Below are 144,179 nucleotides of genomic sequence, written 5' to 3' on the forward strand. Positions count from 1 at the left end.
CATGAGGATGAGGACTGGGATTCCTTCATCCCATTCAACACATAAATCGCCGCCTCTAATATGATCTGCTGTTATGAAATAAACAACTGAAGGGGGTATCAGGCACTCCTGGTCTCCTGGTCTCCTTTATGGTGGAAGAGCCTTGTGGGACATTTGGTACAACCACCAGCGCTACGCTGCCAGTGGCTGGATGTGTAGAGGTCATACACCACAAATGACAGCTGATCCAGAATGTGTCAATACCATCTAATCTAGCAGTTTGCCCTCCACTGTTTGAACCGGTGTGTGTGTGTGTGTGTGTGTGTGTGTGTGTGTGTGTGTGAGGGATGCAGGCAAAATCCAATACGGCATGCGAATCGAGAGAGACAAGGACAGAAAGACAGAGAGAGGAAGTGAGAGAGACCTTCTTGATCAGCCTGGCGTGCCATGAACTACATATGCACATAAAGAAAAACACACGCACACACACACACACACACACACACACACACACAAACACACTATGGGAACCAGGTCAAGCAAGGCCTAGGCATGACCAGTGAGATGAGATCATTGACAACTGGTGCGGCTACTGTAGTCAACACCATACAGTGTCACGTGTGTGCTTCTGTGTGTGTGTGTGTGTGTGTGTGTGTGTGTGTGTGTGTGTGTGTATCCCACATTCTGGGTCAAAACTGAGCTGTGCTCCGGTTGGTCGTTATTCAGTGTTACCGATGGATTTAACACAACGCGGCTGTCAGTCTGTCTGACATCCCCTTCACCTCTCAGCCATAAGCCGGGGACACAGGAAACCCAATCCACCCATATTCTGCAACACAATCTGTATGTGAGTGTGTGTCTGTGTGTGTTCAAAAGGACACAGGCGAGGCACATTGTTCGAATAGCTAGTGTTTGCTGGAGCATTAAAGTTTGGCCTGAAGCTCTGCAGGACTTAAAAGAGCTCCAGCTGTATGTTCCCCTCTTACACTTTTCCCCTTGACAATATCACACTGTTTACGTGTCCTGTGGACGAGTCTTCTATGTTTAGACACGGGCAAACCAAACATTGACGGCCCATATTCTAAAGAACACCCCTGGACGCTGTAGAACTGGGCACATCACCTCAGCTGCAAAATAAAAAGACACAAGGAACTGGTAAAAATGAAGGAAACGGGAATTGAGAGGAAGTGATTACGGCAGTAGGAAGGACAGGCAGACATCAGTCATGACACGACAGACCTTTTGAATGTCACGGCAGGAAAAGCACAGGTAACACTAATAACATTAACGACAGCAGCATCCCATTTCGGTCCACTTGGCAAAGGCTTGGTGGTATAGTACATTGGAATGGAGCTATCGTTATTGCTATTAGTAACAATTGTGCTCAAAGTCAAAATGTCTGCTGTGAAAAAGGTCTACAGTAGGTCACCGTAGTGTCTCAGGCGCGAGGGTCCGTGCGCCCCAAAATGATGTCATTGGGCCATGCCGAAGGTTCCGCAAGCTGTCGCGGCGCGACACTTCTGAATTTTTGGGACTAGGCGACGCGACATTTCAACATAGATGCCTGTGAAACTAGACTGGCCGAGCCGGTACGTCGTTTCAAGCGCCTCTACGACCCCCTTCCATGAGAGACCACAGGGACAGCCACGTGATTCTGAACTCATGGAGAGAGACCGCCGCCGCATCTAATAGATACAAAACAGACACGTTCTTCCTCAGCGACAACAAGCTCTAGTGCAGAGTGCAGCCATGTTGGTTTATAACGATCTTCCGCTGGCGTTTCGGAGAATACTGCAGCTAGTCAGCAATTCGTCCGCGTTAGCAAGCAAGTTACGTGAACTTTGTGTTGGGCTCTGTGTTTTGGTGGGTGCCGGTCGTTTTGTTGACGGTAGGGGACTGAGCTGAACATGGCGCTGAAGAGAGGCTGAGCACTCGGGATTGCGCATAACGTCACATCCTTTGGTAAACCGTCCCAAGTCCTTGACATAGAAATCAGTCCACAGGCTGTTATAGGCAACCAAGAAAGTCGGGGAGGGTCTACACTCTGTTCACACATTGGCAATAAAAAGCGATTCATACATATGGCACCTTTTAAAGAACATTTAAAAAGTTTCAAAATATTTGGCAGCCACATTTCTGGCTTCTTCTAGGTTGGATACTCACAACTCCAGGACCAGCACCATCTCAGAAGTCATCTCATAGACCTGGTGGAGGTTGACCACACGGGGGCTGGCTGTGGCCAACTCGAGCACTGCGATCTCGTGGATGATCTCCGTCCGGCAGTCTTGGCCTTTCCGCCTCTTCCTCATGAACTTTGCGGCGTACTCATGACCTGTGCATTTCTCCACACACTTTCTGACCACAGCAAACTTCCCCCTGGAAGGCAAGAAGACCATCAGTGCTGTATACACAACGGCTTTAATAGAAGACCATGCAATTCCTACCGTAGATTTGTCTTTTGTTCTCTGGTTGGTCAAGTGAGTTCATAAGATGCGAAAATGATGATTAGTAAGTGTTAATTAAAAGATAGGGAAGCACGGATTCATCCTGACAAAAACGTGTATGACACAATTTTACCACCACATCACATTTTCACTGGTTGATGAGATATTTCACTAAAGGTCAAAGTGGTGCTAGAGGAAACACCAGGGGCTCACCGAAGTCTGTAGAATTCATCCTTTGGGGACCATGAATGTCTGTACAATTTCAGCCTAGACCAAAGGAGTAGACTGGCCAATTGCGATCCCTAGAGCGACGGTGCTAGCATGGCTAAGAAGAAGAGGAATCAAAGGGTATGACCCAATACATAAAAGTTATAAAAATCAAGATGAAGCTAAAGAAAACAAAGGGGGTTTAGAATGACAACTGATTTGGATTCTCTGAGACTTTCTAGGAAGCTGCTCCAGAGTCAAGGAGCAACGGTGAGTAAACCGGAATTATCCTTTAATATTGGAAACAAGCTTTGACAGAGCTATCATCAAAGCAGCACTGAAACCTATGAAACCAAAAAAATGGCCTGGCCGAGTGATGTGCAAGTGGAAAGTAGGGAAGTAGACTTAATGAAATGGCACATTAGGCAGGACAGAAATAGACTTGAGATTTTCGTGGACCTGGCTGTGTATGTTGTTGGCACATCACAACCGTCTGGCCTGACCCAGTTTTATTTCAGGCTAGAAGGTGTTCCAGTGCGAGGACCGTAGCGCTGTGTGTGTGTGTGTGTGTGCACACGTGCATGCTGCCCAGGGGAAATCCTCTGAAATGCAGCTGGTGATGGAGATGACGAGCCCCACATCGTGCCTTCCCCTCTGGCTACTGTTGCCGGTCGATGCTTCCAATAAATCGGCAGCAGCACCCTGGCTGAACCCGACCGATCCACAGCCAAGACTCGCTCGCACCGACCACGCCGAAACCGCTCTCCCTGCTTCTTTAAAATGTGGCTGGGATTCAATCGCAGACACAGCAGGTGTAGGAAAGAGAAGACGCTGGAACTTGATCTATCAGTTATGGATGTTTTTTTTTTTTCTATGAGCCACACCTAAGAGAAATAGTGTGAGGTCTCAACAAATGTCAGGCTTGTTAACAATCAAGAGAGTTTAATGTCACAGCAGGCAGCTGTGCTGAGGGACACGAGCCATCATTCCACTTTGATTTGACTGGTTGACCACTGCGTACTGTCTCAACAGAGAACAGGGACAAAATACCCAAATGATACAACTCTGATTCTAGGCTTAACTGAGTTATCCTCCACATACATATATTAGCAGACATTTAGCTAGTGGTCATTTTCAGACCTTTTTACATTCAGTATCTTTTCTCTCCTAAACACTAGAGCCTCCTTAGGAGGGGGGGAGTTCTGGTGTAGGGGGCGGCAACAAGGTTCTGTCAGCAAGGTAAAGGACAAATCATACTACTACAACAGTAGAAAAATCCTTATTCACTCCTTCATAGGTGTATGGTAAAGGTATAGGTAAATGTGAAGAAAGTGTTTCAGTTTGACTAACACTTCAACTGCATTCATCCTTTACACTTAATAAGCTGCGTTTCAATCAAACACTTTGGGTATAGTGCCCTTGAAACCCGTACCTACATGTACCCTGAACCCTAGATCTGTTTTAGGTTTCCACCGCAGACAGTACCCTTAAATGTAGGTGGGGTTGTTACTGGAGGGGTCAACCACGCAAGGGTAGAGTGATATCATTTCTAACGCGACACAGTAAACAAAAGGAACGTCTGCACATTTGTTGATCGTCCAAGGCACGGAGTTGCGCAGTGACATTTTCAGAAATAAGTTATTTGGGTGGAGTGTTTAGAGTCCTTTGAAGAACTGACGATTCTGTTGACCAATCAACGGACGGCAGTGTTTCTAGCTCCACCGTTAAGTCCCGGGTCAGTGTGCTAGGTACGTCAAACAGGACGGAATGGAGTGGTTCTGTTGGTACCATCCACAACTTTTGCCAATGGACACGCGAAAATAACTGTTATGTGTTCCATAAACCGAACTGGACTGCTTGGTGCAAACATGGCTGTAGACAGTTCAGCTGCTTTTTTTTCTCCACCTAACCCACATGAAAAAGCAAGGCATGTGCAGTGAGTGAGCGCTACTGAAGTGCTAGGCCCATTCAGTCCACACCAGCCCCACCGGCTCGGCTGTCTCCGTTCTCAGAACCAGCTGTCTGTCTGTCTCAGGAGCTGAGGACAGCGGCAGGCGAAGCTGTCTTCACCAGGCTGGCGGTAGAGATTTACTGGACAAAAATAGCTTTCAAGTAGGCGGCAGGAGGATTATACAGGATTAAATCAGCATTGTTTTTATTAATCGATTCATTTTGTCTTATTTCCGTGCGCACCGTAGCAGGCAGGGGGGATCTGAAAACCTGAAAGCTCATAGTGAGTTTGATCAAATGGAAGTGTATCTGTTCCATGTAGCGTTGCTGTTTTCAAAGTCCCCGTCGTTACGTGAAACAACTCCCGAGATAGCAGCCTACACTCCGAAAATGGCAAGTCTTGGATCGTCTGTGGTTTTAACGGGTCCAGTGAGCTCCTCCAGAACTCAAGTAGAGGTAGGCTTCACCTCTAGGACACCGAGGATCAAACTACATTGTGACATACGTCCTTTACTATTTTATGTGGCATTTTCTTTTGCAGGGATTTACCCATTTTAATGCCAGGGCCCAAGACGATTGTGATTGGTTAAAAGAAATACAAACAAGCCAGAGCAGTTTTTTTTATCCCCTACCCCAGAACGATGATGGCTATGCAAGACTCGTTCCATGAGACGTAGAAGTAGCAATACCACAATTTAAGAATACTAAAATATATAGTATATAAAGTCTAAGTAAGTATATAAAAGTAAAAGTACTCACTATGCAGTGAAATAGGGTCTGTTACATTATACTACTGTATTATTATTATTATTGATGAATTAACATGTACGCAGCACTTTAATATTGTAGCCGGCTGTGGTAGGGCCAGTTGTACTCATTTTATATACTGTCAGGTGATTTCATATACTGAATAAAAAAGTAACCAGTAGCTACAGCTGCCAAATTAATGTAGTAGAGTAGAATTATAAAACTAGTATAAAGTTAAAGTAAATGTACTTAGTTACTTTGTTTTCTGTTATAGAGAGAACACAGTGCAGTTCAGAGTGAATGGATTTTAAAATGAACTGACAAAAACTTGAAGGCTCTCAGAACTCAGGACACAAAGGAGAGTATTATCATGGTTCTGTGCTACAGGGGCCGTTAAAACCGCTAATTATAGTTACAACGAGCTGGCCTGCCCAGCAAATGCAAAAGAGATAAAAACACAACGAATGAGACTGTGTGGCAGCCATAAAAGGACTTGTGTGTCGGGGTACAGTGCATGACGAGCAGGTCTGGGCCCGGAGCAGCAGACGGGGCTGCTTCACCCTCAGCCGGCCCCATGTGAGAGTCATGGGGCCGATGCAGCTGCGAGCTGCGGATTCCAGCATTCTTACGTTTTCTGATAATCGGACGTCACGGCGCAGACTTGCTGCACACCAGTTTATTGGAGCAACTGGTTTCTGTCCACAGAAATAACTAATTTTTGATGAATTCTACAACACTTACCATACATATTTACCGGCTTTCTGAATTGTTTCTGTTTTTAAGCTGAGTATCTTTGAGTTTTGGACTGTTATGATAATAATTGCAGATGCTGCCTCACTTGACTGTAAAGCAGCTGCATTTTACAAAGTCAACAAACTACCTTTATATATATATAAAGATGGACGACACGACGGCTCCCTGAAAGTGAAGCCAAAACATCTCGATCGCCGATTTTTTTTTACAAATCACTTTGTCTACGGATGCGCCTGGCCAGCTAATAGAACATGAAGTTCTGTGGTTTCTTGGAGCTAGGCTGATCCATCGTGCAGTGGTAGAGTAGAGCGGTAGTCTCGTTCTTCGATGGATTTCTGTGTTTTTAGGGCGGAGGTGGCACAGTTAAAGCTATACTTTTAGCATCCTTTTTTTTGTTGGTTGTGTGTCCAGAGTGTGCTTTGGGTCTGGGTGTGGTCAGGCAGATACATGCTGTTTGGTTTGGGAGTCTGGGCTCTGCTCTTTAGAAAACCATACTGGGCCACCACAGCCTTTTTCTAAAGCAGCATCAGCACATTTCCAAAGCCAGCAGCCTGGGTCACAGCCTACACACCCTGAAAGAGATGGCTTTTGTGTTGCGAGTGTGTGTGTTTGCACGGCACAGTTACAATTAGTGTAAAGAAACGGTCTAATGGGCGTAGCGTTCGGCTATGGGGTGGGGGGGGTGGGGGTTACAGCCTGAAGCCAAGCTGCAGCGGAGCCTTGCAGTGCTCTGTGAACACATCTAACGGAGAGCAGCTCACAGGGTCCACATGACCCAGTTACAGTAGCAAAGATTCAAAACGGGTTGCACCACACTAACTAGTTCTTATTATCGCAGAAATGCCCTGAAATATTGTGATATTATTTTATGGCCATATTGCTCACCACTAACTTACAGCTCTAGATGGAAAATCTGAAGTGTCCAATTCACTACAAATGTGTTTCCGGCCACAACTAAATATTAGCTGTGAGTAGTTTCGGTGCATCAGCTTTTCTGAAACCACATCAGTGGATCCTTGGTTCTGGCCATGTGGGATGTTGGAGGCTGCTCATGGCTGGGCTCTGTGACAGGCTGCCAGGCGCGGATGCATTTAATGAGAGAAGGATTTTCACTGGCTCGGGGCCAAACGCTGCTACCGGCGTCAACGGGTTACCCATGTGCACACCAGGGCTGGCTCAAAGCCACAAAACACACGGGGCAGGATGGCTGCAGCTGAGATGCACTTCTGAGACAAAGTAATAAGAGTGCCGCGGGGGTGACGTATTTTTGTGGGCAAAGCCCCTGGTTCACCTCGACTAAAAGCCAATGGGATTTCTCCATGGGATTTTGGATTATTGCAGAAAGTAAGCTCTGTGGCAAAACAAAAGTTTATGATACTCACGCGTTTTGTTCTGCAAGATAATCTTCACTAATGGACTCCACTTTTATGATTTTTGAAGCGTAAATGGAATCGCCAGAAGTAAAAAGCTAACGTTAGGCTATAAAGGAACTACAGCACGGTCCCATGACTTCGACGTCACCACCGCTGTGGTCATTGTGTCATTTAGCCCTCACAGTCAGCCTGGACTGCCCTAAAGTACACCACAGACTACACAGTTAAAGACTTGTGCAGCTGATGAAGGAGAACATGTTTTAGATGAAGCTCTGATGACTGACAGGACTGTGGGAATAAACATCCCGATGTATTTCACACTGAAGATGATGATGATGATGATGATGATGATGATGAAAACGACCTTGGTCATGAAAAGGAGATGATGGCATTAAGTTATTAAGTTATCACATCAAACGTACCTGACGTAACTTGCTTGGCCACAGCTAACTGTACATGTGCAATCACTAAAAGAGCTCGGCCCAGCGCCATATGGGCTAATAAGAGAGTGGCCCTTTCTGTCACTAAGACCAATCATGGAAAAAGCTTTGGGTCTTAACCATATGGATTTCAGTGACTGCTTCTACCACTGTCGTAGCCACTAAAGGAGCTTGGCCGCGGGCCATCTGGGACTCCCACTGCAGAGGCGTATTGGAGGGTATTACCTTAAACTCCCCATCTTCAGCTCTTCCTCAACCTCTAAATGTGAACAGTAGCCAGCTAGTGGGGGGTCAAACCAAACCAAACACACTCTTATAACCCCCCCCCCCCTTTTTTTTTTACACCAACACTCAACTGCGTAACACATGAAAACTGAACAAATACATGATTTGACATACCTAGAGCCGAAACAATTGCAGAAAAAGAATGTGCAAATATTTGTGTCGATGTAATAAGTGAAGTTTTACATCACAGGAAACTGAATATCGGGTTTTGGCGAGACAAAACAAAGACATCTGAAGACGTCACCCTGGACTCTGGGATGTTGAAGACGGGCGTCTTCCACTTTTCTTTATTTATTAAGTAATCTAAAGTCTCATGGTTTTACAAAAGCATCAGGGCTCTGCAGTACAAGCAGTTTTGCTTGCCAGAAAGCCTTTCTGGCAGAAAGACAGGACTTCTCCCAGGAGACTGCTGCTCGTGTCCCGTGTGCAACCAAAAGTCAACGTTGGACTTATTATTTTATTATTTTATGACCTTTTCCTAAACCTAACCAAGTAGTTTTGATGGCTAAACCTAACCAAACTGCGACAGTTTCACAACGTTAACCCCCGTGTTAGAAAGGCTTTCTGGCAGAAAGGCAAGAGGTTTGTATATTAACTGGCCCCCTCGTGTCATCGTGCAAAAGTGGCCCCTGGGCAAAGTAAGTTTAGCATGTTTCTTCTTTCTCTTGATATCAGCTGTTTTTTTACAGTCAGTCCTGTCTTCACTGATCAGAGGAAGTGAAGTCCTGGTCATGTGCGGACTGAGGTTTGTCTGGACGTTCAACATGTCCCTTTGTAGGCCCGCTGAGAAACTGAGAGGGCCACCTAATTAAGCAGGAACATCTGCGGCTCAGTCCACACAGAGCAGGAGGGGACGGAGAGGCATGAGCTGGGGGGCGACGTCTATCCACATCTCAGTCCAGAAGCTGCGCACCACACACCCACACACCACACTTCACACTTTATAAAGAAAAAACACACACACACACCGCTAGAACACCGTGCTACAGGCAGAATGTTCTGCACGCTTGTTTCACGTTCCTGCTTCAGTTTTAGAATTTTCACCAGCAGAGGCAAACCACTGGCTGGAATAATGTGACAGAACCTCCCAGAGAAAAAGAACAGACTCCAGTTCAGCTGATAAATAAATAAAAAATTGAATTTTCTCTGATTAAATACTAAAATCAGAAAATTAATAAGTAACGTCTACGCTCCTAAATCTCCTTGTGGTATGTTTGATGATGTTGTAGTAGTTCAGGTAAAAACTCACACTCGCAACCAACCAAGAAAAGAGCAGTGTGTGGGCAGACAAAGCCCCCGTTTAAAAAGGCCGAGGCTTTAATCTGAACGCGCCTCATGAATGGAATTCCGCTGCCGAGTACGGAGGGCTCAAGCAGGGAACTGGCCAAGAGTCAGCCAGGGAATAAACACAAACTTGTCCAAAGAACGGCACCACCCTTCATCTGTTATTACACTGATTAACCACCAGAACAATGTGGTTGCTGAGCAAAACGGCCTCCGCGACAAGGGGTGCCCACTGGCCAAGTGGCCAAGACACAGTCTGTAGTATAATTCACCAAAAAATAATACTAACGAGAAACAACACTGATGTGCAAAAAAAAAAAAAAAAGCAAAATCTTGAAATTTGCAAAAACCACACCGCCAAACACTCCAAAAACCTAGGAGCCGGATCCAGTTTAACACCTTGGTGCACCTGGAGCACATGAACTCGTGTCAGCTTATCTGCCGACTACAATCGGAGCAGTAGATGCAGATCACTGTAACCTTTCATGTTGTTCTGCGGCAGCTAATCTCAGTCACAATGTCAGGTCATGCGGCGCAAAGTCACACACACACACACACACACACACACAGCCTTTGTTTTGGCCCTCTAAAAGACTCAAACGTGTCGCTAACATAGCTGTATAACAGGAGAAAGTAAGCTGAGAGGAATAACTTTGATTCGGCCAGAAGTCCACACTCTTGTCGACACACACACACACACACACGATGGTGTTGTGGTCCGGTCGAATGCTGACAGAGGACCGAGTCAGGCCGGGAAAATGTGACTCGAGTCATTCTGTGGGTGATTAGTCATCGTACAAGCCTAATCAAAGAGGGATTGGCCTTGTGACTTTGTCAGGAGCTATATCACAGATCAGCTCAGCCAACAGGATGGAGGGCCTTTCCTCTAAGAAGAAGAAGAAGAAGAAGAACAAGAACAAGGACTTTTATTGAGAATTACTTTTATTAATCTCCCTTGGGGGGAGGGGGGTCAAAGGCGCCACCAACACCAGTTTTGGAGACCTGGCAGCCTTGCTCAAGGGGAGGTGAACTGGCACCCCTCCAGCTACCACAAACCAAGTTGCCAGATCCCTGGTATCAAACAGTGGACTGGGTTTCACTCTCCAAGTGCCAGAGATAAACCAGATGATATGACGTTTGACCTGATGACGATACTTTCAGTCACTCACACTGACACCTAAGGGGAAAAAAAGATCTATCGAAACAATCCCAGATCAGCTGATATCAGTGGTAAACAGTAAACCTATTAATACTGATATTGCTCACTTCCGCTGGTTATAAAAGGGTTTTTAAAGTGACCGGAACTTGGTTTTTGTTTACGTTCATTTGCGCGGTATGATTTTGTACGATTAGTAGTAAAAGTCACAAATCCCAAACGTCTCCGTGTGCTGCTCCGGTCCAGTCAAACTTAATCTCGGGCACGGATCCAGCAGCCGGGCAGACAGCCTCAACTGTTCCAGGACCAGCCCTGGCTGCTGCCAAGTAAACAAAACACAATTCAGCTGCTCAGGGGTCTCACGTGCCTACACCGCTGGAGATATTTACCTCGAAAGGGGCGAGGTGACGCATTTTATAACCGGCAGCGCGACAAAACAAATTAAAATGACAATTACTCTTAAGTAATTAATTATTTTTAATCAATCATGGCGTAACTTAATGTTTTTTCCTGGTAAGGCGCGCGAAGTTACCCACAGTTCGTCTTACCTTCCCAGTTCTTTGCCGGGGATGATGGCGTAGTGCTCGGTGAAAGGCTCGTGGCTGATGCTGGTCTTGATTTCGGACAACAAGCCGCCGGCGCTGCGGCCCCGGCTCGGTTCTGCCGCCGGGCCGCGCTGGAGGCGGGTCCGGCTCCTCGGGTCCCCGGCGCGCGGACACTCGGGGATCATGGCGTCGTTCGTTAATTGGAGCGGCTTGGTCAGCAAAGAGTCCACAGACGGTGCCAAACTTTTACAGAGAGAAGCGGCGCGCTGACATTAAAACCACGCAGCTGACTGAGCGCCAAGCGACCGGCTTCAAAAAAACATTCGTGCGACAGACAAAAAAAAAAACAAAAAAAAAAACAAAAAAAAGAAATCACAGTTTGTCAGCGGAAGAGCTCAAAGCGTCCGCATAGTTCAGTGTTGTGTCCAGTAACGCGGCTGACAGGCTCACGTTGGCGCTCCGTTATTCAGATGGACCGGTGCTCGTGCGCTCCTCACTGACAAACCCCGGACCGGCGCTGAGCTCTCAGTAACCATGGAGCTTGTGTTGATTGGCAGACCGGGCTGGCCAATTGGGAGGAGCCATGGTGGAGCGGTGGTGGAACTCAAAGCATCCGACTTCGAAAATGATGACGGCGCCCCGAAATGTTCAATATTAAATAAATACGTGAGTAATTAGTAATGAAATTGATCAATCATTATTAGGTCATTATGATGAAATGTTATTTTCTGTTTTATTGGAGTTCTTTTTTTTTTTTTTTAACTTGACAGGATATTGTATCTCAAAAATGTTTTAAAGTTCCGTTTTTGTTTCAGAACGTCACTTTTTCATGGCAGTAGTGTCAGCAATCACCAGCCCCTCAACTTTTAGCCAATCACAGGCTCCCGTGTGTCTCTTAAAGCTACAGTAGGCAATATTATTGAATTATCATTTTGGTTGAAATAACTATTTTTTGACCATTGCATGTCACTAACAATATTTAACAGATGGGCTACGGGGGCCTTTTGTCACATAGTCGGTCCTGTCTATGGCAGTAGGTATAAGGCAGAATTGACTTTGGACTTTGCTGTGGCAGAGTTGTAGCGGACTGTATTATAGTTGAAGGTTTTTCTAATATTTTACCTCACGACTAGTTATAAAAAAAACTAGTTGTAAAATCGCCACACAATCTGAACCAGTGTAAATAACAATTCTAATACCGCACAATATATCATCATTGCACTGTCTAACACTTTACAGGGGTGTCTATTTCATGTGTTGTTCCAATCATCGTCTATTTTACTTCAGACATGGACATGGAAGCACGGGCTGCACGGGTGGTGGTGACTCTCCAGGGGAGTCCTGGTGGGCCGGTCTAAGTCAAAAGTCCTGAACCGATTTTTTTTTTTTATTCCCAGTCCGCCCTGTGTGTAGTCAAGTAAAACATGCAAGTACTCAGTCAAAGGCAGCCGGACTTCACATTTTATTCTTAAGGAATAAGACCATAAAGATTATGGTTTGTTACAACTTGGGTATTATTTTCTCCCTGACGACTGGACAAACGCCATCAGCTCACGAAGGCCGCAAAATGTGGCTGAAAGCCCCAAGAAAAATCCAGTTAGTGGCTCTCATCTTCAGACAGCCCAGTTACTCTTGCGATGAGATTCACTAGAGCTGCTATTTCCACGGGCCAAGAACGAGCGTCGAGATTGGATTTGCCACTTTCTATCTTCATGTCTGAACAACATATCCACACAATGGCAGCGGAGTAACAAAAGTGACCTTTTTTTTTTATTGAGATTCATAAACAGTTGTATTGTGTGGTGGGGCGACAGCACAGCCTGAGTATTTAGCAACCCGTTCTCACGACACACCAGAACTGAACCCTTTCAACATCATTTACATATGGGTATGTGTACGCACACACGAAACCAGAAACAAAACAAACAAAAAAAAAAGAAAGATGCGTGCTTCAGTGTCACCTCCCAAGCAGAGCTGCCACCATCCATCCAGTCATTCACATATTCCCTTTGTTCAAATGAAAATAAATAAAGCATAAATAGCTTGAAAAGACACAAATACCAAACAGCTGCTACAGTTTGTCACCACCTAACCTTTCTGTAGACATCCCACGATTCTTTATTTCTCCAAAAGCTTTTTTAAATATGTAATAATAATAATAATAATAGCTGTGATCAATACCTGGTTTGTGGAGTGTTCTTAACCATTCTTTTCCCAGAATAAATATCAGTGTTCAAGATCTACAATGTATGTATTCAACATATCAACCCAATAAAAGCAAGATTTCCCTACACGGTCTTTACACGTTCAACAAATGACACAAAAAAATCTCTTTAATTTTTATGCCTGCCATTTGTTGTCATGAACTGTCCCAAAGCACGGGTTACTTGCTGGATAAACGCGGCTCTGAAATGTACGACATAGTGAGACATGTGTGACACGGAAGAAAGTCCTGTGAAACGCTGACAGAACCTCAGTAGTGAAAGTGGGCGAACAGAAAAACAGACCAAAAAAAAAAAGAAAAAAAAGAAATAGTGTGAGCTGAACGGAAACAGAAACAGAACCACAGTGGCACACTTCCCGCCCTGCGCAGACGGATGGCCAGCTAGCTTAATAGAAAATAGAAAAGACACACATATCAAAAACGCAAAGGCTTCAAAAGTGAAGGCAAACTCTTCGACTGATGCTTCTTATCACAACATCACGAAACTGCAAACTAACAAAACATTCAAGGAAAGCTCCAGGGCCTCCCTTTACTTAGAAATACAATACAGTATAAATAACAGTACAAAAAGATTGTAGAAAAGAAAAGACGGGACGATGCAACATAATCGCAGCCTTTGTCCTCTCGCTTGTAGAGATGAGTGGATAAGGCCTCGCCACTGCCAAGAAGGAGTGCAGCACTAATGATCTGACTGCCGGTACAGTGAGTTTACCGGGAGAGAGTAAGACGGTTATCCGATCCTAATCCAGTTCATCCTTCAATTTACTTTGGCTGGCTCGCAAATAAAGCACCATTTTAGGTGATATCGCGCATCATTTATCTCAGCAGTCTTTCATGTTCTGAGCCTGCGTATTCAACCGTTGTTCTGCAAAATAGCAAAAATAGATCGGGTCATGAAATCCGACAGGCTGCTGATGGTTAATGACGGTCAAAAGTTCAGCTGTGGCCAAATTCTGTCAGTTGACGAAACCCTTCAAAGGTTGCGTATATCTGTTCCTGACACCCACCTTAGGCTGTATAGATTGTAATAAATCGATTTGACAGTTTTTTTGTGGGTAATTTAGGCCCCATTTACACTCCTATCATATCTTAAACCCATTGCCAGACAAGAGTGTCGATACTTGATGATTCTGTGAATCCCCGCGTAACGTTCAACGACAATCGGGTTTTTACATCCAACGCCAACAATTAAAAACAAATCTGTCTGCTTTGTACAGTATCTGCACATTTGAACTACGCTATGGTTAAGGTTAGGGAAAGATTGTCATCGTGGCAAATAAGGGGTTGAGGGGGGGTTAGGGCGAGGCAAAAAAGGTGATCCTTAGGGATGCAAAGTCGGGTCTCCTGCATGAAAGTTTGACACACTAAGCATCCAAGACCACGCTACTTCCTGCTCTGGCACTAAACATTGGCACTGGACGTAAATTGTGAGGGACTGAATCATCAAATATGGACATGGGTCCTGGGGACACTGGGCCACATATCTGGATAAACTGCAGATGTGATTTATTACATTTCTATTTATACTTAGCCTCACGCAGTATATGCAACCATCCTGCTTTTCTTGCGATTGATGCACGTGTGGGTACTAGGTCCCATTCTGTTCCAGAAGGTGGTGGGGACCCACCTGAAGCTGTTTTTGTGACAGTCAAAAAAACACCAGGAGAGGAATCCATTTAGCTAAAAACTAAGTTTAGCCAGCTAGCTAACGACTCTCCAGCTAACGCAAACACATGGATGACTCACATGAGTGGACTACAAATGAGAAAAAACTTTTTGCTAGCCATCACGCACGGACCCTGCTCTCTTCAAAGAGCACTGATTTAGCATACCGCTCCTATAGCATTGTCGGACCCATGACGTACAGATTTTAAAAAAAAACGCAGCAGAACGAGAGATATCGTCTTTTTTTATTCCACGCATTCCTCCTCCTTCTGACGCCTACGTTAACCCACGACGCAACTCGACGGCCGACAGTTCAGTCAGGGATTCGGGCGTGTTATGCTAGCAGCCTGTGAGCCTCTAGCCTCAAGCAGAGATGAGGAGCGGGCTACAGGGGTTCAAGGTTTCAAACTTGCAGTCTTCGGACCCAACTGACGCTGGCATTCATCAGACCATCACACAGCTCCCTCTCTGCGGCAGTGCTCCCCAACACCTGTAAACGGCCTTTGATGAGTAAAATTAGCGGAGATCCCCTTTAACCATACGGATGACCGACCGCGTAGTTACACTTGGTAGAAGTAAAGACAACGTATGCGACTTTGAGAGGTGAAAGCTTTTTTTATCCCTTTTCAACATCTGGCTAAAAATGTGCCAGATTCTATTCCAGCTTTAATGCTCCTTGGTTGCATTTATACTTGGCTGTATCAACGTCAGATAGCTATCTGCCCAAGATGCATGAGGTGGCTAAGTGTAAATGGGGTATCAGAGTCTCCATCAACCTGACTTGTGTTTGGGGGGGGAGGGGGGCTTGTGTTGGAAAACCCACGCGAACACTTGGAGAACATGCAAACGGTTTTCAAAAAAGAACCAAGGCAAATATCTGAACTCTCCTTATGACAGGCTCAAGTACCAACCACTAAGCGCCACAACCCCACAGGCCACATATGAGGCAGTAAGTAACTGAGGCACAGTTTCATTACTGGACTAGTGATGTAGACACGGGGCTGGTAATGCTGAGGGTACACTGTAGTCGGTTGTTGTCTGAAAGAACATGGTGGACTGTGGAATAGATTGGAGTAAAGGTCTTAACTATTGCATATATTACACTGGTTTGTCCAAGGGCCCCAGTACACAAGTTTATACCAGAAGGGCCGGATGGGTTCAGGGAGCCAATCCAGTGATCCCAGGCCCTCGGAAACCTACATGCTGCTTTGCACCAGTCACATTATTTGAGACAGTCAAGGTTCAGATATTGGAGTACCCGCTCCGTGCAAAGAGCAACACCATGGTAATGGTACACAGAGAGAAGTTCATCAATGGAGGGCTTGAATAAGAGTACAAAGCAGCTCCCATCCAGACAGCGGGGCCAGAGATGCCGAAAGGGGAAGCACCACTCTTGGCCAAAAGCATTCATAGAAAGTCCCCTTTAGCCCGCTGGAGACACAACGTCCACATGCGCCTTCTTTGTCGTCAAGGAATCGTGAACTACCTGTTCTCTTGGTCCACGTGATCACTTTCAGTCTTCCACGGGAGGAATCACAGAAGCCCTTGTGTTGGAATTGATGGCTACTTTGATAGGGGAGACGTGACATCATCTCTGCTTTTGAAAGCACTGCAGAGCAAGAAAGTCTGGAGAGACCATTGGGAGTTGCTTGTCAGTGACATTACTGTCCATTCAGAGGAGGACACGAAAGGCCTGTGCCCAGTTGCTGTCCTCACTTTGGACTGAACCGTATGGAGACAGGGACGATACCAATACTACAGTTTCAGTGTGACGGATCAATTCCTGAAAGACTTTTAGCACGTCTTTCGTGTCTCTTCTGATTACTGAGGAGCTTGTTGAATATTTTAACAGCATTATTGACATTGCCGTATCACTTCAGTGGTCCAGCTCCTACTTTCCCAGCAGGTCATTGTAGTCGCCTTGTCGGAATCCTCACCAGTTCCTCAGGGATCCGATTTGGGCCCTATTTTCTCATCAATTTACCAGCTTCTTCCTGGACTCGTTTTATTATCTACAAACATATGTTTCACCTTCACATTCTGTAAATAAAACATCGTGATCCTGATGGCCTGGCCTCGTCTTCTTAATCACCTTGCAAAGTGCAGGATTCCTTAATTGCCACCATTTGCTATGATTTCTTCAACTTAAAACGCTTAAATGCTAAATGGTGGAGAGAAAGTAACCCATTCCTCTATCTCCTGTTGCTTATACTGCAGCTCTGCATATTTATGTCTAGTGGCAAAAACGTCCACTGCCATCGCCAATGTGCGGTGGCCACAGCTCTGACTGGAGCAAACAGACGAGATCTATATGATTTAAGCATCTTTACATTGGTTACGGTTTTAGATTTGATTGTAAGGTTACACTGATCACCCCTAAGGCCTTGGAATTGCTGGTGTCTGGCACCAAGCTACGTCGCATTTATTCAATTCCTAATGTCCCGGATCCTCAGGCAGGTTCCCACTGGCCCGCCGCGGTCCAGACGAAGTACATAATGGTCCTTGTAGGCTCTCCAGATCTGAAAACTAGACATTATTGTTCCTTTGGCATCAGGCCTACCAGACTTTACATCCATCTGATGAGCTCTTTTTTTTTATTTTTTTTTTTAAATCTGCATTACACTTTGAATCACGTCTTTAAAGCCACATTTATAGATTTATCTGAACGTATAAGAGCAGCAAAACCACCTGAGAATTTGTGTGCATTCAAGTTTGAACTCACGGAAAAGATTGTCAGGTGTTGTCAGCGGCAAATCCGTAGCATGTGTCTTCAAATATTTTTTTCTTACGTAGCCAACATTTGTCAAGTTTGACTATAATTCTAACTGTTCCGATTCTCATTTGGTGCGAGACAAATGGCAAACCCGAAGCTTTGCTACGTGTTTATGTGCACTGTTTTGTGTTCTTTCTATTAAATCTCTCTGTCTCTGTCTATATTTCTTGTCTGATTCTATTCTCTTTGTTTTCGCAGTATATGAGCATTCTGTAGGTTATCATTTATTACTTTATCACGTTTAAATCTTTTCTGTGAATTCAAATTTTCAACCCAGGCGTGAGGATAAATTCAAAGATAAATTCCAACAAGTTCTCAAGTATTTAGCTTTCATAATGATGTCTTGGATTTGATGTAAAGTTCTCGTTTTCAGTGCTGTGGTGTGGCTATAATTTTACTTGTTGCTGTTAGTTTTTGTTAGCATATTTCATTAGTTGTTTTTTTTAACCATTGACTGGATGATGCATTTTGCTACATGCAACTTTAAATGATCTTGATTTCATTCTATATACCCTTTCTTTGGGTATGCATATATATATATATACCATATATATACCATATATATATATACCATATATATATATAAATATTTTTTAAAAAACGCTGTTGTAGTGTTTCATACTCTTCAGTCTTAGTGATTAATATAAAAATAACCGTAGTCCTGCTGTGGTGCTGTCATAAAGATCCTCATAGCGAGAGACTCGTAACAGTAACGGTGATGTACATGAATCCACAGGACCGAAAGCTTTGTCGAGTAACAATCCAGGTATCTTCACGGCGCGCGAAGCAGACGAGAGCTGCTTTTCTTTCCTCGCATTTTAGGCCCGGTGTCGCACACAGAGAGAGGGATGCCGAGTGTTGTGATCGGTCCGTCTCACTCCAGGCCAAACGTGCTGGTCTCCTCCACCGCGATCAGCAGCTTCTCGTACAGCATGGTGTAGGAAGGGTATGGCGGCAGGTCCAGGCGGTTAAAACAGGTGTGAGCCCTGAGAGAGAGAGAGAGAGAGAGAGAGAGAGAGAGAGAGAGACTGTTAGAGAGTATGGAGAGTCAGGGCTAGAAGGGATGGTTCACATCACATGTTTTAGTTTTTCATCAAGGACGCCAGCACAAAGACGCATCTGTCTTGGGGGGACCTGATCGGGCGGCTGATGGCATCTGTAAATGTTTCCTTTTTGGGTTTTTTGGGGCAAAGGAATAACTTTCGCAGCCTTCCAGGCTTTGGGACACAGATTACAAAACATGAAAAACAGGCAATGAAATACAACCAGAGCTTTCCCGTCCAGGTTACCTCGTCTTTCTGCAATCTAAAACAATGTTTCATGAATTGTTCTGTCATTTTGTCACGCGACACTGTCATTCAGTAGTTTTTTTTCTACCTTCTCCGGAAAATATTGATTCAAATAATTAGGTTTTGAAACAAGAGTACCATCTAGCTCAATAAAAGAGGATGGGTTGTGCCTAGATCTACCTAGAATATCCATTTTAGAGCTTAAAGTTTGTTACTGTCATACATATTTCATTTGTCCTATTTTGACAATACCTTGTTTTATCTTTCCTATTTATTAATTTGGACTTCAGACCACTCTCTATGTGGACCCCCTAAACATTTTTGAATGCATACTTGACCTGCCTAATATCCTGCCGTGTAAGGCTCACTAACTGACCTGGGATACCTTATCTCATTCCCTCAAAAAGGTTCTGCTGTGGAGTTTCTGACCTCTAGCAGCACTATGGAGCACTTTTGCCTGGAGTGGATCCCTGTTATTCCACTGATCTACAGGTTGGCAGTATGCAAAAAGGCAGTGAAGAAGGAGACTGCCGGCAATCTAATATTGATTTAAAGAAGGCAGGATTTATAATACTTAAAAAATGAAACAATATTTAATAATAAATATAATATATATAAATAAATCAGCTTTGTATTGCAACACATTTGTTAGATCTAAATGGTGAAAACAATGGGTTTTGGTGAGTAACACAAAATGTAATGTCTTGCTGAACAGCGCCCCCTGTAGCCCCAAGTGACAACTACAGGGTAATGCTAAAACATAGTGTCAATATCTACCTTAAGCTTATTATTTCTTCTTTCAGATGTCACGTAGTTTCACTTTACACCACCTCAACTGCATCAAGACACACACACACACACACACACACACACACACACACACACACACACATCCCAAGTATCTCCAAACCTCCTATTATTAGTAGACCTCCGGTCAAAGTCAAACTCTGGCCCTTTTCCCGGTCCCTCTGCAGTGAAACATGAGCCCCTTGCTCTTGGTTTTCTGCTGAGCGCGCTCGCTTTTTATCCGCTGTTTGCCGGACGAACGCTGCCGCCATAAGGTCAGAGCAGCACACCTTTGCACAATGTCAGGTCCGACCTGCACTACAGAGGAGGGAGAATCTTCCACTGAGCTGCTGACATCGTGATGTGGGCAGAGCATTTACCCTGTAAATGTGCAGCTTCAGGTGATGAAATCCTGTATTCTAAATGTAAATGCAGGTACATTTCGGAGGCCGAAAGGGAGCTTTAATTACCACCTCCCACTTTTGAGGCAAAGGAACGACCTTAACCTCCTAGAGGTGGAGGAATAAAAAAATAAAAAAATGCAGTCAAGGATTTGAACATAAGGCTGCTGTTTTGTTTGATCCAAACATTTCATTTAACATGATGAAAAGGGGTTTGTATGAAAGCTGCTGAATTAAGCTGTAGAGACGTTTTTAAATTGCTGCTAGCGAGCCTGATTAGCATTAATTCAGGTCATACAAATCCTGTCCTACTAAATTAGTCAAGTCAATTTTATTTATATGGCCCAATATCGCACAGTTTTAACATATAATATTTAAATGTGCTGCTTTTTTTGGTCCTACGTCAGAGTAAATGGTATAATTTTGGTGCTCTAGTGAGTATTTGGGGCAGCAGGACGGTGCACGTGGGACCTAGCCAAAATAAACTACAGTGTGTGTGTGTGTGTGTTCATGGCGATGAGGGAGCATCCTAAGCGCCGCTTGTTTCGTGCATACACACAAAACCGGTGTGTGACTTCTCGGGTTGGGGGGGCAGCAGCCTTTGGACACGGCAGGCAGCAGCGGCTTCACGGGAAACTTAGCTCCGATACCTGGGCAGCGACGTGACTTTGCCCCACTTCTCGATGCAGAAGCGCCGGAGGCCGTTGGAGCCCCGCAGCGCGGCGAAGCCTTCGTAGGGCACGCTGGACGTCCCCGTGACGAACTGCAGCAGGCGGAGGCGCTGCTCGTTGTTGAACCGCTCCACGGCGGCCCAGAACCACCGCATCACGATGTGCCCGTCGTGGTAACCTAGTGATGGGGAGATCACATGTGATGTCAGAATGAGCTGGATGAACTAAAAGGTCATAATATAAAATAATAACACCCTGAAAAACAGCGGCTTATATCCCTCTAGTCCCTATAACTCTGATAGGCTCCCCTCACTACAGAAACAACCAATCAGAAAGGAATATGGGTTGGGGTTGACAGACTCTTTTCTTTAAAGAGTAGTTTAATTTGCTACATAACCTGCCGTAAAAACCACAACTTGCTTTTTACGCGGTTTGTATTTGACGTCTTTATGCTAAGCTAAGCTTCTCATCTCACTCTGGGTGGTGGGGTGGGGGGGTTCTATCTATATTTATATAGTATCTATATAAATATCCAGGTGATGTCCACATACAGATGAGGATTTTAGGTACTTGTTTTATACACACACACACACCTCCTCTGTACTCGGTGTTGCTCCTCCAGTCACCGAGGTCGATCTCTACTGTACCGGCGATGACCAGCTCCAGCTCCCGCGCATCGAACACAGACACCAGCCTGGAGTCGACCACCTGGGTTGGAGAGAAAACAAGCGCGGACCTATGGAACGTACTGGTGCATTTATAAATGAGGGGGGAAAAAAACCAACAAAAACTCGTCTTCACGGGTCATCCGAGAAGCGGAACCGTATCGTTTTTTTACCTCGTAGAAGCCTCGGACCAGCGCCTCTGTCTGCTGCACCACCCCTCTCTCCACCCTCCACTTGGCCATGCGCTCGATATAGTCCTTCTTGTTCTTCTCGGTCACCTGGAGGTTGGAGCCGCCCGACTTCAGCTCCCGCTCCGTCACCTGGCGACACAGGAAGTGCTGGGACTAGTTAACGGCAGTGTACTGAAAGCCCGTCATCTATTCTATTCTAGATCGTACGCATGTGGTTGAGACGGTGAAGATCGAGCTGACCTGGCCAAAGACCTCCTCGTTGACGGTGAAGGTGAGGTCCAGGATGTCCGTGATGTCGTTGTCTTTCATCCACTGCAGAGACTGGTGGAACTCCTCGTCCAGGTACTCCAGATCGGACAGGTCCGTCGGCCTGAGGGACGCACGGGGCTCACGTTCAAACCCACACAGGTGCCGGCCCGCTTAACAGCTAGCTAGCTCAAACTTGAAACTGGGGGCTCATAGCTGATGAATTCATCCTAATTTTAACATCTAACATCGTCTATGTTGAAAGGAAACTTTCGGAAACCGGAGAAATAACTCCTCCCGCCTCACAGAACTACAGCAGGATGAGTTCTCACGCACAGGCTGACTGGGTACGTGTCTATAGAAAACCCTCACACGATTAGATTTACACACAGACGTTTCGAAAACACCGCAGGCACAGCAGGTGTTAATGTTAATGTGTGTGTGTGCACTGACTGTCTGAGCAGGGCCTTGTAGAAGGGTCTGGTGAAGAAAGCGTCCAGCAGGTACTGGTGGATCAGAGCCAGGCCCAGGATGCGACCGCTGAAACGGAACCTGGACTCACACACACACACACACACACACACACACACACACAGGAGGAACATTACAAATCAACAGTGGAATCAGTTAAGACAAAAGACGTTAGTGAAACTCTTACGCTGCCTCACGTTTCACACAGCTTACCATTCCAGATGGTTCTCAACAAATGCTGACATGGGGCTGATTTGAACGGTGTACGTGTCGTTGGCCGAGTACTCAAACAGGCCGTAGTACGGATTGAACAGCTCCTGGGACAAGAGGAAGAAGAACTCTCTGGACGGGCCGCTGTAGTCCAATCTGAGGAGACAGAGAAGACAGAGACACTTAAACTGATGATATGGCCTTATCATTGAAATAAATACTCAAATAATAGATCCGGTCCATTTCTCCACCTCCAACAAAAAGGGAAAATGTCATCTGTTTTGGCCACTTGGGGGCAGCAGACAAGCTGTGAGCACAACACTATCATATTACCTTACACACAGAGCAACGTCATCGTTCATTTGGAGTATGCTCTCTCTCCTTTTAGCTCTGTTGTGGATCTTCACCAACTCCTAAGAGAAGCTCTTTAGCTGCTTCACTGTGTTCGCCAGCCAGTCTCTAAACTGTGTCGGTCTGCTGTTTGGTGCTGTGGAGGCGGTGCACAGCGGCTTTATTGGGGCCGTCTCACTGAAAACAGCTGCCTGCTGTTGCTGGACAGCAGGTTCGTGGCAGTGAAGTTGTGGGCCAGAAAACCAACTCAATGAGCTTAACGGTCCCATATTGTAGACAGTGAGATCTCCGTGTCTTGTTTGGTTATAAAGCAGGTCTGGGTGCTGTATAAATACTGGGAAAGTATCAAAACGCTCAGTCCACGGAGAAATGAAACACAGCCCGTATTCAGACACTGCGCCTTTAAACGACCCGTCGGGACTTCCGTAAGGTTGTGATGTGACAACTATACAGTCACCGCCCTCAGCCACGCCCCCTAGCAGGTCATCTAATCCAATCACAGCACCACCCACCAAGTGCAGGGACGCTCATCCACCCGCTCAGTCTGTCTGAGTTATTGGAGCGCTCTGCTCAGGAACTACTCTTCAAGTGTTTGGAGATGGAGTTTGTCTAAAACGGCTTGTTTCAGACAGAGGGGGGGGGGGGGGGGGGACTGAGGGTCTGCAGAAAGGGCCAGGAGGAGATACATAAGGGCTTTTTTTCAACTGTGAATCATGCAAAGCTGCTCTGGTGGAGTCCCAGAATAAAAATACAGAGCTGAAATGAGCAGAACATGGGGCCTTTAAAGAGGCTTAACCGCTCTGCAGAGCCGAGAGGAACTACAGAATCATCGTAACGACTCTTTAACATTTTGCTTCCATTTGATCCCTCGTTTATATAAAAACATCGATTAGTGCAGCTTTAAAGATGCAGGCATATTGGCAATTTCAATCACAAAGTTTTGGGCTTCATCGCTGGTCTCATAGTGTGTGTGTGTGTGTGTGTGTGTGTGTGTCTTACCCCTCCTCTCCCAGGAAAGTGACGTAGAGTTTGTTCCTCTGCAGTTCTTTGCGGGAGTACGCCATCACCTGGTTAAACGTTCCCTCCAGCAGGTGTTCTCTCCTGATCAGCAACCTGCGACAACCAGCGACAGCTGAAAACACACCATGCCGGGACTATCCCCCATGCAGGGCCGTAGCCAGGACTTACCCCCGCCCCCCACCTAACATTTTGACCAGACACCGACAATTAACTCCTAAAAGTATGTCAATTTAAATGGAACTTTTCTGGAACCCAAATTCCCAAAACTTTCAGAGGACATTAGCTCACCGTCCTCTCTGTGGACAAAGCACAGTGAACATATACTAAAATATTACTACACTATTACTCGTTGATCAGACTATAAAACATGTTATTACACAAAATATCAAACAACATAAATGTTCATTGATCATGTTCAGGATCATTAAACATATATTCGGTCTTACTTGATCTTGCCCGGCCCCTGGCCGTAGCCCTTGGCTTCTAATTTCCTGTAGAAGTTTCTTAGTTTGGCTTCAAAGTCCCTGCGGTAAGGAGCCGGAGCCCTGGCCCTCTGCAGGCCTGCGCGCGCACACACACACACACACACACAGTCAGAACCTTTAGTTAAGCACTGATACTATATGTCAAAATACTCCATTAGAAACAGATTCCTTGCATTCAAAATGTCGCCTTAATAAAAGTACTGAGGTATTTTCAACAAAACATGTAAAAGTGCTCATTATGTGGAACAGCCATGTTGAAATGTCGCGTCGCGTTGCGGCGACAGCTTTGTTTTTTTACTTTCGCTTTTCTTTATTGAACATTAGACACATATAAAAAAAAAAACAGCTTGGTGAACATTCATGAACAGATAATGCCAGGGGATCAGAAACAGAAATGAATCATGAATCATCACACACAGAAATGTTATACAGGGCACACAGATTTAAGGTTTTAATAGCGGCGCCTTCGGCATGGCGCGATGACGCACCGAGAGACACTACGGCGACCATCGATCCAGCTTAACTGCTTGATATACTGCTGGGTAGTTCAAAAGACAACAACGCATTATGTTTTATATACGCTGGGTGTGTTCAAGCTATTATATTTACAGTATTACAATATTTCAACATATTACATTCAAATGTAGTATAAGTATCAGCTGTAGGCAGGAAATGGGTTTCTGAATTCAGATGTTACAGCTGTTTAGTTGGGATGAAATGAAGTGTGAGTCACCTGACTTAATGACATTTTGACATGTCACAGCGGGAAAAGCACAGGTGTAACCAAACGTTAATAATGACCGCATTCCATTTAGGTTCACCAGTTCCAGGGACCTGGTGTAGTTTACACGGGCACACTGACATGGTTAACTGGGCCACTAAGATGGAATGCAGCCCTCAAATGAATTAAATGAATGCTACCTGGACCCAGTGATTCGAGTGGGGGGGGGGGGGAGACGATTCAATGGTAAGTACAATAAGTTCTGCCTTCATCTACAATCCGCTGAGAATTAGACAAGAGGCAGCAACAACACGGCTGAGACAAACGAGGAAAACACTGCAGGCGGCGCGCTGACATTTAGAGGGAGGTTAGCTAGCGTGACATTATCAAGCGCTGTGGACGGAATGTGTGTTCTATCAGAAGGGGATGAGTAAAACCCCAGGATTAATGTCGACCGTCAACCATCAAAATATCACGATGCCATCTAACGTTGAAGCTAAACCCAGACAGTGAACGGTATGCTAGGTAATGCTAGGTGAGCAGGAAACGCCAGAGAGTGTATATAGAGATTGTAGTTAGGGCTGCAACTGCAACGATTATTTTCATTATCGATTAATCGTTTAGGCTGTCAAATGTGGAGGAATTGTGAAAAATGCTCATTCCCAATTTCCCAGAGCACCCAAAGCGACGCCTTCGAATCGCTTCTTTTTGTCCGACCGGCAGTCCAAAAACCCCAAAGACTCCTCATTTACTGTCATAAAGGACAAAGAAATCCTGACATTAAAGACGTTTTACATTTTGACTGAAATGAAGCTGTAAAAAAAAGAAAGAAAAAAAAGAGACAGTTCCCTGTGGTGAGGTATGTTTTCATTAATTGTCTGTAGGAAGGATATTTCAAGAAAAATAGTTTGCTGTGACTGGCAGGCTGGTAGGACCTACCGGGAGAGTTCTGCGGCGAAGAGGTGGGGGAACAGCGGGGAGAGAAGCTGAAGCCGGGGTGGATGGGGTGAGGCGGGACGTAAGACATGATCTCCTCTTCGTATAAGCTACAAGAAGAGGACACGGAAAAGTGCAGAGGACGTTATCTCTCCGAGCATTCGTTGTGAATTCAGTCATTCGAGAGGCACATTACTGGAAAAGAAAATGAGATGTTCTTACCTTAACAGGATGACGAGGTCAGCATCACATGACAGCTTCTCCACCCCTTGAGTACCTTCTGTCCGAATGTAGTGGATTTTCTCCCTGAACGGTCAACAAGACAAAGTCCTCGTCAGTTGTCCCTTTTCTATACCAACATCTATTCAAAAACAGACATCTGGAGCTCTGTTATCAAGGAAGATGCGTCTGTACTCATGGAATTACATTCAAAGCCATTTTGTAACTTGACATTAGAATCTTTACATATCACACATGATGTGTCGACTGACCCCGGACCGGAATAGACCCGGTCCCGGGTCAACGACTGTATATAAAGATGGCCGACGCATCTCCACTTCCTCCCGCTGCACAAATATCCAAAATATCCCGGACACGGCCGCCGCCATCTTACGCTGGTGACGCCGTTTGGAGCCGAGGTCCCGCCCGTAAGAACTTATCAATGACAACAACTACCTAAAATGATAGAAACCATCTTTGGGAGAAATGTATCTGACGTGTACTTTGATTCTTTTTAGTTTGGCCCATGTCCCATCTGCTAACTTGGAGGGGGCGGGGCTTATGACCTATACTGCAGGCAGCCACTAGGAGGCGATCTAGAGACGTTTTGGCCTCACTTTTGGGGAGTCTATGTTCCCAGTGCTCCCATGTGTTTATTTACACAGGTGGCTCATGAAGAAATCACTGGTTTTGAACATTAATAAGTCAAGGCTGCAACAAGGACGTGGTCTTGGTGCAGTCACAAATGAAATCTGGTGCAGCTCATTTGTGTGTGTTCCGACCCCCGACCTGAACTACGATGTGTACTCTCCAAGTCTGAGCTACAGTTAGACAGGCGCACCTTCCGCACAGTCGGAGGAGCGAAACCAACAGTTCCGAACAGCTGGCCGGAGAATGAATCAAAGTCTGACCTGGAACAAGCAACAAAGTATGCTGGGCAGATAGGACCTTCTTCCTGCGTCTTACTTTCCCATTTCTGACAGATGAGGAGAGCAAACATGTGGCTTCAGTGATGGAAACCAAACCAAGGGGAAACGCAACGGGTTTACCCACTAATCCACCGATTCAGACCGGAGCAAAATGAACTGGTTTTCAAACGCCCCAAAAGGCACCCGAAAGGGCACAGCCAGACCCTGAGACTATCTTAAAAGGCGGGTCTTGATCTGCTTGCAATCAGACCCTGATGCAGACCCTTTTTGTGTGGAAAAAGTGTGAAAAAGAAGTAATCAAAATATCATCTCCCCTTGATCCGGGTCTAATGAACCAAACTATGGTTCAAAAAAGAAACTGTTCAAGCATCACACACGCTTTGGATGAATGTGTTTTCTGCACGGAACAAGCACTGTGGACCAGGAACCCTCACCACACACATACGACACGATATCAAAAAAAAGAAGACGCATACCTCAGTGCGTGGTTCCGGCTGAGGCTGGGCTGGCGCTCCTGCAGCATGTCGAATATGTTCGGCTGTCGAAGGAACGCCACGATCTTGTCATTGTAAGCTAGTGAGAGACAAACAAAGAGAGCAGACATGAAGTCTTAAGAGGAAGGAGGAAGGAGTTGGTAAGAGTGAGACGTTATGACAGTGCCTACACGGAGCAGTCAGGTGCGAGTCGGCGTGATGCTGGCTTCGTATGGCGGCGACCAGGCTGTTTCCGGGCCTGGCCATCAGAGAGGCCCCGCGACTCCTGGACACATCCGAGGCCTGGGAACACAAACACACCTTTTCACCAAGAGGCACTCACAGTCTGACACCCGTCCTCTCTCCCCAAGAGCTTTGGGGAATGTAAACAGGAAGTATAATGTAGCCACGGACGCAGTGAGTTACACCGTGAGCGACAGTGGGAGCCGGATTGAGTTTGTTTACATTTTGGCAAACTGGCACCATAAAAAGTGTGCTGAATTAGCCGTTGGCAGCTCCCATTAGCAGTGCAACCGTGGGTGCACATACAACTATCACTGGATCACTTTGATACTGGAGAAAACTTAAAAACATGATGATTCTCGGGCAAGTTCTGAAGCATCTTTGTTCCAAGCCAGATTCACAGGCGTTTATTCGCAATCAGAGTTAACGACAAGTGTCTCACTGACCCTGAAGATGTGCGTATCGTGCATGGTCAGATTTGACAGAATGTGAGCGTGATTTCAGGTGATTCTATAGCTTTATGGAGCGTCTTTTTCTTTGTTTTTTTTTCTTGATCAGTGAGCCGCACTGTTGCACTGGCTGACATGTTCCTTCATCACCACGAATACACACACACTGCAGTTTAGTTTGATTCAATCCCACTCACACTCACTAGAGAACCACATGTGGATTCATCCACCGCTGAAAATAGACCCCCACCCAACAAATGCACTGTTTCCACCTGTTTTTTTTTTCTCAATACGTTGATACTCCTATCTATGGATTCAAATGTAGCTAGTGTAGCTAACTCTGAAGCGATGGTACAGGTGGGTGTGTGTGTGTAGTGTGTGTGTGTGTGAGTACCTCCCCGGCGCTGTAGCTGCGTAGTCTCTGCAGATGTTGCCTGTGGGCGAGGTGGCCCGGCAGCCGGCCGTTCTGCAGGGGGATGCGAGGGTCGATGAAGGTCGTGGCTCGACTGTTGTGGTCCACGAAGAAAGACTGGGGGGCGGAAAAGGAAGGGACTGAAACTGCACAGAATGCATTTCACATAATGGCTCTTTTTTTAATGTTGTCATTTCTGATGTTTTCTTTTTCTCTTTTCCCTCCGCTTTTCTTTGTATTGTGATGTATAGTGATAGTGGGACAAAAGAACCTTCAATATCACAGACCATCTAATTACGTACATTTGAGAGAGTGTGTGTGTGCATTTGCTGACCGTAAGGTATCAGCGTTCATCCCCTCATCATTCAAATCCTTACTGCACATATTCTGATATTCTTTATACTGTGAACATTTGTGCAGCTGTACATTTTACATAAATACATATTTTACATATCCTTTATTGTCATTTTTTGTTTGCATTTTACTTTATTTACTTTGTTTATTGTGACTGTTGTGCACCAAGGCCAATGTGAAAACCCACTTTTTGACGACAAACCTGCATGTAAGCTACCTTGCCCTGGGGGTCGGTCTTGATCTCCCAGCCTCTCGGCAGCTCTAGCTGGGTGTCCGCGAACTTGTTGAGGAACACCACCAGGTCCCGGTTGTGCTGGTAGCGCTCGAAGTTCCTGGCGTCGCGGCGCACCTTCAGGATCATGTGCTTCACGCAGCTGCTGCTGGTGAACATCCGGTAGGCCGCCTGGAAGGGAGAGCGCCCGCTCAGAAAGTTTCGCTTTGACATTTGCAACGGTTAATAAAGCGCAGTGTCACTGGCAGTGTGTGTTTGCTGCTTCCCGCAATGTTGCATTGAATATGTGATCTGCTGTTTTGTCGGTTTTAGCCTTTGTGCAGGACAAATGGATGTATTTGTAGTCGTACATGTTACACACTGGTTTTGGAACAATATTAACTAACAGAAACAGCCCCCATTGTCCCTTATGTTACATAATTTTATCAGGAGACTTTTCAGTGTTGTCTTGTATACATCTAGGTTGAATTTACTTGAAGCCGGCCGTCAACATTTTACATTATCATCGCATGGTATTGTAGCTGCATGATTTTTCAAACTCTTCCACTTGGATTCATTTCTGACATTTCTTTCAATTCAAGAAATTACTGAATTCATGTTAAAGGTCCCATATAGTAGAAAGTGAGATGTCCAGGTCTTGTTTGGTTATAAAGCAGCTCTAGGTGCTGTATAAATACTGTGAAAGTACCAAAACGCTCAGTCCACGGAGAAAATGAAACACAGCCCCGTATTCAGACACTGCGCCTTTAAAACGAGCCGTCAGGACATCCGTAAGGTTGTGATGTCATTTCTACTGAAGACGTTCAACAGAAATCGCTTCAGCGCTTGAGACTGAGACATCCGATTGGCACTAGACACCTGCTCTGTTATTATCGACCTCCGGCATGACGATGGTGGTCCTGCTGTCTATACTAAGAACTGATCAGTGTTCGCTTTCACTGGCTCTTTACTGGAAGCCGTAAACCGTTAATGTCAAGCGATTCCAAATACAGTTGCTGTGTCTGACCAGCAGCAAAAACTACAAAGTTCTAATTCAGCACAATATACGGTGCATATAGGCAATGTTCTGTGTGTGTGTGTGTGTCGTACTCACATAATTACTGTGCAACACAGTGAAGAATTCTGGGTGCGTGATGAACTTGACGGCAGGTGATTGGAGGAGGTGGCTGATCTTCTGGTGACTGACAGGGGAGGCGGGGCCTGCAGGCAGACAACAGGTGGATTACCTTCTCTGTATTTTCGAGCATTTTACTGAGGTGAGTTCAGACATGTGCCGACAATAAATACAATATTGAATGTCTTACATGAGCTACAATATGAATTATAGCGAGACTAAGGCCTGATTGGGGGGTTTACATAGGGTTGAATGCCTTGTATTGCCAAAACCAGATGTGTGTTTTATTTTTGTATTCTGAACTTGGCTGTTACCTAATTAATCTTCTTCGGGGGGGCTCTGATGATGACGATGACGTACCTGTCGGAGGGGAATCCGAATCGGTCTCCGTACTGCCACTCCGCTCCAACCTCTGACTCCCACCATCCTCCTCCGTGGCCATGGTCCTCTGGATGTTCTGGTACCTGCAGGGGGGGGGTCAACAAGTCATCCCCTTACAGCATGAAGGCGGCCTGCGCTGAATTTCTTTGCACAGAATGTGGAGGCTGGACGGGTTTGAGTTCCCTTTCCCAGTCACCAGGTGTCAGCCTAACTCCACTACCAGGACCTGAACGCGGCTCAGAGTGCTGTGCTGACTGAGGCCGCTTCCTCCTCCCTCGCTGGCTCGTTCCAAGCACTTTTCAGTTCAAAATGATTGCTTGCTGCTTGACAAAAGCATTCCGATGTGCATTGACTGATACAGTCAAGGCATTTTGGTATTCAGGTGTATTTTCTAGTAGGTAGCATATAGTATTGGACAGTTAAACAAGTCACGTCATGTCAGAAACAATCACTGTGCAACAACCTGTAACTACAAATTATGAATTCTTCATTATACATCTATATATATATATATATATATTATTACAGTTTAAATTAGTCATGTAGATATGATCCAGCCTGTATATACTCTAAATAGACGTGTATCCCGACATGTACTGTACATAAACCACCTACCGTATGTACATGAAGTAACATCCAATATTGATTCCTGCACTCTTTTTGCACACACCCCTGCACTACATATCCCTGTTTACACTTTGACCTGCATGTTGTATGTTGTTGTCTGTTGTTGTTGTTATGTGTCTATTTTTTCAATGACTTGTATGTACATAAATATAATTAGCTTAGAAATCTATACTAAGGCACTTGATCTTGAATTTTTTGCGGTTCTGGATTCCCAGTCTGACCTCCTGTTGAGTTGCTCCATCTGCTGGGTGGACCCTGAGCGGGGGATGCCGTGGTTGCACTTGCTGCCGTGGCTCGGCCTCTGCCAGGTTGTGGTCCGGTTGACGTGGTCCACGTAGAAAACTCTGCCGTGGCTGTCGATACGAGCTTCCCAGTCTGTGGCAACAGAGGGGTGGGGGGGGGGGGGGGGGGCATTTTACCTTCAATGGATAGTGACAGACGAGAGAGACACAAAAGGTGGCGGGGGGGGGGGGGGGCAAAGGGCCCGGCTGACATGTCGACATGTTTCTATTAAGACGCAGAATAAAGTGAAGGTGGGAGGTGCTATAGGATAGTGACTCTACAGTCCCCCCCACCCCTACCGTTTCTGACCCCCCCCCCCCCCCCCCCCCCCCCAATAACTTTCATACATTCCCTGAAAACAAACCAACTTCAGTTACAGACAGAGCTGACTTGAGAAGAAAGAGACATTTTCAATGTAACACTTAGTAATACTAATACTAATAGTACTACTACTAATATCAATTACTTAGTGGTGCCTAGTGCTGATACTGCTACAACTAATAGCAACAGTACAAGGACAAATACTAATAGTGTTTCCATCTTTTTATTAAGGTAATAGCAAGTCTTGTTTGCAGATTGTAGCTTATGAATGCTTAATGAAAGATCCTATAGGTTTTGTTAAATGAGTGGTTTGGGGAGATTTGAATTCTTCTATCTGCAGAAAGTCAGAGACAGAAGCAGGTTAGAACTGGACTGTTGTTGGTGTTGTTGTTGTTGTTGTTGTTGCTGCTATCTGATATGCAACAATTAGGATTTCATTTGGCTCACAAATGGCCACTGTGGTGTGAAGGTGTGAAGGTGTGAGACGAGGACAGTGGCAGCAGAGGAGGAGGAAGAGGAGGAGGAGGAGGAGGAGGAAGACGAAGACTGCAAGACTGCCTGCTCAGGACAGAAAAACCCTCTGTTGGTTGTCACGACTCCTCTGCCCACACACACACACACACACACACACACACACACACACACACAGAACAGCCTCTTATTGCCAGGCCTGGCCATATTTAGAGTGTTAGTGTTCCTAATTTGGCTCTGTAGTAGCTCCATTTCTTCACGCCGATGGTGGTTTGGGTCGGGTTTCAGGTGAACTCCGGTCTCCTGCAGCTCACTAGATGTGTAGCCCTGCGCCTGTTTGTGTAATGTAACTGCAGGTCTATTCCACATCATTTTACCTTAGGATTTTTTATCCAAAATTATTCTTTTTATTATTTTGAATTCATCACTTTGGGCTCTGACAACTTCTATATCTATATATACCATCATGAGTGTTGCCATAGATAGATAGATAGATAGATAGATAGACACAGACAGACAGACAGGTAGACAGATAGATATAGACAGACAGATAGGTAGACAGATAGATATAGACAGACAGACAGATATAGATATATAGACAGACAGATAGACAGATATATATAGACAGATAGATATAGATAGATATAGACACACAGACAGGTAGATAGATATAAATAGATAGATAGATAGATAGACAGATACAGATATATAGACAGATAGATAGACAGATATAGATATATAGATAGATAGACAGATATAGATATATAGATAGACAGACAGACAGACAGACAAACAGACAGGTAGATAGATAGATAAACAGATAGACAGATAGATAGATAGATAGATCGATAGATCGATAGATAGATAGATAGATTGATAGATTGATAGATAGATAGATAGATCTACAGAACAAATATTAAAACACAAGAACCAAACATGAGGGTTAAAAGTATAAAAGTACGCCCTTTAAACATGTGCATGCATACAGGGTGCACATTGCTGTAAAGTGTGCAAAATATTTGTAATTGTGAGTTAAGAAGATGTATTATCACTCTTTTATCACTCTATTATTATTATTCTTTGTCTAACTTTTATTTGGGGATATCCATGCTTGGATTGGAGTTCCATTTACAGTTCCCATAATACTATAATACTATGGGGGGGGGGGTACACTGGTTGAGTGAGTTATGGCACGCATTTTGGCCAGCTGGCACCATTAAAAGTATGCTGAATTAGCTGTTGGCAGCTCCTGTTGGCAGTGTGCCAATGGATGTAGAGACAGCTATCACTGGATTACTTAGATACTGGAGAAAACTTAAAAACATGATGATTCTCAGGCAAGTTCTTCAAGCATCTTTTTTTCTGATTATTTCTAACCGGATTTATGGAGGTTTATTCGCAATCAGAAATAATTATATCCTTGGAAAATGTAAGCCTCGCTGATTCTTAAGATGTGTGTGTTATGTGTTCAGATTTGACTGAGTCATGACTCGCAGACAGAGTGTGGTTTCAGATGCAAATTGTGGCAACGCGGCGCTGAGGATTTAAGTACCTTAATTGCCCCCATGAGCTGCGTGTCACAGGCCCTGTGTTGGTCCCCCCCAACACCCCTCCTGGCAACTCTCTGGATCTATCTTCCTTGACGACTTGTGATTCCGACATTCAAGGATGTTAGCACAGTTATTCACGCTGAGATCGTAGCAGCAACACGTGCCGTGGTTTGCTTACCTTACTTCACACCCCTGATATAACTGTTGTGATATCACTTTCTGAGGATGCACGCGAGCGTTGCTGCTAAAGAACGCGGGATGCGGGGATGATGTGCGCACAACCCAACATTTCGGGCTTAGCATGAACCCTGGAAGCACTGGGGACACAGCAAGGCTCTGTCTGATTCAAAGAGCCACCAATCAACATCCCTAAAGCTCATGAATGAACCCTTTGCATCTCGTTTGTTTAATCTGCACACAAACCGAAATGTAAAACATCCCCTTAAAGACCACATTTCCTATTTGTGCATGGATCAAACAAACAGAGAGGCGTTGATAGGCAGATTTTCTGCTACGTCTAAGGACTCTCTCGTCATTGGACGATGATGTAACAGCTAAGTGGAGTTTGGGCCTTCCGGCAGCTGGCCTTCCTGCTCTAAATCAGCGAAGACCAGCGAGCCGCCCCACCATCCAATACCATGTGCGGATCCAACCATGAACCAAGCAGCGCAGGGCACCACAAAGCCGCGGATCTGTGCAGGGAGGGAGGGAGGATGAGATGGTGACGGCCAAACACAGAGGAGATATGTTTGGACAGCATGCACGTGATTGAGACACAAACACACACACACAAGCAGGCCACACTCACAGCAAACCAAGGTGTAGGAATGTGACTCCAGAGTAAGACTGGGAGGTTGTTGGTTCTTACTTGGAGGTAAGGCTTGGTCAGTGGCAGCAGGAAAATGGTTTAGGTCATGGCTGGGTCGCAGGACTGGAAGATGGCCAACAGGAGGGGAGAAGCCTGAGCCTACGGGACATTAGAGAGACAGTATGGGATACGTTACCATAAGGCTAGGGAAAGGACCGAACATCGCACACTCGGGTTGCAGAGACTCCATATGTTGTCGCACTTAACCGTACAAATCCAGCTTCGGATCCCTGGGAAGTGGTGTTCATATTTTTGCGGCGTGTGATTCTCGCCCAGTGCCAATGCAGGAAGTGGTGTGTGCCCTTTATGTAGCCGAGGTGAAAAGACAGGGTGTGGGGGTCGGGGGCGGTGGGTGGGCGCGTGAGAATTCATAGAGTTTGTGTCACAGCTAATGTCTGCATTTTTTAAACAGTAACCACTACCTTTCCCTAAGATGTTATAGTTGCCTAATCTTAGCCGTGGTTTATGTTGCATAACCACAACACTCACCTAACCTTAAAGCAGCACAAATATATATACATATATATACATATTTTCGTACAGTGGGAGGAAGTGGAGACGCGTTGGCCATCTTTACATATACGGTCTATGATTTCAATCTGCTATCAAAATGCTAATTGAGACTGTGTATGCGATCTGGGTGAGGGAAAAATGCACGTTAATGCAAAGCGGAAATACACACAACATGCTTTGAGATGGGACTGTGGGAGGATCAGCTGGAGTCCGCCTGGTGGAATCCCTATAACGTTAATGAGGACACACTGTCACTCCAAGCCATCAGGGATAACCTCGTGGACAATCACAGATTTTCATGATTTAAACCAAAAAGCTACAAATATTCATTCCAAAGAGTAGTCGAAGAAAAAGAACTGCAGGCTCTGCAGTAACATCACCAGCGTCTTCCACACCAAGCCGAGTTACTTGCCAAAAATGAGAACTGATCACTATGTGGACACTAGAATGCCCGCCGACCATTTTTGAGTGTCCCTCGGCTGTCACTTGGGGAGTTCCATATTAGCCTGTCAGCAATCTGTGAGGTGCGCAGAAGCGAGGACGCTTGGGTTTCAAAAAGTTCATGGGCCACCTGACCTGCTCGGGGCAAGTGGGAGAAGTTTGCCTTCAAGGCTTTCTGCCAGAAAGCCTTTCCGACAAAAAGACAGGACTTTCACCCAGGACACTGAGCTGTTTGCGGCCCGTGTGAAACCAAAAGTCAGCGTTGACTCATTATTTTAACCCAAGCCAGGACCTTTTCCTAAACCTAACTGCGTAGTTTTGGTGCCTAAACCTAACCAAACTGCGACCGTTACACAGCGTTAACCCTGTTTTAGAAAGGCTTTCTGGCAGAAAGGCCTGAGGCCTGTTAATGTTTGTTTATTAACTTGCCCCTGGCCTTGTGTCATCTTGCACACAGGCCTAGACATATCAAACAGTTCATGTGTCATCTTAAAATCTACTGTGAAAATGATCCCGCAAACTTCTCATTGACCTAGAGACGTCACACCGGCGTGATCAAGGGTTCAAGACGTCGCAGCGTAAAAAAACGGAGTCACATTGAGCGTCGCGGTCGACCGAAATCAATCAAAAGAGCGGGCTTCAGACCTCCATGCTAGTTCTTGTTTGATGTTATGCATATGGAAGATGGGACGGGGTAGACATCACATTTATTCATACATCTTCGCCGTTTTTTGTCACATGGTGAAATGGAAAAACCTCTAAGGGTTAATCCAGAAAAATGAACTTACATTACTATCGAACATTTACCAAACTCTCTCCAGTACTTGATTATTCATGGGAGTTATCCCAGTGAATGGAGCTATTCACAAGCCGTCCCATATTTCCTGGGTGTTTATGAATAGCAATCATAGGAGATGTGGGGCAGGGAGCCTCTGTGAGGTTCAGCAGAAGGTTTGTATCAATAGGGATGATAAAAGAAAAGCCGAAAGAATATCGAAATGGGATGAACAACAAAGCTGGGCCCTGGATAACGGACACATATGACGTGTGTTGTAAATATTGGTTTTAAATTGGAGAGAACAGATTTTGGATTGGCTAACAGAGAAGGCATTTTATATTTTATATGTGATTACTGAAACTAAAGTGTCAAAGAAAAAAAGAACATTTTTGTGCTCAAATTGGAGCTTATAAACCGCCTCTGCATATTGAAGTGTTTCTATATATATATATATGTGTGTGTGTGTGTGTGTGTATAATTTGTGCAGTGTGTGATCTGGGGGAATGTGGAAATGATCTGTAATGATCTTACTGCCCTTTGTATTGGACATTTTAAGATCTCAATGAGGTAACAGATGTGAATGACTCATAACGGTCAGGAGGAAAACTGTATCAGTAAACAGTGTATTAATATCATTATTATTATTTAAACTAAAAATAACAGTGACACGATGACGCTCACTCGGAGCTGCGGATATATTTCAATAACTACAGCCCCGGCACTCACCACCAGCATTACTCAGTCACTTCCTTGTTTACTCCGCTGCATTGTGGCCTTCCTGCCATGCTCACGTCACGCTAGAGGAGACCCAGATCTCGCCGTCCTTACGCCCGCATTCAAAATGATTTCTCAAAACTCAGCACGGCAGCTACGGTATTTCACACTTTTTTATTCACAGACGTGATCTGACTTGTGAGTGTGAATGCATCATGTCTGTGTTGCGATACCGAGGCCTAGAGAAACTCCAAAAGCAACGGATATACATTAAGGATCTTCCCATAAACATACCACTGTAGTGATTGAAAAATATGGGATCCATCATCAGTAATAGCGGACTGGAGCAGATCTGGTGGTGGAGTGTGTTCTGGCGGTTGCGTTTCGATGGTAAAAGAAAAGAAAGAAAAGAAACAAACCCTGGCAGGGAGTCTGGCAGTGCGCTGATTGCATTTCAGAGCGATTTTCGTGTGACCTACTTTTTCCATCAAGAGCGGTCGTCATGCGAAACGCACAAATACAGTACAAAATGTGACGACATGTCCAAGTCAAACGAAGTCTCATGGACTGCAGGCCATAGGAAGATTTACAATATTTTTTCTACAGGAAGTGACTGGCGTATTTGATGTTTTAAGCATTCTTAATTAGGTTGCTTTGTTTTTTTTTATATTTAATTTCCTTACTTTTATGTATTTACCTCCTTTGAAGCCCCTTTTCACACATAGAATGTGTGACATTTCTGGCTGCGCCCATCTGTTAAATGTTAATGCTTCAGGGCCTTCCAGCACACTGTAGGTCTCCCATTAATTAATGACCTTTGCATGGCGCGAGCAAAAAAAAAAAGAAGAAACATCCCTGCAACACATCTATAGCAGGCGGCTTGCCAGAACATTGCAACAGACTGACTGAAGCTCCAGCCGTGTGATGAAGTGCACGTTTGAGTTCTAACAGAACGAATCTGAGCCTCCGGCAGACAACAACAGCGCGGCCGTGTTTTCTCACCAAAGTTGTTCCTATCGCTGGGCCCCGCCACGGCTGGCTCCCCCTGCTCTCCTCTCCTGGCCTCCTTCCACCGCCCCGTCCTCCTCTCTCCTCCCGCCACGCCCACCTCCTGGCCCTCGGCGTCGGGCACCGACTCAAAGGCGCTCTCCTCGTCGTCGTCTTCGTCCTGGGAGGAGAACACGGTGCTGCCGGAGAGCCTGTTGCTGTCCACCGAGGAGAGGCGGGTGTGGCTGCAGTAGCGGCTCCTGCCCTCGTAGCCCGAGTTGCTGTAGCACGACGTGCTGTAGCAGGAGGTGCTGTAGCAGGAGGTGCTGTAGCAGGAGGTGTCGCAAAACTCACACTCGTTGTCACCCGGGGGTCTGTGGGTGCTCCCGCCCACTCTTCTTCCTCCTCCTCCTCCGTTGCTGGAATCCCCCTCCTCGCTCTCCAGGCAGGAGGGAGAGATCCTCCTGATGGCTGCGTGGCCTCCTCCCACTCCTTCACCTTCCAGGAGCTGGTTCAGCTCCGAGAGGCGTTCGATGGAGAGGCTGCGGGGTAGGGAGCGACGGCAGCAGGGGCCGGGACACTCTGGGACCTGCAGGAATCCACAGACAAAAACATTCAAAGAGGCAGGAAGTAAGGCTTTTATTCCTAATCCGGCCCATGGTTGTCTGTGATCAGAACTGGGACTTGGGGACACCTATTCCATATACTTTTTCTTTGACGTAGTGGCCCATGTATGTATCTGATTTTCTTCCTTTAGGAGATATTATTGGAAAACGCTCTATGAATTTTCATTGCTATGCAGATGATACCCAGTTTTATCTATCGATCAAGCCAGAAGAACCTCACCAGTTAGCCAAGCTCCAAGCATGCCTGAAGGACATAAAGACCTGGATGACCTGTGATTATCTGATGTTGAACTCGGACAAGAGTAGTAGACTAGTTATTGTTCTTGGCCCTGAACACCTCAGAAACACAGTATCTAAGGATATATTTACTCTAGATGGCATTGCCCTGGCCTCCAGCGCCACCGTGAGGAATCTCAGAATTGCCTTTGATCAGGACATGTCCTTTAACTCCCACGTAAAACAAACTTCAAGGACTGCCTTCTTTCACCTCCATAACATTGAAACATCAGGAAGATCCTGTCTCGACCTGATGCAGAAAAATGAGTCTATGCATTTGTTACGTCTAGGCTAGATTATTGCAATATTATCAGGCTGTCCCAATAAGTCCCTGAGGACTGATCCAGAATGCTGCGGGACATGTACTGACAGGAACCAGGAAAAGAGATCATATTTCCCCTGTATTAGCTTCGCTGCACTGGCTCCCTGTAAAATCCATAACAGAGTTTCAAATCCTTCTCCTCACCTACAAAGCTCTTACTGGTCAGGCACCATCATATCTTAAAGAGCTCATAGTACCCTATTACCCCACTAGAGCACTCCGCTCCCAGAATGCAGGGTTGCTTGTGGTTCCCAGAGTCTCCAAAAGCCGAACAGGAGCCCAGAGCCTTCAGCTATCAAGCCCCTCTCCTGTGGAACCAGCTCCCAGTTTGGGTCCGGGAGGCAAACTGACTTCAATTCACTTCAATTATTATTATTAGTCATAGATGTGTTGTTATTAAAGCTGTTATTGCATATTTCCATTATTACTATAGTTGCTATGGCTATTATTGGTACTGCTATACACCTCTGCCTGTCTATCTGTCTCTCTCTGTCTCCAACCCAACCGGTCAAAGCAGATGACCCCCCCCCCCCCCCCAGAGTCCTGGTTCTGCTCGAGGTTTCTGCCTCTTAATAGGAAGCGTTTTGATGCTTTTGAGCTAAATGTTAACGTGCAGGCTAACATGCTCACAATGGCAATGCTAGTTTCATGTTCCCCACGTTCACCATCTTAGTTTGCATATGCTAGGTAAGCTAATGAGCGCAAAACACAAAGCAGAGCTGAGGCTGATGGGAAGGTCTTTTGGTTTTTGGTTTTTGTTAATTTTATTTTGAAATTTGGTTGGGGCCAAATTATTTGTTTTCATTTAACGTGGGTACAGTTTTTGGACGTACCTGAGAGGGAGACTGAGTCGTGTCCTCGTCTTCCTCATCCTCCTGTCCCTCCTCCCCTTTGGAGGTTTTAAGCGTCGGGGATGTGGAGGTGGTGTCTTGAATGATGCTTGTGTTCTCTCCGTCCTCCGTCTCCTCCTCCTCCTCCTGGCTGGGAGCTCTATGTTGGGCCGAGGGGAGACTGTGGAGAAGGTGGTGAATCCGGATGTAGTGGGAGCGGGGCGTCTCCGGCTCGCCGCAGGCCGACGCGATCACTGTCTCCAGCTCCGACACCGGCAGCGAGCAGGGGCGGTTTTTGCGGCGCGCGGGAGCATGGGAGTTGTAGTTCGAGAAGAGGGACTGGCAGGTGCAGGGGACGCTGCCTCGGTCTCCCCCTTCTGTCGCCTCCTGTGGGGCGCCTTCAGCTGGTTCTACAGTGGCCTCCGGGGATGTGGTGTTTCCCTCTGTGGGGGTCTCCTCAGCAGCAGCCCCGTCGTTTGGCGTTGCTGCTGCAGGATTGTCTGGCCTTGGCTGAGTTTCCTCCCCAACCTCCTTTTCTTCTACTGTAACCTCCTCCTCAGCTTGTGGTGCAGACTCTGCTCTCTGCTCCTCCTCCTCTTCTTCTTCCTCCTGCTGCCTCTCCTCCCTTCCTGCCTCCTCTCCCTCTGCTCCACCGCTCTCCTGCTGTTCAGCCGAGGGCCCCTCCTCCCCCTCCTCCTCCTCCTCCTCCTCCTCCTGCTCCACCTGGGGCTCTGCAGACGGGGGCTCCTCCCTCACCGTGCTCTCCTCCTCCACGGTTCCTTGCTCCTCCTCTGGCGTCGCCTCAGCCTCCTGCTTCTCAGCGGGTGGGCCCTCCTCGGGTGCAGAGGCTTCCACTGTGGGGGCTGGCGGCATGGAGGTCTCAGGGTCAGGAGGGGCATCCAGGGGGAGGTCAGGCATGTCAGGTCCCACGCTGAGTGTGTCATCATCAGGTGCATCAGCGGCATGGTTGTCGTTTGCAGCATTCCCCCCCTCAGGACAGGCCGGCTCTATGACGAGGGAGACCTCCTCATCATCTACAAAAAGAACACAGGTCGACGTTAGACGTTGGCCAAACTCCCTTAAGATAGTTGGTGCTTTTAGAAGAGCACTCTGCTGATTTAGCCTTGCTTTCCTTCAATATTTACGAACTCACAATGGACAGATGAAAAAGGGGTTCCCTGTCAGAACCTGGTGCCGACAGTTCGGTCGGAGATTCTGGTGTGTTACGCTAGTAGCGGCTAATGTAGCCTGGAGCCTCTAGCCTGCAGCAGAGATGAGCAGCTGGGCTACAGGGGTCTGGTGAGCTCCCAACCAACACCAACTCCCTCTGGAGACACTGAAGGCTTTACGCTACGGTTTTCACATACGCAGTAGAACTTCCCCAACACCCGCAGACACACCATTTTAAGAATAGTGAAGCATTATACGCGGCCCGGCAGGCTGTCGTGGAGACAATTGAATAAATCATCAATTACATATTTGAGCTCTTGAATTAATACTTACTTCAGTAATTGAAATTGTTTATGTGTTGTTTTTTTTTTCATTCCAGGTTTGTTTTGGATTTGGACAGTGTGTATCATGTCCCCGTTAATGTGTGCTCACAATTTATTGATTTAAGGGGACAACTGAGTCATTTGCGACCTTGGATCCATCATGTGAGGGCACAATTCCTGAATCGGGGCGCACAAATGATCATTATTATTTATTTTTTTCCTCCTCCATGACACCTACTCAGACTAAAACGCAGACTATTGATTGTAATATTGATGATTGGTGAAACACAACAGGTGGACACTGACGCACATACACACTGACAACAGATACATCACATCACTAAGGATAACAGATCATAGTTGCTAAGACAACTTCCAACAACTGGGGCAGGGCTTGAGTCTTTCTTCCCTTCACTTCTCACCCCCCTTCAAAGTAATTGTAATAATACTATCATAATAATAATAATAATAATAATAATAATAGTAAAAGTAAAAAACACCACCAAAGACAATGACAGCCATTAATGATAATAAAAAATAAATACAGAAATAACAAGAAAAACAAACATATGATAACATTAAAGAGTATAATAATGATAGTAATGAACTTTCTGGAACTGGTGTATTTTACGGTTGATTGATGGGGTTTCTCCAGCGTTACGTTGTTCTGTAAAAGAGGTGTACCTATAGGAGGACGGTCGTCTTGGCGACAGTTCGAGCGACGAGTGAGACTTTTTAACGCGGCGGTCGCGGGAGGGCGACTGGTGACACGAAACCTCCCAGCTTATCGCGTAGCTCAACAACCTCAGAAGATGATGCTGTTTGTCCTCTTATAGAGTCTAAATCCGACATAAAAACCTGATGATCAAATCCAAGTCCTACTAGGTTGCGCTTCAATCTACAGTAGGTAACTAAAAAAATCTGTATTCTACCTCGTTTACATGGCGGAGGTTTAAAGATTTCGACCGCGTGGTCATTATAAACAGATATTCACATGCACCGCCAATAATACATGTGTCAGTTCTAACCCCTGTTTGATTTACTGCCAAGGGGAGTCAGCAGGTAGTAAACGTTCATTAAACGTTCATTAAAAGGTGCACTGTATTTTAAATATAGCAAGTGATGACCAAATGTACTCGTGACAGCAAATGTAAGTGAAGAAAACTATGTAAACATGTAACATGAAAGTTATAACGTCTTTAAAGCCTGGAAAGTCCAGTGCCAGCAATATCCCTGGCAAGTGGGGGATACCTGAAAAATCCCAGAAACATCCAAGAAGAAGAAATGACACTATGACATTACTTTCGAGAGTGATGATTGGTAAGAAGGTGGCGAATCCACCACTTTTGGGCTATATATATATATATATATATATATATATATATGGAGGGAGCGCAGTCTTTCTGTCTTCAGTTTGGTTTTGCGGAGCCAGCTCGGGTTTATCTCTTGTGAAAGAATAAAAACTATTGCATTGAACTCTGACCATCTCCGGTGATTTCTTTGAACCTGTTGAGACTCCAGCATTCGTGCTGTAGATTTAGTGACGGAGAAGAAGAAGAAGAAGAAGAGGTTCAGACTCATACTTTTTCCGACAACGGCACGAGGCCTTGTGTACCTGGGTGAATGGAGGAGGTCAGCTCAAAGCGGAACTGCAGCTGGCCACAGACGTGATCTGTCGGCAACCTCCGTCCCAGCGAATAACTCACGACCCGATCCCTGCAGACGGAATACAGAGACAAGGACAGAAACAGCGCGTGAAGCAGAAACGCAGGGAGAATTGAAAAATGCATGTGGCTGTGATGTTATCCGTTTTGGCCGGCAAGAACCTACAGTAAAGATAGCGCAGGCTTGTCTGTGCAGATGGTCACAAGAGATTTAAACTGGCTACAGCCACCCACATCCTTCACCTCATGCACTGTCTGTGTGGGCACTCGTGTGTGTGTGTGTGTGTGCTTTACCCAATGGCGTGCTTCTCCAGCAGCCTCTGGACGGGGACAGAGAGCTTCCCCAGGAAGCGCTTGATGATTGGCCGGCTCTTGGCGAACTTGTCCTTCACCTCGATCTCCAGGACGTCAGTGGGCAGGGACACAAAGTTAAACCTCTGGACAAAACAAGACAAACACAGCGGGTTAGACCACCCAGTGCCGTTGGATTTGGGACGATGCCTGATATTTGTTTGTTGATGCCATAGTATCTGTTTGCCAAGCACACAGGGCCTCGTATTGGCCTTTGGTCGAGGAAAGGCTCCAAGGTCATTCAGGAAAGATAACGCAGCCTGGATTATGTTTAGTTGTCAACATGAAAAGGAAACATATACATTTACTACCAACGATATCCACTCCCGGCAAATAAGGATGACGGACATTTTGATGGGATATGCTGGGGAGTGCTTGTGGCCTGGGTTAGCACGCTCTGTGCATGGGTGGTGCATAGCGGCTCTGTGAGGCCGTGCTTTGAGCTACTGGGAATGCTAACGTCAGCACGCTAACATGGTCACAATGACAACACAGCCCCTTGCGTTGTCTAATGCAGGGCTTTTTTTTTTTTTTGGGGTCTGAACACCCTGCATACCATGGTATGAGCCATCTTAGTTTAGCGTTATGCTGGATGAAAATATCTTTCCAGCTCTGCGCAGCCTTAAATTAGGGTTTATTTTCCTTTCTCCGAACCAATTAGAGATGTATGCGGATTTAGTTTGGATGAAATGACAACTGAAACAAATCCATGACTGGCAAAGAACTTAGAAAACACTGCACGTTTCAATAAACACCAGGATAATGGATGCACTGATGTAAATATAATCAAGCATTTTGCCATTTCTTGGAGGGCTTAAAAGGACACTTCAACATGGTTCAGTCGAGAACATTTCAAACACAATATTCTGTGCACAACACCGCAAAAACCTTTATATAGCATCATAAATGTGTAAACATCCGAGCGTGGTCCTTTGGGGGCACCTTTCTGAAACACAGGCTCTGCTGTGGTACAGAACAAGCCTGAAGCAGACGTCCCAACACGGCCCTGATGTGTAAAATCACATGACTTTTGCTCAGGTTTCTATAATGAACTCAGAGTGCCTCTATGAACTGAGAAACATAACTCCCTTTCTGGTTTGCTTTTGTAATTTGGCTATCCTGTCTTGTTGGGCTGAACAACATTATTTCACATTTTCCTTGTAAAGCCAATTTTATTTCAAATAAAAAATATTAACAAAGACTAAAGAAAAAAGTTAAGGGAAAGGTGTGTGACTGATTGACCTTCTAGGTGACGCTTTCTGTATTTGTATATCACTACACATCAATCAAAGAACCAGTTTCTCGTGCTACATAGTTTTCAAGACTCTTCTTCATAGAGCGCCACCAGGGCTACTATTAGAAATGAGACATTTTGGACAAAAGTTAAAGACAAAAGTTCAAAACCCACCTCTTTTACTCCTATTTGCAAACTTGAGAATAAAAGCTATATATCATATATTATAATACTCTGCACAAAAAAATGCTTGGGTTTAAAGGGGACCTATTCTGCTCATTTCCACCTCATATATATTTTCATCTTGTGACTCCACTAGAGGAGCTTTGCTATGATTCACAGTTCAAAAAAAGTCCTGATTTCTCTTCTACTGGCCCTTCATGCAGCCCCTCAGTTTACCCTCTGTCTGAAACAAGCTGTTTGAGCTCCTGTCTCTTTAAGCCCCCCCCCCAAAGCCCACTGTCTTCTGACTGGACGGAATAGGTTCCGGAAGTCTTTAGAAGAATTTCAAAAGGCAAACTGTAGACCTAACGTTACTGAGCAACGTTGACATAAACATAAACATCCGGTCTGTGCCTGGAGCAGAGATACCATATAAGGACATCCGTTCTCGTCTGACATCAGATAGACCCGGCGGTTGAAAAAACTGAAACGGAGTGTTCAGAGCAGTCTGAAGCCTGAGCTGTTGGCTCACAGGGATTACTTTTACATACGTTTACCTCATTATTTATAACTTTGGCAACGTTTAGTATGAATAGCCGACATTGTGACATTATATATATATATGACAGAAAATAAGGAAGGTCCTCTTTAAGAGAGCTCTTAAGTTGGTCGAAAGAAGTACGATTTTAAACGACAGCAGACGTGTTTTCTTTTTACTTGTATTTCAGCCAATATATGGAGGCTACTTTTTGTCAATTCAAGCTTTGACTTGCTTTATCCTATGGGTTTCTGGCCACACATATTTAACTGAAACCTAAAAGGACTGACACCATTTGAGCTAAAGTAGATTTTAGCTGCTGTCCTCTGTCCTGAGATCTACTTCAGCCAGCTTTACAGTCAATGACAGTGTTATCATATTGCCTGTGTTTGGTTTGTAAATCTGTGCTCTTGTATGTCCTGTGATATTTCATTTTCAACCCCGGTGCTGGAGGACGTATGAAAAAAGATACAAAAGGAAACATGAATGGGCAGAAAAAGAAAAAAAAAACAGGGCAAGAAAGGGAAGTGTAATGAGGAAAGGACGTGCATTGAAGTGCAAAAAGGTGCTTCTGGTTGCACGGGATGAAGTGAAATAGCATTGTGGCGGTGCAAAGAAGATGGAAAAATGAGACGAGGAGGGGAAGAAAGGCTGGGCTGGGGAAATCAGCGTGCTGGGTGATAAAGGAGGAGGATGAAAAGGAACCGGAGTGAATAATTTACAAGATGAGCCAGGAGGGAGCAGAAGGAGCAAAAAAAATGTGTGTTTGTGAAAAGGAGGATGCGCGACAAACTCAGTAAAGAGGGGGAGATTGTAAAGGAGAGAGAGAGAGAGAGAGAGAGAGAGAGAGAGAGAGAGAGAGAGAGAGAGAAGAGGAGGAGGGAGTGAGTACTGTTGCAGCAGCAGAGTAAAATATTAATCTGTGGTGTAGGAAGAGGAGTGAAATGAAGCTGTAGAGGAGAGCCAGAGGACAGGAGAGCTGGGAGGAGAAGCTGAGCCGGTATTTATCATATGGAAGCTCTTGAGAGTACAAAGTTCCAGACTAATAAAGACAAACGTATCAAGTGAGGGAGTAACCTTTGAATTAACCACGCGTATGCGCAGAGCAGAGCTAGCCAATCAGAGACAAGGTGTGAAAGGGAACCTCCGAGAACAAAGCGCCGCCATGAGGCTTGGACGCCCATTGGCTTTTGTTGTCGACGCTAACCTCCGGGCTGGCCTGCAAAAACGCGTCGGCGCTGCGGCAACAGCTGTTGGGGGCCCCCGTGACATCATCACTGCACTACTGCAACTAGCCATGCCAGGGCCTAATGGGAGTCCATTCCAGCACAACACGCTATCCAGTTTGCACTCAGTATCAGTTAGCACGCCTCTCTCCACGTGAAAGGTCCTGATCCTTGTATTTGTTCATGGAGCCTATTCATTAAAACGCCTTTCATGTTTTAGTTATTTCCATTACATGTGATCGCACCCGTGTGTATACAGACTGTGAGATTGCCAGAATACACGCTGAAGAAGGGCGTCTTGCCCGAAACGTTCGTCAAGTTGGAGCGCTGTCCTAGTTCTACTTTATTTTTTTAAAGGCGAAATTCAGGCATTGACCTCTCTGCCACACAGGCTTTCCCTGCCGAACCAATTTTAAAAAAATGTCCACATTCACGGCAAGATTAGGCCATTACGCCGGCATGAGGCGAAAGGATTCCTCGATACAAAACCTCAAAATCTAATCTAGCTGCCACAGGGGCAACTGCTGGAGGGCGACTTCCACCCAACCAGCCGCCGGCGCCGCAGTTTTTACATTTTAGTAACACAGACCAAGAACGAACATCCAAATTGAAAACATATTTTAGACTCCGGAGGAGCACTCTGCTCGCTGGTTATCAGCACCATATCAGATCCAGCACGCGGGGCGTTAATTGTTTGAGGTCAACACTGATAAAGATAAATATGACCCTACATTAATTATTCAAAGAGGCTTTATAGCATCACTACTTATCAAATACAAACGTATTCAAGTATTCAATCCCAATATTCTTGTCATTGCTTTTTTTTTGGCGCGTGCGCGCGCGCGCGAGGGGGTTCTTATTTATTTTATTATACAATGATACGGAATTGTCAGCACAGCACTGGTCTGCAGCACGGAAAGTATGCTGATGGAGCTCGCATGCTATGGAGACCCATTAGAGTTATATGGCACATTACTGCCGAGCTAGCTCCACTCAACGTGGGAGCTGTTTGGAAAAAGGAAAAGTGGCTCTGAGCTGAGTGGATGTTGCCAAGAGGGACACTGCATTAAATCATTGTATGGAGTCTCCTGAGGGACATAATACAAGGTAGAGACTGTGCTGCAGGGCATTTTGAGAGAGTCACTGCAGTCAGACAGAAAAAAAAAAAAAGTGGAAATATGCCACATTAGAGAACAGGTTACCCAATAATGTTGTGCACTTTTAATACTATGAAATAAAATGAAATAATAGTAAGCTCTGGGCTACATGATGATAGTACAACTGATTAACTGCAGCAGACCAGGGGAAAACACTGTACATCAGCCAAAGTAAAGTTGGCTTATTTGAGCCAAAGGCTGCGTATAAATCTGGGTCATCCGCAGTAGTAGTACTCCCAATTTAGGATTTGAGTATGCCTGTAACGCTCAGACAAGGCTCCTTAAAATAAAAGCTCTTTCTGTAGCTTCACTTTGCTCCTCTTCCTCAAGTGCTGACGTGGAATTATTGGCTATTAGAGCAGGGTCACCTTGCGCAGCCTCACCCAAAAGGAGCAAATCAATGTGACAGAGTTTGGCAGGCTTTCTTTTATTTTGGCATTTCGATCGGGTCATTTTTTGTTCTGAACCCTGACGGATGACACTGCACGGACCCAAGAGTTTTGCCTGAAAAAGGGGAGTCAACAAGCAGCAGCAGAACCAAAACCTGGTCGCCGCCGGCACAAAATTCCTGTTTCTCTACTTCTGCTTGTCGAACGGAGAGTCTCGTAATTTTTGTCTCGTCTTCGCCTGAAACCATTAACATAAGCATCATCAGTGTCGAACACCTAGCAGCTAAAGAGCCACGTATTTTTCTCAGGAGTTAATGAAGACCATAACTGAACAAAATGCTAATATTGCTGCTGATGTGTAAGGGGGCAATTGTTTGGCAATAGTCAGCTTGTTTTGGAGCTGTTGTTTGAGAGTTGCTGTGCCCCCTGGTGGCCAAAATTCAATGAATGCGGCTTTAACTCACTGGGTAACATTGGCGTGGGCTTTAACAGATAGGCCTCTGTGTAGGTACTAATGGCTCCATCAGCGTGGAGTGCCCCAAGGTTCAGTGCTTGGTCCATTGTTATTTTCTATTTATATATCTTTTATGCACAGACGTAATATTTTCTTCCAGTTTTACTCGAGAGATACTCAGATACATCTCAATAGTGACCCTGCTGATAGTCTAAAGGCAATTAGCACCATCTTTGAGTTGCAATTTCTCAGTATTTCCTAAAGAGATCCTAAATCCTAAAACCTATAATCCTGTCTGCAACCTGATGAGAATTCTGCTGCAGGACAAAGAAACATCACTGTATCTCTACACTGACTTTGGTTTGCAGTAGAATTGATGTAAAAAAAAATGTAGTGATAACTTAAACTTACTTAAAATTACACTTGATTCTGTTGATTTATGTGAACATTTTTTAGGAGTCAAAAACTGATTAAATTTCTTTTACATGTGGAGATTTGTTGTAGTTTCAAATCTAAATTTAACTTACTATTATTAATACATAATTGATTAGTCTGCTGATGCATAGAATATATTAATGTACGGTATTGTATGCTGGTAAACTGGTCTTTTTCTGATTTGTTCTACTAGACCAGGGGTGCACACACTTTTTCAGCATGCAAGCTAGTTATAAAATGACCAAGTCAAAATGATCTACCTACTATAAAAATGCAAAACATATATTTATTTATAAATATATTGAGTATTCTTTATATGTACAATATATGTTGGTGTACCTTGCATCACTGCATGAACCCATATTGCACAATATAACTCTACTACATTTTTTGTCATTACCTTACTCTGATGACTTGCACTGAATGGAATCAGCCAGGGATGCATTTTGCCGCACTTGACGCGCTTGTACGCGCATGCGTGCCGACCCATGTGTCAGAAAAGATCAGATGTCAGACTGGCTGCCCTGTATGTCAATCAAGTGACAAATTTCATAGTGAGGATGGATGATAGGCTGATGTCTATTTTTTTAATGCCATGCGATCTACCCACACTACCTTTGCAATCGACCGGTAGATCGCGATCGACGTATTGGGCACCCCTGTACTAGAGCATACTCCGAGGCAGTGACCCTTGATGACACTGATTTGATCATGATGTACTGGGAAGTTTGGAGGAACACTTTATTAGGTTACATGACAGGGGCTGACATATCACCGATATCACTCACCTTAAATGCCATTCTTATGACGCTGAGCCTTAAACTATGAGCCAGCAGAAGCGGTACTGACACAGGAGGGCAGTCTATTGTAATAAATCCCTGGAATCATCATTATAATAATGCCCACAGGAAGACCGACCACATCTGTCACATGTACTGAAAATGACAGGTTTAATAAACAAGTTAAGGCGTCTAAACATGTTAAATCTTTGTATGTGAAATAATGTATGACGGTGGCAGTATAGTTAAAGCACTTAGGAGTCAGTTGAGGTTGAAGCACTGAACAGTAGTTTCGAGTTTAAGCCCTGCAGGCAGTTGGAGTTTTGCATGTAAGCACTGAAAGAAGTTGAAGTGCCAGTTGAGGAGAAAGAAATAAAAGCGACCACTTCCTGGAACTATCGGAAGTCTACGTGAATCACGTGGCGATCTAGCATTTTGAACTTCCTTGATGCCACTTTCGCTCTACATAGCCCCGCTGTTGCCGTGGCGGTAGCCCACTCCGTCTCTGCGGTTGCCCCTCCCATTCAGCTCTGGCAAACCAATCGCATTTGACGAAAGTTTGGTTGAAGCTGAAATGCCAGAGATAGTCGAAGTGCGTGCACCGTAAATAGCTGAAGCATCAAATGTACGCGGGAAGGCTGACCACATCTACCATTCAACCAAAAACCAGAACAATCTTGTATTCTTAACTTATCTTTTTTATTTATTGCCATTTATCGCCATCAAGTACCTTTGTTAGGTTTTGTTAAGTTTTGAATCCACCGAGTCGACCGCTCCTGGTCTGGCATCACAGCGTGAAACAGCGGTTTCTCGGTTGAAAGGCGATCGATCCAGTGAGCGCCGCAGGGGGAACTAGCGGTTAGCCAATCAGCGTCACTCACGTTGTCAAGCTGTTGGCAACGTTGGTCTCCAGCGATTGGTTATGGAAAATCGAATCTCCCTCCCCCACGGAAATCGGTTAGAGTGGAGGCAATGTCACACTGAAGAAGGAAATGGAGTGAAACGAGCCTGATATCAGGCAAAAATATGCGTTGAATTGAGTTATTCACGCTGAATTTCTACTTGTTGACTAATTCCTCCGTATAGTATATCAAATAACTGCTCGTGCCACTAATCTGCGGCGTCCACAACAGGAGTGATCGGTGATGAACTTTCCAGAAACGTATGGTTTTCCGAGAAAAAGTCCCTAAATGAGAAAAAAAAAAAATCAATTGGCTGATCTTGTTTTCCACAAAGCAAACATGATTATCATGGATTACACTGATCCTCTTACTCTGCTGCTGAAACCAAACAAGCACCCAATCACCCCCGTTTATTGTGTTATGCAATCTGTTGTGTTGGGTTTTAAAATAGAAATTTTAGGATTTCCTTTTCTCCTTCAAAAATCCTTTGCAATAACAATCCAACGTTGGACAAAATTCCTACTACATTGTCGAGAACCATCATTTGCTTTCCACCCATGCTCAAAAAAACTATCAATACCAAGGTTTCTAAAAGGCCTTTGGTTCTTGCTCCTACATTACACATCACGGGGTCGCATATTAATATAAGACTGTTGGTTTTGTCAACGGACACTATGTTGAAAATGCCTTTTTTTTTCCCCCCCACAACAAAATTGTGACAAAAACATTTTTAGTTAAGAGTAGCCACTGAAAACCAAAACTACGACAAAACATATTATTATATGCATTGTTCACCTGCATGCATCTGTGGAATTGCCAATTGTTGATTGGCAATTGTACATAGATTTTAGCTGCTTGGCCAGTAATAAGCTGCATCTTGTATCGTATTTCAGAAACATTATGTCAGTAATGTTATCTAACAAAATCAGTTCTTGGAAGGAAAACTGATTTTTGGAACAAATCCCACTGGAAATTAGACCAGAAGCGGCGACAAACAACAAGGCCAGCACGCTGACATTTATAAAATAGTAAGCTAACGTTAACCAAAACACGGCCAAGGGATGAGGATGTGATGTTAATGTTCCGTTACATGTAGGCTGTTAACTATTTAAACCGTCCCCGAGATGTTGAGCTAAATAAATATAACTGTGTTAATGTCATTCAAAGTTTTAGCGGCTCAGCTAAACCTAGACGTGGACACTGTGTGTGTGTGAACTATTACAGACGTCAAGAGACATTTTCTGCTGGGCTTGAGTTAGACGAGAGTGTGTGTGTGTGTGTGTGTGTGTGTGTGTGTGTGTGTGTGTGTGTGTGTGTGTGTGTATGTACCCCCGTGCTCCATTGTGGGTTGACCGTGTTGCAGACCACTCCGGAGCGTTTCTCCTGGCCGTGGTGTGGCAGCGAGGGGAAGATGCTGTGCTTTCCGGGCTGAATGGAGAGCTTCAGGTAGGGGTCGGGATTGAAGAACATCCCCTTCTTCAAGCCGACTGCCTGGAGGTCTGAAAGCAAAAGTGGGAGGGGGGATATAACAGAAAACTCTGGCACGGGTTCAGACCATAAAAAGACATAGACATAGACAAACCCCGGGGATTCTCATGAGTGACTTGCAGCTAGTACGGTTTATTCAGATGACTGCTGACTGATAAAAAAAAAAAAACTGCACTGTCCTTGAGGAAACAGGCTTATGCCGAGCCGAACGGCATCCCAAGTCATTCCTTTGAATTTCAAAACATTATGAGAACCGCGGAAGCCAAGCGTTCAAATCCAGTGAAGCTCTTGAAGATGAAAAAAACGGTAGCAGAGAGACAGACTGATTTATTATATACAAGAAGGGTTAGGTAATTTGGTTAATTTGAAAACATTGTTATATCCTGAGAAATAGGGGGGTTTTAATCGAAACCTTTTTTTCATTCCAGTATTTTTAGACCCAGAGTCAATATACACAGCATACACATGGAACTACTTTGACGCCAACAACATGAACTGGGACTCATGACCTCTAAAATCCTGGCTATGGCCGCGTTGTGCCGTGTTGCCTTGGATGACTGCTGTTCTGCTTTACATTTAGCTTTGAAGTGTGCCAAACAGCATTGATTTTTGCTGTTCCACTTTCATTTATTTAATCCAGGAGGACGAACCCAGCTCAGGGAAGCGTCCGGCCGGAGCGAAGTGGCTGCGAATGAGGAACAAAACAGGACGGACAGACACGCAATAGATGTTTGTGTGTACAGAATAGACAAGACATAGTAGAATTACAGTATCGTGCAGTATTTACAGTATGTTATAGATGGATTGTAACATACGAGGACTGGAATCCGGGAGGACGAGGAGCGACGGGTAGCTGCGTCAAGATTGTGTTTCACTTTGGTTGTTCTGAATTTGAATCATCATCGTTTGAGTTGCAGTACTCTCCGAAGCGCCAGCGGAAGATCGTCATAAACCAACATGGCCGCACTCTGCACTGGACCTTGTTGTTTTTGAGCAAGAACGTGTCTGTTTTTATCTATTAAATGTGGCGGCGGTCTCTCTCCGTGAGTTCAGAATCACGTGGCTGTTCCTGGCGTCCATGTTGAAAAGTGCATGACCACGACAGCTTGCGGGGCCTTCGGCATGGCGCGATGACGTCATTTTGGGCGCACGGGCAGTATATGGTTAAGTGATGTAAGACAGATTCAAGTAGGAAAGAGTGGTCACGCTACACTCAAGTATGTAGTTTCATTTGGTCCGAACGCTCACTTATAAAAAATGCATTTCATGTTGGAAAACAATTGGCTGATTTGTCCGTCCATCCATCTTCTGCCGCTTATTCCGGGGGGGGATGGTGCACCTCAAAATAAAGAGATTAATTTTAGAAAAATGACGGAGAAGTGCAGCTTGAGTTTCCCTTCTTCTTTTTAGAGCTCCCCTGTGTGTGTGTGTGTGTGTGTGTGTGTGTGTGTGTGTGTGTGTGTGTGTGTGTGTGTGTGTCTCACTCATCGACTCAACTCGCGAGTGCTTTCCGGGACAGCACCGCGTCAGCTGATTTACAACGCGTGCCATTGGTCTGTGAGTTTCCTGGGCTGTTAGAACAGGTGCCGTAAAGCAGCATAATGAGTCGCCAAAGCTCCACAGGGGGGTTGTGTAAATATTTTTTTATATATATATATATAAAATATAATATACATGCATACAACTAATTTCTGTGAAGAAAACACATTTTAGAAGCTTATATCTTTATTTATTCATTACATAAATGTGCTGTTTTGTATGCAATGAATATGATGAAATATACATAAAGATATTTCAAAAGAAGTAGGCTACTTTTTCTCCTTTTTGTGTGGGTGAGGGGTCGTCAGTGTATATACAATGGTAAAATAGGGGTCCCACTGCAGTAAAGGCTAGAAAAGCTGCGCCGGTTACAATAGAAACACTCACAATTGAATAATTCTCAATTTAGTGGTTATAGTCCCGGGCCCGGATAGGACAGTGTCTGGGTCCGGACCCCGCACCGCTGTCCGCCAATTAAGTGACCTCGGCTATAGCCTGCGAACAGAATCAGTCGTGACTAGAAATGACTTTGCATATAATCTCCTAACTCAAGAGTGTTGGAGTTTGAGCACACGACTACTTTAAGAGGGACCAAGACTGAGATGAGGAGACGCTGCTTGTTCAGGAGGAGAGAGTGTCAGACGGGGGACGGAGAGCATGAGCGCGTAGGAGTAAAGCAATACAGGGAAAAGAAGAAAAACAAAGACAGATGTCGGTATCCTACCTGACAGGGAGAAGTTAATGAGTCTCCTGTTGCCCAGTCCATGGTTGACTTCGGGACTAACCACTGGCTTTAATACCTGGAGACACAGGCAGACATGAAGACTTAAGAGCTGTCCTCGAAATGGAAAGAACGTGAAACTTTCACGATGCCAATGAGAAAAGCAGGTCACTGCAGCCAAATGACAGTATGCAAGTAACAAATGACAGTATGCAATTAAAAAAGGGAGAACACGGCCATCCAAACACAGTTTTCATTATCCCTCCAAAACACAGACACGTCAGACGTAACATGCTCTCGCCTCGCCGGCATGCGTGTTTAGGCCGAGACAAAGCACGCCATCTCACTCACAACACAGCCTCTTTTTTTTTGTTTTTAAAGCTCCATTTTTCAGTCAGCCCGACAGCGTCCCGCGATCAATACTCTTGTCTTCATTATCCTGACATTGATTCCGCGGCCAGGAAGAGGAGGAGGGGCATGGGGGGTGGGGGTCGGGGTGGAGGAGAGACAGAGGAGCTGATGGAGAGAGAAGGAGGAGGAGGAGAGTGTAAATACTGCTGTGTTGCGTCAGCAGCCACCACACCGCGCACATGTCTCGCTTAAACGTCCCCAACATACCAAACCCAGTCAAATGTGAGTCACGAAATCAGTTTTTGGAAACAGAATTTGATTTAAACCCTTTGTTTCTATTTATTAGACAACATACCCCGAGTATTAATTAGTATTTTACTGAGAAATGGGTACTTTTGTTTTGGAAAAACAAATCTCCCCCCAACGTTTAAGGTGTTCCTGAACCAAATATCAGATTTTTTTTTACCATTAGAGAAATGAACTCTAGAAAAACATTCAAGACCTTTGGTTCCCGTTATTTTCTTATTTGGAAAACGTTCCTAAGTTGATCAATGACGGACCAGGACAACCTCTGGCCCTGAATCTTTATGGATACACAACAGACACGAAATAAATCAAGGACATATTATGTCACTGTTTTGGGGGGGTTTTTTGTACAACAACTCTGTGGCTGTTCGTGTTATTATGTGGGTGGGTTTTTTGTCGATGTGGGGTACAGGAGTACAGGGAAGGAACGGGGAATATGACTGATACTCAGTGTACTGTTACGTTTGTATGTGTATCCTCTGGTGCTGATTAGTGTACACTCTTCTGAAATAAGATGTTAAATATATGACAGAATAAAAACAGAAAAAACAGCAGTGATGGATTCTGGGGGGGGGGGGGGGGGGGGCGCCATCCCTAGGGCCAATGCCGCTAGTGAACAAGTAATGATAATGAATAAAACAATGTATGATAACTTTTAATAATAAAACACTGGAGGGGGAGTGGGGTTTAGGTTTGAATGTATTTTTGGAATTTGTCAAGAGGGTTGTGTTCAAGTTGCAACTCAAAAAAGCTGTACGCCTAGCTGTAGGCGAGTAGCAGGACGTTGGGACATAACAATTCCCAAAACCCCCAAGGCCCTCAGGACCACGACTGACAGAAAGGCATCAAGGTCTACACAGTAACTGACATAGCACCTGTGTTGGAAAGCGCATTATTCAGATGTAACCATGCAGCATAATCTAATATCAAGGGAATGACCAGGCTGTTAAGACTTCCCCTTAAGCACCACAAAGAGACTGACTTTAGCAGTCTTTGTGTAAAATGTCTCGAGAACCATTAGATGTCTTGTCATTGACTTTTGGACGAGATATTTATGGCATCATCCTATTGACTTTGTTGAGCCCCCCTGACCTTTCCCCAAGGTTGACATTTTTGGTTGTGATTGAAATACCTCAACAAGTATTGGATGGAACATTCTCGAGGCTCGAGGTCCCGCCCACTGCCCACCCCAAACCATCTTTGGGAACAATTTATTTGAGGTGTACTTTGATTTTTTAGTTTGGCCCATCCGCTAAAATGGAGGGGTCAAGGCTTATGACCTATACTGCAGCCAGCCACCGGGGGGGGGGGCGATCGAGACGTTTTGGCTTCACTTTTGGGGAGAGGTCATGTTGTCCATTTTTATATACAGTCTATGGTCTCAGCTGTGCTTTGTGATCAGGGCTAATTGGCTAATTTTAAATGTTAGCACACTAAAAAGCTTAACTAAGATGGTGAACGTGGTCAACGTTGTGCCCAAGACATTAACATTGTGAGCATGTTAGCGTGCACATTCTCACAGAGCCGTGAGCATGGCTGTAGAGTCTTAAGTTTTGTTAGGGTACCTTGTCATGGAACAAAATGCTTTCAGCAGGAAAATATGGTGCGACAGCGGAGCTAGAAGAAAAGTCAGGGGCTCACCAAGTTATTAGAAATGATGCTCTGGGGCAAGTAATATTCATACAAAATGGGTTTGGCATTAATGTGACACATACATTAATTCTTATTGTACAGAAAATTAGAGATGTAGTTAGAAGACTAGGAATATGGCGTCATCTTGGACGCACTTCCAATTTGGTTAACACAGGAAGCTCAGCAGGGAAATGGAGGCGGCATAGGAACATTTAAATAACCAGTGTGTCAGAGTCTTCCAAAATACTGCAGCATTCCTCACAAAACTCTCTATAAGCTCTGAATGCTTATGCAACTGGCCAGGAACAAAAAAAAAAAAAAACCCATAGAAAACTGGCAGTGAAAACAACAAGATAAAGGGATAAAGGAAATGACAGATGTTCGTTTTAATGAGATGCTAATCTGCCTCTACAGTCGGAGAGGAAAGTGCCAGCGACGGGTCTCCGTCAATGATTCTAATCTCACAGACAAACCAAATGACAAGCGTCCATCTGCAGCACACTTTATATAATCTGCCGCCCCTACTGCGGGAAGGAGAGAAGGACTCAGGAACTAAAAAGGAACGGTGTGTACAATTCATGAGAGAATCTTAAATGACGTAAAAAGGAGAGAGATTTTACACAATAAAAGCCACCACCCCACCCGACCCGCCAACCAAGACGAGCCTAAAGGAGACAGCCTGCATTTGCAAAGTGGATCCACATCTGATTACAGGTCAGACACACCACGGCTCCACAGCTCCACGCGAGCATGTGTGTGTGTGTGTGTGTAGGATACTTTATATATATATATATATATATATACACACACACATCCCAGTGCCTTTTAAGACAGAGAGGCTGAGCGATCTAACTCGGTTAGAGTGGTTGAACAGAGACGGGGGGTGGTGCCGGGGAGCTCAGTGTTGAGAGCAGGTCTGGTGGGGGTGGTTTGTCGAACGCCATCGTTTAATGTCGATCATACGGGACACTGAGTATTTAACTACAGTGTATTGTGTAACGACCCCCTTTTCTGTAAACATTATGGCGGGGGGGGGTTGTGTGTGGGCGGAGCTTAAGTGGAGGCAGAATAATTCCCTGCACACGTTAGCTAACGCTTGCTAGCAAGTTTTGTCTGAATCAAGCAACCAATCAGGGTAATCAGGGGGTTCTGTGTTTTGATTCCTCTCTTCCTACTCCAATCCAGAAGGCGGAACCTTCTGTAGAGTCGATGCGATTGGCCAGTTACACGCTAGCTAACCCTGATTGGTTGTTTGAATTCAGACCAGGTCCAGTTTTTTTAAAAGACTAAGATACAAAAGGGCCGGGTGCTTACAGACACACTTTTTTTTAATGGAGCCCTTCAATTAAACATTGTTAGTGAGCTGCAATGGTCAAAATGAAATTATAATTCAATAATACTGCCTACTGTAGCTTTAAGTGACATACTACAGAACAAACACCACCAGCACGACGTAATATTCTATACGCAAATATCAACCTAAGATGTTTTATCACGTCCTATTATAGTTCAGAAGTTCAACTAGACAACGAGTTAACAGATTGCAAATATTTATGGTTACCCAGGCTATCCAACTGAGCCTCGTCCTCCTACCGCGCCTTCTCTCGGGACGACCGGGAGACAGCAGTCCCAGCTGGAGACACATGCCGTCCATCGCACGCATGAAAGACGAAACGCAGCGCCTTCCCCGTCTCCGGGCGTCTGACAGCTCGGGCCCGGCTGGCAAAGACAACGGGCAAAGCGGGCAAATCTCCCTCCGCTGCGCCGCTCCCGTCTGTCCATCTCCTCCTCGTTCTCCCTCGACTCCCTTTGACACCCCTCGCCTCCAAAAGAACCAAAAAAAAAAAAACCCTGAATGACTTACCTGGAGTGGACTCTGCTAGCTCTACTCCTCCCTCCCTGCCTGCCTGCCTCCCTTCCTATGGCGGCTATTTTTATTCCTTTGTCCTCGGGAAGCAAGTACAGATCAAGTTCTGGGCCCATCAGCATTTCCGGGGGCCCACAGCAGCAGAACAGGAAGGCAAACACTGAAATCCAATCGCCCAGCTGGACACCCTCTTGATATCAGGCTCCAGAAGGGCAATGGCAATATTGATATGCTGTTGAGTAAAACGTGGCTAAAATGCTGATTTTTTTTTTTTTCTTCCTTGGCGACCTTTCATATGACCACTATCCTGCTTATCCGATGGCCGGGCACCATCTGGCAGCGTGGGAGGGTCACAGATGCAGAGGCCGTAAAGGTCCGCATGTCAGGAGGTAGCGGCAGATAGTAGACGCCCAGCGCAATTCTTCTTCACGCGCCGTTTCCTCACCACCCTTCGCCTGTTTGCTGACTGATCTACAGCGTTCTCAGTAGTCGGGACGCATCATGAGCTATTGTAGCAGCTGAAATGCAGACCTCCTCAGAATGGTTTAATTATTTCATTTAATCCCTCATTTTGTTGTATTCACGGTTTTGAAATGTTGAACTTCCTCTTGTATTTAAATGGTTACATTGTTTTGTTCATCTACTTTCATTGGTTTTATTATTACATTTATATATATATATATATATATATATATATATATATGTATTTTATGTGGACTTGGTGCAAGAAAAAAATCCTATGACATCACCCTCTATCCTCGATGTCAAACAGAGGGAGTATCCCCATACAGCTGCAAAGACGGTTGCAATACAATAAGCTTTACATATGGGTAAGCCCCTTTTTATATTATCATCATCATCATCATTTCAGTTGACTTTTCCAGACTCTGACTGGACTGCGCTAACCTGTACAAAAGGGTGCTATAAAAATAAAGTTTGACTGTATTAGTATACAGTATTAGTATTGTCAATATTTACAGTGACTGTTAGTTGTATTTGTACTTTGTCATTAGCGGCTGTAGGGTTTATTTGAGCTCTTTTTAATTGTGTCTTGTGTAGACTAGCCTTTGGGCATATATACCCCTCTTTTTGCGTCATTTGTGAGGTCAGGCTTGTTCAGTTCAGACTTCTGTTGCATTATTGCTCTGTTGACCTCAGTCTAGTTAAAGGGCCCGGATTTAGTCGTATTTTTTGATACCATTTTTCTTTGCTTGTGTGTTTAAAACATTTGCAACTTCGTTTTTCTAGTGATCGACTGTTTTGATTTTTGGCCAAATAAAGCCTTAACTTTACAAAACGATCCTTGGGTCCCGGCCTATACTGCTCGTTTCCGACACGCCGCGTTAAGTGAATGTGATTGACGCTACCGCACTGCTACAACAACGCCTGTGGGGAATTATGGATTCATCTAACGTGGATAGAGTCATCCCACAGATGCCACGATAGTAAATAACATTTTCATTGAGGTTTGATATTTTAGCACTCTTGTACACCGCTGTGTATACAGCAACAGACACAAAGTGTTGCATGGAGTTAAAAGCCTTAAAAAGGTCAATGAAGAATCAACTGATCGCAACCTGCGAGCGTCAACATACAGCTTCTACAGCCTCGGTCTGTGCCTGTCATGTACGGATCATTTTATACTGGAGTGTCTGAGCGCGATGTTTACATGTAAGGTAGCAGAATCTATAAATGTCTGTTGTCTAAATACAAGGATTACTACACATGGCGTAAACTAGGGATGAATTTATTCAGAAATATATTGTGATATAATAGTGAACACACAGTCGGCAGCAGGAGGAGGTCCAGGGCTGGGGGTGGGGGGTGGGGTGGATTGTCTGATCTGAGAGTGAAGTTGCAACAGGAAAAGGCATCTCCGACCTACAAAGCTTGCCAGGAGATCAAACATGTCCCTGTGTGGTACAGAACCTATACGGCACACACAACAACACCAGACTGGCGAGGCCTGAGGAGAGCGCTGAGGAGCCGTGCTACTGAAACCTGAAGGAGCAGGCAAGGCCGCCAGGCACAGAGAGGACGAAGTAGGAGGAAGCGTTCCCGCAAACCCAGAAACCAAAAGTGAGACCAAGGCCCTGAACCTGCAATTTGAGCTTTCTGAGAAGGATTCCACAAGAAAGAAGCTAAATAAGACCGGGAGGCTGTTTATGATGTAGTATTGCATCTGCATCATTTTGTACAACAAAGAGGGCATGCCAAAGCAGCGTAGCTCTGACCTCCTGGGTATTCAGTGAGGCCCTGATGTAGTGTAGTCATTTCTACCGCCACGCGGATATTAGCGAATCAGAATCCTTCTAAATTGACAGACGCGTTTTTGCTATCGTCATACTGCCTGCGTGCAGTTTTAATATGCGACGTATTTAGTTAAAAAGGTGTGTGTTTACATGTTCTAAGGCAGGCGGGCCTTCATCCATTATTCGTGCGTGCGCGCAGTCTGAGGTCGCTTCTGTATTTGTCCGCACTCTGCGAACAAATACAGGTCAGGAAATATTGAAGAATCCCGGGTTTGTGCGCAAAGCCTTCGTACGCGCCCGTTTAAGCGCAGAATTGTTTGTCAACGAGGCCCCACCGGGAGGATTCTCTGGATTTGGGGTGTGTGTGGTGTGTGTGTGTGTGTGTGTGTAGGGCTGATGAAGTATTGTTTCAGGCAGAGCACTCAGCCGTCAGATGTCACAATTTCATTAGCTTATTGATGCATCATATGTTCAGCTGCCGGCTCACACCAGTATCACCCGGTCGCACCGACTGTTGCTGTTATCTTGCTGAGCTCTACGTTCATGCATGTTTCCCATGTATCTGACGCCGTATACTAAGCGTTAGAGGGATCAGCAGAATCCCCCTTGCAGACTCTTTGAGACCACCCTAACTGTATACAGAACCATTTGCAAGGAAGTCTTTGACTGAAATATCCTTAGTGGCTTTTAGTGTAGCGGAGGTGCAGCTGCAGCATTCAGGGAGCAGCTTGCAGCCTGGCGAGCTACAATCACCCAGTAGCTTGCACGCCACTGAGGTTGACTGACATGAAGGGAGCGCAAATAAAGACGGTGGAAGCTGCCGTTCCCACTGAGACAGAACACGCCGGAGCCACCGATGATATGTGCCGAGGGGCGTGCTGAGAACTCACAGGTGCGGGGCCGTTCTTGATGGTTACGCTGGGCGTGGTTGCCCTCAGTGCTCCGGTGACGCCGTGGTAGTACCTGAAGCAGACCTGGGTCTCCGCTGGAGGAGGAGGAGGAGGAGGAGGAGGAGGAGGACACGCAGGTGGAGAGAGGGAGAGAGAGAGAGAGAGAGAGAAGAAACAAAACAAGAATTAGTTTCCTTTCACTCCGAATCTCGCCGCTACACTGCCTGTCAGAAGGTTGTCTCCGGCGATGACTTCCTGCTTGATGGCCCATGTGATCATGCCCATTTGAATCGCAGTACTTATACACGCGATTATGTACAGGCACATAAACAGAACTAGGAATGTGCAAGTATGTGGAGAATATACTGTGTGCGCAGGTATGTAGTAAACAGTTAAAATACATGTTAATATTACAGGTGTTCTGACATGAGCTTCTTTGAATGATTCATACGACTAAAAACTATTTTAAATAGCATATTATCATTTATTACTGATACTGACTATATGAATGTTTTCAGTTTTAAATGCATTCAACGAAAAAACACAAGAAAACAACATGAAATTAGAGGCAAAGGACGAAATAGAAACCATTTATATCATCGATCTAAATTGATTATTAGTTATCAGTGTATTTATCGTTTCTGGGACTCGATAGGAAAATAGGGGAAGTAGAGCAAAAAAAAAAAAGGCTTGGGGGACACGAGGAGATTAAGGTCATAGTAAAGCTCCATATCTTTCTGCTTGTTTGGCCAGACACACTCAGATGGTTTGACAAGAAGGGGGGGGGGGCACACAGCACCCACTGCTTGCAAGTGAGTGAATGTGCACACTTTTATACGCAAAGGCTCATCTAACATTATTACACAGATACGGCCATACTCGAAAGCATGAAAGACCAGCTGGAGGTACGAGCTTGCGTTCATCTGACAGCAAGAGAAGGCTTTAACCTGAATTGATTTGAATGTTTTGTTGAGTCAAAAAAACAACGAGACGTATTATTATTATTATTATTGTTGTATCATTGCATTAGTTTAAAAAGATGTGTTGCAGGGATGACGTATTGTAACATTAGGAAGTTGGCGTCGCCCTGGTTCCCTCCACAAAAAGCCAATGGGATTTTTCCATTTTGGATTATTGCAGGAAAATAAGCTCTGCGGCAAAACAAAAAGTTTATGACACTCACACGTTTTGTTCAGCCAGATAATCTTCACTAATGAACGCCACTTTTAGGATTTTTGAAGCGTAAATGGAATCGCCAGAAGTAAAAAGCTAACGTTAGGCTGTAAAGGAACTACAGCTTTACTTTCAACGTTACTTCAACGTCACCACCACTGAGCTTCACTTAGAGTATAGATAGATATAGATATATAGACAGATAGATATAGAGTATAAACACAACGAGGGGGACTTTTAAGATGTTTAATGTCCCCGACAACCTCTGTAGTCTCATTTAGCTGCTTGTTAGCGACCGCCTTTTTTAAGACACGTAAAAGTAAAAGTATTTACTTTAGTAAATATACTTTAGTATACTTAAGTAAGTATTTACTGACGTATTTTATGTCGAACAAAAAGTTGAAATCCTTATTTCAGGCATCAAACCAAAAACCCATTTACTTTCAGACGAGGGAAGAAGAAGTGTAAAAATGCGAACTCATTTACGTGTTTTAGGTTACTCGTTCCTAAAATGCCCCCCCCCCCCCAGAGGCAACAGTTTAACACTCCAGCCTCAACTTCGAATGCATGGTGTTGTTTTTAAACGTCTCGCGCAGCACCTTGAATCTTCCCCTGCGTATGTCTTCGGGGTCCTGTAAAGCCTAAAGCTTCTCAAAAAGCGCACCTCCACCTGGGATGTAGAGGCTGGAGTTACTAAATGGAAACACCTGGACAGCTTTCTTCCATTTTTTTTTTGGGGGGGGGGGGTTAGTTTATCCTCATTTGAAAGCGTCTAAGGACAGAGGGTGTTGTATGCTGTACAGATTCTAAAGCCCCTTATTAGCGATATTGGGCTATCTAAATAAAACTGACTTGACTTGTGTGCGTTCACGTGGTCTCTCTCACTCGACGACTCTGAACCCACCCACCCCCCACCCCCCCTCACTGACTCTGGAGGCAGCCCACTTACTTTTAGGGACTGGTACTTTGCATGCTGCTACAGCACTATCTGGGCTTATAGCCTTAATCCACTTTGTTCTTTGAGACAGAATGAAAAAGGAATGTCCTGCGATTATATTTGACCACATACTGTCTACAACTGACTTACCAGTTTGCTATTATGCTCATTTCCACCTCTGTATCTTCATTCTGGGACTCCACTAGAGTAGCTTTGCATGACTCACAGTTGCAAAAAAAAAAAAGTCCTGATTTATCTCCCTAAAAGCACACTTTCATCCGATTGGCCGGCCAAGTTCCGGTGAAGTCTACAGAGGGAGAAGCCTCACTTATTTCTCACCCTGCACTGCGCCAGCGTCCGTCCAGAGATCAGTGTTTATTTTCATCATTTATAGCACCTTTATACGCAGAATCACTGAATGTATCCATATTTATGACAACGTGACGGTAATTTATAGGAATAATGTACTGATGGTAATATTATAAAGAGTACGATCGAGATAAAGATGTACTTGAAATTGAGCTTGAGGTTTGACTTGAATAAGAATACACTGATGTGACAGGCTGCATGTGACTGGTAGAACCTGAAAAAATAAAAAAATAAAATAGACAAAAAAAAAAACAACGTAATTAACATTAATCATAAAACAGCTAATACAACTTGGATTAAGTGGTGCAATTGATTTAACGGTACTAAGATACTCTATAACAGAAGGTGACGCATCACAAGCTGCGCCAATGGTATAAAATGGTGTACACTTCCTGTCTCCTAAGTGGGCAGTGGACGCCTCCCCGCCGCCTTATTTTCTCATTTTATCCGTCGAATAATATCCCCCGCCCCCTCCCTCCAAAAACTGTTAAATAATAGTGCTATTAAGCAAAGAAACCTTTCATTTCAGTTTTAACTTTTTAATTCAGCACCAGCAGCGAGAAGTGATATCGGTGTTGCCAGATCCTGCCAAAGCGTGTGTCCGTCATAATCTGTGCTCACGTTCACTTCTCCCATTGGTGTGAATGGACTCAGGACTCTCAAGTCTCCTAAAACCCACGTGACGCAGAAACAGGAACTGACTCTCCTTTCTAAACCGTCTCTGGTACTATATGGGCTGTTTATTGGGCTTATTTGAACGCCAAACTCATTGACTCGAGGGAAAACATTGCCTTTGTGAGGGTTCCTCTTACTTACAGTCGCTGAAGTTGGAGCTGGCATCAATTTTCCAAACGATCTGCCCCTTGTGAGATCCGCTGATGCCTCGGTTCTTATAGTCCAGAAAGTTCTCGGACAAAGCCTCGTCTGGGAAGAGGGATAGCGCTGATGAAACCACACTGCTACTCCAAACCTCCTGAATTCTTTGAAGAGGTCACTTTTTTTACACTTTACATTTACACTTCACACTGCTGATTCTCCATGTAGAAATGTCCATGATTCCTTACCAATTACGGGTGTGTCATATCACATCGTACCATAATTAGGGCTGCAGCTAACGATTACTTTAATTACCAATTAATCTGCTTCTCTTTGTCCGACCAACAGTCCAAAACCCAAAGACTCACTTCATTTACTGTCATAAAGGATAAAGCATCAAATTTAAGAAGCTGGAACCACCAAACGTTTGACAGTTTGGCTTGAGAAATGATGACTGAAGTTAGTTTAAACTCCAACCCCTGAATCCACCATCTGCAGTATTAAATGACACTGTTGGGTGGGGGTGGGAAGCCAGTGAGGGATAATGCATTGCTTTTTGGCACTAGGAATTGGCACAATGTGGTTCCCAGCTCAAAAAGGGCTACGGTGAGGATGCAAGTTACAGGATCAATAAGCTCCTTGTAAAATGGTTATTTCACCCAAATTATAATCTATTTTTTCATATACCCTTTAATGGTAAATGGTCTTCACTCCCCGATGGCGACCGAGCTGCCATGCAAGGTGCTGGCCTCCATCGGGAGCAGCTACAACGCAAGTCATGACTTGTATTATACGTAAAAAGTTACGTTATATGTAAAACATTATTATTATGTCATGTGCTCAACACATTTTTACATTACATGAGTTATTACAACAACACTTACCAATAAGATACATGCCGATCCAGTCTCCGGCATCTACTTCCTCCTTGATGTCCCATGTGATCACCAGGTCTTCAGACTGGCCTATGGTGTAGTGGGAGGAGCTGATGGTGAGGGTGGAGCGAGCGTCTGGGGAGACCAGGTCGGTGTCACTGGTGGACCGCGACAGACCCAGCATGAAGGCCTCCTGGTTCAGACCATTGACGGCGTAGGTGTCGGGGCCGTAGCTGTGACGAGCCGCGTCCTTACAGCGCTGGCGGGTCTGGCTGCTGCGGGTCGGGGAGGCCATGGCCGCCAGGCCCAGGAACCTATTCTGGTACAAGTTCTGCAACAAGATTACACAGCGGGAAGCTTTTAGCCAAAAATAAAGAGGTGAAAGATTTTGTTCTGAACACAAGACAATCATTAGCTAGCTTTCTCCTGGTAAGCTGGGAGATTAACTTAACACTAAACCCACTTTTTTGAGTTAGTAAATTACACGTCTATACGCTTTATTACACTACCTATTTATCCTGGTCCCATTTTATAGTGTTCATTGCAACAGTTATCCAGTAATTCTGTTCACTTGAACCCCCCAAAAAATCTGTGAAAACTCCATGATGTACCCTGGGAACCTTCCGCCCCTGAATTGCGTAGCATCGTCACCATCACCCACACCCCCAACCCCCCGACATATAAATGCAGCTGTCAACTGTCAACAGTGTGGCCAGTATGGAATATGAAAGATTGAGAGCATGCTGCTTGGGGTCACGCGAGTCAAATTATAACGAAATGAAACATTCTATTACTGATAGCCATTATCAAAGGCAAACTCAATGTAGTTTTTTTTTGTAGTATTTGGTGGCTAAGGCAGCGTGGTGGTGCACTTGGCACGGTGTTAGCATGCTAGTTAGCTTAGCATGCTAGCTGAGGATGATTGCTTTGTCGCTGCTTGGCGGGTGGAGCAGCACGCTGCCATTGATAGAATTATGCTCATTAGACTGACTGCTGGTTGCTATTAGCTAGCATGTTATTAGCCGGTGATGTTGTAGCCAAAAGTGAATATGACTCCCTTACAGAGGGCTGTGTGGACTGTGTGGGTGCAGGTCAAGGTGTAATTGTGTCCACGGTGACATCTTGATCAACTAATCGTTGATATAGATGATATATTACGACAAAAAGATAAATAAGTCATGAGGGGTTCGTGAAGAAATGTTATTTACATAAAATATAATATACATGCATTGAATTCATTTCTGTGAAGAAGACAACTCAAATTAAGGGTTATTCTAGAAGTTATTATTTCAGCCAGGCTGCTTGGACTATTAACACGCATGTATGACAATGAAATTAAAGTGTTCCTAAAAATATAAGGAAACATCGTCTGATACGTTGCAATATCCACAGGAAATAGTCTGTTCAGAATTTTATACAAATTGCTAGTTTTACACAAACTTCCTGCAGGTGTTAAGTTCACTATAGGTTAATTGTGCAGTTCATTGTTCTATGCTGTCATTGTTTGTTATGCAATGTACATGAAGATATTTCGAAAGAAGTAGGCTACTTTTTCCCTTTTTTGATGTGGGTGGGGGTCGTCGGTGTATATACAATAGTAAAATAGGGGTCCCTGAAGAAAAAAAGGTTGGGAACCACTGTTTTAGATATTTGAACGTTCTATTAAACTTAAATGTTTGAGGGCGTACGCTTCCATCAAGCTGACTCCCTGTGCTGAAATGGGAAGAAATCATTGTCGCTGTGTGCTTTTGGTTTTTTAATGGCAACATCTCATAACAGAGTGCAGTATCATTTTCAGTCATTCACAGTGACACTGGCCGCCGATATTTGATGCTCTGAGGGCACGAAAAGCACGAGAACGACAATAAATAAAGACGTTGCGATGTTAACGCCTCAGTCTGAAGAATGACAAAATGCAATTATTTAGGTCCGTGATATTAGACCCAGCATAGAAAGCCCTGTTCAAGCTGGTTTTCGTTTGATGAAAACTGTTCATACATTTGGACGACCACGCTGGCAAACACACAAGGGAACATGCACGCGCGTCGACACATCTTTTGGACCGATGCACACGAAAAGCTATTAAATAGGCAGGAGGCCATCGTTAAGGCCGTTTAGAGAAGTGGTGGTGATGAGAGTGACACCGGCGTTCATATGGAGGGAGGGGATGGGGACAAACGTTAGCACAAGTTCAGCACATCCATATCACTTTTTGTGGCTCACAGCGCTCCCCTCTTAAGATTCGGAATAGACTTCTAAAAATGTGCATTTTTTAAAAGGCGTTTGGTCTCGGAAGTTGATTCTTGACCTGTTTGCTCAACGTTACATGCCTGAGCGCCCTGTAAGATCTGTAAGTAGGGCACTGTTTGTCATTCCTGGGTCATGGTTGGTGACTAAAGGACGCTTAAGTTTACGAACAAGCATTTCTCCGAATGCATTCAACAAAACGCCACATGAGGCTCAAAGTTATAACCCTAAATAACAGATATTCAGTGCATTTGTACTGTGACTGCCGTTGTTACTCGTGGAGTTTGTCAGCGATTGCCAAACCAAAGCTTAAAACCAGCAACTACAGTAGCCACGGCAGGTCAGCTCAAGCTTCGGCATTCAAATTCGCCAAACACATTGGTCGGTCGGTCGTCCTCTAAACCCCAGGAGGATTCTGGGACGTGGGCCTTTAGCCTTTTAGCGTTTCGTCGTAGCCATCGTAAGAATATTTGAGAGCCCTTTTTTTTCATGGAGTTCTGTATTTTAAAATGTGCCAGCTTTAAAGAGTTTTTTGCCAACTCACTAAGTTAAGCGTTAATTAGCCGGCCAGCTACAGCTAATATCATTTCAGTTGGCTCGACGGTCACCAGCCACCAATGAGAAGCCTGCTTTAGTTTACTTCTGTACGAAATGACTGCAAATTTTTGAATATCTGCCACTATTATTATTGTAAACTGCATATAACTAATAAATAATAGAAACACCTGAAAGTAGGAGAACAGAGCGGAAACATCCTAGTATAGTGTAATGCATTTCAAAACAACTATTTTCATTATCCAACTGTGGGTGGGCAAAATGTCAGAATCAACACCTCTCGCACGGCTATTTTACTGGTTTTCATTAGATGTTACAAATGTTTGTTATGGGGTCCACTAGCAATAAAGCCAAGTTCAGTTTTCACTGTATAGTGTATAATAAAAAAAGCGACCAGGATTCAGTTAATGACAGTAAGAACCACCGGCTGTATATAAAGATGGCCGACGCGTCTCCACTTCCTCCCGCTGCACAAAAATGAAGCCAAACTCTCCCCGGATACGCTGCCACCTCGCGCTGGGGACGTCATTTGGGAGCCGGAGTCAGTCAGCAGTGGTGATCGGCGGGTGGGGGCGGAGCCGTTGTATCCAAGTCCCACCCCATACACCCGCCCGACCCAATCACGAGTCAATCATGACGTCTAACCCCCCTTTTTTTGTAGCATCCAATAACTAATTAAATCCAAACTTATCAGAAAAATGAACACCTGAAAATGTATTTGTACCGCTGACATGGAGGAGGCGGGGCTTATGAACCATACTGCAGCCAGCCACAAGGGGGGGCGACCGAGACATTTTGGCTTCACTTTTGAGGAGCTGTCATGTCGTCCATCTTTATATATATCCAGTATATGGTATTAACCTGTGAACTTGAACCTGGTGTAAACATGGTTTAAAAGGTGTGGCACGCCCCCTATAGGGTTCAGTGACTGCTCGGCGTCGATACTGCGAGTACTGCAAGACGGCGGCATTCATTACCAGCGAGCCCAAATGTGAGGGAGCTGCGGGGGCACGACTCAGCCGGACGGCTTGGTCTAAATACGGAAGAAACGTGCGCCTGCAGGTTATCTGTACAATGCTTTGTGTCACCGTGTGATATGAACATTAGTACTGACCTTGATACTACAGAGCTGCATCAGCATAATGACCAGTCAACCCAAAGCAGACCAAAACCTGAGGGAAGTGGGAGGAGAAGGGCGGCGTGTTACAAACCATAGGAACAAAAAGCAGAGAGAGGCAGGTGAATGTAGCCGGTGAAAGTCAAGTATGTCAACAAACAAACAAAAAAATATATATATATATGCATCATCATACTTTCATACTTCATCTTTGGCAGATAAAAATATGAATAATTGACAGGGAGCACGAGCACAGACAAGACAAACAAGAGAGACAAAGACAAACTATGCGAGCTCCACACGGGAGCACGGCGAACAGAGACGAGCAGACAGTAACATCGCAACATAATTCAACAGAGCGACGGCGAAAAACACAACATCACATCGCTTTTCATGTGCATCTGTGGATGGTCACATGGCCGGCATTGCTGCAGTGGAGGGGCAAGCCTGCAAAGGAAGAAAACATTAGCAGGAATGTGGCGTAATGCCCTTTAACCCTTTTGAACTCTGCGATGGAAACGGTCCGCCGGTGCCTATATTGGACTTTTCGCTTATCGTGATGTCATTTCTTTGGCGTGTCCTCAAACCCTTCATATTCCTACAATCTGCGAAACATTCAAAGTCAATATACCATAATCATCGGTATCGGTAAGTATTGAAATTGCGTGTAATGGAGAAAATGCTAAAATCGGACGTGATTTTTCATCAAATTTTGCAGAATAGACACACAAAACATATTGATCCAAAAGATTTCTAAATGTAGAAACATGAATAAAATATCAACACACAAGTTATTTGAACTATGGACATTTTTTAGTTTCTCAATCTCAATCTCTCTCAGAGATCCACCATGTTTGTTTAACCCCACATAACGAAGCGTAAAATGACACCGTCGCGGTTGGGGGGTCATGAAAAATACGCATCTATCCAGTAGTTGTTTCCCCCAAAATAACCACTGTCCTGCTTCTCTTTCTCTTCCCAAAACGCACAAGATACATGATACATTACTTTTATTATTATGTCTCCAGCAGCTATCTTGTGACGGACCCCAGCAGCGTGTAACTACCAAAAACAGACAACTATACAAACTCGTGCTTCGCGGTCATGTTTGAATCCCTACAGTCCTCATTAGTCATGTAGTACTGTGGTAAGTATGGCGCCCCAGCTAGTTACATTAACAGACATGCATAGTGATCTCCGGGGGAAACATCCCCAGTTGTCCTTCCTACTTGTCCTGACACTTGCATCATTAACCACTATGATTGCGTCCAAGACGACATGATTACTAATTCAGCGCGCATGCAGAGAGCGGGCAGGCTGGGCTGGGAGAGACTGGAAGAGCCTCTGGCTGGATAGTGACGTGGTCCGGTGCCACGGCTCAGTAACGATCTCCCCCTGACCACGCCGGGGCAGTCCTCCATCAGCTTGCTGTCGCGCCTAAGGATGGGCAACCGTCCGCTATGATCTAATAGTATCCTCATGAACCCCTCCACTCTGTGGTCGCTCTACTTTTCCCACTTCCAAGTGAAAGCTGATATGCACTTTATCTGCTGATGTGTTTCATGGAAAAAAAACAAAAAGAAAACACACACTGTGCAATTACTGCAGACTGATTTATTGTATTGCTGCCAAAGTTGGCTCTTAACCTGAACTGATTCCTGATGAGATAATTGGACCAGACTTTTGGTAGTGTGATTATCGCCACGTCGAAGACGCCGAACCCTGACATGCTCCCGATGGAGGCCGGGCACCCTGCACGGCAGCTCGGCTCACCATCGTTGTGTGTGAATGGGTGAATGAGACCCGATCTGTAAAGGCTGACCATTTACCATGTGTGATTGAAAACGTAGAACGCCGAATATCTTTAAATTTCCTCATGGCATCTCCAATGGTCGCCTGGCTACCCACTGTGACTTCAAGAAGCCATGGCACTCAAGACACAAGAAATAGCCCAGTCCCAGCCGACACACGCAGAACCCCTTCCCGGATTACTCATTTCATTGTCTTATGTGGACCCAGGTTTGCTAGCCGAGCACTTTCACGCATAAGGAGTGACATTATTATACAATATTCTATTTCACTCAAATAGAGAAACTTATCACTATTAATTCATCACTCAAGAGTCAATAAGGGTGTTTAGGGGCCAACGATATTACCAAGAATGCCCAAATTTTAATACCAACTTGTCATGTGACTGTGGATACCCCTGGATATAGCTACTGATTGCTAGCTGGTGAGTAATTTCCTGCTACGGAGACCAAATGATCCACAACGTTTCTAATTTGTTATGATGGCAACCATGATCCACCTGACAGCGTGTGAATGCAAATTGAAAAAAACAACAAATGTTCCAAGTCTGGCTCTGTCAAAGGCTAGTTAAGACGAGTGAATCCCACACGTCTACTGTATGCCTCTGCACAGGGCACTATACGGTAAATCAATACAAATTCTATATATATATATACACACACACACACACACACGCACAGCACGAGTACAGCCAGCAAGAGTGCATGTGTGCCTTTTCTGTAACAGGACCCCGTGACGTCTTAACAGGAACATAGAGTCACTTGCTGTGTTCAATTGGTGAAATTACGAACATTATTCTATACTCCACACTGTCGCTTAATACCACCCCCCTCCCCCCCAGGTCAGGACTGAGGTAGGTCTGGCCTGTTTATTAGCTCATTAATTAGCCTATTACAAAAGTCTGGCTCCTGTTTTGCTAGGCTCTTTATTTTAATAAGTTATATGGCTACGAAATGTTCTATACAGAGGTCTCAGCACCGGAGGATTCAATGTGTGAATCCTCGTGTTCTGTTGTCGTTTGTGCTGCTATTGCACAAATAAAAATAAACATTTGTAATAGGCCTATTACTGAATTTTTTTTTAACAGGCCGCAGACATTCATCCAATCTAAATAGCACATTTTAATCTTGTCTGTTAGCAGTTAATGATCGGTTAGCGAGGGTCGGCTATCGGTCGGGGGAGAAAAAAAAAAATCAAAATAAGCATCCCTGGTTTGGAAGCAAATCCTGGTCCACTATTCAAACTTATACAAGATGTGAAGCAGAAACTTGAAGCCGGGAAAACTTAAGAAATTAACAAAAAAATGTTCATATTCATAGATTCTGGAATTTTTAATAAGCTGGAAGGGGTAGTTGCCTTTTGAGGGATTTTAATGTGGGAATTATATTCTTTTTGCAGGTAAAAAAAAACAAACCAAATCAGACACACATTATTGTTCCAAGTAGACTATTTGAATATATGTTTTTATACGTCTGTTGTATGTCTGCATGGGATCATAAAGGGAAATTCTGGTATTTTTAAACCTGGGCCCTAGTTTTCTGTCTAATTGAGTAACAGTTAGCAAAATGGAACTGGTCCAGTTTTTCACCGCTGATGGGCTCAGATTGTTATTTAAGTGTCTGACAACATTGTGGAAAGGGTCCCTTCGGAGAAAGGCATATGTTTTTTTTGTTAAAGAGTAAGATCCTTTTTGTTCACCCGGAAACACTGTGGCCTTCCTGCAACAACTCACCTCTCGCGAGATTTCAGAGCGGGACTTCCGTTTCACCTCTAGTCCTCTAGTCCACGCTGCATGAACACTTTATGATGTGCAACATGGTTTTCCTCCGGCTTGACGTGAAAAGGGGAACACGAGAAGTAAAGTCTGTCAACCTGTCGAACCCTGGTGAAAACCCAGCCGCACTAAAAACTCATTAAGCTGACTACAGCTAGCTTCTCGAGGGGGAAACTTTTAAGCAGGCAACGTTGATCTCCCACTAACAGCACAGTACAAAGTCGACTGTTGTCTTACAATGCAGTGTAGGCATTTTGTCAGGTGTCGCTGATGCTGTTCATCTGAAAAAGAAAAACCTGCCCAAATATCTAGGCACACTAAAAAATGTTCTTTACAGCAATGATGAAGACATAAGACCCCCCCCCCCCCCCCCCCCAAATGACCAACCCAGTATCACACCATCCTATCATACAAGCACGGCACTACAACAGTAGTTTACTTAACTTTCTATTTCACATATAATGTAAGACAATGTCAAAGGTCAACCCCGTGTGGGGGTCACAATGGGAGGCAAATGGCCGCTTGCTTACGGGGCGGGGGGGGTTACATGAATAGCAGATAACTCAAGATGCTCTGGAACCAGGCCTTTAGTATCATGATTAGACTAGTATTCCTCATAGGCTACCCGAGGTCACTCAAGTGGCCTCAAACGAACGAGGCCGACTTTACACCCCAACAGCCAGCCCACAGTTTCTCTGCATGTATCAGACGACATCATCATCATCATCATCATCCTTAGCTGGCACCAAATGGAGATATGAATATTAATGAGAGCGTTTAAAAATAGCTGTGGGAAATAGTGGGAAAGTCATTGGTATCCAGGAATGGGAGAGAGGGATGGAAGAGCACCAGAACCCCCAGTTTACCTTCCTTGTTGTTTGCGCATTTTAAGTCACATAAAACAATAATAAATACAACAGCAAGAGGCGTGATTACATAAGAAACGGCATTTTAAAAAAAGGGGAAAGCTTCTTTTGTTTTAGTCTGCTGATCTGCGTGACACCAAATCACACGACGGGTCCAGTATTTAAGAGGATTTTGAGGATGGGAATCCCCACACAAAGAGGGAGGGGGCGGGGGGGGGGGGGTGGCGCTCTCCTTATATTTGGACTTCTGGTACATCCCAAAATCAAGAGCTAACTACTATGATGAAGCCGTATGGCCCCGACATCCCCAGCGCCGACACACCACACACCACGCCAAACCCCATTCTGAAAACGGACGACTTTGCTGCTGAGCTCCTTACCGGAAATTAGGATCATTTTGTTATTGTACTTCTTATCAAAGATTGCCAATGGTTTTCTCAGACTCTTTGATTCGGCACACGTCCGACAGCTCAAAAATAACTCGATTTGCCCTTTTTTTGTTTGCTATAATGCCAACTTTTAGGGATGATGTGGCTTGCTAGCAACGGTAGAAAAAAGGAGCTACAACCGTGTTTGGCCGTAAGGTGGGGAAAAAAAACAAAAACAATTTCACTGAAGTGCTGCTTAGGGGATGTGTGCTCCATATTGAATAAAGAAACCCAGACAACCATATGTTCCGAAGGCATTCCCTGTTGTGTGCTGCTACCGATAAATCCCACTTAATCACTCGGCATTTAGAGCACAATTACGGGCATCGCTTTCTCCACACGGGAGAGAATGACACGCAAGCGAGCTACGGAGCGCTGGGCCGCTGCTGGAGACTGACATGATGGGCTACATCACCTTACGTTAGACAGCAACAATGGAGACGACCTACCTGGGATAAAATGACCTGCCGGTGGATCATTCTCCAAGGGTGAGGGTGAGTGGTCGAAGAGGTACACGCCTGCTAATTCCCACCGAGCTCCATTTCGACGGTAAAAGGGCAGGGGGGGAGCACAAACAAACAGCGTACCGAGCGAAGGGCCGATGAGGCACGCGAGGGAGAGCCTCCAGTCACATCCTTTCCTCTTTCCCGTGGACCAAAGTCAAGCTAGCCAAAATGCCGCACACAGTTTCCGGACACTGCCAAAATTGCCCGTTGTAAAAACCGTGGCCTGTGGAGAATTTTATTTACGAATTCCGGTCAACACTTTTGACGGGCAACCCACTGCATACACAATAGCATATGATGCACGTGTCTGCTAGAGTTAGCTTCTGCCGAAATGCTAATTACCCCATTAATTTAGGCAGTTGCCATTTCAAAATGGCCATTTATTTTGAAGGCTGTACTTCCGGTTACATCCGCGATAAATCAGTCGGGTTTGACGGAGCTGGGTACCAGTGCCTAACAGCCAATCAGAAAACGCGCTTTTCTCCTCGTGTGCGCTGCCTCTGACACCCCCCCCCACCCCTACCAACGCACACATCCATACGTAGCCCACACACGCGCATGCGGTGGAGAGCGCGCGCGCGCGCGCGTTCAGCCGTCGTCCACGTGACTCGCTCTCCTCCAGAGGGCCGCAGGCGGTGCGAGGAGGCAGAGCGCGGCGGGTGAGAGAGCTCTCTGCCGGTAAACAGCCGTCCTCTGCAGCTTGTGGCTGCAAAACGCTCGCCTCAGCATTCGGATACTCGCCCACCAGAGATGGTGGTACATATTTGTACCAAAATGACGGTTAACCTCAATTTGGCAGATACAAGCTATTTGAAACGACTGTTCCAGCCTGTTTTTGTGTTTTTAGGTGGTTAAATACTAAAAGAAAATACTGCTCACCTCAGCCTCAACGTGGTAAAAACGACTGTAGTATTTTTTTATTTATTTTTAATTCAATCACACATTTACTTTGGTGAACTCTGTATTTACCGCGTGTTACGTGCCTGTTGGCAACAACCAATCACATCAGCGGCTTGAGTCTTGATTGACAGACTGTGATTGCAAGTGGCCTGCATCGCCTGCAACAAAATCTGTTATAATCTGTTATAAAAAAAAAAGACACAGGATAACATTTCATAATATTTAGCTGAGGTTTAATCAGATGATTTCAAAATTTAGTGGTTAATCCGTTTTCTGTATTTATGCATGTCCTATTTATTTAATACTGAAACCTCTGAGTTTCCATAAATTCACTTAGAACAGTTTCATGCATGAATGACACAATAAATAATTACCTTTATATATTTATTTATTTTTAAATAATGTCTTTTCTGTGCAAGAACAAAAAGAAGTCCCAATCTCTTGCACTCACTTGGCTTTTCTTAGACCTTCATCACGTGAAATTCATCCAAAATACGTCTCATAGCCTCAACAAACAAAAGTCATTCATATGAAGTTATGTGCGGCTTAACACTATTCATTAAAAGCCAATTTGGAGAATTTTATGTTGAGAATTGGTAATACTCATCATTTTGTGAACTAAAGAAAACACTGATGATATTTGAATAATTTAATAAATTTAAGCATAATTGATTGTATTTAAAGAACGTCTGCGTTTGCTAATAAATACTGTAACCACTAACATTAATCACGGTACATGCATTCATGGTTAGGTGTACTTTGTGGCTGTGGTAAGTGCAGGAATATTTTGTTGTTGTATTAATCGCACAGGTAGAGGCGTCATGTCTAGCAGTAAATAAGACACAGAAGCTGGATAGAGAAATTAAAAAAAGAAGAGGTGGAGAACTAAATACACCCACTTGATGGTCTAGGGTTTTCTGTGGACAAGTGAAATGAGATGACCCGTGTCAATCACTGCTTTCAAATCTACTGCGCAAAAGCCTCCAGTGTAGAGCGAGCGTCTTTCCAGGCCTTGGCCGGTGACATTGCTACCTGGATTGGCCAATAACTTAATTAACCATGATTCCAGCCTCCTCTGCATCCCTGACGGCTAGCAACGAAGCAGATTTCTGGTCTGCTAGCCTCGCGCCTGCATCCCGGTTAGCTAGCCACTGGCCTGTACCTCGGTCACCTAGGCTCGGGCCTGCATCCCAGTCAGCTAGCCACTGGCCTGTACCTCGGTCAGCTAGCCTTGCGCCTGCATCCCGGTCAGCTAGCCACTGGCCTGTACCTCGGTCAGCTAGGCTCGGGCCTGCATCCCGGTCAGCTAGCCACCGGTCAGCTAGGCTCAGGCCTGCATCCCGGTCAGCTAGCCACCAGCCTGCCAGCCTCGTGCCTGCATCCTGGTCAGCTAGCCTCGGGCCTGCATCCCGGTCAGCTAGCCTCAGGCCTGCATCCCGGTCAGCTAGCCTCCCGCCTGCACCTCAGTCAGCAAGGCTCCTGCTGCCCGTCTACCCTGAGCCGGCTATTCACCAGCCCGGATCCTGTATCTCCTGAACCCTATGAGCCTTCAGTGGACCAGTTGAGGAGCCACCCTGATGTCCAACCTTGCTCTCCAGCCACCTGAACCCATACCTCTGCCTGCCTGCCTACAGTACACGTACCCCGTTCCTGTTCATCTTATTTTAACCAATAAATCACTGCACTGTATTTGGGTCCTTGCACACACCCACTTGACTCAGACGGATAGATGAAGGAAAAAGGAAGACAGGTGGTGAACAGGTGGAAAGACACACAAAGGCAAAGCAGAAGAGGTAGAGGGACGGGCCCTGTGAAACATGGCGTGGCGGCAGAGAAAGCCCCCCCAAAAACGGGAGAGCTCCGGGGTAAACAGCCTCAGCAGAAGATTAAGAGTGGTGCTCCATCTGTTGCACCGTCTTTATTGGAGAGATAATTTCCAGAGGAAATGAAAGCAAAGACTGTGCACTAAAAAAACAAAACAAAAAAAAAAAACACATACACACACACATTTACTCAAGTCTCGGCTATTCTCTGTGTTAAGACAGAAGAAAATAATAAATCTGCTTATGTGATACAACTCAGACTAAACAGGTTTATTAATGCTTAAGTACGGCGCGTATTTTGCTTATTATTAGATATAGTGTATAGGAGACATTACATGGTCAGCATCTTGCAATGCCTAGGCCCCAGTTTAAATAGAAAAATAGTTCAACTTAGTTTTGGTTTTAGGTTTTTAATTAAGTATGGTTGTGCAACATTAATATGGCCGACAACATGATGGTCACCGCCATGGACCATCTCTCCCAAGCGAATTTCTCAGCTAGTTTTTTTTTTGTGTGTGTGTTTGAAAGCTAAATGAATCCCCACAGCTGCCAAAAACTCTACAGCGTGGTTTATAAAGTATTTACCAGAAATGTAAGCGCAAATGATTCATGATGAATGGGCTAAATTATCCATCAGAGACACTGGTACGGTTGCATAAAGCTTATTTTCACAGTATCCAAATGGGTTTTAAGAGAGCCGCGTGGAAGCGAGGGTTCCTCAAAGTGACAAGGAAACGTTCAGCTTGAACTATAAAACATGGGGGGAAAAAAAAATAAAAAATCACCACAATGAGGAGATGTGTGGACAGTAATTTGACAGTAGACACTTGCAAAAAAGAGCAGCAAACAGGAAATCCATTAATTTCAGCACGTTGCCATTGAGAGAACTGCACACACACACACACACACACAAGTGTTAATTGTGCAATTCAAGCCTAAAAATCACTTTACATACCTGCGACACCAAACACCACCAACGCCAACAGAGTGAACCACTACTACTACTACCACTACTACTACTACTACTTCTTCTTCTTCAGTCTTACTGGCCGGCTACAAACCAGCTCTAAGGGCATCGGCCAACAGGTGCTTTATATAATCTGGTCCTGATTAGGGGAGGAGTCAAGTCTGGGGCTGCGTTTACAAGAACTACACATGATGCCCCCCCCCCCACACACATTTACAATGCAGATCGCTGACATTCGGTCTGGCAATACGAGTCACAAGTCCACACACGTCAAACGAAATGATACCAGTGGGATGTCTTAAGTTTGAGTCTGACCCCCCGCCCCCTAAAAAGTTTTGATTCCCATCACTAAAAGGAGATGACGAGGAGAAAAATGTCATAGGCTCAAATTGAGAACCTTTGGCATTGCGTACAATAAACAGCGTTGGTTTCAGCACTGTTTTTTCCAAAGAGGCTTCAGGTGGTTTTCAACTAGCACGTACTTTATTAGGATGGTGCCAGCACTTTGAAATTTAAAAAACAAAAACAAAAAAACAACCTTAGTTGACATTTTATATTGAAAGGACCCTGAATTGGCCCTAAAATTAACTCTCCACTGCACCCAAAGTCAACAGCTCACATGGTAAATGCAGTGTAGTGTCCTTTTCCACAGCACCCTCTGTTAGTACAACAACAGAGTGAATGTAAAGACTCTGGAGGAAGTGTTGAGTGTTGAGCTGATGGAATGAATGCTGTGGTAGTGGGCATTGCACTGAATTTATCAGGACAACAAGTAAACACGGAGGAGGTTCTGAGTTAGCATTAGCTGTATCTGACATAAGCCTGTCCCAAATAAAGGCCTTATTCTGAGGTAAATAAAGGCCACTATTTGAGAATGTACGGCAGTTTGACACTTTATGGTTTTCAGGTGGCGGGCGAAGGTATGATCCGCCCTACCCTGCCTCTGATTGGCTAGCACTCGTTGCCTCCTTTGGTTGGGTTGGTTAGGGTTAGAGTGAGAATATCAGGCTAAGCCTGTCAGAGGCAGAGTAGGGCGGGTCATGGGGCCTACCTGCCCTGTCGGTTTGCCTAAATAAGGCTCTCTTTTGGAATGAAGAAGGTGAGCACTGTTTAATAACTGCATCTTGTAACTGATGTCCACAAGATACGAGATATATTTGATATCCGTGATTCGAATGGCAGGTGTTAGCAAGCTAATATATCAGACCTGTAGATGCACAGTGCCATTGTTCAATATGTCATTTCTTGCTTTGACGTTGCTGTAATGAGATGGCTTGCATTCACGCGTTCGGCCTGTAGAGGACCGGTAATACTCGCAAACTGCCCCCCTGACAAATAAAGCTCACATTAATAATGGTGGCGCACTCTGGCCTTGGCTACCTGTTGCAAATCAGCCGTCAAGCTACCGGCCCGCGGGCTACTCGCAAGGATGTAGCCGTCTCACCCTGCAGTCTGTGGGCCAGTGTTGATCCTAAGTCCCTGAAGTCGAGCAGCAGAAGAACCGGCGACAATGTGCAAATGCTACGGGCCCATTTTTGGGTGAATTAAAATGTGTGCTGGAATAGTTTTACATGTCCCTGTGTGTAACGTATACCCACTTCTCCAGACACAACCGACAGTTCGTGCGGCCTGTGATTAGACAAAAAGGGTTGGGAACCATGGCTTCAGAGCTGCTGCAGTGGCATATTCTACCATTGTGCTGGTCCACTGCGGAGATGAGAGGGTTGGCCGTTCCTCTGGTGACCTCTGCTGGACGGAAGCTGTCAATGCCTCCGTCTGACGTCACTGAACGCCCGCTCTTCCCCTGATTGCACTCGGCTCCGACGAGGCCTGTTCCCGGACTCCGAGTCGGCGGGGGGTCGACGAGGAGAACTCACAGTCGCTGCATGTGGGATTCGCTGCGCAAGGACTCTGGTTTACATTCCGCCTGTGCTTGTGTGGAGGAGTCAAAGGGAGATCGAGGGGAGGAGAGAGTGGGAGAGAGAGAGAGCGAGAGAGAGAGAGAGAAATGGCCCATATGAATGTAAATGAGTAACCGACATTTATATCCTCCAATGTTGGCTGGGCTTGTAGTCCCCTGATATCTCCCCGTCTCCCTGTCATTCCACCCCCTCACATTATCTCCTATTCCCTTTCATTCCCGCTTCCCTTCCACTCACTCGCTGTCGTCTCCCATCCTTCTCTTCCCCAGGCTTACACTGTCACCTCCTCCTCCTCCTCCTCCTCCCCCTCCTCCTTCCAGTTCTTGGTTTTCATTTTTCCCGGCCCCTCCGTCAGCGCCTCTCCATTACGGGTTGATTCATTGAAGTACAAGGAGCAACAGCTGCCTATTCATCTCTCCACTGACTGAGATGTGAGAGGAAGGAGGGGGAGGAGGAGGAGGGAGGAGGGGAAGTCGGGATTACTTTTCCCATGATGTCCAGTAACCACACAATCACGCCTACTACTACTGGGTTTTGACAGAGCTAAAGGCAGCCAGTTCGCTTCTTCAGGAGTTTAGGACTTCTGATATATATGGCGTAAATAAATCCTCCGAGAAGTCACACGAATCGAGTGTCTAACCCCTCGAAAAAATGCAACAAAAGCAGGCAAGACAAGACCCACTTCAGCATCAAAAACGTTCCTGATTATTTTATTAGGGTGTAGAGCTGATTATCATTCCTTTATGAGCTGGCCCCTAGAGTGCAGTCTCTTGTACAGCCAGCAGCCAGTTAAAAAGCTCCTGAGCCCGGCAGGTGTACGAAATAAATAAATAAATAAATAAAACCGTGCTCTTCAATTATAACTTGAGTTCATTGCTCTGGAAAGTGCTCCGACGAAGTGCCAGCTCGTCTTTATTTCCAAACTGGTTCTTGCCGTCGCAGTCCCGACCGGATTCAGGACTTGACTCAGCTTTTGAAGTAGCTTTTCCCAATATTGAGTGAATGAGACCGGAGTGGGGGGGGGGTGTCGTGAATCACCTTTTCAGCTCGATGATTCCCGAGTCACCATGCCGTTCGTTCGCTTTGCTCAGTTCAGGGCAAAATATAGGCCTCTACAGCACTGATTATAAGGCTCATAGCTCCTGTATTCAGCTATGAGTCTTTCGGTGAGTTCTCAACCCAGGAAAAGAAATGTTCTGAATGTCACGGCATCTTTAAGTCAGTCCATCTTTAAGGGTCAGTGTTAACACACACTGGTCGCTTCTAGAGTAGACCAGGATTTGAGAGTTGTCGGCTTTTCAAGGCTAGAACGTGGTCAAAGGACAGTCGCCCGTGTCTTCTTCCAACATCAAATATACTGTATTTCTATTTTCCAGCTGTCAAATTGGTGTCCGAACCACTTTTACCACAGTAGCTTTAACAAGTACATCTGTCCCGACTCGTAGAAATACTACTATAAGTACTGCTTCTGGTAATAAAACACCCTCTTCCATAACTACGTGGAACCCGGTCAAAATGTCCTCAAACGCTTAGAGCTTGCGGACGTCTGCTGTTGCTCATCAACAGGAGACACGATTAACGGGGATGACTATTCGGCGCGCCCCCGCTTTCCCCTCGACCGGCCTCGTGCCTCTCCTCCCGCAGAAGCGCAAACCCATTAATGAAGTGTTTCCTACTATTAAGCTCCAGCTCCTTTTCCCAAGAAGGGAAATAAATAAAAAACCCATCAAACTGATCCAAATACTTCAAACAGCTTGAACAATCAACAGTATAACGAAATATTCACGTGAGTAAAAGCATCTGAGGATGACCACGTACAGCGGCCTTGGGAGGGATGAAGATGCATTTCATTTGCTTTTCAATGGCAGTTAAATATGGTGATGTTCTAATGAATAAAATCCTGATCGGAACGGCAGCGAGGCGAGGACAGCCTATGGATGTGAGGATTTGCGGGTTAGGTATGTTGGGCTTAATTACGGCAGTGACTTCCATTTGGCTGCCGTTGAAAGCAGACAGATCCCAGTCTGTTTACCCTTAAATTGACACTAGCGTCTGTAAACCCCGCTCTGGGCTGGCGATGCAGCGCCGTGGAGGGTAATTAAAGTGCATTCTCTGCTCCTTATTAGAGTCGGCTCTCAGGAGGTTTCTGCGAAAAAGCATCAAGCGCGGGGCCACCTGGGGATAGCGCAAAACCCCAAAAACTGACAAAAAAAAAAGAGGTGGGCTTTAAAGTCAAAAACTTTTGATTTATTTTTAGTGGTTGCAAAAAGTTCAAAGCGGCGTGCTTTCAAGTAAAAACTCAGAAAGAAAAAGTCCCATTCATTTTTTCCCCGTAGGCAAAAGTTACAGGACTCATGGTTCGAGCTCTCCTATGGCTTGGACTAAATCATCAGCACAAAATGTGAACTGTGTGAGGAAATGTCTGATTCTTTGGTGAAAAGTCCCGCAGGGTTTGAGGCACGAACTTGCACACCTAAAAAGTTTGGGGTAAACGGATAGAACAGGTCTGGGTATAAATACTGGGAAAGCATCAAAACGCTCAGTCCACGGAGAAATGAAACACAGCCCCAGTCAGGACTTCCGTAAGGTTGTGACATCACAACTCTACTACGGCTTGTTTCAGACAGAGGGGGGAAGTGAGGGGCCGCATGAAGGGCCCGTAGAAGATAAATAAGGACTTTGTGAATCTTCCAAAGCTACTCTAGTGGAGTCCCAGAATCAAAATATAGAGCTGGAAATGAGCATCATATGCGGCCTTTAACCTCCTAAGACCCAAGCTCTATCTTAATTTCTCTTTGCTATTTGGGCTTATTGGGACCTGATAAGTATAAAAACTAAGCATCATCTGTTGACATGATGTACTTCCACATACGGGGACAATTTTGAATTTCCATATAAGCAGAATTAAGTATTATGGTATAACCCAAAATGTGATGTCCACGCATGTGGATGCCAGTTCTTAGGAGGTTAAGCAACATTGAGGTCATTGTGGAAAGGAAACAAGCAAACAGCTGCTCATGAAACATCCAGGCGACACATTTTGAGTCGAGTTTGTGTCCAACCTGTGTCGTCTGCCCTGTTTTCAGTCTCCTGAGACTTTTCGTGAATGTGTGTGTAGATGAAGTTCTTGATCAGACCCACAAAGCCGCGATCGGGCTGTTTCCCCGACCGGAGAAGATTTTGCACGACAAATCGGAGCTGTGGGTGGTGATTCAGGGATCTAGGAACCAGGCTGGCGCGCAGAGGATTTATCAGACCTCCTTCACTGGAAGTAGCTAATAAATCTCTGTGGGTTTGACACTATTGTTGACACCTTTCACGCGACACATTTGAGCCAGCGTTAATATAAAAAGATGTTGATCTGTGAAGCTGGACAACACTTATTGAGCCACGTCCCATTTCGAAATGAGCGCGATGTCTACGGACGGGGGACAAAACTGAAGAAGAAAGTACCTGAACGAATGAACGGAGAGGCATGTGGCCTCGTTGTGCCATGAGTTTGAAAATGACATGAATTTATTTCGGTGTGTGTGTGTATATACCCCACTTCTACAGGCCTTCACCTTGCTATGGCCACATAGGACTCCGTGACAGTTTTGAAGCGCAGATAATAGAAAATCTACATCATAAAGCGCCCTGGGCAAACAATAGCGCAGTCCCTTTTGAAGAAAGCCCACGGAAGATAAGACAAAGTGTCACAGAGAGAAACCACTTGTTATTTTTGTTGGGAGTGGGAGGGGATGAAATCATCTGCAGTCTTCCCGGTGTTGTGCCCTATCCCGCCACTAGAGGGCAATGCTGCCATTCTCCACAGCCCCTGCACGCTGCAGTTGGGTTTTTTTTTTTTCTTCTCCTCCCTGTTTTTGAAGTATTGAAAAGGCTCGCTGTATGCTCTCTGTAACATCATGTGGCTCCATCCATCTCCCTCCCTCTCACACCAGTGCACAATCTTGTATTTACATAAGAAGGAGGAGAGAGTGTGTGTGTGTGTGTGTGTGTGTGTGTGTGTGTGTACTAGTCGCAGTATTGGTTCGCCTCGTCTGTACTGGCCGGCGGCGGGCAAAGGCACGGCATCTGCTGCAATGAACAAAAAACATCCTCTAGCGCCACCAGCTTTGCCTCTCTCTCTCTCTCTCTCTCTCCCTCATCTTCCTCCTTCCTCCTCTTCTGTATTTGTCTTGTTCTTTCTCAAATCCTGCGTCTCTGTGAAGGTGACACAATCAAACAAGGCTTCCCACTGATAGCGGATTTAAAAAAGAAAAGAAGGCTCCCACCAGTGCTTTCATACTGACACTTGGTACATAGCTGACTGCTAATACTGCGGCTGCCTCTCGCGCTCTTACTACTCAGTCATGTTACTAGTACTACCACCACCACCATCATGGAGGCTGCTGTAACTACTGCTACTACCACCATCAAGTGGGCAAGTTTATTTGTCACATTTCATCATACTAACGATGCTACTAAATAGCACCACTCTCTTGACCGTTAAGCACGACTGCGAGTGGGAGACGAAGCGACAAAATAAAATGGTCTGGTCTTTCTGATCCCAAGACGCGCACACAATTGCCACGGGGGACAGGGGGACGCACCACCGTCCCCATGTAAGAAAGAGGGAAATGACCCCCCCCCCCCAAAAAAAAAAAATTGTCATCCATTGATAGAGTGGAGGCGTACCACAAATTATATATATATAAATATTCTAAATATTTAAACGTGTAGCTCAACATGCAAACTTCAAATCTGTGAATGTGTGTATGTATATATGTGTGTATATTGTAGTTGGAACAGATTTGCTGTTTTATGACATCCAGTGTGCTGTTGATAGTTGTGCAGCTTCATGAATGGTGGGTTGTTCAGTGAAGATACCAGCTCAGATCCAAAAGTCAAAAAAACTGTGAGAAAGAAATCCGAGCCTCAAATTTGTACATGCTAACACGTCAAAGTCGCGATGCGTGACTTTGGACCTGCTTTAAACGAAGTCAAAGTCTGTAACTTGACGGCTTCCTGCCTTCGGGTCTGCACTCGGTGCGATATACCACCAGGATTTGAAATGATTGCTGAACGTCATTTCGCAGGATCTGCCGGGACAAGTTTGGAAGTGCTGCTAACGCACAACTGTGGAAGCCAATAAGTGGTTGGAGTAGTATTCAGTAGTGACGAAGTGTCAAAATTTGGCACTCAGTCGCTGATATATTTCCAGTTACTATGGCAATGATTCGCATCAACACGCAACCCACACACACACACACACACACACACACACACAGTCTGAGTGAGGATTTCGCCTGTTCTGCATTCAGGTGAATTAGTTTCTTTGAGTTTGACACGCACTTTGACCCGGAACAGGAAGTCGGCCATTTGTGTTTATGCCTTAGTTTAGCGCAGACCATAGAATAATATGCAGGAAGTATATTTGTGAAGTCTAGTTTATGTTTAGTGTTTAGTTTAAACTTCCATGCTCGTGCCATGTGACTATAACTTCTACAGCAGCTGCTATCAATACAATACGATACAATACAGTACTTCTAGTAGTGCTGTTGCACTGCTGTAATCAATTCTTTCCTCAAGCGACTGCACTGTAAAAAAAAAAAAAACCCACAACAACAACAACCCCACAGTCCTTTTTGTGCAAAGATGCCTTTTAAAGTTCACAGAGAGCTGTAATGAGGCTTCAGCAGTCTTGAGTTCAAGTGGGAATCTTTCAAAGTTCCTCTTTTTTTTTAGCACAAAGTCCCTCTTTCTCCACAGATGGTGCTTCTCTGCTGGGCTGCGGCGGAGGGACCACTTACCAGGTGGCCCGATAATAGGTTTTAACCTGGGACGAAAGCACAGACCTGCAAAACACGACGGCTGCTATTAGCACTGCCGCTGTTTTTACTGAGCGGATATCGCTCGGGAAAGAACCACGAGGACGAACGGACATGATAATGAACACGCGCCGGCTACGCATCCATACAGCGGTAAACTTTGGGGTTCCAGGTGTGGCCTCAAAAGCCTTGTCAAGAGCCACAAAATAGGATCATTATGTCCGATGGGCAGACCGGCAGAGAAGCAGTCGGCCCTGCGGCGGAAGGACAGAGATATCCAGACACTATCTGTACACATGTAAAGATTTTTCCGCGGGATGACCCTGTTTGTCGCAGAAGGGGTTACCTCACGCGGATACTTCGGCAGTCCGGGGAGCAAACCGACGAGCTGCCGACGCAGATGAGACTGATAAGACGTTTTCCTTTGTGTGGAGCTGCTGGAAACCTCGGGACGACGACTTATCGCCTCTGCGCAGCATCGCGCTGCCACCCCTGCCTGGAATACCAGTGGCAGAAAGCATTTGACCCTACGCCTTCCGGTTAAAAGCAGAGAGGGACGGGAAAGAGTAAGAAAAAAAAAAAAAGAACGAACGAGAGTCCCGAACTGGCCTGAAAGGCAAACAATCGCGCCCACGCAGTGTAAAGTATTCACTGTGCGCATATCGCGCTGACGGCGGCAGGGGACAATAGATGTTGGAGGACAAAAGAGGCGAAAGACAAACAACAATACATCTCAGCATGCATTTCATTCGCTGAAGCACGGCAGAAAATATGGATGTGGATTCAAAGTTAGAAAGTGAATGATGGTTGTTTTTTTTTTATTTACGTTCCGATTTTCAATGTCTGCAGCATCAGTTATCAGCTCTGTGTAGCTGGGATGGCTGTATGTAATGCTCTCCATCTTACACTATGCCAACTACAGCATTTGTGGGAGAAGTCAAAGGAACATTGCAACACACATTCAACGAAATACAGGCATACATAAAGTGAATAAATAAAACTGGGCAAATGACTCCAAGTGAACGATAACGTCGCCACATAAACTTGAAAGGTGATGATGTGTCGCTGATGTGTTCGCAACTTGTTTCTGCTGCCCCCAAGTGGCCAAAAAAAAACCAACCCAAACAAAACAAAAAACAGGTCATTGGCAGGTTTAAGCATACCATGGTTTCTCGGCAGATCAACCCGAGCTTTAGGCCCCCACCAAACATGAAGAACTCCAGAAGTACAGAATAAATCATTTAACACTATGATCTAAGTGAAGTCTTGGACATAATTCTCTTAAACATGTCCAGAGGAAGCGTAACAAGAGCGAAACCAACCGCTCGCCTGGGTCCCAGAACAATAGACTTCCGGACTTAAAGTTATAGGTCCCCGTTAATCCACTGTGGTTTTAAGGCCTTGGGAGGTCCAACTTTTAAATGGACCTGTTAGGTAGGACCTTTCCCACCGTTCCCCGCTCCGCAACGCTTTGGGCATCTTGTGTACCAGTTTGAAGGATTTACCGAGGTCTCTTAGTCCAATTAGGACTAGGCCAATTAGTTGTATCAGCGCAGCGCCCACAGCCCACAACTTCAATTAGGGAAGTGTCAATAATTTATCCGGAGATGAAATGCGTGGAGTCGAGAGTTTCATTTGTAGATGGGTAGACAGTGATGTTAGTCATAGATGATGTGTGATGACAGAAACTGTAATTCCTGGCTACTGCTGCAACTGTCAGTAAAATAATAATTATACCAAATGTGGCACCGCCAGACATAATACCCTGTGCAGAATAACCCAAAGTCAACACAAGACCCATTCCCACCCCTGACTGACTTGATCTATCATTTCTGTCTGACTCGAGAGTCACGGGAGAGAGGGAAAGTGGTATGGAACTCTAATGCACATGAGCTGCTCTTATTTTTTTCCCCAGCAGGGAGGAAGGGATAACACGACAGTTACACCTCGGTGATCTTCTAGGAAGACGGCCAGATCCCAGTGGGACAAATACCAAAGCACCGTGGTAGAAAAACGGCGTGTCCCACTCCACCAGGGTTCAGTAGATAGTGGGTGTTAAAACTGGCCTTTTAGTCAAGGGAAACCCTTTATGACACACATTACCAAGAAATGGTGACTGAAACCAGGGTCTAAAATCCAGCCAAGACACACCACTGCTAGTTTGGCTCATCCACCAAAATCCTTGGGCTTATGGGATCAAGGGTCAATGGGCTGGTCTTGGGGTTCTTTTTTTGGGGGGGGGGGGGGGGGGGGGTTGTGTGTGTGTTTGTATGTGTTTTGTCTCTTTGTCCCAAACTGGCCGGTGAAATGATTCATTTGAATGTCAGAAGGCCTCCACCGAAAATGGTTTTATTTCGAGTATGGGCTGAACAGTGCGAACCTTCTGTCGATACGTTATTTATCAGAAACCTGGCTCACCAACAGAATGTCTGACAATGAAATTAAACCATGCCTCGTACGGACTCGACAGTTTTATCATCTCTGATACTGAGCCCTTACATTTTGAGCTAAATACATAGAAGAAAAAAAAAAACACATCACTGGAATCTGAGCCTCACTCATGTTAATTAGTGAGCCCACTCATGTTACACCCACATGTCAGCCAGTCTGCTTGACTGGATACTGGTTTCACACCCAAATGGATTTTTGAAAGCAGGGGTCCGACTGCCTCAGTGATCATGCAATTGCGGCCTGTATTTGGAAAGTTAAACCACCCAAATTAATTAGAATCAGGCAATATAAGAAAATGAGTACACATCGATTTATTCACGACTTCAACTTCAGTTAAGTGGGATAGGTTTCAACTAATACCAAATGTTCATGACGCTCGGGACTTTGTATTTTCTGAACTCACAGACGCCATGGATGAACATGCTCCCTGGAAAAACTGCCAAAGTCAAGCGTAAGGCATAACGTCGGCTCTTGTTAAGTGTTTTCAGGCCGAGATGTAATGCATGGGCCACGTTTTGGAGAGTCCACGGAAAAGCTGACAAGACAGTTGAGAAGTCAGAGCAAATCCGTGACCAGAAATGCCAAATCAAATCTTTACAAAGAATCTCTCGCTCAAGACTTTGAAAAATCCTAAACAACTGTGGAATAAAACTATAATTAATGTATCGGAAAACTTTACCTAATTAGACAGTGCTTTATTGCATGATCCGCTTTTAGTCGCTCAAGCATTTAATTAGCACTCCTCCTCGGGGTGTTCTGCCATAACGCCTGATGTGGTGATTTCAACAATGTTGACTTTGTCTTTGTGATGTTTTTATCTACTCAATGAAATACCTGCCATATGCAAATGTCCACGCATTACTCCCTTGCACAAAGGGGGGGGGGGGGGGGGGCGATGTACTTGAACTCAATACCTTTAGATCAATTTCAGTCATTTGTTCTACTGCAAAAGTATTTGAAAAACACATTTCTGATCAGTTGTCCTATTATTGCAATAAGTAAAATATCGTATCACCTTTTCAATCCGGCTCACGATCAAATCATTCCACAACTACTGCTTTGTTAAAACCTACAAACTTATTTTCTCTGCATCTAACGACAAGTGCAAGTTAACAAGTGCAATTTTTATTGATTTGACCCACACTTTTGATCTTGTCAACTACGACCTTCTTTTAGATAATACTTCACTCTATTGGTCTGTCACGTAATGCTTTACTTTTGTTCAATTCATAACACAAGGAAGCAAATCGGATGACATTAGTGCAACAAGGCTTCAACTCTTGGTCCACTTCTTTTTTTTTTACATTTTCATTAATGACCTCCCCTCGATTTGGTCTTAACATCGTGTTCAGCTTTATGCGGACGATACGGTAATGTACACATCTAAAACAAATTTACTACGGATTAAATCAGCTTTGTAGTCTGATTTGAATACCTTACAACACTGGCAACTCGCAACTAATACGTGGCTACTCAATAAAACTAAATCTCACACTCTAGATTTTCTAAATCTAAAGCTTATTCGTGTGTTAATGCCTGTCTTGATTGTACACCACTGCAAAGAGTCGAACACACCAAATACCTGGGCCTATGGCATATTTAAATTATATTGTGAAGAAAATTAACCTTGGTGTTGGTGCTCTTTACTGATCCAGCAACTGCTTTGCATTTACCGTTAGAAAGAAGCTTGCATTACAACCAAGGCTGGATTATGCTGATGTTGTATATCAGGCCTCATCCAAAACTAATCTTCTTCCTCTATGCAGATTTGTTCTTGGCTGTCCTTTCGTAACTCATTGTACAATGTCTGAAAGTCTGAACTTGCCCTCTCCCGTCATAGCCATTGATCTTTCTCCTCTAATTATCTATGGAGACGCTTTTTTCCCCCCCTGTTCCTGCAGCCTCTAAATCAACAGCTAAGAAAGCCTTCATGTTTAAAGCTCCCTCTGATTGGGATAATCTACCTGTAAATATTCAAACCATATCATCTTTCCACTTGTTCAAAAAGGCCCTGTCTTGATCCCATAATAAGATCTTTATAACTTTAATATTTAATGCTATCACTAATACCTTTCTGTAATCTATGAATGAATGATCCATTGCTCTGCTTATGAGTATGATCTTTTCTTTGTTTTTTACTTTAAAATGTAATGAGATACACCCAGACCAACCTGTGGATGTTGAGATTCTTTATTCATCCAGAAACCGGTTTTAGGGGATATGTTAGGAGAAATCTGACAAGGTTGCCAGGACTGCAGCCCATTTTCCGCTTTGAAAGTGGAAGCAAAGACCAGTGTCTTCAGTGATGAGTTTATCCTTTATACATCCTGTAAACCAAAACACAATCTCAGCGCAGGTACTGAGTTTAAATATCCTATGAGTCATTGGATTTGTACCAGTATGGAAGACATGTGGTGGGGGTGGAACGGTGGCTGCATATGAACAGATGTCTTGAGAGAATGAGCGATAAGATACAATATTACCTGTAAATGAGGAACATATTTGACATTATACCATCTGAAAACACATAGTGCAGTTGATTCATGGTATTGCATTGATGTATATTGTATAAATAACAAGTATAGGACAGGTTGATACCTTGATTTTGATGATGTGGACCTACTGCATATTGTTTTATTATTATTACCGGTTATGTCCTCATAGAAGAAGTTAATAATTGTTGACAAATGCTGCATTAATAAACACTTAGAATGTCTTTATATCTGCTTACATTATAGTGTGTATAGTATAGCGTTACTAGTATATGTAGGGTGTTTATATATATATATGTGGTGCAGTGCATAGGTGTTTGTGTTGATAAGGGTGTCCACACATCATAATACAATTAAATAATTCCTACATTTAATTGTATTAAGTCAGTATTGGCTTAATACTGTTTTCCCATTGGAGACACTGAGCTATAATTATGTATATATTGTTTTTAGGTATATGTTTATTTAATGTATTGGTGTTTATGTATGCATATTCATGTACATAGATACAGTACATATTTTTTCTTTTTTCCCCCCCCTGTATTCTGTGTTTCTTGTCATGACTAAATTAATTTGATTGTTTTCACCGCTTGCTACTTATAAAAAGGCAACAAAAAAAAAAAAAAGACCGCGGCGGACTTCCTGTCAAAATGTGTCACGTTGCTTGAGGCTAATATCCCGCACTTATGAATATCGAGTTGCACGTGAAACCCTCATCCAGGCCCCTTGACATTATCGCCCACCAGCCTGTCCAGAGAGATAATAGGGGCCACGCGCTCCAACGTGCTCTCTATTATTAATAGCTCTCTCTTCTTCTGGATGTGTACCGGACCATTTTAAAAGACACCCTGCGTTCAACTGCTGCTCGGGGGAACCTGGCCTGGAATCCACAAACTTTAGAGCAACTTCCCCAAATGTCCGTCGGGGGCCTGCAAGTTGCTCCGGGGGGGGGGGCTAGCTCCTCATGCAGTTTGCCGCGATGGCTAATACAGGGGCCGAATGTATGCGTTGATCGGACTCAGAGACAAGTGTTTGATAGGATTTATGTCAGATTTAAGTGTATTTGGAAAGCCCCCCCCACCCCACCCCGGTGTACGCTGTCACGAGTCACGTTTCTGGACTCTCTACAAACACAGGTGGCAGGTCAGTCCCCGTCACCATGGGCATCTGGTTTCCCCTGGCGCCCCTCGCATTTCAGCGCTCATAAACCATTAAAAACGATAATGGTTTGATTGCTGATTAACGCTCTTCTTTATTCATGCATGCCAGGCATTTGTTATTTAGCCAATAAACGCCATAGCAATATACATCTACACTTAATTACACTTTTGTAAGATGCCCTTGAAAACACTGTTAATAAGCAGCATGTGGCGTTCAGTGAAACAATGTGACGGTATGAAAACAGCCCGTGGCGGGAAAACGTAGGATGTACTGAAGCTACCAATGTGACTACGCTGACAGCACAGGCTCGTCACGTCATGACAAAACCACATTTTCAAGTGCTGCATTTGAATTATATGTATTATATATATTTATTCCATTGTAGAGAGGCCGTCTGAATGTCTACAGAGCAGTTACGCGGTAGTACAAGAAACCATCTGGAAAGCTTGCAAATGCACCATGGGCAGGCTTTTTGCAGCCCAATACCCAGGTGCAAAGGTAGCATGACCCATAGTCACAACTGACACAATTATGAAATATATATATATATTTTTTTTAAAAACCCAGGCAAAAAGAAATAACTTCCCTTTAGAAGTGACACTGTGTTTACAGTGATGCACCGGAGATTTATAATTTTGTATTCCATGTAAGGCTTGTGCTATTAAAACAGTAGAAGCATGATATCACTTTAGTTGAACAATTACTGTCGTGGGGTTCAATATTTTGAATAACTGCCGTATTTCAAATTAGCGGCGTATTTACTGAGGCTACAGATGTGAATGACAGACAGAGAGAGAGAGACTGACAGGGAACTGACAAGAAACGCCAGATTCACTAATGAACACCACTTTTAGGATTTTTGAAGCGTAAATGGAATCTCCAGAAGCAAAAAGCTAACGTTAGGCTATAAAGGAACTACAGCACGGTCGCATTACTTCAACGTCAAGCTACAAAATTCTCGAGTGGGGGTATCTGCTGACGTATTTTATGTCGTAGAACAAAACGTTGAAATCTCTTAAGCTTGTGTGTAACCGCAGACCTTATTTCAGGCATCTGACCAAAGACCCGTTCAAAAAAAAAACCCCATTGACTTCCAGATGAGGGAACAGGAAGCGTAAAAATGCCGACACTCACACGCTCGCGAGGGTGGTTATTGACCGCCGCAGGTGTTCAGCATCGGCCACGGTTGTCCGTTTTCAGCCGCTGGGGTTTAGTCCAGGGCCGCAGATAGACTTCAGGAAGTCAGGTGTGGTGTAAAGGGCAGCGAAGTCCACTCTGTATACATGTTGAGATGGATGGCGGAGTGGACCAACAACCAATCCTGTGCTGTCATTATGTACAGTTTCACACAATGGGCCGTGATTAATGAGTGCTAAATAATCAAACATTTTACATTTCTGAACACCAGTGTTTTTGAAACTTTTGTCTTGGAACACAAAAAAAAAAGGTTTCCAGCATCCACAGAGCGCGACGATCTCCCAAGCGTTAATGTATTTCTGTGGAAATTTGCTGCCATTGTTCTGGAGCTCCTCGTGTAAAATATCAAATGAAATGAGTTGTCTTTTGATTGGTTAATCCATTCAACCATCAGTTTTCTGCTGCTTATCCAGGTCCAGATCATTAATTGATGACTGATTAATGATATTTATTTGGAATTGTTGCCATATGCTGCTGGTAAAGTGCTGTGCAAGTGCAAATAAATTCTCGCTAAAGAAATTCTGGGCCTCATCATCCCTACTGCTTTTTCGAAGACCGTCCGTCACACCAAGGCTGGCGTGATGGCGACACGTGTACTGAGCTGCCGTCTATGTGGTATCAAAAAGGTCTGACCAATTCTTAGATTTAACTTCAAAGAAGAAAGGGCCCGATATTTAAAGTGCAGAGAGAGAGAGAGAGAGAGAGTCCTTAAATCACATGGACAAGACGGAAACATGCCTGGATCGAGGGCTATGACTCATACATTTCCCATTGCGATCGTGGCCGCTCAAAGTTTTATTCCTAAATAGCAGAGCAAAATACATAATCTCCGTCATTACAATTGAATAAGGGAACACTATAAAGCAAAATTCAGTCAGAGAGGCCAGCAGGTGATTACTGACAGCAAGGCTTTATCTCGCTGCCGATGATTAACGTCGCACTCCCTTTTGTGTGCGCCGTGCACTTTTGCTTTTCCCTCCGTTGTTTTTTTTAATGTTTAATTTTTATTCTCAAGGGTTTCACTTTGTCACACATAAATCTGCGGACGGCAGGCTGACTCCCAATGCGCATTGTTTTACAAGCATGCTTTCTTTGGCCATTACATTAAACGGCTTTTCACGAGAGGTGTAATGTGGCCTGACCGCGGTTCAGTAAAAGCCTCAAACAGAAACAAACTGTGCTTTCAAATATGTTTTGTTTTTTGTGGGAGGGGGGGGGGGGGCAATACTGCATCATCTGCGTCCACGTTCATAAGGTCTTTTATCTCTCAACTAAAACTCCTTAAAAAGGTTCATACTGCATTTATTATACAGACATTAATGTGACATTTTCACCTTGGCAAATGTTGCTTACAGAGGACGTTGCGTGTGGACACAAGCTCGGACGAGTGGACGAAGACAGGAGAAGCTTTGGAAGTTGAAGAGGCAGCTTTTTCACTGATGAACACCTATGACTCTGAAGTGGAAGTCCCAGGGCAGGAAATATGGTCTTTGTTTTCACGGGAAACGTTATGCTTGGGTTTAAAGGACCATTCCGAATTCTTTTTATAGTTTGTAGCGGTCGTTCCTCTCAGTTATGATAGCATTGGAAACAGGGCGTCAGAATGGAGAAAACAAAGGTCAAATTTATTACCAAGATCACATCCATCAGTTTTACAGACCCAGTTCCTCCTGTGACCTGTACGCACCACATCTACTGTTGCTGTCTGCGATGAGGAATTATTAATGACGCTTTAAGGTGCAGCTCGCTTTCAGCGCGACCTTCAAAACGACATGGTTCAAGATAAGGCCGGATGAACCGACGTCGCGCGTCCCGTCGGAATTCTTGTCTCGCTGTTACCGAAGCCGAGACAAATGACGGTCCGAGCCAACGAGAGAGAGGCAAGCTGCCATTATTCTTCAAGTTTGGTTAATGTTGACGTTAAACTGAAGGTTAATGGTGCTCTCCGGGAAAGACGCTGTGGTGGGATCGTGTCATTTTTCTTGTGCCATGAGAAATGTTTTTTGAAAGGTGCTGAAATCACATTAAAAACTGCCTCACAGCACTTCACAGCAGTAGCTTATGGTTGTGTATTCAGTTGATTATCTCAATTATCCATTTATCTGTCAATTATTTATGACGAAGGCCTGAGATTGCTCAGCGTTGACTTTGACAATTAAACACAAACAAAGAAAACTATGGCTGTGTTCCCATTCTATACCAGCGGCACGTACTGATTTGGGCCAAGATGTCGCATGCGGTGTGTCAAAAACACCCGCATGTCGTACTGAAATAAATCTCCAGTATGCATTGGAACCAGTCCCACCTACTGTATCCCACAATGCAAAGCGCTGGCGGTGGATTGCCATTGACTTTCACTTATTTCACCTCGGCAGTCCACCAAAATCTGTTTCTGAACACAATTTGAGGCGAGAAATAAGTGGCCCAGCTACTGAAGCTCCGCTCGTATCAGATCCGCAAGGCCTCGTTGCGACTTTCGCGAGGATACCGGCATGATTATTACTTCCGCTTTCCAAGACCTGGAAACTGGGCAAGCCTGGCCATTGCATACTGCAAAATAAATGGATTTGACAGTTTTCATACTGCATGCTACTATGAACAGCAGTATGCAGTATGTAGTACATACAGTACATGTAGTACATTTGTTGGAAGGATGTAGCAGGCGATTCCTATCACCTATCTCCTGCTCCCATTGTCTACTTGCACTATTCAAACTGAAGTCCGTGTTTCTCAGACGCCCTTATCAGTCAGATGTTACAAAGTGAACGAAGTGGTCTCTGATTGACGGCCCACTGGACCCATCTGCATGTGCAGCCCCCATGACATTGTCGCCGTCGTCAGCGGCACCATTAAGAGCCCCTCTCGGGGCTGCAGGATGTTGTGTCGCGCAGGGAAGTTGTGCAGAATCCTCCTGGCTTTCTCTAGCAGTTAGCAGACTTCTGAAAAAGCAGCACCTGAAAGCGACGTTTCCGCCGAGATGTGGATGTCGACTAAAAAACTGAAAAAAGAAAAAGACAGCATCAGCACGTCAATATTCGCCAAGTGGCTGGGCCGAACTCATAATCCCTGCGTCATCCTGGAGGCTGGCCTGTTGGTGGAGAGGAATCTCGTCCCAGCTGGATGGCACTTATTGGCGGCGGGGGGGGGGGCCTGTCCCTTCGGGCTGTGGATCGTCATCGTCTTACATCAAACCAACAGCCAGGTGAGTAATTCGACTACATCACTGGGAGATGTACACAATACAGGCGATTTGGTTTGGTTGCTACCTAATTAGGTCCGTGTAGCACACGGCTCCTAATAGTGCTGGTCGAGGACGTTCAAGAACTATCAAGACTATCAAGAACTGCCCTGGACCAGATTCAGAAGGTACCGGCCTCGAACACGAGGTAGAAAAGGTCAAACACTCTTTTAATTCCCTTTCTGTCTGGCTGGGTGCTCCTTATTATCTGGAATCTGGAGTCTCAACTCTCAATTTTGGATCCAAGGCAAGGTATCATAGATCAATCCAACCTTACAGTAGTTAGTTCGCTGTAATAATAAGATGTAAGGTGCAACAATGCACCACAATCAAGGATGTAAATCCTCAGTCCGCTCCACTTAAGCAGCGATGGCTATGACTCGTCCCCTCCACAGGCACAAGTACAGTTAAAGAGTCTCTTCCAAGTCAAGACAAATGGGGCTGTAAATCCAGGGAGTCTAGGAATTGACTCTTTGTGTCCCGGGTTACATTGGATTTACTGCCTTTTAAATTGAAGTTGCACATTGTATGTGTAATATGGCAACAGTATTTGTACCTTGTCATATGTTCTATGATAAATTCAATGACGGAGAGACTGACTAAACTCACCAAAACTCATCGTGCGCATCTATAGGTCTGTAGTGTCAATCTTGCTCTTAGATCAGTCTAATGCAGGGGTGCCCAATACGTCGATCGCGATCTACCGGTCGATCGCAAAGGTAGTGTGGGTAGATCGCATGGCATTAAAAAAATAGACATCAGCCTATCATCCATCCTCACTATGAAATTTGTCACTTGATTGACATACAGGGCAGCCAGTCTGACATCTGATCTTTTCTGACACATGGGTCACCACGCATGCGCGTACAAGCGCGCCAAGTGCGGCAAAATGCATCCCTGGCTGATTCCATTCATTGCAAGTCATCAGAGTAAGGTAATGACAAAAAATGTACAGAGTTATATTGTGCAATATGGGTTCATGCAGTTATGCAAGGTACACCAACATATATTGTGCATATAAAGAATACTCAATATATTTATAAATAAATATATGTTTTGCATTTTTATAGTAGGTAGATCATTTTGAAAAAAATAAAGACAGACTTATTTGAAGCCTAAAAAGTTAGCCAGCCTACCCCCAGGCCAACTCTGAACTAAAGACCCATTTGGACGGGGTTAATACATTACAGGGGGAAGTGGGGAATTATCCATCCTCCCGAATGGCATTTTAAACGTCGGGAAATTACAGGATATGTTCTGACAAAGCCAAACTGCTTGGGGTGAATTTGAGTCAAATGTTGCACTTCTTCTGAGCCATAGTTCAGTCAAATCTGAACACACAGACATGGAACACATATTTCTGTGATTCAGCGTGACTTACACTCCCCCGAGGATATCATTATCTCTGACGTCCATCGCACATAAACGCCCAGAAAAAAACGCCCAGATGCTTAGGCATCCTAGAAAACAGACGCTTTCAGAGCTTTGCCTGAGCACCAGGATCAGGTTTTGTTTTTTTTTTAATTTTTACGTTTCCTTCAGTATCACAGTGATGATAGTTGTCTCAACATCCGTGGGCCCACTGTCAACAGGAGCTGCTGACGGCTAACGCAGCATACTTTTAAATGGTGCCACTTTGCCAAAACGTAATAAAGGCTAAGAAAAACCCGGACTCAAAACATAATACCAGTGCCATCCTGTAGCTGACATTACAACAGCCCATTTGGTGGGCTTTTACATTCATTTTATTTATTTTTTTTTTCTGTCATCATATTAGCTCCCCCTAGGCCTATATGTTTGGTGTTTCCAACTGTCAGATTAGCCAAAAAACATTTCTTGCTCCGGGATTTCAATTACAGGAGACAAAAATCGTCCCAAAAGGGAGCGCAGAGAGTATGTTCGGCAAAATATGACGAATCCTTCCGGCTCTCGCGGCGTACTTCAAAAATGTACTTGAGGTGTTTTGTGGTGGGTGATCTCTTCACCTCTACGGGATGACGTACGTTCAAAGTGTTGTTGTGAAGGGGCTGACTTCCCCCCCGTTTTTATAACCTGAAAAGAAAACCCTGACGAGAAAAAGAACACACACACACACACACACACACACACACACACAAACGCATGTGACGCCGGTGATGTTTTAATTAGCCGACTTGCTCCTCCAGAGAGACAGAGAGCGCCCAAAACTGCTCTCCTGTTTGTTTACTCCGTTAAGGCCGAGATAACATTATATTATTACGAGCGAGTCAAGTAGGACCTCAGTGCTGGAATGTTTGTGCGCTTGTCTGCCTGCATGTCTCAGGATTATTTTGTTGTGTGTTTTTTTTTTTTTACAGCCCCCCCCCCCCCCCCCCCCCCACGGTTGTTCTGTTGCTTTTTAACAAGCAGACCCACGAGCGTTCCAAAGACCCATCTTGATCATTCCGAATGATAAAGCCACTTTGATTGGCGGATAAACAAACTGTTCCTTTCTTATCTTCCTATAGTGACGGTCTCCTTGACTTCTTGGTCACCTCCAGCTGTGTGTGTATGTGTGTGTGTGTGTGTGTGTGCTTGTGTATGCTTCTTTCCGTGCCCTTCAAGTTTTATAAATGTGTTATTCTGGGTTACATGAAAGGTAGCAGGCGTTAAATTAAACGTGACTATCTGTTGACTTGATACAGAAGGAAGGGGCCTCGTGCTGAAACCTAAGTGTGCGCAGTATGTGGTAGGACGGACTGGCTGAGTCCCCGACAGGAGAATCAGGGTGTTACTGGGGTTGGACCAGTGGGCTGGCACTTCCCGTGGCTGGCTCAGCCCACAGTCCTTGGCACGCCGTTACACTTCTGCTACCCTGTGAGTAGCCAACTCTTCCCTTTGACAGTTTTAGGAGTTCAGTTCTTCATTGCGGTGACGACTGTCCTCACAACATAGCAGTAAAAATAGACTACAGGTTAGTTCTCTTATCTGATCTCACTGGCAGGTCTCCACCTCAGCCCCACCCCCACCCCACACCAAAGCGGCTCATCAGCAAAACCTCCGCTACCCCGGCGAGGAAAAAGAAAAAGTCCTAAACCTTCTATCGTGACACCTGACAGCATGAAGTAAAACCACAAAATAGTGGTGGGAGGATGTTGGAGCTGGAAAGGGCAGGACTGAATACGAATGAGCTCATGCATTAAAAATAGTTACGTGTCAAGTCGGGTTCATGTTAACTTCATAAATGGGCTGCGTTTAACAAAGAGGACTACATTGAAAAACGAGTGCACCACTAGCAACATGTGACCGTGATGTAAGGTAAGTAGGTAAAGTTTATTTAACGTAGCACCTTTTCACGGAGCAAGGTCACAAAGTGCCCCACAGCAACAATGCAAATTGTTGAAAGACCATAAAAACAGTAATGAAAGGAAACGGAGACTAAAACATCGCTAACGAAAGCGCCTAAAAACGCACAACTGCGGACACTTAGACACCACGAGTCTGAACAAACGTCCAAGGCCTCCACTTCGAAGTGATGGAGGAGGCTGGCGTGAGCGGAGGGAATGAGGGAAGCCGAGGATGATCCTGGGACGCAGGAGAGACGGGTGAGTACGCAAACCCAAGGATTCAGACTCTGCCAGATACAAAGACTAAGCTGGCCGGAGAATGAGTCCCTCTACTTTCGATACTTTAAGCATATAACATTGATAATGCTTCTAGTAGGATTTCAAATGAAGGACTTTTACTTGTTTGGGAGTTTTTTTGTATTTTTGAATTGCATACTATGACGTGATTCTGTGGCCGCTCTCATGTCATCATCCGAATACAGCGTCTCCAGCCTTTCACTCCACTTTGTTTTATGTCACAGGTCAATCACTTTTTTCCCCCCAAATACTTCCGTTTTGGGGGGCATTTATATCTTATGAATAAGAAAAACTTGTGGGCAGCTACCAAGTGTGAATGTGTGCAACTGCGTGTGTGGAGCAGGACATTCTTTAAAAGAAAGACAGCAGTGTTCATGATACAATTCATCTGGCTAAATAGAGGTTAATAAGGGACCTAATGGCAGGCATGTAACAGTATTTCATCATCATCGCTTCAGCACAACAACTGGCCTCCTGTATTGCCACCATATTTATCAGACACTGCATAGTGTACACAATCACGGGGCTAATCACCACCCTGAAATGGGTGATTTGAAAAATTAGATGAATCCAGGGAAGAGATAATGACGAGGCGTTAATCTGTAGCTGACCTATCCGCCGACCCGTAATATTCACGTGGGCGTTAATCACAGCGTCGGGGCTCTGTGTGAATTAGTTCGAATTAGGCCGTGAGAAGGAACATTCAAAATTCGGGGGAGGGGGCGTAGATGTCGTCTAAACCGTGCTGACCCACCTGGATGGAAGGGACTGACCATCTGGCCGGCTTGATGCGCCGCAAAAAGTAAAACTTCCGGAATAGCAAGGTGCACAAGCTGCCGAGGAACGGGCAAGGAGCATGTCGGAGCCGACTGCCGATTCATGCAATTCAGTTGTATTCGCAGAGCGCCAAAATCACAACAAAAGTCATCACATGTAGGGCAGGTCTTTCTTCTCGTGTTATTGCAGAGACCCCACAGTTCCCACCGCGAGCAAGCAGTAAACAAGTAGTTCCTGTATAAGATACTGTATAATATTGAACCAGTGTCGAATACTTTAGTTATGTATCTGTCACATCTGTAGCAGAAACACTACTATTTGGGTCTTAGGGTAGAGCAGACAGCACACTAGGATGAATAATTAAAAGGGCTGTCAGCGTTATATCAGCATTTTCTGCCGACGTCCTCTCTCCCCCCCTCCCCCCAGCGGCGTCTGCCACGGCACCTTATTACAGTATGAGGCACAGCGGCTATGGAGAGCAGCCAGAGTGAGATTCTGACCCTGTAAATAGCCTGTGGTGTCTCACAACAGCAACAACACCCCCACATAGTTAACAGACACCAATCCCAAATACGCCGCCTGTTGTTGTTGACAGAACCTTTTTATCAGTCGACTTCTGGCTGATCCTTGTCCATGCGTAATGACAGGTTCGTCATCAAATGTGTTTTCCAGCGTTACATCCTGCTGCCGTATTTTGTTCTGGACTTTAATCTGCTTTCCTGTGTGTGGGAGCGCATCCATCTCTTGAACAAGTCTTTTTCAGACTGACATGATGCACATTTCCTTTTGTGTTCGGTCCATTTTCCCCAGCGTTGTTCATGGAGACCTGCTTTGATCCTTAAACAACGAGTCAATTTTCCCATGGAGCATATTTCCTCCACGACATCCAGCCACTGTTCCAGTCGAGGAGGGTCGCCTTTCAACCAGTTCCTTGTGATCGCCTTATTACCCGGCAGTATCAGGATCTTGAAGAGGTAGGAGTCCTCCTTTTGAAGTAAATCCACAGGTATCAGTCCGAGGTACACAATCCGTGGGGATCCTTGGGGATCTTGCAGTGGAAAATCTCCTCAAGACTCTGAATGACACTGTCCCAGAATGCTTGAATTTTCACACATGACCAAAAAAAGTATGTGAGTGATTCTGCTGTTACTGCTGTTCACGAGACTTTGAATTTAAGTAACGAAACGAAATCGCGAAGCAAATGGATCCGACGTTCACCGACAGCTCTGATGGAGCTCAGGGCTCTACCCGAGCGGGCTGGCTGCTACGTAACGAGTGATTCGACTGTAGCCTCTGAGCACGAAATCTGTGCGTGACAAGCTTGCCTGTCTGCAGTGTCGTAAGGTGCGGAAGGTCAGTCAGGTCCGTTAGATCCTGACCGATCCTGTGTCTGGGATGATTCATTATTGTAACCGTAACCAGTACATTCAGTGGCACTTCAGAGCCTCATTAATCTGATCTGTTACAGACTCCACCTTGGTCGCATTAAATGTTGTATTTTTATGGACATTTCAGTTGGCCTGGTCCACCAAACTGAGAAGGCCTGTTTAACACATAGAACTATATTTTGTGGCTTTGAGGCTTCTTCCTTCCAAAAGTGCGAGAGAGTTGATAACCCCTGCTCAAAGCTAGCAACCAGCTGGTGAACACTGTGGAGCATTTAGCAGCTGAGGAGCCAGATATTTCTCTCAGGGGCTGGTGGAGACCAAAAACAGAGCTAAAAAGGGTGCATATTGGACTTGCCATTCAAAAAGGTGGACACGAAAAAAAAAAACGACTCCAAATACTGGTGTCACCAGGTGATGCTATGTCAAAGTCGTGTTTACATCTTGTTCTGCTGCCCCCAAGTGGCAAAAAATGTATGCTTTGATGAACTGTTTCCGAATCAGCAATCCGTAAATAGCCCGTAATCAATAACTAATTATCACCTATTCAATGTTTTAGTGTCCTTTTTAAGCAAAGTGATGTTACTTGAATGGATAGTTATCTGATAATGCTCATGCTGTGTTTTGGTAAAAAAAGCACTCACCTTAGCCTTGTTGTAATTTCGAGCTGGGGGAGGGTTATCAGGACTTTCTGACAGTAATAATACCGCCAACTACTTTACAATCACTTCAAAATAAAATCCAGTATTAACTTTAATGCTGCCATTTGTATACCGTCTGTGTCTGGTCTCACTTGTTCACAAGCCGCAAAAGTACCACATTTATTTAACGGTATGATGGAATTAATAATGAATTAATAACGCACAGAACTGCTGTAGTCCGCTTAGACTCACACATTCCTGTGTGTTAAGTAGAAATATCTGCAGTGAAAAGGATGTCAATCTATGACTCACCAAGATTGATTGTTAGGCATTTTATATGTTCTGCTCCGATTGGGACGATATACAATACCATTGCTAATAAGGATTCAGTGACAGGTGCATTCCATGACTTGATGATTATATTGACAAACTGCGCTGTTGTTTCCTGGTTAGTATTTCACAGACAGGGATGAAGGTTGGTGCCCAGCAGACTGGAGGCCGGAGTCGGTAAGTGTGCCAGTAATTCCATGGGCGGCATGCTGGAAGCGAACGTGCTTGACCTTTCTGTACAAGTATCACTTGTTCAAAATGGCGAATGTGTTTGTGCAATGAAAATGTATTTCTCATGGGTTATACAATAACATAATAAGGAAAAAAAAGCATGTTGACAAATTGAAAATGTGAAAATTATTCATCAGTTTCTTTTTGGTGTGGATGTCTGTACTGAAACGAAAAGGATATATTTTTCTGATGCTGCTGGCATTATATTGCCCGATCCCGGCCAGCTGCAGAACTCCCACTGAAGTTTTGCCATATTGGGTTTTGCAACCTGTACCCAATGAATTTAATAGTGGCAGCCTGATTTCCCTGCAGGGATCATTAACGTTTCATCTACATTTTTCATCTTAACTTAAAAAAATTCCTATATAAAAAGCTATTGTATTTGCCAATAATATATGCTTTGATCACTGTCCTAATTGTCTTAGCCTGACTGGGAATGGGTCTCTTCAGAGGATTCCTGAGCTTAACCACTTAGTTAGTCATGGAGAGTAGTGAATGTCCATAAATTGGGTTTTGACTTTTTAATGAAGTATTATATGTCACTAAAGTTGGTCATTTCCATTTTGTTGTACATGAGTGTCACGTGTGAAAGTGTGGTCTAACTACTCTCAAACTGGCATCACTTCAGTTTGACCATATTCCCTATTAATCGCTGTTTAAAACAAATTTCAATCAATCAATCAATCAGTCAAGTATATTTATCACAAGTTATCACATAAAGTACAATCAGAGTGAAATGTAATCCCAGTAGTTCCTTCAATTTGTGTATTAAAAGGAGTTTGAATGTGTGCGATTGGTAGGGGCATTTAGGATCCCAGTGGCCTGAGGGCAGAAGTTCTTCCTGAGCCTCTCAGTGCTGGCTTGGTGTACCTTCTTCCCAACCGCAGCTGGGAGAAAAGGCCTTCGTCCGGGTGGTTGGGATCCTTAATGATTCTCCTTGTATTATTCATGCCCCTGGTGTAGATATCCTTTAGGCAGTGTAGAGCACCGCCTATTGTACGTTCAGCTGAACGAACCACTCTTTGCGGGGCCTTGCGGTCCTGTTCTGTGCTGTTTCCGTACCAGGGAGTGATGTTCCTCATCAGGATGCTCTCGCTGGTGCCAGAGTGGAAATCCTTCGGTATTTGAGGGGATACCCAGAATTTCCTCAAGCGTCTGAGGTGACAGTCTCTGTCTTGCTTTTCTCACCGTTAAGTCAGTATGCAGCGTCCAGGTCAGGCCCTCGGTGATGTGGACACCAAGGTCCTTGAAGCTGTCCACTCTCTCCACTGGGGACCCATTAATATTAAGGGGGGTGTAGTTCCTTCCCTGCTTCTTCCCAAAGTCCACTATCACCTCCTTAGTCTTGCGGTAGGTTGTTGTACTTAACACTAAGTGAGATCATTTACTTCCTTCAGGTAGGCCCTGTCATTCTTGTCTGTGATCAGGCCCACTACAGCTATGAAGTCTACAAACTTGGTGTTGGCGAAAAGTGGTGAGTTGACCATTTCCCCATCTTGATCAGTGACTTGTAGTCGTCTGTAATCATTGTCCAAATTATTCACAAAAGTATGCGCACAATTTTTTTAACTGTTTCTCAGAATGTGGCTTCTGATCATTTGTTCATAAGGGCAATAGGTGAGTGGGAGTAAAACAATCTCTTCATTCCCAGATACGTTGAAGTGTCCAGAACAAGGATAATTCACTCAAAAAACGGATCTATTCTCCGCCATAACTCAAAGTCAGGACTGACCCTAGCTGACACCAAAGCCACAATACCAATGTACTGCTCTGACAGACTTACTGTATCCACCCTGTTTCAAGTTTGTCCCCCTGGCGCCTGAGCAAGTTTTGCAATCCAAACAAGAGATATGACTCAGTGGATTTGGAGCCCCTGGAGTAAAGGACTTATCCAAGCTAAAACTGATTTTGCACTGGTGTGTCCAGCAGTCTTGATGAGGTGCCAGCCCCACTGGAACTAATGCAAGAGGATTCCAACGTGAGCCGACGGGAGGCAAGATGGAAAAGTTGGTGTTGCTTAGTCATGTCGTATAAACCTTTCCACGTTGTCGTGTAGCAGGTTATATTGTTAAAATGTCTACACTGCAGCTGCTGTGTGTCACCTATTAGGAGGACCACTGTTACCACACCATTTCTAGCCAGTGTAGTCTCTCCATAAGGGCCAACTGGAGGAGGCCGGACCGGAAGCAGATGGTTTCCACTGTTGTAACAGATACTACCAAATCATGTAGGAGAAAGGCAAAGACATAACTTCATCTATCCAGTGGATTTTGCGTTGAAGTTCGGTCAACTTAATCTTTTTTTAGCCCTAACAATGACACTGACAGGACATGAACCGTGGTCTCCAGTGCTTAATGGCCTTTTTTTTCTTTCAACCGTGGCCTCATTGCAGGGGATTACAGTGCTGACCTATTGTGACCCTAATCGGTTGCGGGGGCCAATGGGGGAACACTCCCTAAACTAGCCAGACGTGTGCTCAACATATGGCTGACTGTGCAGGTGACTAATAAGAAAAAGAAAAAGCTCTGTTTTGAAAAGTTTAGTTCCAGTACTCAAGTCTGACAATATAACCTAGATGATGTCATTATCTCTAATAAGAGAAATTACAGAAAGCCTTGTTACGAACAGCTATGTTTGAAAGACATGGGGATATGCCGGTCAGGCGGGGTCTGAGGAATAACGCCATAGAGTTGCATTATGGGAAAATTCCATATTCCAAATTTTTGGCGGGATATCTTGTAATCTGCTGCATTGATTTTGTCCACTCTTTTTCTACAATCTGTCTCTTGCGAGTTCACAGGAAATTCAATAAATTTGTCACCAAGGTCAGGAGAGGCTATTGCCGTTCAATACAAATGGGTCTGCATAACATACTGTAAATTGTGGGCAGAGAGATTTTACATTTTTAAATACTGCAAGGAAGGAATGGCAAATGAAGAAAACACTGGCAATCAGTTCAATAATGAGCTGCAGACGACCGTGCCGTCCTATTGTGTGGGAAACCGTTCGCGCAGTGAGTGCGGTTGCCCACAGCCGGGCTTGGCATGGCTGGGCATTGGTATCACTGCCTTCTGGACAAAGGCGTAAAAGTTGCACACCCCATCCCCCCAGCCATCCACCCTGACTTTCGCGCCGAAGGTGCTTTCAAACATTGAGCGGTGGCCACCGTCTTCCTTGCTCCCTTGCAGCGTACGGACATATGTTCCCAGAATCATACACCCCCCTTCACCGGCAGTGAACAAACATATCAATTAACAAAAACAGTCTTGGAGGCACAACAGCTTTAAAGTTTGATTATCTGGTCTCAGTTGAACTCACGGTGTTACAGAATCATATCGCTTGGAGCTACAAGCTTATGGTTCAGGTCATTGGTAGAAACGTATGTGGGCGGTAGACGCGCCCTACTCATTCATACGAAGGGTGACCGCCGTCTGAAAGCACACTAAAAAGGCAGCCTGTGGAGTTTTTGACCACTAGTAATTCCTACCAATACTTTCACACTGTTCCATTTCAAAGCAGGGAAACGCAGAGCGTATAGTGGGTAAATACAACACTTTCATATACTGCAAATTCTCAGAGAGAACCAGGCCTCCTCCATGCTCGCGTGTTGTCCGGACAAATTCAGTGATTCTGATGACGATTCATGTCCGTCTCACCACGCTGCTCTCAGTTTCTCACACCCCTTCAACTTTTTTTTCGGTTCATAAGGGATCAGCCTTTATTTGTTTGTTCTGGCCACACACCCGGCTAACATTCGAGGTACGGCAAGTGTATCCTCATTTCTCATGTTCTCCCCAGTTCCAAGGCGATGCGAGCTCTGAAGCCAGCTTTGTTTTGCACGCCTCCCCACCACCCAACACATCTATTGACAGTAATTCTGAGCACTCGTATTTAATCTCTTCTGTTGTCGTCCTACATGAGTCACTACGTGCTGTGATTATTATTTTTTTTTATATATATATTCATATTAACGACCCCTTAAAACAGAGCTTGCCTTTGAATATTGCCTTGATCTCGTGTTTACTCTGAGCTTGTCACTCACTTGTTAATAAGGAGGATTTTATCTCTGATCACAAATGCATTCTCTTTGATTCGGTTCTTCTATCGGCTGCCTCCTCTCAGAAGCTTCCCATACGCTTCGGCCGATTTAATGAACAGTCCGCCTCGGAATTCTCGTGTATTTTCATGTGGTTTATGTTTTAAGTATTTTAATGAAAGCGCGTCTGTCTGGCTTGGACGTTAGTGCACCTTTAAAGCCCACTCCTGATGTAACCTGTTCCGCACAGTGGATGTCGTCAAGTGGAGATTTTCCGTCCAAGCTTCGCCGTTGAAATTGCTGTCTTCACTCAATTAAAACATTATATGCAATTCTAGTCAACATAACCAACGACCGTTTTCTCTGTGTCAGCCAGGCATAGGCTATATCCTGCCTCGCCCTTATCCCACTAGCCTTAGAGGGCGAAGCCTATACGATACAGGACGTTAGTTACTACCAGGCTCTATGAGTATAGGCGCAGCCCTCTGAGCTCTGGGCCTCACCGGTTCCTTTAATAGCTGCAGAAAAAGCTGCATTTGGGAGGCCGGTTGTCCGGTCTCAGTCCGGTTTATACACAAGGTGGAGACCGAAGGTGAGGCCCACACGACAGTGCTAGACTGTACATATCTATACAACCAATGTGTTGATGATTGAAATGATGAAATTGCTCAAGCACAAAATTCTTCGTAGGTCTAGCCTCTGAAAAAAAGCGTCCACCCACCACATTCTCATATATTCCCGTGGGAAACACTGCACAGAGCCCCCCCCGAACCCCCCTACATAACAAATCCCAAAGTGTTTTGTGGCATAATAAGGGCTGTATCACATTGCTTTAAACCCCAATTTGAATAGCATTACAATTAATATGTTACAGGTGTTTCCTGGCAGCCTGGCATAACACGCTAAACAAGACGAGCCTGAATATCAAACAAATCCTCCAAACCCAGAGGTGAACTGAGGAAATTAGGTCGCCTCCGCCCATGTAAATGCTTCAGTCAAACTGCCTTAATCCGCCGTTATTCACTTTCATCAGGCTGTGGCGTAGCACGTAAAAGTAGCAAATGACTTTCCCACTGTGGACCACATACGGCGATCCATTACAATCACGCGGCGGCGGCAGCATCCTCCTGCTTGTAGTGCGCGCTCTTCACTTCCACCATCACCACCACCATCATTTCCCATTTTCTTGAAACAATAGAGTGTATTGTTAAAAAATGAATATAGAAGTCCATGCTTCATGCAGCAAAAAGGAAAGTTCTCTAAAATGAGAGATTCAGTTGATTCCCACTAACGGACAAATGAGGCATTTAATGGCCTTTTGGATTACATCTAACTACTATTTGGCAAAAGGAATGAAAATTAGAGATACTGGCTAAATATGCTTTCACACATCTGTATCCAGTTGCCAGTGACTGTCAGTGTGTGTGTGTGCGTGTCTGTGTACGGCAGCTTTAACAAGGGCAGAGCATAAAAATAATGGTGTTTTATATATTTCAAGCCACGCGCAGGGGGTTCAAAGTGGCTGTGATTCATTATTTTTCATAATCACAATGTATAAGAATGTGAAAACCTTTTAAAAAAAAAAAAGGTGACGATGTGTCAATTGTTGGACAAAAACAGTTATTACAGGTTTAAAAAGGAAGATCTGCGCGAGGTCGGGGACACGCACAAGTACCTGCAGTTGTATGCATGGAGTGCAGGTGTTCAGACACGGAATGGGTCGCAAAGCTTAGAGGCGGCGTGAATGCAAAGTCGCAAATGGATGCAAGCAGCAGGGCAGCCCGTAAGGGGATTGATCTTTTCATTATAACATAACCTCCCGGCCTTGTGTCATCGGCATCATACTGTATCGTCTGCCAGTACAGACAAGCCTCCCTGTCAGGACTCACTCTAGTTACTCTAGGTCATCATTTAGGACCTAGGAGGGCCTTTTACACTGACTTCATGGCAGGAGTCGAGGCCCCACCTGTGCGCATAGTATCTAGGTAGACAGTATGGAGTCTTGTCCCGATAATGATGTTGGCACGGCAACTTGGATATTCGCATATGATGAGCGAATAAACAGCAGCCAGCAGGTTAGTGCTGTGGTCAGCTCCTGGGAGAGTGTCCCAAGCTGATGCCAAGAGAGTCTGCAGCATCACACACTGGATGCCAATGTGACAGAAAGCGAGTGCCTCAGATTATTTACATAACATTCTTCCTCCTCTTTCGCCCCCCCCCCCCCCCCCCAGGACCCAGGAGACCGCCTCGCTCCCGGGACACAAACAGATGCAAGGGCACAGGCCCATTTTGCAAGCGAACTAGGCGGTGTCCTACAGCTCCGCCGGGTGCTGGGAAGAGGCACCGAAGAGTCGTGGATCTGATGATCCGGTCAACATTTCGACTCGACGTGGCACCCAGTTTTCTCTTCGGACAAACTGACAACCGACTGGAGATGCAGTTTGTGCGGACAAGCGCTGCTCAACGTAGACAAAGTGCCCTACGTGACGACGGCAACGTGCGAGGTCTGGAATATTGCCGATTTAATCCAATTCATTACCAAAAGATTTCAAGCCCCGTGGGGCCAATGAGGGAGAAAAAGGGGGGAGAGGGGAGGAAAAAGAGACTAACGGCAATTTTATTGGCTGACAGGCAGCCTTAAGGGTGCCGTGTGTTGATGTCTTGAGCACCCACAGGATCCGTATTGGGCTCGATTATGACATTGGCCATTTAAATCAACTTCATCTGCTGCCTTTATATTTGTTAGCGTGTTCATACTGTCTATATGTGTATGCACTAACTGGTGAATAAAGGGTAAGAAAATAAAGAAAACGTGGATTAAAACATGGTTTTATATATATATACACACATACATATATACACACACATATACATACATACATATATACATACATACATACAGTATATATACACATACATATATACATATATATAAATACACATATACACACATACATATATACACATATATACATATATACACACACATATATACACACATACACACATACATACATACATATATACACACATATATACATACATATACACACACACACACACACACACACATATATACATACAGTATATATACATATACCTATATACACACACATACACATATATGTATGTATACATATACAGTCATGGAAAAAATTATTAGACCACCCTTGTTTTCTTCAATTTCTTGTTCATTTTAATGCCTGGTACCACTAAAGGTATATTACCTGAAGAATACAATGAACACGACAAAAAATGCAGCTGTTTACATAATACTTTATGTCCTATTTGACATGCTTAAGCTTAATTGTATTCCCAGGGTATATAAGAGGCCATTTCATGTCATAAGCAGCACTGCACATGCAAAGGCCTGGAGTGGTTTCCTGCTTACATTCAAGCCGTAGCACAACTCAGAAGTTGTCAGCTCTCACATAATGCCTAAAACAAAAGAATTATGTGAAGCCACAAAGGCAGCCATCTTGGCACTGCTGGAAATTGGCATGAGTGAGAGACAGGTAGCCAAAAAACTGAAGATCTCCAAGACAGCCGTTCATTACACCAAGAAAAAACAAGCCGAACATGGTACTACCAAATTGCTAGCTGGTCGAGGCAGGAAACGTCTTTCTACCCCACGAGATGACCGTGCACTCATCCGTTCCTGTGTCAGGAATCGTCGTCAGACCTCCAGGGACCTTAAAAATGAGTGGGCACTGTCGAGAAATGTGACTTGTTCGGCAAGGACAGCTCGAAACCGACTTCTTGAAGCTGGTCTGAAGTCACACAGGGCACGGAAGAAGCCCTTCATCAACGAAAGGCAGAGGAAGGCCCGGTTACTCTTTGCTAGGGATTGGACTGTTGATGATTGGGCTAAGGTTCTCTTCAGTGATGAATCCAATTTTGAGTTGATGCCCACTCCAACCAACTTAATGGTTAGGAGGAAGCCTGGAGAAGCCTACAAACCAGACTGTCTTGCCCCTACAGTAAAACATGGGGGTGGATCAGTGATGATCTGGGGTTGTTTCAGTATGGGTGGAACAGGGCAAATGCAATTGTGTGAAGGGCGAATGAACCAGGTCATGTACAGGGCTACTCTTGAAAACAGTCTTCTTCCATCAGCTGGAAAACTCTTTCCTGCCTCGAATGACTGGATTTTCCAACAAGACAATGCCCCTTGCCACACGGCAAGGTCAGTTAAAGCCTGGATGGAGAACCAGAACATTCGAACCATGCCTTGGCCTGCTCAATCACCAGATCTAAATCCAATGGAAAACCTGTGGAAAATCATCAAACTCAAAATGGAGAACCACAAGCCCAAAAACAAAGCAAATTTGTTTGAATTTGTGCAACAGGAATGGGCTGCTGTGACAGCAGAACAATGTCAGAAGCTGGTGGAGAGCATGCCAAGACGCATGGCTGCAGTCATAAAAAACAATGGTTATGCAATCAAGTACTAACTCCTGTGTGTATCATGTGACTAAAACAGACAGAAAAGAAAACATGGAATGCCTAAAAGCACTGTTTTTGGCAGTACAATGCCATAGCTATTGATGTAAGAACTTAAGTGATTTTGGTTATTATCAAGAAAACCATGGAAAATGGCTAGATATCAGCTCTTAAATTAAACTCTTATGAGCTATTTTTGTTGTTATCATTATATTTGTCCAAACAAATGTACCTTTAGTGGTACCAGGCATTAAAATGAACAAGAAATTGAAGAAAACAAGAGTGGTCAAATAATTTTTTCCATGACTGTATGTGTGTGTATATATATGGTCTGTAGGTGTCATTTGATCCCATTGACTTACACAGAAAAACGTTCCACATCTTAAAAAGCATAAAAGCAGCAAAAGAAAACAGAGAACTATAACACCAATGAGTGGAGTATCCCTTTAACTGGTGAAGCCTTCCAAAAAGCATAGCTCTGAGACAACAGTAGCATCTCAGCTTGATGTGTATTTTGTTTGATGGTTGGTGTGGATGGATGGATGGATGGATGAGGAGGCTAGAACTGAAAACCTGAGGGATGTATGGACACACACAGACACACACACACACACGCACACACACACACAGGGTCAGCCAGCCTCTCTGCTGTCTTAGCAAGGTTGATTGAGCACATGCAGCCTCTCCCTAAAGGGATAATTTCACGCTCCCATATTAGAATAATTTGCTTGGTGCGGAAATGACATGGGTGGAGGGCATGTACCCACAATGCAACCTGCTACATAATACACACGGCAGTGACTAAACTGTGTGTGTGTGCGTGTGTGTGTGTGCGCGCGCGCAGGCAGTGGCGGAACTAAGTCTTTTCTTTTCATGCCACTTTGGACTTCCACTACACCACATCTCAAGAGGGAAACATTGTACTTCCTGCTGCACTACATTTATCTGGCAGCTTTAGTTACTTCACAAATGTCATTAAAAAAGGACATTTTCCTCATTATACTTCATTTAATAACATTTTCAGTGCAGGACATTTGCTGTCTTTTGACAGTGTGTGTGTCTCATTCAGCCACATACTCTAGTTTCAAATGCCCCCCCCCCCGCACATACATATATACACACACATACAGTATATATATAAGTATATAAGTAGAAATCAGTTCCTTTAATCTTTGTTCAACTGACAGGCCTACATTATGGTAGATGGATAACCCCAAACAGTGAGGAGAGTAGAACGGCCCCCACCCCATGACATTAACGGACTTAATGTGCAATCAAATCTGCAGTAGCGCAATGAATGACACCGACACCAGAGGAGACTTCGCTACGTTCGCGGATAAACATCACCTCAGTCGATCACCTGAGATTTACGGAATTTCGCTACTCATTGCACAGCCAGACTGAAAACTGGGTTTGGGCTGGGAGAGTGTATGTGAAGTTCTTTGCCTTGTCACTGTTTGTATAATGCACCGTACATTGAATTTGACTGTGCTGTGTGTTCCTTGCTTGCCAATGTATTCTGTGCTGGTTGTGTACTGAAAGTTTAATAGGTTGGTAGTTCCTTTGTAGGGTTTGCTGGGAGGAAACTCCAAGTACACACTGGTCATGTATTAATCATATTTTTGTCAGACTGAGACCCTGACTGCCACCATGACCTACCTGCCGCAATGGCCATGAAATGAAACAAGCATGAGTTTTTTTTCCTAGAACGGAGCATGGCTACCATGCTAAGCTAATCATCCCCTTGCTCTACTCAACTCAATGGAGATAGGAGGGTGGCACTGATCGTCTCCTAAGCCTGCGTGTAACCACAGACCTTATTTCAGGCATCGAACCAAAAACCAGTACAAAAAATTGACTTCCATTGACTTCCAGACGAGGGAACAGGAACCAGGTGAGGGATGGATGCTGACTCACTTCCGGGTTTTTTCGACTCATTCCTGCAGCACTCCATCACAATTCATTACTTGTGTCCATCGTTTTTTTTTTTGAAGGCCTCCCAGAAGCTTCTGATTGTGTGTTCGACTCGTAGCCTTCCTGCATTTTGCTTGTGTTTTCTGTACTCTTCTGGACGCCACACGTGTTAATATATGGTATTATTTTGCATTCCAACCATACATTCACCTCAGAAATCCTCGTTTTGTGCGTTTGGATTCACTGCCGTGATGCTGCGTGTAGGAATTGGCTATAACCCCCTGGTTATATACACAGGGAGATTAGGGGGGTAATGAGGTGCAGCTGTCGGGGCAGGCAGCAGGCCACTGGGGCTGATGAGTAGTAAGGAGCAGGTGTGCAGAGCAGAGCAGGGTAACACACTGAGGACACCCAGTGGACAGGTGAGGGATGGGCGATTGTGAAAAGAAACTCCGATAAATCAAACGTTACGTTAAATGAGTTTCAAATGTTACAAATTTGCGCCACTAAAGCAGAATATCAACTAAGACAGGTTCTGCATTGTTACCTGATCTTGTGGTCCTGTCTTGTAGAGGGGTCCAGGGGATCCAGGGATCCAGTTTTTGTGGTTAAATGAGAGCAGAAGTGGTCCTTGGGTCTCTGGGCATATAATTAAGCCGTTACTTACGGCCTGCTGTGTAGTCTGTACTTGATGGGAACTTGCAGCAGTCCCCCTACCAGGTTCATCTGGCCACGTGCATTAACAGTAGACCCTTTCCCTGGCAGACTTTCTGACTAGCCATAGTAGGAAAAGCAAAAGTGCAAGTCAAGACGTCGATAATGGCTCCGGTCCACTGAAGTGTCCCGGTGAGGCCACGTCTGCAGGTCAGCATCGAACGTTATTAGGATCCTGAAACATCTTAACATGGGGCTGCAACAGATTAAAAAAAAAAGGAGTCAGCATTCTGCAAGCTGGACTCACAAGAAAACAAACAAGACATTCAGTTTACTGACACAACTGCATACGCTGCAGTTAGTTTGTTTACCGTGTCCTCCTGGCCCCCACAGCACTTGGTTGCAGGAGCAGCACATGTCATGCGTGATGCCACTTGCAGAGCAGGAGGGGGGGCGGAGGGCTGCAGAGGTTTGCATGGGAATTAAGAAATAATTATGAATAATAATAAGACTTAGCCATAAAAAAAAAGAGGGGTACAATTTTGCAGATGACTTATTTGCTTAAGTCTGAAACCTCGAAACATTGTTCCGTGTTTAATGTCTACTTATCACTTGATCTCCCGTGGTGCATTGTGCAGAAAAAAAAAAAAATCGCAAAGCCTTCCGGCTCGCTCCCGCTGCCCTTGAAGGCTCGATCTCATAAAAATTCACCGGAGTTTTCAGAGTAATGGAACGACACTTAAGATGGCAGCGGGGATCCCCTCGAGGAGGAATGTCCAGGGCAAATCAAAGACGGCGTGTTTAAAAAAATAAAAATAAAAAAAAACCTACTGTCTGCGCTGTGTGCTAAAAGTAACTCGAAAGAAGCGAGAAAAGGTGTGGGGGGGGGGGGGGGTAGAAATAGGGTCAAGTTCAGTTCTGCTTTCATTACACATAAAGGAGACACAGCCTTGTGGTGCCATGGTTATAAAAAAAAGTGTGTGGGGGTGGGTGGGGTGTCCTATGCTTTTAGGGTGTCTGCAAGAAGATAGCACCGAAATGAATGTTCTGGTCGCTGACGAAGAGAGGGAACAGGAAGGGAAAGAAAAAGCTATTTTAAAAAAAGGGATGACACGTGATGGCCTTGGGATACCGTGAGCCTCGGTCCCTAACCACTCTGCCTCCACCCACGCGCTCATGTGTAGCGCTCGCATATATCAAAAGAGCAGGCCTACTCCACGTATCCACAGCATCGCACTCCCGTGACTTTGTCGAACGCGATGGGCCGAAAACATGCCACACATTCATTACCTGACGCCGTTACCCACACTGCAACCCGGTCGGAGATTCCGGTGTGGCTAATGTTGCCCCGGGGCGTCTAGCCTCAAGCAGAGGTGAGGAGCGGGCCGCCGAGGTCCGGAAAGTGACCCCAACAACCCCAAATTTTGACAACAATGGAGCTCTATGACACCGAGGAAGAAGACACGTCATACATTGACCATTGGTGTCGGCCTTTTCTAGAAAATCACTAGCCTTATGCTTTCATACGGAGTGATACATGTAGTGGGAGGAGGCAAGGGCGTAGAGATCAGGGAGTGGGTCTTGGTCAGGGAAAGGGTCCTGACAGCGGACCTCCAGTGGAGGTGAGCTGGGCCTCCAGGATCCCTGCCAATCAGAGCAGCGGCTCATTAGCAGTGGTGCGGATGTGCAACAATGGCCACTAAATTATAGGTTGGGAAGTGAATTGTTCAGCTAATGGATTTTTATAGATTTGTTCCGTTGGCACGAGGTGATTAGAAAGCGTGGCAAAGAAATAAAAAAAATAAAAAAAGGTACCCCCGCTTTAAACAACCATTTTCAGATGCTCAATGGAACTTTTCTGCTTCGGTAACAAACGCTGAAGTGAGCAGATTTCATCAGAGTGGAGAGGTTATGGAGCAGACAGCTGCTGTACTTTTCCAAAGAGCAGAGTAGAGGGAAGTCCTTAAAAGTCATCCAACACAGGGAAAGGGTTCTGCTCCTGATGAATCACCACCACCACCACCTCCTCCTCCTCCTCCTCCTCACCCCTTTCCTCTGCAGCACTCCTCTGCTCCCGAGGCAGAAGGCCTTCATATTGATTCAGCTCGCTAACTGCTCTCCCTGTGTGCCCTGTTAGAGAGGCTGAAGTCTTTCTTTCGCCGTTTACGACTCCTCGCTCCCAAAAACTGGCTTTCAAGACTTTTCTCGTCTGCCTTTATTTTGCACAACATCTCACGAACCCTCAAATAGTATCAATTTTAATACGGGGTCGTTTTGTCTCAAGGTATACAAAGTATACTTTAGAAAGTATGAAATATGAAACAAATGTGACAACCTGTGGGAAGCAGAGGGGAAGTGATGGAAGCTGGCTTGCCATTGCACTTAAGCCCGAGGCCTTGCCGTTGGCTCGAATAAGGAGAGTATGTTTACTCAACCTTCCCCATCTCCATAACATCCTCTATTTACTTTGTTCAGTGGAGGCCCTAATATTAGTGCAGAATACAGTCAACCAGAACAGGACTGCCTGAGAGTGTGATTGGTGAAAATGCCTAAAAATGTAGCTAAAAGGCACATATGTATTTCAAAATGTCAGCTGCAAGCGAGTCCGTCATTTGAGAACTGCTGCATTGCTGCACTTTGTATTCCCTTGAAGGAGGACATACACACGCTCAGTTTTACAACAATAGTACAACTTTGTAATTCATGCTTAACACTTGCGTTTGGCACTTTACAGCAGTCGCATTTGCGGCGTCGTTAAAATGGCGAGTTGTAATTGAAAAGGTGTATCGGCGCCGACCGCTGATGTACATGTTTATAAATTCACCTCGCAAGTGTCAAATAAAATCTTTTACGGTGTGTTCAAGTGGCACTGTGCTAAATTTTTATCAACCTAATTAGTGGAATGAGCAGCCACTGCCTCGGAGTCCAGTTATTGGACACTCTCGTCTGCATATACTGCCATGGAGAGGGAGGGGGAAAAAAAGCAAGCGAGGGGAAGGAGTTTTATTTGAACCTGAACAAATAGGAGGTAAGTATCAGTTGCTCTCAGAGTGTAAAAATCTGGGCCCGTGTTTATCGAGTGTCTCAGAATCCCACCGAGGAATCGTGCTCAAAGTCAACTGAAAGGAGAATCGGCCAACAGTTGAATTCATACTCCCAGCAAATAGGGGGCAGCAGATCACCAGAGTAGCCGCTAACTGCTGCTAAGTGTAGCTGCCATTAGCTAGTTAGTTCAGTTAGCCGTGCAGCTATCGAGGCTGTTGCAAGCCGACTACGCCTGGACTGGGAGCTCGGCGAACCCAGGGGAGTGTTGATGTTTACACCGCTAGCACGGGAGCTTTGGACCGCCAGGAGGAGGAGGTTTTCAGCCGACTACGCCTGGACTGGGAGCTCGGCGAACCCAGGGGAGTGTTGATGTTTACACCGCTAGCACGGGAGCTTTGGACTGCCAGGAGGAGGAGGTTTTCAGGCCTGGGACGTGGGGGGGGGGGGGGGGGGGGGGTCCAACAGGGAAGCTGGCCTGGGGAGCAGTGCCGGAATGGGAACCAGAACTGGAGTGAACACGGCTGGACCCGGGACCAAACACAGCCTTCAAGACTGATGGGGGCTAGTATGTCAGGGAATACAGCACAGAGGTGATTTATACCAGGTACCACCAGGGCTCCGATTTAGGAGGGTTCAGGAGAGGCATGAAACTGGAGAGAAGCAAGTGGGATGTCGGGCATCAGTCAGCGACCAGCTCCGGAGGCCTGAGTGGGGGTTATGCAGGGGTCTGTCTTGTGTCTTATGCCCTTTTGTACATTGAAAGAGTCATTGGTCATTGCCATCGATCCTCCTGTCCATACTGGCCACAAAGAGATCCCTTTCCTGAAAGTGATTCAGCATTAGCGTTCCGGTGGTTCCGCACAGATTTCACGTCTCTCAAAGTTGAAGTCTGTTTAGAACCGAATGCTCTCGTTCTGTTTTCTTGCCGAGCTGCAGTGCCGGGACGGTGAAGTGGGACAGTGGATGGAATTTTGTACTTAAAAGATTCTAACTTTGGATGATAGCCACTTCACTTGATCAACTCAGATTGAAATTACTTTCAGAAGGGGTCCCTTGGTGGAAGCTAAGGGGGCTTAGTGTCTGACTTTATCTTAGGCCAGTAATGCTTTGATTGATCTGGACATGTGCTGGTGGGGCAGGGCAGCAGGGAACATGAGGAATAGGACCCAAATGCAGACACTGAGGCAGAGTAGATGCAGTGCAGGGGATTTATTAGCAAATCCAAGGGGAAAAAAGACTTAACAGGATGGCAGGCAAGGCTGAAAACCGGGACGCAGTCCAAAACTGGCAAACGAATCCATATACCAAAGAAATAATGTCCAAAAACACAGGTAACACTTGAAACGCAGGGAAACAGGGAGCAAAGACAAGTAACACAAAGCAACACAGCATTCAACGAACTGGCCAACTGGAGAGAGGGACGCACACAGACTAGAATAGAGAAGCAAGGTAATGAGAGGCAGGTGAAACTAATCAGGGCAGGAAGTGAAGTAGTCCGAAACGAGAGCCATAGCCATTTTTTCTACACAGTTACAAATTAGTAGTCACAACTTGGTAATGAAAGTAGAAACAGGCTTAAATCTCTCACTAAGTGTCGAGCTTTTTATCTTTCCTCATGATACCATATGATATTTGGTGTTCGAGGCTCTCTCTCTCTCTCTCTCTCTCCCCCCTCCTGAAGCTGCTGGTTCTGGTTCTTGGTTGTTGTTTTTTTTATGCCAGATGTATCGCCTCCACAACTGGCGATGTGATCTGGCGGTGGAATAAGCTTGAGCTCTAAACTTTAATACAATTGCTGTATTCGGCCAACTGTTGTTGTTGTTTCTGTTTGTAAGTTGGTTTTTACCCAGTCTTGGTAAAAAGAAAAAAAAAAAAAATCAATGCGCGCACATCTCTCTAATATTAAAGCTCTGAAATTTGAAATAAGTACATGAAAAAAAACAAAAAACGATCTGCGTTTTAATTCTCTCTGTGAAAGCTTTTGGATACATTATGCAGCCCTGTAAGAGCGATCAAATCTTGATCAACGACTCCCTAAATTGTTGGTTCTGACGGAATCACCACTGTTGCAAAGCTGCATTTTCCTCCATTCCGAAAAAAAGCACAATGTTGGGTAATGGTGGGGCGATTCTGTTTTATGTGTTTATATATATATATATATATATATATACATATTGATGAATGACCTCACCATCTTTCATCTCACGGAATCTCTCTGCCTGAACGCCATCTCTTGGCAACTCCTTACAGGTTAGGACACCTCCGGAGCTCTCCCAAACAGCAACCAAGATAGGACTTGAGCTAAGAAAGTTGATCAAATGATCAAAAGGTAGGGCTTATAATATGACAGGCCCAGAGGTTGGTTGTTGGACATAACAATTTTCACCAAAAAGTGCAAGACTGAGAGGACCTTGACTTCTGCAGGGGCAGCCAGTGTTCTCGGCTGCATCACTCTGACAAGTCTTTACCCGTTGGAGTCGGATGGATGAATTGACTCTGAGATGCTTGCTGTCATAGGAATGTACTCCACTCTGTCTCCACTTCTGCAACACTAATCGGACATCCCTTGCTTGTGATCCCCACCCACAGCCCAACCTGGGAAGATACCAGTGGATGGACTCTGGGATGCTTTTGATTGAACTGTTTGGACATACTGTACACTGCTCACATCCCACGGAGAGATCACTGTGCAGTACACCAATCCCAGAGCCTCAGGGAATTAGAGCTGGACGTGATATATCACCTTCTGGAGAATTCTCCACTCTCATTACACAAGCATTCTGTATTTTTCCCCCCCACAATTAATAATGACAAAACGTGTGGAATCCAATCAACATGCCACATGAAAATCAATTCAGGTTAAGGTCATCTCATGAACAGCTTCCGTAGCGTTGATCAATGGTACAATAAATATGCAATGGACAAAACTGTGTCATGTCCACGCATGACACTACAGCGGGTCTAATCATGGGAGGTCAATACCACTGTATCGGTTATTTAATCTGAACAGGCCAGTAATAATGCGGTGAGTCGAGGTGCAAGGACGAACTGCGCAGGGCTCTTATTCATGCCGAAATCACTTATTAATCACAGGAAGTGGAGTACTCTACCACCCTCCAACACCACCTCAACACCCTGTAACAGAGTTGTAACCTTGTTTATACTGGACTTGAATGCAGCAGCTGCAAGTCCTTTGACTTTACAGTCCAAGATTTAGATGTCGACTTACATCCATGAGTGGAATATATATGAATATGTAAAAGGATACTTAAAAAGGACCGTATGGTTTATTACAACGTTTTTTTTTGATAATTTGTGATAATAAAAGTAATTGCTTAGATCTGGAAACAGTCAGTTGGGGCAGGAAACACAAGCAGTCAAGACGATCAGACAGGCAAACCGTTTGTGCAGATGATCTGAAGCACTTTTATTTGGAGGTCAAATTGAAAGTGAGAGCACCTGAAATGTTTGGAAAATCCCCCATGGCACTGGAAAACTGTGATACAGCATAAGTATGGACAGTTTGGGTGATAGAGCCAAATAGTTTCATTTAGTAGCTGTTCGGCCAAACTGCCGTGTTGTTTTTTTTGGGGTTTATTTTCTGTCCATGTCCTCGTTCTTGTTTCGTCAGCTGCTGTCAAGGTCAGGAATGAACTCGGAGCCCCAACTTTTTAGGCAACGTGGACGAGAAGTCTCTATTTCCGTGACAACTTGACAGAAGACGTGGGTGGTTTCGTTATGAGATGGATTTAAATCAGATCCTTCAGATTTAATCAGATCACTAAGACGTGGCTGTGGGTCAGCGAAGCTGTAGAGAGATAGGGAGCTGTAGTGAGTTACGGAGCTGGACTGTTGGCCTCCACCCACACTCTTCGGGAGGATCAGGAGGTAAAGTATGTGGGAGAAACGAATGCATCAGAGCAAAACGACATTTTAACAAAGTTTTTGCTGGAATCCAAACACACTAATCCTACTAAGTCACTGCTCTGCTAGCTACAGATGCTGGTCCGTGACAGGGCCCATTCAGGTCCCTGCTGGTTCCTTGACTCCCCCGACTCGTAGCACCCCTCAGCACCATGTGTGGAAACCAGCTGCAATGCTTTACCCAGCCACCTGGAGGAGCAGTGATTATGGGAGGCTGAAACTGCCTTCAGACTTCTGGGACCATTTCACTTCAAATTTGCTGCTGGACATTTTCATTGAGCTACAGTGCGCCTGAAATCAGCTGTTCTCAATTGTGTCTAAAAGGGCCAAAAAAAAGGGTTTATTTGTGAATAATAACTGCTGACAACTAGACGGGCAGCATGGTGGTGCAGTGGCTAGTACTGTGGCAGAGGTAGAGCATGTCCACATGTCGAAGTGTCCTTGGGCAAGATACTGAACCCTAAGTTGCTCCCGGTGGAGGCCAGCACCTTGCATGGCAGCTCGGTCGCCATCGGTGTGCGAACAGGTGAGTGAGACCTGATCTGTAAAAGCGCTTTGGGAACCGTTAAGGCTGAAAAGCGCCAGCTGCTTAAGCAAAGTCCATTTATCCATTTGCTCAGTGTGTCTCTAAAGTGGGAAAAAGGCAGAAAGTCAAGTCCAAAAGAATCATGTGACACATCCACCACCAACAGGATGTGATGGGTTCTCGTGGGTTTTGGCCTGCCAAGTCATTTTTAATATTATCTGCTGCTGACAACCTGACAATGTGTGGTAGCTGGGACATGCCAAGTGAACCGGGCGTGTCGCTGTGCTTTGCCCTAACACGCTGGTGTATGTTTTTGACTGGTGTGTCGAAGGAGGGGGCGGCAGGAGGCGAAGCAAAATTTACAAATGAGGGGGGAAGATCAGAGAGATCAAACCCAAGGGGGGGGGGGCAGCAAGGGGCAATGCCTTGGCTGGCCCAATCTGCTCGATGTGCCTGGTAAAGAACAGCAGGAGACAGATCCGAAGCAATATGTCAGTAGAAGCGCAGGGATAGCATCTGCCAGCCTAATAGGGTCAATGCTGCTATGCTGTGACCGTGTGCAAGTGTGCGTGTGTGTGTGTGTGTGTGTGTGTGGGGGGGGGTGTTGAGTTTTACACATTCTGAGACCCAGTTTGTGTGAGGCGATTTGACTTATTTTTTAACTGTCAGAGCGAGGAATTCGAGTGGCTCCTCTCTTCTCCAAGAAGTGATTAGACCCACTGTTTGAGCCTGTCTTTGTTTGGCGCACAATTCTGGGGAAAAAAAAAAATGCTTGTTGAGAGTGAGTGAGGGGAGGGATTGTCCAAGAGACCAACGTCGAACCTTGAGGCAGCACACGGGTGCATTTCGAAATGCTTTTTTTTTTTTTCCCCTGCTGCATAATGTTCCAGAAATGTCGATAATAACGGCACGTGGTGGGGGGGTTAATCTAGGCCAGGAACTTGGGAGTCTGGGTGACTCATACACAGAGCCAGAATGCCGTGCATGATGGTCCGTGTACAGGTTTGAAAATGTATGACATGTGAAGTTAAAAAGGTCAAATGGTTCTTTTTCGACCTCAACGGTTTCGCTTTACAGTTCAGGTCCCATTTACCCATTCACGCGACTGAGCTGCCATGCGAGGTGCTGGCCTCCACAAGACTTTGAAAAAGGCTTTGAAAAGACTAAAGTCTGACTGGGGATCTCGCAGGGCCACTATTTACAAGACTACAACTAGATTCCTACATATACAAACACATTGGTTGTAGTAGCAGACCGTAGACCAGTCATAGACTGTATATACAGTCTATGGTCATGACCAATAACGCCGCTTTCACTATAAAGCTCAGTTTATATTGCACGACTATATATAAAAAATATTAGCATAGCACATAATGCATATATTAGGGTTATTGCATATATACAGTGCTTAACAAATTTATTAGACCACCTTTCATAAAAATGAGAAAACACAAATTTTTAGAAATCTGTCAAAAACTTGTTTCAAACTAAAAATTTTATTGTTATTTATAAGGCAAATAACAAACTGGAGTCCTTATTCACATATATTAACCAAAAATCTTAATATTAACAGCTTGCATTCTTGCAACCACAAAACAAATGTTTCTGTTCAGGAATGCAAGTAAATAACTGTAATTTGGCATCTCAATAAAAAAATAATAATGTGCTTTACTATTTTTTTCTGCTTTTTTGTAAAACAGTAAATTTGAGAATTCATGGATAACAAGAATATTTATATTTTAGCATTAAAGAGATCATTTTGATTAAAGAGCTTGGCTTGCACATACTGGTGGATTAACCATTACAGAAACATCAAATATTTTGGTCATCAGCAATGCTGTGTTTAGGGCAGCGGGGGCAAACACCTTACACTGGGTGGTGGTCTAATAAATTTCAGTAATGCCGTCAGTAATGAATACGCACCTTATTAAACCATTAATTAACCATTCATTGAATTAAACTAAAGCTCCCCGCGCTCTCCAGGGGAAAAAACATTAGCAGTTAGTCACAGTGCCTGGCAGCTATTGTATCTTTATTTCCAATTCGTACAAAGCTGTGAAACTTACGTTTGCCTATAATAATGTTCGTCTTTAATGCTCGGGCTGGGTTCAAGAACACAACACGACGTGCCATTTTCACATTTGTTTCTTTGTTTAACACAGATAAAACAAACTGGACACAAGATGTTACTCAGTGAGCTTTCTGGGAGATGGTTTATGTCTACGCACCCTCCTGACAAAGTCAGAACTTGCTTGTTTCAACCCCCTTTTTCCAGTCTCTTTCATGCTAAGCTAAAGGTAACTGGCTGCCGGAGGTAGTTTCATATTTATTGTATCACATCATGGGAGCGGTATAGATCCCATCATCGGCGTGCTCGCGAAACGGCGCCGTTTGCAGGTTCCTGTCTTGTTTAAGAGAAATGACACTCCGCTGTTTCAGCCCCAGTATCCGAAACCCGCTACGCACTGTGCAGGGGTGACTGAGTGATGGAGTAAAGGGGTGGGGTGGCGCGTTGTGTCCTCTGGTCAAATTTCTATCTGTTTCACGTCAGAGTGATGAATAGAGTGGGCAGCGGAGTGAATTTCAAATACCAATGGGTCTGCAAGGCTGCTGCTTTTCTTTGCAACTCAAGTGGAATTACCCTTCAAACTGTGTCTCGATAACAACAACAAGCTGAAAGAATGAAATTTTTAGTTATGGAGAGCACAGCTTGGTTGGTGGTCACATGTCTTGTGCAGTTGTTGGGAGGTCAAGGCGTGAGCTTGTGATTTCGATTCACTGCTGCAGTTCAGAACCCCATGTGTACAGGGTCAACATTACAGGGGGGAGTTGGGGAGCGAAATATTCTCTGTGTTTTCATTCAACTCATTGTATTCGAACGACGTTGGGAAATATGGTCAGTAATAGACATTCCACAGGACGGGGGCGGGGGGGGGGGGGAGAGAAACGAGAAACGAGAATCCCAGCTCAGAGATCCACTTTAAAATACAAAGATGTTGCTCCAACAGGGACAAAAAAGAAAAAAACAGTAGGTAATAGTGGTTGTGGTTGATCGCTGGGGTGGTGGGTGCTCTGGTCGGGCAGGTCATGTTAAAATCACCCCATCTCCCCTGGTGACATACCATGAAGATACCGTATGTACGTTTCTTTCCTTTTTATGATTATTACTTTGACATGAAAATCACAGCAGTCCGTGTTTATTTTACAGCAGCCTATTTTGCATAAGTTGGTCCGTTTTTTTTTTTTTTTTGTTAAATTACGCAGGCAAAAATATCACTTGCAAATCAATTCGACTCAGTTTTCCTTTTCAATTCTACTTGTATCACGGCAAATCAGAACGAAAGCTAGCCCTTAACATGTAGAGCACTCTTTATAATATGAATCAACACTAATGTATCAGTAAACAATCTTTATTTGATGTATTAAAAAAAAAGAAAGAAAAAAAGAACAGTAACGAGTTAAATAAGCGAATAGACCCAAATGTAAGTCATTATTTTGACTCGGGAACCCCGTCATTCTAGTCTATACTCATCTGATAATATATAACTTTATTTTGGGTTATGCCCAGCATGAGCACAATATAAAGTGAAATATAAAAAAAAAAATGCATTTAATATCCTCCACAAGACCCGCCTTGGTTGACCGGTTACTTTAGAGGTGCAAATGTGCAAGATGTGAATCAAATTTTCAAATAAATCTCATTTTACTGAGCTCCTACTGATTTTATGTCACAAATACGAGCACAGAGCGGCGGCAGAATCGAACTCTCATTGGAATAGGAGTCTGCCCTGGCTCAGACTGCATGGGGACGCGGACTATAGAGGACCCCGCTGAGGCCAGCTAACGCTGTGTCATGGATTTTCAGGATTCTGCGGAGTTCTCTGTTCTCCGTATCCGTGGTCCCCCCCAGAGGATGAGTTCTTCAAGGGGCTTTTCTCCCCGCGTCACCAGCAGGCCAACATTTTCAGTTGTGGACAGGAAATACCCACATCCTCGTACTCCCAGGATGATGATTTTTTTTGTTTTTGTTTCTTTTTTCATATTTTAGACTTCTATTTTGGCCCCAATTTTAGAAACAAGATGTAACATCATTTCATAACCGGAAATGCAGCGAAATGTGTTGAGCACGTTCGTTCCCCCCATGGTGGTATAACCTTTGATTTTTAGCCCCACAAGTGCCAGTTTGGTTCTCAGTGTGTTAGCATAGCATTTAGAAAAAAACCTCAGAAAGAAAGAAGTTGATTACGGTGCCTCGTCAAGGCAACGATTAACACCCATATGAACGGCTCCACGCTCACGTGCACACGAGCACACACACACACACACACACACACACATGGCTGCTTGTCAACTGTTATTATCATAATTACAGATGTCAACAACAACCAGTAAGCTGTTTTGTTTAGCCGCGCTATCCGTGCAGGCTAATATCGGTTGGGGCAATATAATTAAATTCCCACTGCAGTGTGTGAGTGTGTGCGCCTGCATGTGTGTGTGTGTGTGTGCACAGAGCATGTCCGTGTGCAGTTGCGTGATGCCCTCTCAGCGCAGGAAGGTTGCAGTGTGGTAACAGCCTCTGTGCGCGGTTAATTATCATGGCTAATTAAGTGGAATACCTACACACACACACACACACACACACACACACGTTCAGCCACACAGACTCCATCACGTGACGGTGTTGTCAGAATGTCCCATTTAACTCCTGGATATGGGTGAAGGCCAAGCATTAGAAGAATGGTTTCGTTCGGAGGCTGCAACCACCACAGCTGAACGGTGAAGCCGATGCCGCCAAGTGCCTTGATGGCCCCCCGGCCACACCGGAAAGTCGAAAACGGAGAAATGTATTTGAAAAAAGGCGGCGCTGGAAGCTTGATACAACAAGGGAAGCTCCATCGGCATTCTTTCTCGTGCAGCAGGGCAGGGCTATTTGAAACTGGCGCCGTGGGACACAGCTAACACGATAGCTTCCTCCATTTTGGTCCCCTTAACGGTCAGCTCCGTCAGGGGCCACAAACTTTTGTGTCAAAGTAGAGAAACTCTACCTGGAAATCCACATTTGAATCCAGAGTCCAAATTCCCTTTTTTCAGATTTAAGTCAAAAGTTCAAGGCTGAGATGTACATGGGTATGACATTTGCACGTTATAATTCCTTGTCTAATGAGCTGCTGTATGAAATGAAAGTCCCGGCTTTCGGTGGGTGCGTTCAGGGCTCTGTCAAGTGCTTCAACCCCAAACTGGGGAAAACCATTTCTTTATGGAGCTGGTTTTGTGCACCGGGACGTTAAAACAGGAAAGCGCCACAAAGGTGGAAGAATATTATTGTTTATATATCGCTGTATGCGATGTTAAGATTTCCCTTCATCTGAACTGAGGGGTCTTGCACGCGAAAAAACTTCCTTTGATTCAAATTCTAAATCCTTATCTCCTTCTAGGGCATTTTCTTTCTTTGGTTTTCTTTTGAGGCATTTGCAACAGTGTGACTAAACAAAGGTGGAGGCGGAGGACCACAACACAGCCAAGCAGATGTCTTCCACCGTAACAGCCCAAGTTTAGTTCAGCCAATGAGGCGAAGCCCCCGGTTACGGCTTACAATTGCTGCCCTGTCAGGGCCAACACGACCCACCACCTTCAAGCCTTCAACAGCGGCCTGTGACAGAAAAACAGTTGCTCGGCTTCCTTACACTCGCTGTTTTCCTTGTTGCTGTGTGGAGAAAGCATGACTCAGGCAGCGCGACCTGAGTGGGGGAGGTAAAACACAGATAGTGTAAGGAACTTTATAAAAGACATGCGGAATGGCAGTCGAAAAGAATGCACCAGTTTGACATCCTCACTGCGACACTGGAAGGCGAACATTCTTTGCTGTCTTGCTTTTGTGCAAGGGGGGGCGGCAGCCTCCCTGGTGTTTTCTCGGGCGCTCTGCCACCAGAGTTACTAACAGAAATAGAACCCAACATGGCATAGTTGAAGCTTGGATGTGACTTACTATATCAACTTTGAGAAACGGCTATAAAGACAGCTATACAAAAATCTCCCCACAACCAATAAACTTGCTATCTCTACTTTAAGCAGCCAGAGTCGGGGACGACCGGGGATTATGAATACAGCACCCCCAGACATTGCCACCATTTAGCAGTCTCTTATTGGTTATTGGTTGTGCGGCAGTTGCACTGCGGCGCCAGAAGACTCCTAGGGGAAACACTGGAATACCTATTAACATGATAAAACCCCAGTAAGTGAGTGAGCGGATCTGTCCTTTTAATTACATCTATCGGATGAAAACTGATTACAATTCAGCCACATCTATGTGAAGGTGTCTGTTCTCGTCACCCCCACCCCATTTCATTTCCACACACCAAGAAAAGGCTCTGGTGCACATCTCTCCCTTTTCAGCGCCCTTCCATCATCACCACAGTTGCCGCCATTGGGGGCAATTCAGCTCCTGATTGGAACTTGTGCCGATGTAGACAAAAAAAAAAAGTAGTAAAATGGCTCATTTGGGGGGAGCCATTATTAGCTTCGACTCCCCTTCTAAATGAAACACCTGGCTCGGAATGACTTCATTCATCTGGGCCCTCTTTAACTCTACAGCTGGCAGCATTTCACCTATTACAGTAGATGTAAAAAGGATCTCAGGGGGCATCTAGAGTCGGGGGGGAAAAATGGTCACATCATGACTCCAAATACATGTGCTATTTAACATGTTGGCACAAAGCAGTCATACTGCAAGTACCCCGCAACGCTGTGAAGACTTTAAAAACAGCTTAGTGACGCGAGCATTACTTACATGTGCTTACATTGCGGCACCGCGAGTAAGGTAGTAGTCTCATTTAACTGTTTACATGACTCCAGAATGTAAAAAAAAAAAAATAGCATCATAGAGTTGGAACTTTGTTTTTTTTTCCCCATTTCCCACCTATTCCCTTCAAGTTCCCAAAGGGTCTAGGATGACTGCCAAAGGGGCAGGCTGAAACCTTGGACAGGCCACGGATCGGTGTTGCGGGACTTGGGCCCACTTATTGTTTGATTGGGTGGGTAAAGACTGGATTCGATGCGATGAATCAGGTCACTTATACTCGTGCCATTTAGCCAACTGCCAAAGTGTCAGAATATCACCAGATTTATCCTGACGGCCGCAGAACATCAGAATGCGTCGGACCGGTCTCCCTCGCCTACTGCGTCCCACAATGCAAAGCGCTAGCGGCGCATTTGCCATCATCGTTAACGTCAACTCACAAGTTTCACCCCAGCAGCCCGCCAAAAGCTGTTTCTGAACAAACATGAGGCGACCTTAGATCTGCTAAGGCCTCATTTGAAGGTTTGTTCGGACTTTCGTGAGGAAACCTGCATGGTTATTACTTCCGCCTTACAAAACCAGAAAACCAGCTAGTCCTGGCCGGGCATACTGTGAAATACATCGATTTGACAGTTTCATACTGAATACTAATATGAACAGCAGTATGCTGTATGTAGTTCAGGGCATGTAGCTGCTCCTCCCACTTTGCCACTCCCCGCCAAAAGGAATACGGGGTTTGATTGGCTCTTTTTCTGGACCAGCGGAATGGCATTTGTTTGCCAAAAGGAAGTTTCAGCTTCAGTGTCTCAACAGATAGCCAGGGTTGCCTGTCATAGATGCAGGCATGCCATGGTATGGAACATTTATGCATGGACCATTTTATCCCCTGCAGCACCTGTAAATGCTTTCATGCGCTGGGAATATGTTGGAACATCCACTCAGCGTGCTATCTGAACTGTTAATTTAAATGAAAACGTTCAATTAATTTAGAATTTCAAAATTGGTTTTCATATAGAAGGTGGTCTTCTACAATGCGTTAGCGCTGATGTGAGCAAAGCGGGCCCTCGCTGTGCGAAGAGCCATTTACTACCGCATTCATTCTGCCTTCCAAAGATGCTCTGCAGTCAAAGCACATCCCTTTGTTTTTGCCAAAAGACCAGAGAAAATGAACGCGCGATTCCCTGTGTTACAGCGGAGCGGGCCTGTTCGTTAACAAGCATTATTCATGACAACATTCTTTCAACTGCGTTGTCAATCAATACTTCCAAACCCGGGAGGATTTTTTAAATTTCAGCCTCGGTCCAGCCTTCGTCTTGGTGTTGTCAATTAAAGGTCAAAAGAAGAAACAACTCCTCCAACATATTCCCTCTCAAAAAACAGTGAACAAAGTAAACAAGGAGGCAGTCGTGTCAATCTGTCAGCGATGCAACGCTGCGAGGTTTGTTTTTTTTGGGCTGGGGGGTGGGGGGTTTGTTCGGTTGAGACAATTTGGTGTTTTTGTGGTTTTAGTGTTGTGTAGTGTTTCAGCTAGGCTTTCTTATACCTGTCAAAAAGCCAGGCTTTGCTGTGAACTCCCTCTCGCCTGGATGGAGTGACCACCTGCTCCCCCGGCTGAGCGAGCGACGGCCGGCGGCAGCAGGCGTGCCTCGCCGCGTCACCCACGAGGGCCCTGGCGGATGGGAGTGGACGGGTGTGAAAGTGGGGGTGGTTGGCACTTCCACATCTGTCAGCCCGGGGTTGGCAACTCACACCTGACATTTACGTAAGTGGAGAAAGGCGGGGGGGCCGAGGAGGCAGAGGGAGAGAAACCATGTGAATTCATTCTCTGTTGTGCTATGTGTATAGGTCGGTATGCTTTTTTAAACTGGCTGTATACAGTTTAATGCTTTATTAGGATCCCCATTAGCACTGACTGTTCTCCACCACACACACACACAATCATATACACTTGTACACACTATAGCCACATTAGCGCAACAAAACAGCTCATCCCATTGAATGAAACATATGATTACATATGCATGAGAAACTAAATTGTCATCCTCTCAACAGACATTAAGCCAAACACAAAATTATAAGTCAATCACAGTTCCTCAAGAATTTGGAGCAAACTTGGTTCTCTGTCGGGGGGGTGTTCTACTTTCACCAGGTTTACATTTGATTTCTGACACAATTGGTTCCTGTGATATTTGAAAATACTGTTTTAGCAAGACTTTTGAACTGATCTTTAATATTCTCTTGAACAATATGCACTGGCAATGACCCCCCATCCATGGCTCCGTACATGACTGTCTTCTGTATTGTCATACTTGTTTTTCACTTTCGGCAGCTCGTCTCTTGTCACCCATTCTACCACCAATGTTAACTCCTCTGGTAAAATGTTGACACAGCTGCATATAATGTTGAGTCATCTGCATACATGACAATTTGAGCCTTTTCTAAAATTCATGGAAGATCATTAGCAAAGACACAAAACAATAGTGGCCCTGAACAGCTGCCTTGGGGTACTCTACAAGTAACATGTCTGAGACCAGCACCTTGCATGGCAGCTTGGTCGCCATCGGCGTGTGAATGTGCGAGTGAATGGGTGAATGAGACTTTACTGTAAAGCGCCTTTTCAACTTCCGCGGGGAAGTTGAAAAGCGGTATATAAGTGAAGATCATTTACCATTTCTTGCATAGCCAGACCTTTTTTTTTTAATAATATGTGAATCAAATGAGAATATATATATATGACATCTGCTGGATGTGTAAACAAGCAACTGCTCACAAGTCGACCATATCAACTTAAAAATGTGACAATTCATTCGAGTTACAGCGTGTTTTGTGCAATAACTCCTCAACAGTTACGTCTCAAAATACTTCTAACCTGTACTGTGCTATACTATCCTCTCATATAAATTATGATTTATATGCACAGTGTCTAATCATACACAGCACTATCAGACCTACCATCCCCTTTTATTCTGAATATCACAGGTCCAAGCTCATGCCTGATCGCAGGAATCCAACTCGAGTGAAAGCCACTTCAAATATTTTTCTATCTCTGTCTATTCTTTTTCACTGGTGGACATGATAGATGTTCCTGAGGTGAGGACACTGGACAATGCAGTACATTCAAAAAGGCTAAGCTAATTCCAACATCATGCCCAATGCCTTAACTGCAAGGATGAACAGTGCTTCTCGACAGCTCTTATTATACTAATTAAAGCCTGGAATCTTGCGCTCAAGCGTTGGCGCTTTCAGTCCCCCCACTTCATGAAATGAATCCATTCGTTGAATAAAATTCGAACCTTTTTTTTTCTGGGGCCTGTGACTGAATGGAAATGGCCTTGAGTTAGAATGTTTTTTTGAAAAATAATGAATTCCCCATTCTCCACTTCTCTCTCTCTCCACCGCTTCACACCAAGAGGACCTACAGGTCAGACTCCGAACACCTCCTTCAAGGTCAAAACAAATAAAACAGCGTGAGCTAGATAACTGTGCATGTGCGATGCTGTGGAACGGCCGGATGCACAAGGAAGAGGACCCGGCGGTTTGCTTGAAGCAGGCATAGGATACACAGGATAGCAGTCAGAACCAGGCAGACAAATCCGACAGGAGAAGGTCTGTTATGGGTTTCGGTTCGCTCCATGTAGGTGTGATACGTTTGTTATTGCAGTGTAGCCTGTTTCTGTTTTTTCAGGCGGGTTGCCCCCCCAGTGGTCGCTACCAGTCATCCCCATCTTCGGCGGCTCCTCCCCTTTGGTCCGTTGCGGGTTCTGGCTGCCAATCATGAGTCTCCCGCTGATATAAGTGATATGAGTGAATAGATCGATGTCAGTTCATTAGTTTATGAGGCACTAGTTTGGTAGATTGGTGGGGGGGGCTCGAGATAGATTACTTTTATTATTTTTGCTTTACACGCACAAAGTACCCTGAGAACTTTTAAGGTCTTGTGGGTGGTTGCTAATTCTGTGTTTTATGTTTGTTAAAAGGTAAAATGATTGGAGCCAGTTGGGCTTTTATTTTGTTCCTTTCAGCTGTGCTGTAAGTCAGTGTGGGGTTGTGAGGTCAGAAAGCTCGGTTTTGTTCTGCTTGTGTAATGATTTGGTGCCACTCACTGGCCTTACATTTTGTACCTCGCCCCATCTCCCGACTCCCTCGCTCTCTTTGTTAAGAGTTTGTTGAGTACAGAGCTTGTAGCTCTTTGTACCTGTTTTTTGTTGGCACACTGAACTAGTAAAAGGCTGTGCCTGTCTGACACCAACGGCTGTATGTTGCTTCCCTAATCCCGAGACGCTCGCAAGGTTGTCGCAGAGTCAAAAAGCCAAAAAGCATGAACGCGGGACACAAGGCAGAGCACTGGACCGTTGGACACAGAGGACAAAGACGAACTGGCAAAGGAAGAGGGGCGCGCACAGACTAAATAGACTAAATGAGTAGCTCATGAGGGACAGGTGAAGCTAATCAGGGAGGGGCAGGTAATCAGGCTGGGAAACACGCGAGGGCAGGAAGTGAAGTGTCTGAAACGAGCCAGTGAGGTGGATATAATGCAAATTGTGCAAAATTCAATTTAAATTAAGTATGGAGTGTTTGTATTAGTCTGTTAGACCCCCTCTGTCCTGACACCCCTCTGTGTCTGGTTAACAGAAATAAGTGGTTCCCTCTGCACCGCTTGGCAAAGCTGGCCACCAGGTCCCCCGTACTCCCGGCTCCTGTCCTCCTTTGATACACCCAACTATTGCAGAGTCATCCGAGAATTTCTGCAGATGACAGGACTGACCCGAGTTTTACGGAAAGTCTGAGGTGCGTGAAATGCGCTGCTCATCACCGTGTCAAACAGCCGCCCGGACTGCGGCCTTGTTGGATCGTGTCGAATCTTCACGGTGCTTCCTGCTCCTGGCTTCGAAACGGGCGTTGTGGAGTCGGAAGCCAATGGAGTCGATCCTGAGAACGCATCGGAGCCTGCAGAGGTGTAGTTATGGCAGGTAGATTTGTTGGGAAATGTAAAGACGCAGGTAAAACAATCCCCCCCCCCCCCCCCCCGTCTTGTTGGCGTGACTCCCCCGTCACAGGATTTAATTCAGCTAAATGCAGCAATAAAATCTCATTGTAACACCATCTTCAAATCATAGTAAGTAATAAAATAGTAACATTAAAAACAATGAGCTGAAAGGTGCTAACGCTCTCTGTTAATAGTCTTAAATCTTTATGGTGGGTGGTTCTTCGCTCATGTAGTTCCCAAAGCGCTTTACAGATCGGGTCACATTCACCCATTATTCACACACCGATGGCAACCGAGCTGCCATGCGAGGTGCTGGCCTCCGTCGGGGGGCAACTCAGGGTTCAGCGTCTCGGGGACACTTTGACATGACAAGGGGAGCCGGTGGGATCGAACCCCCAACCCTGCTCTACCTCAAAGGGAACGCTAAGCCTGGCTTTAAACGTTTTAGTCTTGCTTCCTCATGATATAATGAACCCTTTTTTTTTTCTTTCTTTGCATGCCATAAACCTGCAGGACTCTTTTTACAGCACATATGCTTAACGGCTTGCCCTGTAGGGACTGGATGGCAGCTCCTTTGTAAGGTCAACAGCAATGTGTGAGATAAAATGAAGAAGGAGATCTCACTTTTTACCTCCTGATAAAAGTATCCACCCCACCCCCCTCTTCCTCTTCCATCCCAATAGATATAGATATGATAAGTAATTAATGGAATACATTTTGGAGTAATATGAAAAAGATTTTCGTGTATGACTATCCACTTTAGGATTTTATTTTTCATTGAAAATCAAACAAATGTAATAAAAAATAACGTGCAGGAAGAGGGAACAGGGGCTTATTCATTACCTCTAATTATCAGAGGTAGTGAATGCTAATATGAATTATGAATCACTATGAATCATTACTACCTCCGCTTATTCAATTATTTAGATTTTTGTCTTGAATAACAGAAGGAGTTGTTTTTCATCTTGACATGAATCATCCATACCACAAATCACTGAAAGAGGTGTATTGTGTCTCAGTGTTGTCCAGCAGAGATCATGTCCAATCTCAGCCTGAGGGCGGGACCATGGCTGGAGCTTGTCCTCAGCTGGCACCAGCTGATGGCAGCCAAGACAGACATCATTAAAACAGTTTCCTGTGGGTTAGCTTGCAAGGGGGGACACTGCTATTGTCTGTACATTTAGTTTACGGTGACCAGACGTCCTGGTTTGTCTGGGATTGTCCCGTTTTTTCTGGGATTGTCCCGGTTTCAAGCTGGGTGTCCCGAGTCCCTACAAATATCTGTAAAACGCTAAGATGTCCTAGTTTGTCCGGGATTTTCCCGGTTTCAAGCTGGGTGTCTCAAGTCTCAACAAATATCTGTAAAACACTAAAATGTCCTGGTTTGTCCGGGATTGTCCCGTTTTTTCTGGGATTGTCCTGGTTTCAAGCTGGGTGTCCCGAGTCCCTACAAATATGTATAAAACACTAAAATGTCCCGGGTTTTTAGCATTTTAGCATTCACTACCAAATTGTTCCGGTCTTCACCACAACTAGAATAATAATGACAGCATTATACTTGTACGCCAGCACTTACATACATGTTTATCATGTTCACATATACTTCAGGGTCCCAGTTTGGGGGTTTGAAAATATGGTCACCTTAATTTAGTTACATTTGTGATTGACTGTCTGCCAAGGGAACTGTTTTAAGGGGTGGATTTGACTGTACAAAAAGAAATTTAGAGGCAGCAATCTTGGTAACTGTTGTCAGCCAAGATTATTAGTGTAAATTAGCAAGCATTAGAGAACGTCAACACTAACGGGTTTAATGGAGAGGGATAAGGTAACAACAGGATGGACACATTTTGCGGTGTGTAACGTTACAACTTCTAAAGCATGACTTGCATGTACAAAAGGACACTCACGGTGGGTCTCCTCTCACACTCATTTTTTGAAATGTAGCGCTTAAATTCATAATATTTTTTTAATGTAAAATTTCCTGCAGCACAATCCAGGAAATATTTTTAATGTGAAGGACAATATGAACAAGCCCCCCCCCCCCCCAGGAGGTGTGCAGGGCTATGAAGCCAATTTGACATAGCGGCCAAACTGAGTAATTACAACTTGTCACGTGATGTACACTGGCCCAAAAATACTTTTCCCCATACACTTCCATCATTTATACTCGGAAGCCGAACTATTTTGGCTTCATGCATCACTGAGATATTTTCATAGGAATGAACGTGACATCGTTTAGTAATGTGCTATACAATCAGGATGAACACACTTGACATGACATCGCCACAAAGTGCTGCTGTTGGTTGTAAACTACATTTGCACTTAGATATGTTCCTCCGACAGCATATCACCACAAACTATACACAAAATGATACACAACAGTATATTTCATGTTATGAGACAGCATCAGGAACGACAGGTTATATTTTCCGAAGGCTTGCTGAATGCAAACGCTTTAATCATTTGAATGTAGTGTGCGTTGTGAGGTGGCAAGACAAAATAAGACGATGCCAGTGACTCATAGAAAACTGACTGAGTCAACCCTGTTCAAGAGATTGGAAACCTAATCATGTTTGAAAATTTGCAAATGGTTCATTTCATTTTCATTTTTATTTGCTCCGCTCATGAAAAAGTCTGGGGAGGAGGGAAAAAAACTAAAAAACATTAAAAATTAAAAAGCAATTCACGATCAAAACGCGGCTCTTTTGTGCTGTTTGCACATTCCATGACCTGATTGAGAAGGTCTGTTTGTCAGAGGGTGGAGCAATTGTTTCAGAGAGACATTCTGGATCTCCACACTTTGGCTCTTCCAGCCTGAGAGGGTTAAACGAGGAATGAGGCTTGAAGCCTGAAGAGTCTACTGGACCTGTGTTTGTTCTCAAGTAACAGGAATTTGTTTTAGATCGATTGGACATTGAGCTCATGGGTGGATGTGTTGAGTTCAAACACGGATGGAACTTTGAAGTTAGTCAGGGTGATGGGAGGGATTTGGGCCCACTCTGTTTTGAAAGATCCGTCCGAGTAATGAGGTTGAAAGTGGACAGAATTTGTTGCCCGGCGTTGAAAAATGGATGTTCAACAGTTTCACCCAATGATGGGTTACGATGTTAAGATGTGATTTGCGAAACGAATATTGTGAAAGACGCTGCGGCCATTGACGTTTCTCTTGCAATTTTTGTACCAACTAAGAGTAAGGATAAGTATCATCCAGAAGTATCATTGGAAGGATGATAATAATGCCGGTGATTTAGCCATTATGTGACCCAAAAGCCGAAATCGGCCTCAGACACCACGCACTGATGAAGGCAAGATAGCCAAAGTGTTTGGTGCATAAAGCGTGGCACACCGGTGAGGAGTTGTGCGGGCCATTGTGTAGCCATTTTGATGAAATGGCGAGCTGCGGAAGTGGGAAGGAATTTGAATGAAACTAAAAGATCAAAGTTAATTGTCTGAACTCGGGGCCTGTGTCCACCAAAGCGTATTTCTTTTTAATTGTTTCCAATGGGAGCGCCGCGCATTTGCTTTTCTGCAAAGATCATAAAAAGCCAGACAGGCCCGGCGGGTCCGTCCCCTCTCCCTACGTGCCCCCAGCCCTCCCTTCAGGTTCAAATATATATTATAATATCATGAAATGTGCATTATATTCACATTCAGAGTGTGAAAACCATCTAAAATGCGAAATCTCCAGATTTTCATGAGCTGGCAAATGCATTTTTACAGGTGCATATTATAACAATGCGCATCACTGACTGTTGATTGTTTTAAAACTGCAGATGGAAAGGCAGAATTATAGATGGAGGCATTTTATTAAACAACAACAACCGCCTCGGCTCTTTATACACTCCAACTGTGCTGCAGTGGCAGCGTGGATTAGTATATATGGATATTGCTGCTCCCATATGAGCGTGGTTCAGTCCAAGTAACCCCTTTTTAAGTCTCTTGACAAGCTCCGCCGTTCCGTTGCAGTGTAATTAGCGGTTCTCCATATAGCAGGCAGCACTGAGCGCAAGCATCAACGAATACTTTGAGCAGAGCGTACTCATTAGTGGTCAACATAGGGAGCTGATTATACACCTGTTTGCTAACATATGCAAATTGAGCACAGGACTGTAGAACATATGTATACAGCTAATTTGCTGTGTGCGTGGCTTTTATTTTGGTGACTAGGTCACAGCAGCAGAGAGAGAGAGAGAGAGAGAAAAAAAAAGGAAGTTAAAGCCATCATGTGCAATCCCCTCATCAAAGCCTTCATTAATATTTTTGGCTTCGGCCGACCATAGGAATTGCCACTTCGATGTGAGGAAGCAAAAAAAACAAACAAAAAAAACGGTAGCATGAATTGCATAACATAAAATGAGACGTCTGATGGGGAAGCAAAAATAATCAGCAGCAGCAGTCCCCCTCTCCTTGGTGTTTTGTCATTCTTCAAGATCTGCCGCCTGAGAAAGTTGGGAGATGGAAGAAAGCCAAGCCTCCTATTAAAAAAAAAAAAAAAAAAAAGCCTCAGTGTGTGGGAGCGACATCCAAGGGCAGCGTTTTACATCGGCGGCTGTATAGGTGAGCTTTTCACAATCTCTGCCGCATGTCACCCACAGGGGTGGATCTTGTCAAACGCTTGAAAATGGATAGTTTTCTTTGCATTTGCAAGCGAGTTTTAAACCTGGAAAGAGCAAGAGAGATGAGTATGAGAGGCTGTACAACTGTGAATGGGGGTTGAGAGACAGAGGCAGGCAGAGAGAATGGGAGAGTGTGGAGCTTTCTTCAGGTTATATTTGGGGTCTCTGTGACAGCTGAATTCCCTTTTGCTCCCTATTCTTCCAGGCGTCACGTATCAGTCTCGGCTGCCAGTGTTGAGATAGAAAAAAGGCGGCTGATGAAGAGAGCGACCTCAGACAGCTTCCACTTGAGCTGCACCGAATCCAAAAACCCCGCTCGACTGTGTTCGCTTACAATGGATCATGGAGAGAAAAAAGGGCTCCTGCAGGCTGACATCAATACTATTCCTTCAACGTTTTCATTGTGCTGCAACAAAGATCCAACGCGGCCCAGGTCCCGCATCTGCTCGACACGACCTCAAATCTGCTGTTCTTATCTCAAAAGAATCAGCGCCATCGATCCCCTTCTCCTTTTTTATTTTTTTTTTTTTATGATACAAGCTCTGTTTTGCTTCGAATTTAATCAATTCCTACATAAACAGCTTGGTTCTAGGGGGAGCTTTACGAGTTTTTCAGCTTATAACGCAGATCGATGGGCGCAGGCTGATTAGATGAGGTCTCCGAAGGCGTGGGCATGACTTCTCACTCCGGAGAATTTCCAATTCAAACGCGGAGGACTTGTGGAAAGGCGCTCTACACCTGTCAACACTAACCCATATTTGGGGCGCATGTATCCGGATAACGTCCACACACACACACACACATCGACCACATCCAATATCTAAACATATTTTTTTTTTTTTTTTTAACAAGGGTTGCCACAGGCAGGGAGAAGCTCAAACCCCAGGACATGCGGCTCCGGTGGAAGGGCCGCAGATTGTTTGATGTCTGCATGTTGCTGGAGTCAACGCTGCTTCCCTTCTCCGCTATGTACACTTTCCTACCTCCGTTTCATCATGCACAAACTCTTGAGTGGGCAAAGCACTTCCGCTGTCAGTAAATCCATCAATAGCGAACACGTAATCGGCCGCAACGCTCCGCTCTGACTCATGGTTTCGCAAACGGCTGCACCTTTTGCTGAAGCATTTGGCCGCCGTGAGGCTCTAATACGGTCAAGTTCACCCAAATTGCAAGAAACTCCAGCAGCGTGTGGTCATGCAGATAGTTTGATACAGTAGTTTGATGAAAACTGTTGGCAGATTCTGGAGAAGACATGTTGCTTTGGAGTTGTTTTAAGTGTCATTTTTCAATGCTATGATCACCAAAGACCAATTCCATTCGCCCCCACTGTGATGTGGCAATAAAGGTGTCAAGGACTCATAAGCAGCCACTGAAATGAGAATGAGCAAAAGTAGCAAGTAATTAAAAATGTTGCGCACGGTACATATTTCAATTAAATAATAGCTTATAAGTAGGATAAACATTAAGACACAAGTAATTACAGCGATTAAAGGAGTCACATTTAACAGGTTTATGGTATTTTATATAACCTCCCCTCATAACATTTGTTGTGTGTTTGTTTCTGAACTTCATTTTCCAGGGTTTCTCGAAAAACATGCCCAGAGCCTCCTGGTAAGGGTACTCAGAGACATGTGGTTCATTCATCGAAATCCTCATGAAGGCTGCAAGATGTCCTCCCTGCAGTCTTTTTGTGTATGCCTGTCTTGACCTGCAAATACACAAACTGGTAAGATTTCAAGGGTTATACGTTGTAATAGAAAAGGTGCCACATGCGAGGTATTCCTTACCCTGTTCATAGCTGAAAAGGCCCCTTCACAGTCAACACTGCTTACAGGGACTGTCAGGACAATGGCAGCCAGCTAGGTTCAACTTGGGTAAAGCATCCCCGGATTCCTCATATTTTGAGGTCAGCTCTGTCATTATTACGCCGGCTGCGTCTTTGTCTGAAAAAGGGACGAAATCCGCATTTTTACCTCCACAATTAAAAGAGTTACCGTGAGTGGACCAGAGATAACTTTTTTTCAACTGCTGCGTGAAAATCAGCGGCGCAAACTTCTTCAGGTGTGCATGAGCAGCCTCATCAGTATGCCAAAAGCAGCCAAGACACCAAGTCCTTGAACTTCCTCTCCAGATGGGTCATCAGGCGCCATTGCGGTGGTCACCGCTGTCGCGTGGGGAGGTAGAGCAGGGTAGAGTGGGTTGGGAGCGGCCACCATTGCAGCCAGAATGCGATGCAGCCATGCCCGGTGGAATCGAGGGGTTGCAGAGGTGTGCCAGGTGAGTGGCAAGGAATGAGTACAATCCGGGACATTTGCAAATCTCTACTTCCTCTTCCAGGGCTCCCGGTACAACAGTGATGTCTCGCTGGCTTTTTTGTAGCTTCATGTTGAGAGAGCAGCCCTTTGTTGTAAAATGACTAATAAATGTACCTTGAACCTTATTATTAATCCAAAGGAAACACAAGAAATAATTCTTGGTCTTCCAGTGAACTCTTATCCACCACTTGTCACTGTTTGTGACACACAGAGAGTGTCCTATAAATATTCAGTATATTCAGACAATAACAACAACGAAGGATTTGGCCATTACTGCATCAAGACCCTTGCATCATCTAATATCATCTATAGTCGTACACTGTTGACAAAATGTACAATATTTAGAAACACTGGTAAAGTCGTAACACGTTTAGCAGCAATAAGCATTATCTCCACATTATCAACCCTTACTGTGTAATATAGATTATATGTGCAGCAAGGTACAACAACGCATTTAGTTGTCTGTCTGTTCAGCTTAAAGCCAGACTGGCCAGACTGCCACATGTCTGCTCAAAGATCAGGGGTCAAACTCTTGAGTCTTCAAACTGCTTAATACTAAAAGGATGTTGTCTCTGGCTGGTGATATTACATCAGGCCCATCTCATATTTTATCTGAAGAATATCAGCTTTTGCCATCAAACAGAAGATTGAGAGTCCCACAGGCTCAACCGAACAGACTGCGGGACTCTTTTGTTACTCGGCCTGTGACTTTGGGTTCCGAGTAGTCTGGCTCGCAGGACGCAGGCTGTTGGGCTGTTTGAGCTGGCACCCTCCTCCCCTTCCGCTATTTGCGCGTTACCGTCCTGGGCTTTGCGCCGCCCAAGACGATTGTGATTGTTTTAAAGAAATTCAAACAGCAGATCTTGTTACAACAATTAACTTTTCGCGTTACAACGTGACACTGGTCTGTTTTCTCATGCATGTGAAACCGTGTATGTCTTGGGACGTAAAGTAAAATCCTCATCAGGATTGGACTCCACCATGGACCCACGAAACAGAAAAAGGTTCAAACGCACATCCCTCGTTAATGGAACCACGGCAGAATGTGGACTAGAATCCTCAAACTCCAATGAGAACACAAATGGGCTATGGGCAAAGAGGATGTGTCATGTCATTACTTGAAGTATGTTTATATGTTTGCTGTGCTAAAAAGAAAGCTACCAACAGGACAAACAAAAGCGACACTACCTGCAAGGCCGAGGGTTAAGAGGGAAAATGTGTTTTCCGGGAATCCTGACGAACTGACCCTTTGGCGTTGTTCCCTGTTCCAGCCCTCAACCAGTTATTACCTCTGTAGTGAACTGTGCCGTGTGGACGTTTATCAGTGCTAAAGCTTTTGGCCGTGTCCCTTTTTCAATTTTGATACATAAAAACTATCCAAGTTGGGGAAAACTTGAACAGATACGCTTGAATTTCCTCACAGTGACACAATGTCTCTTACTCTCAAGATTCAACACAATAACCAGCATCAACTGGTGCATTCATTCACTTTCTAGGATACACGGCGCTGCTCTGTAAAGGGTGCACATAACAAAAGGCAGCAGCCCCTTGCTTTCTGCATCACTATTCAGCCCCCTCCCCCCGTCCTTCCCACTGTCTACCCCACTCTCCATCCAGTCAGGCTGGGATTTATCCTCGTTTCACCTAGTTGACTCGCAGTGTTACTCATGCGCCGCGGTGCCAGAAGAACTTGTTGAATTATGCAAATGGCTACTGAGTGGCAAAGCTCTTTGGAAGCCGCTGAAACAACCAGTTTGTGTGCATTAGGGGTACAAACTCGGTAGTGTGGGGAAGCGTGATTCCTTCCTGGAAAGCCGCGCAAAGGATGTTAACAGCTGTTTGAGTTTGCCAGCATCAAACAGAGAGAAAAAAAAAAAAGAGACTGTCACCGACTTGTGTTCATATGTTGTTTGACTTGCCTTTCTTTCTCAATGGCGACACTTGCCTGAACTGAACTCACCTACTCTACCCTGCTGCACACACACCTTCTCCTGTTTTTACACAGAACATGCAC

General features: G+C 44.8%; 2 protein-coding genes across 2 annotated transcripts in view; both read right to left on the bottom strand.

The window, feature by feature from the left end:
- stk17a (serine/threonine kinase 17a) overlaps nt 1-11,348 on the bottom strand; it is a 22,589-nt gene extending 11,241 nt beyond the window's left edge. Inside the window, exons 1-2 of the mRNA XM_070928287.1 lie at nt 11,167-11,348; nt 2,143-2,355 (exon numbers count right to left, since the gene is read on the bottom strand). Of these exons, the coding sequence (XP_070784388.1) occupies nt 2,143-2,355; nt 11,167-11,348 (395 nt within the window). The remainder of the gene's footprint in view (nt 1-2,142; nt 2,356-11,166) is intronic.
- A 7,351-nt stretch (nt 11,349-18,699) lies between these two features.
- On the bottom strand, nt 18,700-75,955 carry LOC139303955 (E3 ubiquitin-protein ligase HECW1). The gene is made up of 29 exons (XM_070927770.1): nt 75,926-75,955; nt 66,690-67,011; nt 65,806-65,913; nt 62,511-62,605; nt 55,216-55,291; nt 52,794-52,963; nt 44,132-44,274; nt 43,789-43,889; nt 40,684-41,714; nt 38,642-39,215; nt 35,194-35,292; nt 31,923-32,076; nt 31,054-31,157; nt 30,673-30,779; nt 29,565-29,750; nt 28,976-29,110; nt 28,081-28,192; nt 27,893-27,989; nt 26,491-26,574; nt 26,272-26,378; nt 24,573-24,687; nt 24,106-24,219; nt 22,759-22,911; nt 22,528-22,626; nt 22,069-22,198; nt 21,811-21,957; nt 21,566-21,680; nt 20,952-21,150; nt 18,700-18,811 (listed from the first exon to the last, which is right to left on the bottom strand). The coding sequence occupies exons 1-29, from the start codon at nt 75,953-75,955 to the stop codon at nt 18,700-18,702; spliced, it is 5,019 nt and encodes a 1,672-aa protein (XP_070783871.1).
- Between the last annotated feature and the right edge of the window lie 68,224 nt (nt 75,956-144,179).

Source organism: Enoplosus armatus, chromosome 21 (genome assembly GCF_043641665.1).
Source record: "Enoplosus armatus isolate fEnoArm2 chromosome 21, fEnoArm2.hap1, whole genome shotgun sequence".
Taxonomy (NCBI): domain Eukaryota; kingdom Metazoa; phylum Chordata; class Actinopteri; order Centrarchiformes; family Enoplosidae; genus Enoplosus; species Enoplosus armatus.

Bases quoted from the DNA above. Each gene is read 5' to 3' on its own strand.
- LOC139303955 (XM_070927770.1), bottom strand. From the start codon at position 75,955: ATGATCCACCGGCAGGTCATTTTATCCCAG. The intron at 65,914-66,689 runs GTAAGTGTTGTT...CCCTCTTCCCAG, and splicing joins GATCGGCATGTATCTTATTG to ACGAGGCTTTGTCCGAGAAC. The intron at 32,077-35,193 runs GTAAGAACCAAC...CTGTTGCCACAG, and splicing joins TGACCAAGCCTTACCTCCAA to ACTGGGAAGCTCGTATCGAC.